We start from the raw sequence: 144,179 nt of genomic DNA, 5'->3' as shown, positions 1-144,179 counted from the left end.
AGATTAAATAAAAGCTATTCATAAACTTCTTATACTTTTCGGCATTTTATAAACTCCACGTTGTTTTAAAAATTAAAGAAATCTTTTTTTATAATTAAGGCCTCTAGCTAAAAAACAAAAAAAGAAACGTTTTTAGTACTTATAAATTCCCCAGAAAAACAATAATAAAAATAACAATCTCTTAAAATTTGTATTGGAAAATTTTTGACAAAGTTAAATATATCGCAAAAAATAATTAAACTTTAATATTCTATAAAAAAATAATTAAAGATTATTCTCTAAACATTTGTATAAAAGCCAATTTTACTTTCCCTTGTTGCCTTAATGTAAAACTTTAAGTATTAGCTATATTTGACAGTACATAATAAAATTTGAAACATTATATCTTCGTTTTATGAAAATTTTATTTAAAATAAAAGCTTCCGGAAATTTTTAAAACTAGAAATTTCATTTAGCAAAAAATAATAGTATTTAATAACTAAACAAACTCTTTAAAAAAGAAAAAAATCAATTTGTTTCATGATTTTTTTCATTTTGTTTTCGATTTAATTTTTTAATTCTTTTCAAAAGTACAAAATAAGAAGGAGTTTTTATAATTTTAGAGTTTTAAGAGTATATCTTTCAATACCATCCCAACATTGATTAATTTCACAAGTTTCTTTTTATTGCTTTTTTTGTACTTCAACAGAATGAGTTTATAATTTAATGTAAATTATTACTAATATAGTGAAAATAAAAACAAAAAAAAACTAAATTTTATTACTTTTGTTTATTTTCATCATTGTTTCCTGCTGATGGAAAAGTATTTGAACTCTGCAAAGATCTAGACTGGTCAAGCTTTAAAAAATACAAATTACTATTATTTTAGGATCTGTTTAGTTTTACTAAAGCTTAAATATTTTAATAAAAAACTTATAAAGCTTACTAAAATATTTTTGCTTTTAACCAAAAATTAAAGGGATAATAAATAAATATGATATGTATCAAAAAATTTTCTAATTTTAACCGAAAAGTTATCTTAAAAAAGTAAAAAAATTAAAAATAAGGCTTTATCCAAAGTTTTCACAACAACAAAAAATGAAAATCGGTTACACCGGTGTCTCTCTTAGATCAGTTTCTTCGAACCTTCTCAAGTTTTCTGCTCTTTGTTGTGCAAGAACGTTCCGCAGTCTGTCAGTGTCATCATCGTCCTCATCACCACTGTTGAATGTCCTCATAACTTCAAGCTCAGTAGTGTCTTCTACGTTGGTTTTGTTTGCATTTAGCTCTTTGCGGCGAGCTTTCAACCTTTCTCTGAGTAGATTGTTACTCATATTAAGTAAGCTGTTAATTGATAAACAGCTACGTTTAGTTTGTTGTAAAATACACACTAGAGGAAAATGCTGAAAGTGTAAACATAAATAAAACTTCTTACTTATTTGCTGTAGTATTTGTAAATGCTTGGCAAAGCCTTTTACAAATTGGAGGGTATCAATTAAATTAGAGTTTAAGGAAACTTAATAACTATGTTTTTGTGTTAAAAATTGCTTGATTGACTGTTTAAGATATTTCCTATGCAGAAAGAAGAGTAAGTTGATATTTTTTCACTCAAAATAAAACCATCAAGTTATTTTTGTATGTTGACTACTAGGTTTTAACTTTGCAATATTCAACTCAAATAGTTTACAAAGTGGTTATTAGGACCCCTACGCCATCAGACCACACAAAACCACAGTGTTAGTAACTTTGGTTTTGTTTAAAAAAGTGATAACTTATTTAAACATATACTAAATACTTGTTTTTAGTAAAAACTATATTTAACAGTAATAAAAGAACAAATGGAAGTTATGATAAACACAAATTGAAGTTTTTTGATATGTAATCGCTAATTTGTTTATAACTGTTTAAGTAAAAAACTCAAAACTTAAGTCATTTAAAAATATAAAACTTTTGTAAGCATTTCTGTTTAATAAAATGTATAAATGATATGTATAAGACATTTAAAAATAAGTTTTCATTCATTTGTTTAACAAGGCTGAAGTTTGATAGAAATTCTAAAAGTCTTACTAAAATCATACATTTTATAATTTTTTTGAATTGTAGACATCCTTTGTTGTCTAAGCTATTGAAGTCGCCCTAATTATATTAAACCAATAAAACTTTAAAAAAATTGTTTATTATGTGTTGAACTACAAATCCTAAATGACTCAACGATTAAATTTGAAAACTAAAGTAGTTACAGTGTATAAAGAATATGCATTAAAAAATCATAAAAAGCAAAATTTTCAAAAAGTTCAACTACACCAATTATTGTCTAAGCTATTGGAGTCGCCTTAATAAAATTAAACCAATGAAACTTAAAAAAATTGTTGAGTCTTTTAGGATCTGTAGTTCTCCGCATAATAAATTATTTTTTTTTAAGTTTCATTGGTTTAGTATAATTAGGGCGACTTCAATAGCTTAAACAACAAAGGATGTCTATGATTTAAAAAAATTAGAAAGTGTATGAATTTAGTAAATATGAATTTCTATCAAACTTCAGCCTCGTATTTGTTTAGATATGTTATTAAATTACAAAGTATGATTTCTAATTTTGTTGCATAGTTTAGTTAATTTAAGAATATTTAAATAAATAAAAAAAACTCCAATTTAGATAATGTTGCATTTTTAGATGTGAAGAACGTCTGCAAACTGTGTGACAGCAATTTATAATCTCCAAATGCTTAAACTGTTATATATGTTTTTCAGTTGGAAACATCAGTACTCATTTTTCCTTAACTTTTAATGTTATGGAAGTTTCAAGCAAGCAAATATCGTCATGTGTAATTTTGCCCCCCCCCCCCCCCCTTGTAGTGATTAAGTTTGAACTATTCAAAAATAAACAAAGAAAAAAAGCTATCTTAAAAAAAAAACTCATAGTGGCTTGTTATTTGGCTAACACTCAAAAGATTAAAATCTCAACAATAAAAGTCACAGAGTGATCAAAATCCTTAAGCTCAAATCCCTAAGCAAAAGTTTATCAACTCTGCAACTGAAAAGTACACCAACCATTATACTGTGTGATCACTACCACCAAAGGTAAACACAACATGTTACATAAAATTTAAACTGATTAAATACTCTAAACACAATAAAATGCTTAAATTAGTAAAAGATTAAATTGTACTAATTGTCCATAAAAAATAGACTATTGCACAAAACTTGCAAAAAAAAAAATACAGCCAAATAATTAATGTAAGTAAATGTAAACTGCTTTTTGAACCAAATATATAAAAAATAAAAACTAAAAACAATATGATTTACACAAAGTAATCAAAATGAAAAACATTGAAACAACATACAATTAGAAAAAATTTAAGCCTATATTTTAGAAAAAATTGAACAGGAAACTTATATAAGATCATTAAAAGTTATATTGAAAAAAAAATCTGGTACACTAGACCAAAACTTGAGGCTCAAATACTTATGTGAGTTTTGCCCAAATTTTGTTCTTGGTCTTTCAGTTTGAAAATTTAGTTTATTGGAATATTCTGTGTTGTGAGAATAAGCAAACAGGTGTAAACTTACTGTGATCAACATCAAATCCAGCCAAAGTACTATGCATTAATTTACAAACTTTTTAACTAAAAATCCATTCAATTTCAGAAGGTTATTTTTTTTAAACAAGGGTTTTGTTTTGTTTTGAAACTGTTTTGATATAGCAAGTACCTTGCAATTTGTTATTGTTGTTATACTCCATCAAACATCTTTTGTTAAGATCTCTATTAATAGAAATTATTAGCAATCAATATTTTGAAACCTTCAAAAAAATGCTGTTATTTGTAGAAGATAGGAACACCTATACTTACGATGAAGGTAGTAAAAACTTAAAGGATGTATGAAATTATTTCAAAATTAGGTAAAAGCAAAAGTTGGCTACAAGTAGTAGCTTTTTTTCAATTTTACTGCTTGACCATTTTTTTGTTTTGTTTAAAAAATACTTAAGAACATTTTTTTTATCAGTTTTATTTGTTTAAAATCATCAAAGCTAATATCTTTCTTCTTTAGATCTTTCTTAGCATATTGATACATTATGTTTCTTGTTTTGAAAAAATAAACATGTTTGAAAATATTAGAATATTTTGTTGTACAAATATTTTGAAAGTTGATTTTTTGATATATTATATTAACGTGATAAATACCTTAGAAATCATTACTTTTTAAATGAATGCAATGTTGAGAAGGTTTGGACCTGGTTTGTGTTTTTTCTGCTTTAAAATGTCAAAAAAAAAACAAACCAAATGAAATACTACTTTTCAAAATTTCCTAAATGTACTTAAACATGAATCTACCACAAAATGTGAAAAACTGTTGTTAAGATATTTATTTATTTAATATTTAATAATGAATAGTTTGGTTTTGGTACTAGTTTTAGCTTAAAAATTTAAACATAAGTCACTCATTTAAAAAAGGTTTACAAATTAATTTCTGTTTGCGCATCCTCAGAATAATCTTGCTAGAAAGTCAAAATATTATAGTGTGAATTTAGATATAAACAATAATTTTGAAAAGTTGAGCTAAAAATAGTTACGTCATTAAGTATAAAAGTCTGTTTAAAAGGTTTAAATTAGAATTGAGTTATACTTAGCTAGTTTATAAGACAAAATTGTAATTTATAAGTAATTTATAAATTAAGTAATTTATAAGACAAAATTCTTAAAACAAAAACATTTAAGATAACAGAATTTTTTTTTAATTTTTTTTACCAGAAATTAAATTTAAAAATAAGAACATTACAAAATACAACAAAAAACAACAACAATATTACTAAAAACAAGTCGTCATTAAAAATATTTTTAATGACAATGTGAAGCATAAAGGTGAACAGTCATCTATTCATAAGCACCTCCTCAACAACCCTGTTTGTGCTGAGAACTACCTGGATAGTAGGTTCAAAATTCTATCCAGAGCAAGAAACACCTACCATCTCTCAGTTCTAGAATCTTTGTTTATAAGAACTTCCAAGCCAAATATTTGCAAACATAGGGATTTTTACAGTTTAAAACTTTAAGCGTGTTTTTAGTATTGTTGCTGTTGTTTTTTGTTGTATTTTGTAATGTGATCTTTATTTAATTTAGTTTCAGGAAAAAAAAAAGTTCTACTATCTTAAATGTTTTTGTTTAAGCAATTTTGTCTTATAAATTACTTATATCAGCTAAGTAAAACTCAATTCTAATTTGAACCTTTTAAAAATTTTTTATACTTTATGGTGTAGCTATTTTTAGCTAGACATTTCAAAGTTATTGTTTATAACTAATTTTTACTTGAACAGCTTTTTTCCAATGCATAACTTATTTAAGAAATATAACAGAATACATTTAATTTTTCTTAAATTTGTGTTATTTTGTAGTAAGGCTCATCAGAAATTGTTTCTTACTAAGTTAGAATTAATACAAATTAAAATAAAATCATACTATAGTTAAAAGTTTTTAAATTAAAAATGACGTAATAATCAAATGTTAAAAATTAACTAAGTGCTTATGCTATACATATTTGGTATACTAATAAAACTCATTAGAATTAAAACAATCTAAAATAAACAGGCTGTCCGCTCGGAGGGCCTGACAGCCCCCACGGAACAGATACTGCCTTTGAGTAACTTATGTGTCTCACACTCATATCCAATCAATATATATAAACAATATATAAAGTATACAAATATCAAATATGTATATCAATATATGATTATAGGACGTACGAGCAGACATAGGGAATATGAATATTGTTAATGGGAATCAATAAGAATTACAAATACTAATAATAGTATGAGCATTTAACAGGATCTAATGATTCTAAATAATTATATATAAATACAGAAAACTTAAACTACCACTAATATACTAAATAAATCACTAATATATTAAAAACAAATATTTCTTACTAAATTTTATTATTAAATAAATTAGAAATGTAAGCTTGCAATTAAAGAAAATCAAGAGAGAATAACAGCATCTACAAGATAGCAGTCAACAATAGTTAAAACAAGTTCTCTGAAGCCATATAAAGCAATAAAAATAAAAATTAAAACTATATTTTAAAATAGAATTTAACAAGAAACTAATTACTTTAAAATTACTTAATATTAGGATTTAAAAAGTCTAGTTTGGTTTACAAACTTTTTCTGCTTACAGAAACTGGGCCTTAAAGATTGAATACATAAGGCTTCCAGAATATGCAGTTGAAAGGAGCTCTCCGCTCTCACTAAGAGTGAAAAATTCTCTTTTTTATAATTTTTAGCACACTCAGGATTATCCAACAAATTTTGACCAATCGCCAAGAAGTATTTTTTTGTTGGTTTCTCCAAACGGCCATCAAACCAGCTTTTCAAGAATTTTGGAACATGCTGATCGATTCTTACATGAAACCTTTGAGATGTTTTTCCCACGTAGTCACTACCACAGTTTTTCCCTTGGTTATCCAGGTAACTTAGTTTTGAAAGTTATAACAAGAGTAGCTTTAAAATGATTGGCCCTCAGAAGTGTCCAGTATACTTGAAACTTCCTTACCTTGGAAATGTTTCTGAGAGGTTTTTTAAGAAAATCTCAAAGGAAATAAACCAGGTTTTTAGCTCTGTTCATTTAAGAACAGTTTTGTATACTGATCAACCTCTAAGTGGAATTTACAAAGATGTTTCTCCCACCCATGATAAAAGTAACATCATTTATAAATTTAGTTGTTACTGTGGTAGTGACTACGTGGGAAAAACATCTCAAAGGTTTCATGTAAGAATCGATCAGCATGTTCCAAAATTCTTGAAAAGCTGGTTTGATGGCCGTTTGGAGAAACCAACAAAAAAATACTTCTTGGCGATTGGTCAACATTTGTTGGATAATCTGAGTGTGCTTGAAATTATAAATAAGAGAATTTTTCAGTCTTAGTGAGAGCGGAGAGCTCCTTTCAACTGCATATTCTGGAAGCCTTATGTATTAAATCTTGAAGCCCAAGTTTATGTAAGCAAAAAAAGTTTGTATACCAAACTGGACTTTTAAAATCCTTATATTAAGTAATTTTAAAGTAATTAGTTTCTTGTTAAATTTTGTTTTAAAGTATAGTTTTAGTTTTAATTTTTATATCTTGTTTATTTTAGATTATTTTAATTCTAACGAGTTTAATTAGTATACCAAACGTATATAGCATAAGCGCTTAGTTAATTTTTAGCATTCGATTATTACAACATTTTATATTTAAAAACTTTTAACTATAGTATCAGTATGTTTTTATTTCAATTTGTATTCATTCTAATTTGTAATAAACAATTTCTGATGAGCCTTACTACGAAAGTACTAAAATAATTTTAAGAAAATGAAATGTATTCTGTTATATTTTTGAGACTAAATTTACATTATAATGTTATCAGTTTTTAGCAAGATTATTTTGAGGATGCGCTAAATGAAATTGATAATTTTTTTTTAAATGAGTGACTTATGTTAAAATTTTTATAAAATTATGAAGTAAATGATGTTTTAAAAAAATCAAGATTCAACTCAGGAAAAGCTTAATAAATGAGCTAAAATTTTGCACAAAATTTTAAAAATGACATTTTGCACTTGTTTTTTTGAGAAGAAAATTTGAAAATAACATACCTATCATACATAGATATTTTTGTTGCTAAACTATGTAACCTAGTTCAAAGTATCAATCTTGTGCCGTCTTTTTTTTCTGTAGTTGATTTAAAACAATACAAGTTTTAGTGTTTTGAATAAGTAATTGTGCATTTATGTACAACGATGATGACTTATTTTACAGCTTACTTAATATGAGTAACAATCTACTCAGAGAAAGGTTGAAAGCTCGCCGCAAAGAGCTAAATGCAAACAAAACCAATGTAGAAGACACTACTGAGCTTGAAGTTATCAGGACAATCAACAGTGGTGATGAGGACGATGATGACACTGACAGACTGCGGAATGTTCTTGCACAACAAAGAGCAGAAAACTTGAGAAGGTTCGAAGAAACTGATCTAAGAGAGACACAGGTTTTTTTGTTGTTGTAAAACTTTGTATAAAAGATTAGTTTAAATTTTTTAAGATGACTTTTCAATTTAAATTGAAAAAAAATGTTTTGAAATATATCATATTTATTTATTTTTTCATCCCTTATGGTTTTTATTGTTTAAAGCAGGGTTTCCCAAAGTGGGCGTTATTGCCCCCCATGGAGATGATTTTAGTAAGTCTGGGGGCAATAACTAGTAAAGGGGCGGAAAGGGGGAGGAAGTTTAAAATTTTGGACAGTCATAAAATAAGGTCATAGTTTGAAACTTACACTAGATATTCTGGAGTTGATGATAAAGAGCAAAAAAAAAGTTTTAGGTATTTTTAATGGTAGTTTAAGTAATATTGTTGAAGGCGGCCATAGCTTTTTTATTTCTTCAAAGGTAGCTTGTGAAACCCTAGTTTATGGCAAGAATATTTAATTAAGGGCATAAGGGGGTGTCCAACATTTTTTTGACTAAAAATAACATTGCCTTTTATATGAAAGCTTTGAGTTCAAACTACAAGCAAGTTTTTATAGAATTTAAAATCTTATTAAAATTTTGAGATATTGTAATTTTCATAAAAATTTTCAAATACAAACGTATGGACTGGGGTCAATTTTCTCAGAAATTAGAAAAAAAAACTAAAAATTTATCTTTTCCTTCTTTTTTTGAACTAGAGACCTATTTTTATAATTTAAAAGACTTTGAACTTCGAAATTTTAAAAATATTGAAAGTAAAAGTTTTAGATAAAAAAACAAAAAAAAAAGGTGTTATTTTTTCAATAATTTTCTTTTTATTAAAAAAAAATTCCTACATTTAATATTTTTTAATTTTAAAATGGACTAGCTATGAAAGTTTGAAGAAGATTGGTTAAAAAATAAAGGAGAAGATAGATCTATAATAATATAGTCTTTTTTTGTTATTTGCGCCTTCTATTAAGAGCCTATTGAGGTAACCAACTTTGATGCTTATATCTAAAAAGTTACTTTGAATTTTTTAAGCGGTTAAAAATGTCTTATAGCTAAGATAAAACTCTATAAAATAAGATCAACTTGTAAAAATCAAGGTGGACCCCCCAATGCCTTTAACTTAACAAATTTTCAGTTAAAATATATTAAGCTTTAGTAAAACTAAACCAATCCTAAATTGTTTTTAATTTTTTTTTTTTTTTACAGCTTGAGCAGTCTAGATCTTTACAAAGTTCAGTTCCTTTTCCATCAGCAGGAAACAATGATGAAAATAAACGAAAGTAATAAAACTGAATTTGTATTTATACCATTTAAGTAGTAAAACAACCAGTAGAAGTATAAATTTAATTTATTTTTAAAAAACTAAACAATGTTGCGAAAGTGTTTAAAAAAAATGTCTAAAAAGTATTAATTTATTAAAAAAATGTTCTTACTTGTTACTTTTTAGAATATCTTAAATTAAAAATTATGTAAAAGTTTGAAGAAGATTTGTTAAATAATGAAGTAGGAGATAGGATTGAAGTGAAATAGTCGTCTTTTGCATTTTTTGTCTGCACTTTTCATGAGAAACATATTGAACTTTAGGCTTTGTCTTTTTGTATAACAAAAGTAATTATTAGGGCATGTGGAGGTACCCTTATTTTTACAAGTTGATTGTAATTTGTAAACTGTTATCTTAGCTATCAGATATTTTCACCACTTATCAAAATGTTTTAGTAGTTTTTGAGAAGCACAAGCAATCAAATTTGGTGAGTTCAAAAGCGCAAACAAAAAAACATAATGTAGACAATTTATTAAAAACCTATCTTCTTTTTTTACTAATTTGCTTCAAATTTTTTGGGTAGTTGGTTCCTGATATTTAAACATTTAACCAGAAATAAAATTTTTAATGTTGAAAAAAAATTGGTTAAATTAAAAAAAAACACCATTGTTTTCATTAAATTTTTAGTTTCAGATGTTTAAGGGTTCTAGCTTTAAAAATAAAAAAAGTAGACAGTTTTTTAATGAATTTTTATATTCCTCAAAAAGTTGACTATAAAAAAACTGTGGTCCGTACATTTGTGTTAGATACTTATTACAATAATGATTATATCTCAAATTTCAATTGAGTCTGTTTTACTATTTATAAACTGAATTATAGTTTATATTTAAACACTATATAAAAGAAAAAGTTAATTTTTGTTAAAAAAATGTCTCTTCCTCCTATGCCCTTAATGTTTTTTGAGTGGTAGAACTCTCTGATAGCTAAATTGAAAAAAATCAGCTTGTAAAAAACAAGGTGGACTACCCCTAAGTATAGTTTTGAAAGATAATTTTTATTTTGTGTCAATAGTTTTAAACATCATATAAAATTTGTGGAGTTAATTTCAATGACTATTATAAAACATATTTAACTAAGTAATAAGTTATAATACTTAATAGCTTCTAATAACTTTAACCTCTTACAATTTGTTTAGATTAATTTAAAATGCTTTAAGAATTTAGTCAGTTTTTAGAATTTAATTTAACTTTTAAGAATTTAATTAGTGATATCAATAAAATAAAAATATTTTTTTTTATACGACTCATATCAACTTTTATATAAAGTATAATTTTTGATTTTCTTGGTCAATATACAAGTTATTAAGGCCATAGGGGGGGGGGGGTAAACCATGTTTTTTACAAGTTGATCTTATTTTATAGAGTTTTTTCCAAGCTTGAAGATACTTTTTATTGTTTTAAAAAATGCAAAATATTTTTTGAGATATGACTAGTCAAAGTTGGGCCGCATTATAGGTTCCCTATGGTAAGGGAAAACTAAAACAGTGAAAAAAGACTATTTTATTTAAAATCTTTCTCCTACATTTTTCAAGCAATCTCCTTTAAACTTTCACAGTCTAATCTTTATACAGTAACAAAAAAACGTTACTTTGGAACAAAAAAAAATGTAAAAGTAATATTTTTTTGAAAAAAAAAACACTTTTTTTTTTAATTTTTGTGATAAATTTTTATTTTTAAACATTATTAAAATTATAAAGTAACGTTTTTTTCTTTTGATATAAGGAATATTTTCTGAAAATTTGAAGAAGATTGCTTGAAAAATGAAGGAGGAGATAGATTTTGAGTGAAATTTTAAATTTCTGAGAAAATTGACCCCAAAAAATTTGCGGTCCATACGTTTGTATCGGAAACTTTGTATTAAAGTTACAATATCTCAACAGTTAAATGATATTTTTGAATTCTATAAAAACAGGCTTGTAGTTTGTATTTAAAGCTTTCATATAAAAGCCAAAGTTAATTTTTGTAAAAAAAAATGTTGGACCTCCCTATGGCCTTAAATTGTGTTTTTTCTTTTGAAAAGTAAGATTAATTAAGTTTCCTGCTAAAAAAATGATATTTTATTTTGTCTTAACTTAGATGAATATTTGAAAAAAAAAATACAAAACATACAAAGTTGTGTTATTTTAATGCATATAAGTAACTTAAACTTAAAAAAAATAACTAAAATTTAGTGATGCTTTTCTGTTCAATACTTAATATTAGCTAAAACTAATAATCTTTTTAAATAATGTTTGAAATATATAATGTCTTAGTTATCAAACGTTATTAACAAAAAGCCATGAAATTTTATTTAAATACAACTGAATGAATTTAATTAACCTTTAATAAATCAACAAAACTAAGGTTTCACTCTGTATGGGTTTAAAAAATAGTTATAATCATTTATTGTTTTCATATGATAAGTTTGAAACTTAAAATATCCTATCTATTTGAAGGTTTAATTGTTTTTTATGTTCAAACTAAAAACATTAAGCAGTTTAGTTTTGAAGTAAAACAAGTTTTTTAAGCAGTATTTTAAATAAAAAGTTATAATAAGTTATTGCATTAAATAAAAGGTAAAATTATATAATTGAATTTGTAGTCTAGTTGTTTACATTTTTGATATACATTTTTCTTAATGAATATTATAAACCTGTATTGTGTTCAAATACAAATCACTGTTTTTTCAAACTGTTGTAAAAAAAAAAGCTATTAGTTTTTAGTCATGTTTAAAATCAAACTTATGCTTTTAAGAGAAGTTATTTTCAACTTCTTGTTTTATTCGAATCGTTAAAACAAATCTATTTTGTTTAAATAACAAAAACCTGAAGCTTTTTTTTTTCTCAAAATAAAGAAATCTTGTTTTACCAGTTATGTCTCGGAAGCTTTGAAAGTTTTAAAAACTACCTTAATAATCTAAAACAAAACGTAGCGCAATTTTATTCAACTTTTAAAGCACACCGATGCCCGAGCGTTCGGAAACTCCCACGAGGAGCAACACGATCAGAAGCCGCATGAAGGCGCGGCTGGCGAACAGCAAGAACTCGAGCCTGGGTGCGAGCGTGGCCAGCACCAAGTCGCTGCAGAAAATCCGCGACAGAGTGGACCTCAGCACCAAGTTGGTTTGCGTTTGAGTTTTATGTAATAAATACAGTATATTATTACACATATTGGTTATTTGCTGTGGGGATTATTCAGTCTTCGGCCAACGGATGCAAATATGTTACCCGATTTTGAAAATGTGGCAAAACATTTGCATCCATTGGCGCATGGTTTCAAAAGTGCTTCATAATAACGGCGTTATTGTTGTGATTTAATTTACCAATTACGGGATTGAAAATGCGTTTGTTTTCGCTCAGGTTCGGCGAAACGCTGAGGAGGCATCAGAACCTGGAAGACGAGAAGCTTGATTACAAAGTGGAAAAGATGCTGAAGAATAAAGTGAACAAGAAAAAGGAGGACTGGTTTGTAGCAAAACAAATTTTAGTTTTTACAGGATTTTATTGTAGAATTTAGTAATGAAAAACAACAAAAAATAAATTGAATTTTTAAATAAAACAGTGTTACAAAAAACTAGTTAAATAGTATTGTACCTGTTTTATACAATAATCACAAGGTTTAATTACCAAAAAGCATACTTTTGATTTTCAAAATATTTTTTGTATTAAATTTTGTTACTTAGTATAAAAGTGAAAAAAAATCTTTTAATTAATTAAAAAAATGTTCATTAAAATTACTTTTTTCGTGTGTTTCAGTTCAAAACAAGCTTGCAAACTTTCAGATGTTTATAAAATGATGTTACAAGAAACTAGTAAACTAGTGGTTTATCTGTTTTATATCATAATCACAAGGTTAAAAACCTATAAATTTATTTTAGATTTTCAATTTTATTTTTATATCAGCTTTTTTTTTGTTAACATCTGCCCCCTTTTTATAAATAAAGCATATTTTTAAATTAAATATCAAATATTTCTTAACAGCACTCTTTAGTTTAAAACAACTTTGTCTTTATAAAAACAGGGCAGATAAGTTGACGGAACAAGAATGTTACGACTTCTTCACAAAACAGTTCGATGATGTCGTTGACGTTGCCGAAAATAGTGTGGAAGTTGTCAACGAGCAAAATGCTCAAAATGATGAAAACCACACACAAGATCGTTAGTAGTTTTGTTTCAAAAAGTTTTGTAAAGTTTTAACAATTTAAATAAAGAAATTGATAAAGAAAAATGTTATCGTATTCTATATGTTTTAAACTTTATTTGTAACACATTTCATAAATTTCAGCAATTTATACTCTATAGTAGTTTATTATTCGTATTAATTATAAAAAACATTGAAAAAAAGGATTTAATAAATTTTAGTGAAAATTATGGAAACTGAGGAGGGGGAATACCCGATGATGAAGATGATAGAGGCACACTTGCAGGAGGAGATGACGCAACACGAGGTGAGGGCTCCCGGGTACCGCAGCTACGAGCAGCGAATCAGGTTCGAGCATTCCGCCTACTTCATTCCCAGCACCCACCCCGTTGCCATGGTGCACAAACTAGGGGAGAACAAGAAACCCAGGTGATTACTGTGCATTTTATTTATGGCGAGGATTATTAGTGGATTAGTAGGATTTTATTTAAAAATGTACAAAATTAAGTTTATCTTTTTCTTTTATGGAATTTTATTTTATGGTAGATTAAGATTTAATTCAGTTTAGGATTACATGAATTAATTTTAATGATTTATAGTGTTCGCGGAAAGTTAGTACTAACAAACGTTTTTATAGTCTTCCAATTTGCAGTTTATGCAAACTGTGTATTTTAAGCTAGTGATAAAATAGATTTGCAGAAAAAAAAAACTACTTACACTCAGATTCTGAAAAACCACTTATAGTTAAATTGATAGTTAGATATGTAATTTTGTTAAACTAAATATCTAGTGATGCAATTAAACTCGTCACATCTTCCGATTATTTCACAGGTACCTACAGCTGGAAGGCTTCTACGTGGGCGAGCAACCGAAGGTAAGCACCGTGAACGTCAACATACTGGAGAACCGGCTGCTGTCCTTCAACCAATCAGAAGGCAAGAAGTGGTTCGGGGCGGACGGAAGGTTGGACGTGCTGCCCGACCCCATCAAGAGGGAGAGGTCGCGGCCGTGGCACCTGGAGTACGACGACCACGACAAGAGCCTGGACTGCTACTTCTCCAAGAACTTCGTCAACAGGAAGAACAGGAAATATTTATCCGTTTGTTTCATTTATTTTTTTAGTGACAGTCACATAGTTTTGTAAAACCAACATTTTTTTTTGTTAGAAATAAGTCTTGTAAATACAAAAAAAGCTTCATAATGTTGGTTTATAAACTTTAGACAAAGTCGTATAACAGTAAATACATGCTATCTAAGTAAGACAATGCATGTATAAAGTGTGTTACAAAAAAAAAGGCATTTTAAAACTCAAGAAAATTTATATAGCTTTATTAAAAATTGTTGTGTTTCTTTATAAAATACTAGCTTCTACAACCAATGTTCCAGCAAAACTGACTGACATTTTTATCAGGACAACGACAACGAGATAGAAGTGGACATATCGTTGGTCAGCTTCCACCACCACCCGCTGATGAGCGTGGAGCACGTGCTGTGCAGCAGGATGCAGCTGCAGTACAACGAGTACGTGGACAGGAGGCACAAGAACTACATTTCCTTCTTCACGCAGAAGTTGTCTGCGTTGAGGAGCGCTTGCGATGTACTGTTGCAAGCTTCGACTCCCATGGACGCTGCTAAGAACATGACTAGAAGTTCTAAGATCAGAGGTAAAATTGGATTACTAGTTTACGCACGCTCGGACTAGTTTATTAGATAAATACGGATGCAGTTCTTCTTTAAGTTTTCGTTAAACAAATAAAGCATTTCTGTTTCAAAATACTAATTTTTTTAAACGTAAATTTTTATTTGTATTTTATCCATGGTTTTAGCATCAGTAAATGTTAATATTGTAGTTCTAGAAAAAATAAATATAAATATCATTGTTCACAGCTAATAAGATTACTATTCATTACATTATAGCATACTTGTTGAAAACATACTTTCACGAAAACAACAGATTTGGACGAGGTTCCGACGGTAGAGGATCGGGTTTACGATTACATGAGCGAGATAAGACTGGTATCCAGACAGCTGAACGTGGCGGAAAGCGAGGAGCGCGACCTGATGCGGCGGATAATCGAGGATTGGAACCAGGTGAAGCGGGTAAGAAGCGAGCAGGGATTCGCCAACACGCCCGTGAAACTAACCATACAAACTGAAGAGGTTGGAGTTTTTGTTTATATAAATGTTAAAGTAGTTTGTTTTGCTACTGTATTTTAAACTTGTTTGTTTATAACTAACTATGAATCGTTATACAAAGTAAACAATAAATTGATATGTAAAAATTTATGTTGTTTGTGTAAAAAATAAAAAAGTTGACATAGTTATCTTATGTATAAATATTATTAGTACTGTGTTTCTTAAGTTTTGTATATTTAAATCATACTTACTGAACAGGTTGATGCTGAAATGGACAAAATTCGTTGGGAAAGAGAAGTTAAGTTGGAAGTAAACGAGAGAAAAATTGAATTTCAAGCCACTGTGTGGAACCCTTATCGGGAAAAAGTTCGAAAGTTTAAGCATCAACTCAAAGTTTGTTAATTTTTTATAAAAGGGGAATTTAATATACTATCAACAACTTTATTACTGGGAAAATACTCATTTTTTGTAGCTTTGATAATTGCTTGAATTAATTGGTATTATTCTGTTTTGTCGTAATGATACTTTTATTTATGATCGCATATGTATTTGATTTTATGGGTAAAGAAAGTATTGTGTCAAAGTTAATTTTATTCATACAATCTTTTTATATAAAACAATGTGCATAATTTTTTAACAACTTTAAATATCGTATTATCACAGATGCAATTTAGTTAGTAAATTTACTTTTTGCTACAGTTTGTTTAAATTTTAATTTTTTTTGCATACTCTTATTAAATGAAGAAGAACATTTTCATTAATAAAGGATTAAATCTAAACTGTAGAGTTAAAACTACATTTGTCTATGAATTTATTTCACATGTCTTTTACATAGCAACAAGCTATACTATGTAATTTTACAGTATTTAACAAACTTGTTTTTATTATTAATTATATACAGTGACCTGCCACGTAAACTTGCATGTTGACCTCAGATAATTTTTTTTCGAAAAACCATGGAAGGTTAAAACTTAGTCGTTAAACTGGTGTTTAATGGATCTAGTAATTTTTTTAAAACTTTATTTTTTAAAAGTTTACGATCAAAAATAACAAAATTGATATATTTTTAGAACTTTTTTTTGTTGTAACGTGTTAATAAATATATACCTGTATAAAAGTTTTCTCAAAAAGAGTTTTACTGTATATTGTTTGCGAGACAAAAATATGACTTGATGTTTAAAATAACATAACCATGAATTTTAGTAACTTGTATTAAGATCTCATGTATTTAACATTAAAATAAAGTTTTAAAGCTTATACTAAATCTAAAACTTTTTTTTTTAAGTTTAAAGTTAAGCGCCAGATTATTGAATTTATTTTCAAAATTTTTTTTTAAGCTGAAAAATAGTTTCGGACCCAGTTAAAATATACAATATTAAACTGTTTAAAGGTAAACAAAAAATATAAATGTACTATAGAAGGTAAATAAAACAAAACAAAGCCGTAGAACGAGCAAAACTTTCTTAAATTTTTTTTTTTTTTGAATAGTGTAAAATAACTTTGGAAAGTCAGTAAAGTTTTGTAACGGTTAGTAGATTTTGTATTAACGGTTGCAACCTTGTAACTAGTATTTTAAATATTTATTTGTAAAAATAGGAAAAGTCCATAACAAATTTGCCTTGATATTAAATCAGCTTTAAAAAAACTGTGATTTATGTTTAGTTTAGAATAAAATGTGTACTAAATCCACTCATTCAGGCTTCAAAGTATTGACGTTTTTTAAGGTTGTTTGTAGCTGTTTACGCTTGTACATAAATATATAAAGTTTAATAGTAAACAAACATTTAGGAATGGAAAAACAAACGAAAGCAAATCGAACGTCAAAGAGATGGTGGTGAAATTTTACAAGACGAAATTGAAGAAAACACTATTAATGAATTCAAAACTGATGTTTGTTTCAACGTTTATATCTTTTTTTGCAACTATTTACAAGCTAATTAAAGATAAAACTATGTTCTAACAAAGCTTAAGTTAGAATTTGATATGAAAAACTGCATTTTGTAATGGTTATCTTACGTGTTGGAAATAAAAGATTAAAAAAAATATGAATGAATTAAAATTTGTAAAAATAATACAATTAAGGTTTAAAATAAACTAAAGGTAATGACTAAGTAATAGTATAACTTAAACTTGTATTGACCGTAAATGAAAACTGTACAGTTGTTTACATATGATTTTTAATTTATATATTTTACTTAAAATTTTAGTAACAAAGTCTATAGCAATGAAATGTTAAACATAAAAACAACATTGTTCAAATAAAATTTTCTAAACAAATTATCAAGTTTTGTTGCAAAACGAATATCAAATATTTTTACTACATTAACAAACACTCGAGAAAAAGGAAAAATTATAAATAAAATGAAATAGTGTAATTTGTTTTATAAAGATTGCAACTATTTGTCAAATATAACTTAAATGTTGTAAATTTTACAGGAAATTTAAAAAAGTTTTCTAATGTTTTTGAAACAATTTGTAATATTAGGGTTAAGAATTTGAAGAGTTTTTCTCAAAAGCGTTTACACATTAGTATAGTGATACAACAAAATATACAAACAAATATACTTATAACAAACAAAAGGGACAGACCACGGATACTGGTGACGTCATAAACATAGGTGGTAACAGGGACAAGCCGCAGAGACCGATCCAACCGCCCAAGTTCAAAAAGGACCAAGTTGAAAGAAACGTGAGGGAAACCTTGTTGAAATACAGAAGAAATCCGGGTATAAATTTTATTAAACTTTCCCTGTAATATAATGTTTTCTTAATGTAAATAAAACAATAAAAAAAAGATGACGTTGAGCGATAGTTCAAAATAAAAGTAATTTGAGCGTTCATATTTTGTTATCTTACTTTGAATAAAATTCGCTTTAAATTATAGTTAAAATAAAAAACTTCTAAAAAGTATATTGAACTATGAGTCGTTTACATTATAAGAAATAATACAACGCACATTAGGCGAAGCTCGTAGATGGCTGGTGTTAGCTCACACTCAACAAGTAACTTCATCTGAATCCAACACTATATCGCTCGACGAGCAACAACGCAGAAAACACGTATCCAAAACCATGGTGTTTGTCAAGGTGCTGTTTAAATATGCTGTTGTAGTCTTTTTGTATGTTGGTAATATATTTTAGTTAAAGTATATAGTTTTCTAAGACTATTTACTTGAAACTTTTATTTTACTGCAACAAGCATAAGTTTGTCATCTTATGTACTTTTAGATTGTATTAGATTTTAGGTTTAAATAAGTTGATTTATTTTTTTCATATTATATTTTTATTTACAAAGTCAACTTCTATTACCATAAGTAGTTATCTTTTCCTTTAGAATTAAATTTAAGATACATTTTTGTAAACTTCGTTGATATATTATCAAACAGCTTTAAGTTTATTTTAGTTACAATCAGCTTATAACAGATTGAATACTTTGTTAAATAACTGATGCTACTCTTTTTTTCCTTCAATTTATTAACTTTTAAATTAGTACTTGTAGACACATATTGTAAATATAATATTTTGATTGATGTTTGTGTAAGTTTTTTAGTTTTCATTAATAGGTTTAATTTTTTTTGAGTACTAGCTATATAGTTATTTGTCTTAACTAAAAAAGATTGTTCAATTTACTGAAATGTAAAGAGCTTGTTTAAATAAAGATGTGCCAATTGATGTGAGTACTAACTAAAAATTATAAATTTGGCATATTTATTCGATTTACAGCTAGCTATATATCACTTCATTCAAGTTATTATAATTTTATTTTTTATTGTACAGGTGTTTTTCAACAACCACCAGGTGTTTGCCACGGAGCCAGCAAAACTAAATTCAGATTTCACTGTGAACTTCGGCTCCATATTCCGCATCGTCATTAATCAGTGGCCTGAAAATTTACGAGTCGGTCAAAACACGTTTATTTTAATTACAATTTAGCTTACGTTAAAAATGCATTAAAAAAGTTCAAGCATCAGATTTCGCACTTGAAATACGACCATCAATGTTTTTAAGTTGTTAAGACAAAACTTATATAACGCTTCAAGTACAATCAAAGTATTGAAACATTCACCTTCAGGCGGAAATATACGAGCAAGGAGTTCTCGTCAACACCCTCATTTCCAAAAGCCAGCTCCACATTCCTCGAACAACCGTCAATTCGAACAACGTTCGGTTATCCGAGCTGGAGTTTGTGGGCGAGAGGGAGATATCGTTCGATCACGCGGGTGTTGGTAGCAAGACCAGAGTTCAGATATCTCAATCTCTGCCCGCCTCACTGTTCAGAACAAAAGGTTGCTAATTGTTATGTTTAATTTCGATTAGAGAAGAATATTTGAAATAACTTAATTAAAATGTTACTTTTATATCATGAGTTGTTTTGCACTCTTTTTACCAATCCTAAAGACTTTTTTATCCTGTAAGTTGTCAATTTTTAATATAAAATACTTTGCAAGTAAAAATTCTAATCAACAGGACACCTCGTGGCAAGCGTATGCTGGGGTGTTAACGAAAGAGGGGAAGTTTTGGCGCCAAAAATATCCAATGAGAACCGCTTGATTGCCGCGGCTCCCAAAGAAAACAGCGACGTGATGGCGGTGAGCTTCGATTATTGTTTATGATCCACGTGACAAATACTTCACATTCAAAAAATACTTTAAAATCAGGACATAAAGTTTAATCTAAGATCTTTTTTGTAAAATAGAGATACTGTTTACATTTAAAATACATTTTTTTACAAGGAAAAACAACTTTTAAGTGCAAAATATCTTTATCAGTTACAATTAAACAAGGTGTACAACAAAAACAAGCTGGTCAACGACGACGTGCTCGCTTACGGCGACCCGCTCGCCCTGTCCAAGTGGCTGCAGGAGAGGAGAATCGACCCGAACCACCCCGACAACGTGGGTCTCGTGCCCTACCTGACCTCATCAGACGGCAAAGAGGGCAAGTTCACCGCGGATTATTTCAGGCTCGAACAGTTGCAGGTTGTATTCGATTTCTGTACAGCGATGATTATTTATATTTTATAATTGTGCATTCTTTTTTATTTATTTTAATGGTGCTGTACAAATAGTTGAGTGGCGACGTCCGCTTACTTAGTTCAACAAAGCTTTTGCAGTTTTATTTTAACTTAAAAAGTTAGTGATAGTACTTCAATTGAATTTAAATATAAGATTATTTTTAAATTAAAGTGTTTATAGATAGTTAAAAAAAGACTTGATTTAAGTAGCTTACATTAACACCAGGAGCACTTTAACTTCACCGATGACTTGTACTTTGAACGGAACCGCTTCAGGCTGCTTATGTTACGTCACAGAGAAGAAGTGGAGTTCAAGAACCTCACGATGGTTCCGTGCAACGACCGGGAAGTTTTCGACAGCGCGTTTGCCGTGTACGAGAACAGAAAAAGAAAGAGGCAAGATTACAACTCGACCGACAGATCCAATAAAGGTTATTATCAAAAAGACTAACAATTAATTCGTTAACTGTTTTTAATTTTAAGTCATAATATTTGTTTAAAGAATACAATAATGTTTTACTAGTTTTTTAAGTGAAAATTGAACACTGTTATAAAAAATTGATAAAGTTGTTTGGTTTAATACTCTGTTGTTTTGACAGCACTCAAGCTAAATCCTTAAACCTGAGTAAAGTTTACCATAAAACAATAATTCTTTTAGGTTGTAGAATTTAAATTTACTTAAAACATTTCAGACTTGATAAACGAGCATAGAATGCAAGTGTTGCTGTTCAGACAGCAAGTGAGAGACGCTGTACTGCACAAATTCCGCGTTGGAAGTCATTCATTCACTTTCGAAGTGCGATAAATTTTTTACATGTGATGCTTATCTGTAAACAAACAATTTTTTTTTTTTAATTTAAACGAATATCTGCTTAGAATTTATACAAATTCAGGACATGGTGCACGAAGATCCGATTCCTGAGTTCCAGCTGACATTGGTTGCAATTCAGGATGTTTTAAAAAAGAGGAGGCCACTAAGGCCTAAAAGAACTAAAAGAAAGCAAGCCGCTGGTTTGTTGGTTAAAAAAAAAAGTTTAAATAGTGTTTTATTAATGGTAGTCTACTTTTGTTGTTTAGTAAACTTATTACAAACACTAGTTCGCTTTATTTAGTTCTGTTGTATATAAACAGTTTACATAAGTGTTTAGTTTGAGTAAAGCAAAAAGTATAACCGTATTTATACAAAAAGACAAGTTATCCCTTATTTTTGTTTGCAAATTTTTAAATAAAATAATGTTGCTTCATATAATAGTTGAAACTTGTTACAGGCAGTATGTTGAGTGACGGTTATGTGAAGCTTCTAGTTAACGTCGTGAGGGGCTACAACGTACCAACGAGGCAAGCTCGCGATTCGAACAAATTCGGTGAAAGCAATTACGGGTTTGTTAACGACGACGGGAGAAGTGAAAATAATAGTGAGTGTATGCTGATTGTTCTACAGTTAGAATATTCACCATCAATTAGAAATTTTATTTCGAAGTTTAATTAATATTTAGTAAAAAAAAACAAAAAAATATAAAGTATATAATATGTTAGTGTTTATATCTTGTAAAAACAATATATCTAGTAATAACAAATATAGACAGTATTCTTTCTTTATAAACTGACACATGTGTGTTAACACCTTAAAACACTTCACCAAAAAAAAAAGTGAAGGGAAGAAAAAAGAAGCTAAGATAGGTAAATTTATATTTAGCTTCTATTCTTTCCTTACAGTATCTATTCTTTTACAGGGGTCTGTTGAAGTGTGTTAACTTGTTAATATACTTCAACATATTTTAGTTTAATAAAGAAAGACCACTGTTTGAACTTTTATTATTATATATTCCAGTGAACTTGTTTCGCTAGGATCTTTATTAGCAAACGATTAACTTAAAATTTTGAATAGTTAAATTGTATTTAGATATTTAATATAACTTTAATATTTCAATATATTTAATTTCAACGCTTTTTACCAGCTGAAGCACCAAGCATGGTCACCGTGGGAGCCGCGGAAAAAGTTTACGAGGTCCATTCCTTCGTGTCCGTGTCGTTTCAGGACCACAACGTCCAAACGGAGACCTCTAGTGGTCCGGAACCTTCGTGGAACGAGGAACTGTCCCTGCCATTCACCGCCCCAAACTCCGATTATTCGCCATCCAACCTGCAGACCGTCAACGACACGGTTTTCATCAACTTGTTTGATAAGTTCGTTTGTTTTGTTGTTTTTTAAAGATGCTCAAGTTTTTCACTTAATATGGTAATAATAATATTACCTTGCCATTCAACTCAAAATCAGGTAAAAATAATTTAGTATTTGAAACATTTTTACACGATATGTTAATAATTTATCACCTATTTGTCTAGTTATGTAAGTTAAACATAAATTTAACAAACAAAACTCTAACCGGCATGCTCTAAATTGTTGTTTACATGACTTTGTGAAATAAACCATTTGATAACTGAAAGCTCCTCAATTAAAAGTTTAACAATGACGTCACAACACAGGAGAAAGGAGCGAGTGAGGGCGCAAGATTTGGACGAGGACAGCGACGTGGTGACGTACCGAACCCACAACCACTGGCTGGGCAGCTTCAGCGTCCCGTTCTCCACAATCTACCAGCAGGCCCACATAGAAGGCACCTTCAGGCTGAAGACGCCGCCCGTCTTACTCGGTTACGAGATGGATTCCAGGGTATTTGTTGGTTGAAACTAAAAACAAAATTAAAAATTTGTAAACTGAATTTTAGCTGTATCATAAACAGCATTATAAAATAAAGTGATTCACAGTTTACATGCTTTTATAAAACAATGTTGTCGGTATTTGTCGCAGATAGTCTAAATTAAAATAAAATATATATCTAAGCTGTATTGTAATGTTCAAAGGTTAACATTTTAACTAGTTAGAGTTATTTATAATTTTTCAACTTTTTATGACTGAATAAATTATTAATCATAATCTATATCAACACAGAACCGGGCCGGCTTCGTCGAGTATGACCGTCAGGGCAACCAGCCGCAGTCCAGGTCGTTCGGCACGTACCTGACCGTCTTCGTAACGTTGGACCCGGTGCTGCGGCCCATGGACCCGCCCCGGTTGAAGTTCGAGTCGCAGGAGAAGAAGGAGCTGCTGCAGTACGCGGGCGAGTGGGTGGAGGGTTGCAGGGAGAAGTTCGCCAGGAGGCCGGTGAAGGCGACGGTGATTGACATAAAGGGAGAAGCCGTTCTCATTGTGAGGTGCATGAAAGTTTCCATATTCGTTTTTATTATAGAGTTTAAGAGTAATATTAGTTGCAGTACTTTAGTATTGAGTAAAAACATAGTTTTAAAATTTCTACAAAACCTCATCAATTAGATTATTTATATCAATTATATGTTTATTAACGGATTAACTAATAACCGTTGTACACAGAAAATTAAGCATTTGTATCTCAAATGTCCCTTGAGAATGTTAAACATAGAAATATTCTGTTAAACTACAAAAAATAACGTTGATTATACGATGTATACCATGTCTAAGTATTTGAACAAGCAGAATAAAATTGATGATAAATCAAAACATCAACAATTTTTTTCCGTATTTTAACTTATTTTGTTTTTAAATCTGTTCAGAACTTTAAGTTTATATATAAAGAAACCATTTTTATCAATATATTTTAAATTGTTAAAGAATATCAAGAATTGTTTTAAACCCGAACTTTTTCATAAACTAAAGCTTAAAAGTAAAGGATAAATTCTTTATGCTTAGACTGTACAGTGTACACCCGTATAAGTTTTACATTAAAATATTTAGTATGAAACTAAGTACAGATAATGTTTACTTAGATAAAGTATAAACAAAAAGTTTATGTTCAAATTTCATAGATAGTAGTTTTATTCTGTGCATTTGTTTAATAGCATTAATTATTGGCATTAAACCAGTAAATTATTGTAAATATTAATTATTGACAGTAATATTCATATGAGTTTGAAACAAATAGATACATTTTCCTTACAATTATAGACTGAGTATTTTTCAACATGTTTTAAAATTTTGCCTCATTTTTTTCACGATTATAAAGATAACTGTAGTGTGCTAAAATATTAAACTCTTTAGCTTTTTATTTTTGGTTTGTTTTATTTTAGTAAGTTTTTTATTGTAATTTAAATTGTTTTGTTTTCCTATTTTATGCTATTACTTTTGCTAAGCCACTTTAAATGTTTTATACTAATATGTTTTAAATGAAAGCAGAAAACTTTTCTTCGTGCATTTGTTACACTTAAAATTTTATAGAATAAAAAAATGTTTTTACTGAGTATAAGTTTTAAAGTTTATACTTGGTAGCAATAATATTAATTTGAAGAATTATTAATGTAAAATATGCTTAGTACTTTCAATCAAGGAGTAAGATCATATTCAAATAAAAACTCATACTAAGCGGTTGTTTTGATCAAAAAACAAAGTAGACATCACTTTTCAAGGTTCATATCGCCGTTGAAGCCACCGGATCAGTTGATAGAGTCATCGGATCCGAACTCACTGCAGACTGCGGAGAGACTGGCCAGATACGTGTCACTGATTCCAACCGAGTCCGATAACGTCATGTACGCTGGTGTTTGCGACCTGTGGTGCACTTGCGACCAGGTATGAATAAAACATTTTGGTATGCAAGACCAGTGAGTATGAAAGTTTATGTTAAAAGTAGCATAAAGGTTATAGTGCTTCAATAATAAGTTGCATAAAACTAACGAAAAATAATTTAAATTTAATGAATAAATTATATATTACTACACAAGAGATGAAATAAAAAAAAAGTAACGATATTTAGATTGTTGTACTCAATTTCGGTTATAAAACTTGAGTATTTAAGGTTTGTTGTTCCTGAAATCTCTTTGAAAAAACTAAATCTGAAGTAAAAAAGTATATTTTGTTCAATTAATATAGCCTTTTAGTTTTTAGTTTAGTTTCTTTTTTTGTGAACACAAAAAAGGAACTTTTTAACTGATTGGTGTTAATTCTGTTAGTTTTCGAGTGTGCGCAACCCATGATATTTAGGCAAAATAGAGTTTGTATAATTTTGAGATAACAATTTTAATAACAACTAAATAAAGTTAAAAGCTATCATGCCATAATTAAATTTTCACACTATTTTCAAGTTTCCAAACTTTTTTTTTGTAATCTTTGCTAACAAGTATCTAATGAAATAGTAGAAGCGTTTCATTAGTTTCGACTATAGGAGACAAATTGAAATTTTGACCAAAGTAATAAATGAAAAAACAATTTTATAGGCTTATATTAGCTTTTTAATTAAAGTAAGCAATTGTTTGATTAATATTTGATGATGAAGAAAATATTCTAATTTGGTGAGTTAGATAACTAAGTGTTTTAATATTCGATTAAAAAAGCTTATAAGATATAAAAGCTCAAGTTTTATTGGCCAATACATAATGTAGTTTTAGCTTTATTAACTTAATTACAACAAGTTGTTTATATTTATAGTTTTTTTATTAGTTAATTTTGTTGTAAGGTTCAAACTGCGTTGTAGCAGAGTATTACGAATTACAAGAACTATATTTTTGATCACTAACTTTTAAACCCTAACAATGTTTTTAAAACAACAAAACAACAAGTTGTAATAATTCAACACACCTTTCATGTAAGCTACCACATTATGACGTAACAGTTCGTGAACATGCTGTGCGGAGACGAGGAGGAACACGCGGTCCTCCTCCTCAACTTCTTCCTGCACATGGGCAAGCAGGCCTACCTGGTCCTCGCCAAGTGCGTGCCCGAAGGAGACATCAGCTACGTCATGACCCTCGAACCCAACACTGACGTTTGTTTCGTGTTCTTGTTTAATTGTTTTATTAAAACAAGTTTATTTTAAATTTATTCAACTACAAAACAAGTTTAGTTTTATAAACAATAAAATGAAAGTAACTTTTCAAAGATAAAGTTCTCCATAGGTTGTGCAATTTACTAAAAACAATACCGATCAAGCAAAGTTGACTGGTAATGTAAATCTTGCCAGAAATTCTTAACAAAAATTGACAACATTACAGGACATATATTTTTGGAACGCATGCACGAGTGAGCACTATTCGTACATGGATCAGAACTGTCCAGTAGTGGCTGTTGGTTCAATTGTTAACAATGAAAACGTTTGGTTCAATATTCAGCCTCACGAAAGACCTGCTCAACTCAGATACGATGTTTGTATAAAATAATTGTTTGTGTTTGGTTATTGGTAAGTAGAAATACCTCTTAGTTATATATAGTAAACTGTAGTTTTTTTATCGCAGTATAAGCGAAGTTAAGATATACGTTAAAATAAAATGAACTAATATGAATTAGTAATAATTTATATTAAGTCATAAACTAAGGTATAAAGTTTTATGATAATATAACATTTAATAACTTTTTTCCGTTCAAAATTTGATTTTGCTAAACTAATTTCTAACAAAATATTGAAATTGAAGCTGAAAAACGCAAAAGACTGGAAGCCACTTTTCACAAAGAAAATCCCAAATCCCCAACTTTCAACAATCCAACCAACGGAGCTGAATTACGAGCAAACTGACGCGTCGTATGTTTCCAGACTTTCTGAAAAGATTGAACGCGTGCTAAAGGTTTTCAAAGTTGCACTAGAGTCTGTTTAAAGTTTTTTAAACTAAAAATATTGGTAGATAGTTAAGTGTATCAGTATATGGTTTTGAAAGAAAATTCGCATTAGAAATAATTTGATAAAAAGTAAATCTGTTTTATTTTTGTAAAAAGGTAACGCTTTATACTAAATTTTTTCTAATGTGACATCACACAGGAAAAGTTTACGTCATGGAGGCCACGTCACGTGACAAAATGGAACCGGATTGGAAACAGCACCCTCTACCGGATTGTCAAAGATCTGGAGCATCAACATGGAAAAAGAGGTTTTATCATAAAAAAATATCTTATAACATCTTGGAAAATAGTTTGAAATAAAAGTAGTAGAAAACGAGTAAAAAAGCAAACTTTTGTCAAAAACTTATAAATTATTACTTTTTAGATAAATTAATAGTTATGGTATTTAATTTTAACCGATATGAACTCATCCCCAACAGCAAACACGAACCACGAGGAAGTGATCAGGGAGGTGTTGGGCGAAGTTTCGTTCACGGGGTTTCCCATCTGCCTCCCCTACACCGACACGGAGGCGGTCCTCTCCGCGGTGCGGTCCACCCAGCTGCACCGCGTCACCGACCCGCAAGTCGAGTTCTGCCTGTCCGTCCACGTGGAGTCGTACCCGGGCGGGGTGCTGGCCGTGTGGGTGTACATTGCGGCGGTGGTCAAGTGCAGGAACTATCACTACTGAGCTTTTGGCGGGAAAGTGTTTTGGCGGTCGAATTTGGCTTTTTTTTATTATGTATTTTCATATATCAGGGTCAACTCAAGAATTTTTTAAACGAAATTGTCTTTTCAGTGTTATTCACAGCTTGGCCACTAAACCTGGAGTCCTGAAAAAACCTGGAATTTGACAATTTAGGCTTAAAAAACCTGGAGTTTTAAACAATTTTCACATGTTAAGTAAGAAAATTTCGATCTTACATAAAAAATCTATCATATAGATAAATCTTTTTTGTCATCAAATTTTTTTTGGTTAAAAACACATTTAAAGTATCTTTTCAATGTTGTTATACTGTTTGACACAGTTTTTTCCTTACTTAAATTTAAACTAAAAATAGACCCAAAAACGTGTACTTACAAAAACCTGGAAGGAATTCAGAAAACCTAGAATAAATTTTCCAAAAATGGCCACCCTGTATTTTAATTAAAGGTTTGTTTTATGTATTCTTGAGTTTATTTTTACATAGTTTATGGGTTTTATCGTTTTGCCATTTTTTGTGTCTGTTTATTTATCTGTATATTTTGATTTATTTTTTTAACACTGTGTTTTATACCTTTTATTAATTTTATATATCTTGTTTTTGATTTTTTACTGTAAACTTAAATCACTGTATTTTTTATTAGTTGCAATAGTTTAAAGTTCTTTAAAACAATTAACTCAATAAAGTTGGACAATAAGTTTTCTTTAGTATTATAACAATTTTGTGTATCTTAGAGCAAAATTATCATTTCTTTAAAAAAGTGTTTTAAGCTTTTTAAAATTTGTTCACCCTGACAAAATATAAAAGTTCTATTTTAGTATAATGCAATTATTTTCACAGTTTTTTATATAAAAAACAACGTTCCACTCTTATATTAAGATATAAGAGATCATCAGTTGTTAAAATAGTTCTAAATTTTTTTAAAAATTTATTGTCCAACAACTTATAACTTTTTATATACCTTCCATTTATTTGTTTAAAATTTTTTTTTCAGAATAAAAGTGAAACGTTGTTTTGTTTATAATAAATTGTGAAAATAGAATATAACTAATCTCCTTAAAGCTACTTAAGTTGAGAACTTTTAATAGTTTAATTTAAAGAAAATAGCAATATAATACATTTATAGATAAAATATACTAAAAAATAATTTTAAGCTAATAGTTTATTTGTTAGCAAAAATCTTGTCGTCTAAACCAGTTGCTGTGTATAAATTGTGTTCTGTAAATTGATACGAAAAAATACACACACAAGATAGTTAAGTAAAAAGTAGTTTATAACTGAAATTAATTTTGTTATTGTTTATTTGTTATTTTTTGTAAATAAGTTGTTAGAAGTTGTTCAGAACTAATAAATAAGTTTTATAAATCTAATTGAGATATACTATGCACTTATGTAACCATGAAAACTTCTGTGCACAGTAAAATACATTACATGCATTTTAAGAAACATTTGTGTAAAATATTCATTAAATAAAAGTTACCAAATTTTGTTTTATTAACCTAGTATTTTGATAATGGTCTTAAAAACTAATGTATAGATTTCGATCTCATAAGTTTCCTCATTAAATTCTAAGCAAATGAATATTGACAATATATGATAAATAAGCCTGAGTAAGTTCATTACTTTCTGATTAAAATTTTTATATTTAGTGTTCTTCCTTATAATATCATTGTTTAAATAACGAACCTACTTTATAGAACTATATTTATGCTAAAGAAAGGTATAAATAAACACTTTCATAATGATTTTATCTTTTTGTTAACAAAAATTTCTTTTTACAAACTTTTACTTGTTTAACTATTTGTAGTAGATAAGCATACCTATAATAAAACGAAAAAAACATACAAATATCATCGGAAACCAAGCTTTCGGTTAACTTCATGGTAGAATGTGAATAACCACTGTATATTCACGACTATATATTTGACGTTTAGTTAAATAACAGAAGTTAAATATTTGACGTTATAAAATTTGTTAATTTAACTTAGTAATACTTGACGACTACAAATTTCTCAGTTACGACTAGCTTTTATTGAAACTAGAGTCTCGGTAGCTTTCCGTAGTTTTTCAAAACTACTATTAAAAACTGACTTCATTTCTGTGCAGTGTAAATTTATTTCGATCACTTATGAAAAGTCATCTAATTCATTATTAATTTAAAACCTACCATTTCTAAATAGTAAGACTCAATTTTAATAAATAAGTTATAAAATGATTGTGTCAGAAGTTTATTAAATACAATATTTCTCTTTATTAGAATCGTAGTTTATAATACTTAATATTCTAACAGAGTTCGAAGAAAAAGTAGTACTATAACTGAAGATCGCTGCATGAAGAAACATTGTATTGTAATTTACTTCTTATTAATTAAATTTTAATTTTATCCTTGATGAAAGAAAACTTTAATTGTTTTTTTGAGTATTAAGGTAATTAGATCAAATCAGGTAATACTCAGTTTTCTTTTATTACCAACTAAATTTATAATCAAAATATTTTACCACTAAACAGTTTTTGTGTTAAACTAAACACTGCTTGTTCATTATAGTTCAATACGCTTACTCTTAAAACAACTTTAACCCATTTAGATGTTTTGAATTTTAATATTGTAGCTATTTATGCTGAACTATATAAAGAGCTGTTTAATTATATAATCCGACTAGTAACTTTTGAAATGAAATTAAAACTCACTTTGAAGGGAGTTCAAAATAAAAAGTGTTTTTTAATTCAGTAAAAGTGAACGTTTATTAAAGTAGACTGTACAAGAGTTACTGCTTAAAAGTGTATAATCTCAAATTAAAGAACTAGTTGACATTTTAATTATAAAAACTAAACAGATTTAAACAGCTTGTATAAGTTAAGCTGATATAAAATTAAGACGAATACTAAATAGATAATTAACTTAGTTACTAATAAAATATTAAGTGTATTGTTCAGTCATTTTAAGAGCAGGGGTCGTGGGTTGTAAGCTAAATTTAGAAGACAAAAATCTTCGCGGGCCGCAGTTGTAGTTTTAATTACAACGCCTCCTTTTTTTCTAATCTCTTGTTAATATGTACCTACCGCCAGGGGCGTCGCGTGGGGTGGAACGCTTAAGCTGTAGCTCCACCTAAAAAAAATTAAAAACTATGCTAATTTTTGGATTTTAGAGTTTAAGCTTTAAATCACGCTGCTTTAAATAAGCTCCTGATTCAGTTGTAAAACCCCAAAATACGTCAAAGTAACTAACTTTATTTTAAAGTTGAGAAATTGAGCTGTAAGATGACATATTTCTTTTTATATTAGCTTGAAAAATAAGAAAGTTATGTAATCATAAAAATGTACAAAAAATATAGCCAAATTAGTACATGAACGTCGTTAATTTCCATGCTAAATTAGTTTTTTTTCAAATTTTTATATTTGATGTTCAAATGTTCGGAAAATTGGAGCTGCAAGCTCAATCTGTGTCAGCTGAATCTTAAATGTTTACAAGTTTTCAATACAAAAATTTTGAAAAGTTGAATTAAATCATGATCGTTGTTTAAAATATACTACAATAAGAGAAAAATAAGACAAGTTGAATTTGAGCAGAAGAAACTCGAGGAGGGAATACTCAAGCAGAGGCAACTCGAGCAGGAACAATTCGAGCTTGGGCAACTTGAGCAGGAAAACTCGAACAGGAGCAATTCAAGCAGGGAAAACTCGAGCACGGAAAGCTCGAGCATGGAAAACTCGAGCAGGAACAACTCGAGCAGGGAAAACTCGAAAAGGAATAAACTCATTCAGGAGCAACTCGAGCAGGAAAAACTCGAACATGAGCGACTCGAGCAGGAGCAACTCGAGCAAGGAAAACTCGAGCAGGAGCAATTCAAGCAGGGAAAACTCGAACAGGAAAAACTCGAGCAGGGAAAACTTGAGCAGGGAAATCTCGAGCAGGAAAAACTCGAGCAGGAGCAATTAAAGCAGGGAAAACCCGAGCAGGAAAAACTCGAGCAGGAGCAACTCGAACAGGAACAATTCGAGCAGGGAAAACTCGAGCAGAAAAACCTCGAGCAGGAAAAACTCGAGTAGGAAAAACTCGTTGCATGTTTTTTGTTACTAGTTAGACAAGTCATAAAATTAAGTTAGTAATTTCATAATTGTGCAAAGACAGTAACCTACATAAACGTAAATAAAAATAAAAGTAGCTATAGTTGTTAGGAAAGGGTGATGATATACAAAGGTATAAGATATAAGTTTTTTATTTATTTATTGTTTAATAAAACAAATATGTTCAACTTTTTTTTCTGAAAAATTTGCTATTTCTTCATACTACTTTTATGATTTTAATCTAACTTTTTCAAACTAGAGGATATTTTAATTTGACAATGTAAATTTGCAGCACCCCTTAACAAAAAGACCACGCGACGCCATTGCCTACAACGTTTTTTTTTATTCGTCATTTCAGACAGAGAAATATTAAGTGGAAGTTTAAGGAGATTAAACATACTTGCGAGTTGCATCGAATTAAAAATAAAAGCACGCTCCCTCGCGAGCCTTACTTTCACCCATCATGGGCCGTAGTTTGCCGATTCCTGCATTTGTACACTTGCATTTTTAAGATTGACTGCTTAAGTTAATATTTCTTAATGCGTCATAATGTGTATGTTTGTATTTTTTTAAACATTTCACTCAACAAACTTAACTTTAATTACGTTGCAGCATTTAGTGTAGTATTCGCCAAGTATTCGCCAAGTATTCGAAGTTTTTTTTAAAAAGATAATTTATCATATAAAAGTTAAGTATATACCAAAAAAAATGTACCTTCTTTTTCTGGATGGTCTGAAGTTTTAGAAAACAGTTTTTATTTTTAAGTATATAAGTTTTAAATTACCTTAAATTACGTCACAATAGTAGTATTTTTTTTTCTCTATTTGATATCCTAAAAAAACTTTGTTTCGGAGAATTCTCCTATAAAGAGTCAAAGTTAGTCTTTAAAAGAGGTATTGGCGTCTTCCTTAAGGTCTGTAGTTTTGCAATTCAGTCTTTGATTTTTAATTTTTGACGTATTTTTTTTCAAAAATGACGTCACAAAGAAAAAAAAAACAATTGCTATAATCAAAAAGTTTCGGAGAATTCTCATATAAAGAGACATAAATGGTCTTTAAAAATTGAATGGGCGTCTTTCCTAAGGTATGTAGTTTTGCAATTCAGTCTTTGATTTTTAGTTTTTGACGTATTTTGTTCAAAAATGACGTAACAAAAAAAAGTTATTTTTTGTCGTTAAAAAAATGGTTTCGGAGAGTTCCCCTATAAAAAGTTACAAATGGTCTTTAAAAATGGTATTGGCTTGGCGTCTTCCCCAAGGTCTGTAGTGTTGCAATTCAGCCTTTGATTTTTAATTTTTGACGTGTTTTTTTTCAAAAAAGACGTCATAAAAAAAGTCATTTTTCGCTCTAAAAAACTTGTTTCGGAGAATACTCTTATAAATAGGCAATATTGTTAATTTAGACTAGTATGGGGCATTTGCATCTATTCAAAAATTTTATTTTTGAAATTTTTTTTGACTTTCTATTTTTTTAAAATTAATTCATGTAAAAGTAATCGTTTTTAAAACACTTCCTTAAAGTATTTCTTAATAATGAAGATAAAGTAATAAAAAAACTTAAAAATCTTTCTCAAGTTTTGTAGTTTTGCAAATCAGTTTCTGATTGTTTTAAAAACGTTTCAAAAATGACGTAACAAACAAATCATTTTTTGCTTTAAAAAACTTGTTTCGAACATTTCTCCTAGAAATATTAAAATTAATTATTCAGAATAGAATAGGCTCCTTCTTCAAGATTTCTTTTTTGAAAATTGACTATTGTTTATCGATTCTATTACAATTAAGTCATAGAAGAATAATCTTTTTTTAATTATTTCTTAAGTGTATTACCTCATAACGAATATTAAGTGATAAGAAAAGATTAAGAGTCTTTATCAAGTTTTGTAATTTTGCAAATCAGTTTTTGATTGTGTTAAAGACGTTTTAGATTTAGAAATTTAAATTTATTTCTTAAAAAAAGTTTTTCCGTTCCGTCCTCTTTTTGCTCAATAGTTTTTCAAACTAATCTTTAAGTTTTAAATTAGTATGTTCAACCTAAATTGATTATAAATATAATTTTTAAGCCAATCTAATATAAAATGACTTATAAAGTTTTTTACATTGAATAATTTTTAATGGTTAAATAACAATTTTCAAAAAGATTGTTAAAGTTTTAATTCTTCATATAATTTTTAATAATATTAATTTACTCTATTCAATAAAATAAAGTTTAATTACAAAAATTTTCAAATAAAAGTAGAAACGGCACATAAAAAAAACATGTGAACAGGTTTGCCTTGTTTTAGTTATAAAAACAATAAATTACAGTTGATTTTTGTGTATAAGTGTAGATATTTTTTGCTGAAGATTGCTTTTTATTATTAAAAATGTGAACAGGTTTGCCTTGTTTTAGTTATAAAAAAAAAATTACAGTTGATTTTTGTGTATAAGTGTAAATATTTTTTTAATGAAGATTGTTTTTCATTATTTAAAATGTAAACTAGAGTGCCTTGTTTTTTAATTAGTGTGATAGTTTATTTACAATTAGATATATATATATATAATTTTGACACTAAAACATTTTTTAAATGTAAAGAAAGTGTCAGCTTTTTCGTTTTTAAAATTCTTTACTTTTCGTTGCATTATAGTAGAGTGTTGATTTTTTTAAATAGCTGCTATTAAAGTAATGCTTTTTTTTGTTTGTATATATTTAAATGTATTAAGAAGAACTTTATTTTTTATTTTATTAGGTCGTTGAAATTTATTTTATTTTTGAACAAAGAAGTAGATTTTTGGTGTTTTTTTTGTGGTCATGTTTATAAAAGATCAAACATATCAAAAAATTCTACTGTAGTAGTTAATTTTTACAGAGTTTTATGTTGAAGGGGTGAAATTCTCAATCAAAAATTCCTTCTTGTATTAGTTCTAGAATTTTTGATGTTATTATTTACTTCTGAAAACAAATTAAGTGTCTTAAAATAAAAGTTATTGTTTAAAGCAGTTCTTTATTAATTGCTTTAAAAGTTTCTTTACATTTTAAGTCAACTTTATATCTACAAAAAGTTATTACTGATGTTTATTTTTCTCTTTATTTTTACTAAACTATAGCTACTTTAAATTTTGTTTATTTTAAAATTCATTGATTTTTAAATGCTAAACTTTGATTGATTTTAATAATTAAGTAAAACAAACCAATTTCCAACTAACTTATAGTTAATAAAATGCTTTTAAAAGCTTAGTTTTTTAATTTATTATAAAGCCGGATGGTAGTAAACTATTTGTAACATTTATTTTAATTTTTTTTATCTACGAAAAAAAGTACTTAACAACAAAAAGAATATACATACTATATGAACAACAATATTGTGTAGTAAATTGATAACTTTATAGGTTTCAGAAACATTTATTTATTTCAACTTGCTTAGACGAAGACGCCAATACCATTTTTAAAGACCAGCTTTGACTCTTTATATGAGAATTCTCCGAAACTATTTTTTTATGACGAAAAATGACTTTTTTTTTTGACGTCATTTTTGAACAAAATACGTCAAAAAATAGAAATCAAAGACTGAATTGCAAAACTACAGACCTTACGGAAGACGCCCATACCACTTTTGAAGACCAACTTTGACTCTTTATATAAAAATTCTCCGAAACTATTTTTTTATGACGAAAAATGACTTTTTTTTTGTGACGTCATTTTTGAAAAAAAAATACGTCAAAAATTAAAAATTAAAGACTGAATTGCAAAACTACAGACCTTAAGGAAGACGCCAATACCTCTTTTAAAGACCATTTTTGACTCTTTATACGAGAATTCTCCGAAACTATTTTTTTATAACGAAAAATGACTTTTTTTTGTGACGTCATTTTTGAAAAAAAATACGTCAAAAAATAAAAATCAAAGACTGAATTGCAAAACTGCAGAACTTGGGAAAGACGCCCATACCATTTTTAAAGACCATTTTTGACTCTTTATGTGAGAATTCTCCGAAACTATTTTTTTATGACGAAAAATGACTTTTTTTTGTGACGTCATTTTTGAATAAAATACGTCAAAAATAAAAAATCAAAGACTGAATTGCAAAACTACAGACCTTAAGGAAGACGCCAATACCTCTTTTAAATACCATTTTTGACTCTTTGTACGAGAATTCTCCAAAACTATTTTTTTATGACGAAAAATGACTTTTTTTTGTGACGTCATTTTTGAAAAAAATACGTCAAAAATTAAAAATCAAAGACTGAATTGCAAAACTGCAGACCTTAAGAAAGACGCCCATACCATTTTTAAAGATCAACTTTGACTCTTTATATGAGAATTCTCCGAAACTATTTTTTATGACGAATTTTTTTTTTTTTTGTGACGTCATTTTTGAAAAAGAAATACGTCAAAAAATAAAAATCAAAGACTGAATTGCAAAACTACAGACCTTAAGGAAGACGCCCATACCATTTTTTTTGACCAACTTTGACTCTTTATATGAGAATTCTCCGAAACAAAATTACATCGAATACTTGGCGAATACTACACTAAATGCTGCAACGTACTTTAATTTGCTTTGACAGCTGATGTAGGCATTCAAACAATTGTAAGAAAAATCATAAAAGGTAACTTTTTGTGTAAAATTTTTAGCTCTGAAACAAAAGTTACATCCGTGACAGCATTTAATCCAAAAATGTAATAATTAGTTTTGTATATATGTGTAGGTATTTAGGTTTTAAACTAATATTTTTGAATTAATCAAGTTTTAAATGATCGAGTTTGAAATAAATTAGATTTAGAAAATATTTGTTCCTAAATTTTAATATGTTATATAGTTACATATCATACAACAATTAAAGTTGTTCAAATGCAAAATTTTAACACCACATTGTATTTTAAACATTTTGATTATTTTAATTTTTATGCTGTAATATTTGATTTACTGATTTATTTATTTAAAAACTTAAGAACTAAAATTTATATTCAAACAAAGTTGACATTAAAAAAAGGCCTTGACAAAGCACTAGTCTAAATGTAAATTAGTCTTGTGATGTAGTTTTTGGTAGGCTTAAATTTGTTCCGATTAGGATATAAAATATTTTTTAATTACTTAATTTTTTCTAACTTACTTAATAATCCTTTTAAATCAAATATCGAATAAAATCAAACGCCAAAAGATAGAAAGCATAATTGATATGATGATATTATAAATTGTAGAAAAGTTATATGTAACAAACTGTACAACTATGAAAGGTGTTAATAATTGTAGTTTTGTAGACTAAATTAGTTAAACCATAAATCTAAAAACAGTTAAAAATTAAACATAAATAATTTTGAGTATACAATAAACTAATTATACTAATACAAACATTGTACTTTTTAAATTAAGGAAATACACATTTTTTCACTTAAAATTTTTTATTTGTACAAGTATTTTAAGTTTTTTTTAGCTAATGAACATTAATAATCAAAAACAATAAATGAAAAAGTATTGTAACATAAAATTATTTTTTTTATAAAAGTTTATAAAGAAACTTTATTAAGAAGGCTGAAAAATATGAAGATTATTGCACGTATCAACACTTTTTTTTTTCCTTTTACGGTAAAACTTTAATTAAAACCTAAATTATTGTAGCTTTTTTATATTATAGTTACAATAAATACTAGAAATCAAAAGCGTTTATTAATGCAAAAAAATTGTTTGAATTATATTGTAATGACACAGAAAATAGAATAAAGGATTAACTAAAGATAACAATTTGACCAAAAGTAAACAATAAGCTGGCGGAAAATATAACAAAGTTCATTAGACAAATACTGTTATGTAGAGTCGAGCCTGAAGACTTTCCACAGCATTCTTTCAGAGCCGCAGGTTTTAGCTTGGGTTCTGATTCGTTATCATAACAATAATCGTTTCCAGTTTTTTCTACATTTTCGAAAGCTTTGTCAGGACGAGCCATTTGAAAGTAGCCAGTTATTCCATTTGACATTGGTTTGGACAGTACTACATTGGAGTTAGAGCTTCTGTCTTTCAAGTACTTGTTGCAACGAGGCGTGTTCCTGCTCACAACAAACGAACTTCGCGCCGAGCCGTACGGGTTTTGAGCGTGGCAGAAGATTTTAAACTGGCACGAGTCGGCAGGCATATTTTTTAACCACAAAGTGTCGTTACTGAGTAGTTCGAAGTTTGCGTTAACGACGCAGGAGGGATTCTCTTTGCTTGTCTAAAAATTGACTATTACTTTGATTTGTCTAGTGTAACTTGCTATTTAAACTTATTTACTTTTGTTTATTAAACTGTAAAATTTTATTAGCTTTTAGCTTATGAAACTGTCAACAATTTTTTGTTGTTTTTTAATTTTTTCACTTGGTTATGGTTTCACAACCTATTGCTAGATTTTTTTTTTATTAGTTAACAGAACTCAATAACTACTTCAATTTTTAAGCAGCTTACAATGTAACAGACAGGTATAACAATTTCTTATATCAACATAAAAAATATTTTATAAATTATAAAAGCTTAAAAGAAGCTCTTTCGGTTTATTTAAATTTTGTCAGTTTTTTATTAAGTTTTTGTTTTTAAAACATCTAGAATTATAATTCAATTTAAGTTTACAACACTTTATTTAATGTAGTAATAAAAAAAAAAAATCAAACTATGCTTATGAAAACTGACCAGGATTTTATTTGAAATCTTACAACAGCTTGGCTCATACAAAAACCTGTTTTCAACTTGCAAGTTTGAACTTTTTACGTACCAGGAAACATTGGGCGCGGGAGATCCTGTGGTCAGGCAGCTTATTGTTTTGTTAATTGTTTCCTTACTTCCGTTAACTTTAACACTTTGAGAGCTCAAACTGTTTGAACTGAGTTTAGTAATTGAGGCCTGTCAGTATTTTTCATCGTAAAAAAAAATATATTTTAGACAGAATGTAAAAGTAAATCTTCAATATCGTTACGAATTTAAAACCTTACACGGCAGGTTTTTCCCGTTGTTTTCTCGCACGACTTGCAGCATGTTTCTGTTTTTCAGCACTTCGTTCCTGCATAATGGGACATCACCTTGTACAATAGCACTCGCGTTGTTCAACCATTTCAGAGAGCAGTCGCAGTTCCAATACTTGCCTCCGAGCACAAGTGTCACGTTTGTTGAGTCGGTGTCGCCGAAACAACTCTTCTGTTGCAACACAAACTCTTATGATATTTAGTGTTTTAACTTATTTTAAACCTTATTATTTGAAGACATAAGTATTGAGATAAATCATATTTTAAGTAAACATTATACTTTCTTTATTGTTGTTAGTAACCTCTTTTTGAATAAATTCAATTTTAATTCAAATTTCAATTAATTTTATCTGGTTATCTGAGGGTTTTCATAACTTTCTTTTATTAATGTCCCCTTTGCGGGAATAAAAAAAAACAGTCAATCTTTACTAGTTATTTACCCAATTACTGTTTTTCCTCTTTCCTAATTGTTAGTGTTTTTTCCTGATACCAAAAATTACCCCCAAGGAAGCGATATCGCCAACTTTGGTAAACCTTAGTTTGTATCGATTTTTAATGTTTTTTTTAATTACTTGTGTTAATAACCATTAAAAAAAATTAGTTGAAAAGCTACTAGAATTTATACTGGCTAATTAACAAGTTCATTCGCAAGCAGACCAGGTGCTTCGGATGGTGTCGCTGCTGCTTTATTTTAATTTACGGACACCACCTGCAAGTCACCTGCTCCAGCGATAAAAAGAACAAAAAATAAAGCATTCAACCTTCTCAACATGCTCGGGAAAGGTTTAAAAACAACTAAAGATTGTGTAAGAAGGACGTAATAACAACAAACAAGTTCCGGGTTAAAGATTTTACGTCAAAAACGTGAATTTAGTTACTTTTAGCGTTTTAACATGTTCTTGACATGACATTAAACTGTTCTGGTGTACGACTCGATAACTAAAAGGTTTTTTTGTACACCAGGTCCTTGGGCCAAACTTTTTGAGCGTATTTTTGTCGTTCTATAAAAAATACTAACACTTAGTTGGGCTCAATTTTCCAGTCTTAAATTGTTTAGTAGTCAAAATGTCTATTGCTAAAAAATTTACTAATAACAATAAGATTCTGTAGATAAACAATAAATGAGTTATCTTTCCCATTAACAACCCAGTTGAAGTGTGTTGATTCGTTGACACACAGAATAAAGGAAGATTACTTTATTACAGAATAAAGATATTTACAGAATAAAGGAAGATTACTGTATAATTTGTTTTAGTTAAACAATAAATACTTTTAATTTTTTTTACATTATATGGACTTATTTTTAATAAAACGTACCTTCAGCGTAGCCAGCTTGTTATTCGACAGATCGATCCATAACAAAGAGTTTAATTTAAATGTCCCAACTTGAATCGTTTTAATAGATGACTTTTTTAACTTAAGGTATCTCAAGTTATTGAGTCCCTGCAAATAAATTAGTATTTCAACTTAAACTATCGAAGTCAACATTAAATAACTATTTCTAGATTTACAAAACAAAATTAAAATAAACTCCAAATACAAAAGTTTTTTTTGATACTTTCTGTAGAACTTTGTATAGTCTTAAGATTTAAATAATCGTAACTTTGTAAAACAAATGATAAATTGATAACATTGATTAAAAAAACAGGGATTTTTTTTTAAATTTAAATCAATTTAAACTAATTTGTTTAAAATTCTGTTTTCTTTTATAATTGCTTTTTAAGTTAAAAAAAGCGAACATGATGTTTTATTTTCAATAAAAGCTTATAAACCTCAAAACTTTTCTTTTGAATATAAGACAATAAATTTCCGGATAAGTCGACAGAAGATAGATTTTTTGGAACTCTAAGCAGAGTGTTTGGAACTTTTTTGAGTCGACAGTTTACTATTGATATATTCTGCAGTTTAGTATTTTTGCTTAAAAACCTTTGAGGAATTTCCACACTTGATGCATTCAAGTTTGATAGGTGAAGAGATCGTAGTCTAAGTTTTATTTTCAACGCAATTATTAAAACTAAACCTTAATGCAAAAATAAACTGGCATTAAGCTTCAATCTTTTATGACAAAATAGTTCAAAGAAAATTTAGTTCAAAGAAATTGTTTAGTAAAATTATTTTTATAATAATTAAAAAAAATTACTTTGGAACGTTTATTAAGTCCATCAGTGTATAACAGGGTTTCCCAAAGTGAGCGATATGACCCTTTTGGGGCGATTAAATAAGTTTAGGGGACCATAAGCTGCAAAGAGGCCAAAGGGGCCAAAGGGGGACCATGAGACCATAGTTTAAATAATGGTGAGGAGCAAAAAAAAAAAGAAGTTCATAAGCTCATTTAAGAGTAGTTTTTTGAGAAATTGTTTTAGGGGGCCATAGCTTTTTAATTTCATTAAAAATAATTTTACGGAAAAAAGTTTAGGAAACCTTTGTGTATAAGGATATCTTTAAAATAAAAAAAACTATACTATACCAAACTTTATGAAAAATTATAAAACTTTATGACTAGATGTTTTACTTTGTAAATACTTAAGCTATCAATAGCTTTTTTTTTATTGATAAAAACTAAATTTGTTTAATAAACAATATTATGTTTCAAACTTAAGAAATTGGTAGGTGTTAAATTTTCACGAGGGGACAAAATTACAAAAAGACAAAATTACGCGAAGACAATTTCGCACGAGGGGAAATTTTTGCACGAGCAGACAATTTTACACGGAGACATTTTTGCACGGGTTGAACTTTTTATTTATTTTCAATTTTTTAATGTTTTTATTAGTGTTTTTATTAATTTAATTTTTTTTTGATTTAGTTTTTTATTTTATCACTGTTACCCCTAACCCTTACCCTCGGTTGGGAGCTTTATTTTTTTTTATCAATTAATTTTTATTAATTAATTCATCTTGTTTATTTTAATAATAGTTTTCATTATATATCTTTGAATTTTTATTTTCACTGTCACTGTTGCCCCTAACCCTTACCCTCGGTTAGTAACTTTTTTTCTGTTTTTTTTACTCTCGTGCAAAATTAAACCTCCGTGCAAAATTGACCATTTGTGCGAAATTGTCTTTAGGCAATTTTGTCACATCGTGCAAATTTGTCTTCGTGTAATTTAGTCCCCTCGTGCAATTTTGTCTTTGTGAAATTTTGACCCGTTCCCAAAAGAAATGTAGTGGGTCAGTTTTCCAAATTACTTTAGTTGAATTTTATTAAAGTATTGATGAAATTGTACTTAAGTGTTAGTACTTCACAACTTATTTTGATATAATAATTTACAACAGATATTCAAATATAAAAATTTGATTAAGAATATACTTTAACATGCTTTTTTAATTTGACCTACAGTGTATGGTATTTTTTTGTTAATTTTAATTTTATGTGAACTAAACATGCGTTCAGTTAAATTAAGAGTTAATTAAACTAAAAATTAATTTATTTAAAAAGTTTTTTGAATTCAAATATTTTTTACTTTAAAAGAAGATTAGACTATTTGTAAACTTTACTGCTTAAGTTTGCCACAGACTTTGTTCAAGTTTTAAATTGATAATAAAAATTCAGATAACTTTATTATCTATTATTAATAAATGAATGCAATAACAACGAATACACATATATAAAATTTAAAACTTTGTCAAAGTTTTAATCATAAATTAAATTATTACATTTTATTTCTGTACAAGTACAAAATAAATGTAAGAAAAATGTCAAATATGATTGAAAAGTTGATTGTAGGAAACAAACCAATTTCAAGTTTATTTGCGTAAAAACTATGAAATGTTTAAAAGTAGTTAAGAAATGTTAATATTATTGTGGAAGTTAATAAAATTAAAATTTTCATCTTAAAAATAGTTGTTTGTCCTTTACTGTAAAAAATAAAAAGTTGTCAAATTTATTTGACTTAAACTGCATTTTAATTTTGTCTAGTAGCAAAAACCTCTACAATTAACTTTTTACATTAAATATATAGACTTTTTAAAACAAATTTCTTTCGCCTAAGTAGATAATTTAATTCTTTCGCCTAAGTAGATAATTTAAATATTATTAAAAAAAAGATTAAATTGTTTACTTTTAAAAGTTTATTTGAGTGTTACAGATAAGCTTAAGTAGATAAAATAAACTGATCTAATTAAAGAAGCTTTAAGTTAGTATCATTTCGTATTTCTTTGATGAAATATTTAGCATTACAATAAACTTTTGAACTTAAATGGAGCTGAAATAAACTTACAACTACTTATCATACGAAAGTAGAGTTTTTACCTTAAAGTGTTTTTAATATAATTGAAAATGTTACGCTTTTTCAAAGAAATATTATGTTGAGTGTTTTATAAAATATTGTAGATAACAGATAACTCACTCATTTTGATCGCTTAAAAGATTAGCAGATAATTTTTGAACATCGTTATCAAACTTGAGCTTAAGCTCCTTTATTGCCTTTAGCCCATTAAACAAACTTTCTTGTATTGCAAAGTTTGAAATCGAAATCTGCAAATTTTTTGTCTTTTTAAAATTTATACCACACTTAAAAAAGTAATTTAATACTTTTCTTAAAGTCATTAAAATTTTTATCTGTTAACCCGATTTTTGCTTTACTACCTTTATGTTTTGTTAATTTATTAGTCACTTACTTTTAAAACTTTAAGTTTGTGTAGCCCATTTAAAGCTTTTGCATTCATGCATTCAATTTTGTTACCTTCTATATTCAAGTAAACAAGGTTTCTCAGTTTCGCAAAGTTTCTACTCACTAGAAGTCTTAAATCGTTGTAAGATAGGTCTAGATATTCAAGACTTTGTAAGTACTCTAATGTTCTTTCGTTCAAAAATCTAAAAAGGTTTTGTTAAATTTTAGAATCAAACGTAAAAAAGTATGAAATAAAAGTATAAGTGAAGTATTCAAAAAAACTTTAGTTTTAATAAGCTTATTATTAACATATAAATATTTCACTTATACAGTATCTTTTTAAACTTAAAAATTTGGTTTTGATAAATAATTCAGCGTGGAGTCACTTTTGTGAATTTTATTATTAATTTATTAGAACTCAAAACTGTGAAAAAATTATGTAGTATTGTTTGAAATAAAAACATGTTAAATAATAAATCTACGAAACAAGACTCACTTAAGTTTATTGTTAGAAAGAACAAGTTTTTTGAGGTTTTCCTGACCAGAAAAACCTTCAACAGAAATTTCTTCAATCTGATTGTGAGAAAAGTTAATTGATTTCAGATTTGTATAGAATTTGAGTCTATCTTTCTGTATAATCTAAAAAAAATATATTTCCTTATAAAATTATTGGTTTTAATATATTACTTGGGAACAGGTCAAAATTGCACAAAGACAAAATTGCACGAGGGCTCAAAATTGCACGAGATACTTTTGCACGAAGACAAATTTGCACGAGGGACAAAGTTACACGAAGACGATTTTGCACCAAGGGTAAATTTTGCACGGAGGGTCATTTTCGCACGATAGTAAAAAAAAGAAAAAAGATAAATCAATAAAAAACAAAAGGAAAATAAAAAGTTACTGACCGAGGATAAGGGTTAGGGGTAACAGTGATAGTAGAAAAAAAAAATTAATTAATAAAATATGTTATAAATAAAAGAAAAATAAATAAAAATAAACTAATTAAAAAGAAAGAAAAAAGCTACCGACCGAAGGTAAGGATTAAGGGTAACAGTGTAATAGTGTTAAACAAAAGCTTATTTAACTTACTTAAGGGCACTTGGAGTTTTAAATATTCAAAAGTATTGTTTTTTGAGCTTATAACAAAAAGTACTATTTAACATTTAGATATCGTAAACTAGTTTTTATAAGTCTAAATAAAATATCTATTTTAAAATAATATTTTTTTTTAATTTTGATTTTTGTCACTTGGAATTTTTTAGAATTTGACAACAAGCTTTTAAGCTCTGAGTTTATTAAATAATTCATTTACTTCAAAGCTAGACTAATTTTTATTGTAATAAAAATTGAGCTATAGTAAATAAAGACGAAAACTAGTGGAGAAAACCTCTGTGAAATTCTAAGCTGTTTTGTCGTGTAACATTAGAAAAATACACTGAGAGCTAAATTGTAGCTCAAAAAAATATTTTTACTTTTTAAAATCCAAACAGTCATTTTTTATTAAGAAGAGTTTAAACTTGTAGGTGTGAAAAATGAAGTGAAAATATTTCTGTTGTTTTCGGTAGATCCCCAGGCACCGGCCATCTTCGGTGCTTGCAAACGACTGAGCTGAAAAATAAGTAAAGTTGATCACTCGCACAAAACCATGTTTGGTGAGCTATTAATCAAATTGATGACATTCGTGCGTCGCCACTGGCAAACTGTGTAAATTCGTGGTAACGAGTCTTTGTTGGTTATGTTTATCTTAGTGAACATTTTTGAGTTTGTTGGTTTTGACTTCTATTTTTAACTTTAAATATTTAATTATTACGTTTTTTTACAAAATTTAAAAAATAAACTGTTAGATTTTTTAAAACTAAGTAGCGTTTGAAAAAAAGTTGAGTAAAGAAAAAATTTAATGTTTTCTAAAAATATTAATTTACACACGCTAAAATATTTTTAAAGAATTAATTGTAATCCTTTATCTTTTAAAAAAGTTTATGCCCACACTATGGAAAATTCTATACACACAAGAGTTATTACATATTAGTTTTTGAAACGAAAAATATGGCTATTATTATTTTATTGTTTTTTATCAGTATAAATGAAGAGTAAATTTTTAAGGGAACTTATCTTTTTATCAAAACATAAAAAAAACTTGTAAGATATTTTAGAATGTACTTAGTTTAGAAACAAATGTACACTTATTGATTTTATTGTATTCTACAGTTTGTCTTCGTAAAATATAATTTGTACTTTTGATGCAGTCTAATAGTACAATCACGAACAAAATTGTTTTTTTTACCTGTAACTTAACTTAGTTTTGCTATGTTTATTAAACGACAAAAAATACGCTCAAAATGTTTGGTTCTAGGACCTAGTGTACTATGTATGTATTTTTTAATCAGTATGATCGATTTAAGTAATTAAAACTTATTATGTGACAATAAAAAAAACAACTTTCCTAGTTAAGCTAAACCTGTTACATAGATTTAAATAAAATACATAAAGCAAGTTTTAATACTCATGTTTTAGTAGCTTTTATAATTTTACACTAAACAGTAAAAAAATCTTTACAACTTTTTTTCTAATCCTCTTCTGCAACCGTTTTCTTGCTGGAAACTGGGACAGAAAAAACAAAATAAAACTGCAACTGAACTTAGGTACATTTCTTAAGATAAAAATCACCCTGCGCTACAGTCGGAAAGTGCAGTGAAAAGTTTTATTCCGAACGAAAAACACGCAGCAAAAAAAGCAAATTTTTTCATCAAATATTCATTTTGCATAAGCGTTTCGCGTTTCAAAATAACGCCTTGCATTTGTACGCTTTTCGTGTTTCTGACATGTAAATTAAGCTGTGAAGTTATTTATTTATTTTTTTCAAATTCAAAAACGCTTTCTTGCAAGTTAAATGAGCTTTTAATGCTTTCTGTGCTCTAATTTTTAATGGTTTTACCCTTAAAACACTTTTTAACTAGTTTAAATAATGACGTATAGATATTTTTTTGATTGTTCCCGACAGTGAAAATTGTCTTAATGTTTGATTTTAAGCATTTAAATGTTAACCTTTTTAAAATTTAAGTCAAAATCTTTAAAGTTTATTTTTGATAAAATAATTAGTTAGTAGAGTAGTAGTTTTTGTGTTAGCTCTGCTAAAATTAGAAAACCGTGTACATAAACCAACTTAAGTGTGTTATACTTAAAAATTTGTATGGTACAATATGCAGTTAGCTCTTCGTTGTCAATCATGTAGCAAAACATTACAAACAACATCAAACACCTCTGGTTTACAACTAGCTTTTATTTTTATTGCAGTTGAAATTAAAATTATAGAATATTTACTCGAGTAGTTATTTAAAGTTTTAAGAACTTTTACTATACGTTATAACTTTAAGAATAAAAAAACTAAAGTTTAAATTTTATGTAAAAAGATTAAAACACAGCAATTAATTCAAAATACCTCAAATATACATTTAACTTTACTTGAACTAATTATTCATTACTTAAGCTTAGGTTCTCATCAAATTTTAAATCACAAAAAATATACAACTTTAGCTTTGATAAAAAGGTTAAATTCTTTAAATTAATAGCCAAATAGATTTTTGTCATTTAAGATTTTTTTTATTAAAAACAATTAATTAGACAGATATCAATGTAAATTTAATCAGTTAAATTACTAAAATGTAAAACTTTTGTGTTTAACAAGTTTGTCAAGATAATTCAGTTAGTAAAAACAGGAAAATCTACCAGACGTAATAAATTATATATTGTGTGTCTAGCTTCAGCATTACGTTTATAAAACATGTAGTTTTATTTGTTAATAAAATACAACATGTTGAATTACTGTCTTTACAAATTATAAAAGTTTAGTTTGGGTGAACTTAATTTAAATGAAAACGAAAGTTTTTTATGATAAAAATAATGAAAAATTGACATAATTTATTTACTTTACAACTTATTAAAGAAAAAGTATAAAAAAAGTTATCATAAAGTAGAGTCGCATAATTCACGCACAAATAAATTTTGGTTTGGTGCAAAATTATAGTTTACTGACTTATATACTACTTTATTTACAGTTTACATAAAAACAATTTTGTGTTCAATCAAAAACATTTGTTTTATTTACCCTTAGTGTAAATTACTTAACGTTATTTATCGTTTTCAGTTGAAAGTAACGAATCAAACTACCTAGTAAAAACAAAAAAAAAAACTAAGAAAAGTATCAAAAAAAACAAAAAAGGATTTATTTGTTTACGCTTAAAAGTAACTTAACGTAAGTTAAGTTTATATTAACCGTCAATAATTTTTAAAGAATGAAATAACTATTCAATAAAAATTTAATTTAAAAACATTTTTTCAATAAACCACTAATTAGTATTTAAAACTTGATTATAAGACAGTAAAAGTTTTTTTGAAGCAAATAATTATACATAAAGTTTTTTATTTTTTACTGTTAATACATTGCTATTTAAACGCTAAAAAAAGGCTCAAGGTCCTTCATCTAGGTCCTGGTGTACGAAACAATCTTTGGGTCATCGAGTCGTACATCTTTTGAAAACAGCTTAATGTCATGTCCAGAACAAATCTTTGTTTTTTGTTTGAAATCACTAAGAAAAATTATAATCGTTTGTTTTTATACATAACTAAACATTTTTCTTTAACAGAGTGTCCAGCAATTTACAAAGTTTTCAGATGATTTTTTTTGCAAATTCTACTAACTAAAAATTAGTATTTTTTAAACCTAAACAGGAAATCCTCCATTACTAGTTGCTTAATTCATTCTTGTCGTCATGCTATGAAACATGTGTGCCGATGACTTTTAAGGTTTTTTTATAACAACGATTATATTCCATAAAAAATGTATAGAGAATCGAACTTGATTATACCTTGGTTTTAATTTATTCAGTTTTATTTGCAGTAAATGAAGAAAGCGTAACTAACTATCTGAGCCGGTAAAATTACTAAGTAAATAAAAAGTTTCAATGCACGTACAGTTTATGGTACAGTTTATATAAGTACAGATTATGATGACTCTGAATAACTAGCTACAGCTAATTTTATCAATAAACAAAATTATTAACAATGACAAAACAACAATACACTTATGCACTGCTTATTTGGTCAAAATCATGGCTAATAAAGCAAGCGAGCGTGTTAAGGACAAAGGCTTAAGAGAACTGTGTTTGCAAGGATGCTCAACGGCGCTGATATTAAAACTGTAGATGACATTTTTCAAAATATTATTGTTAAGTGAAAGAACTTGCTTTAATTAGCACAAGCCAGAAGTTAGTTTGATTATTAAACTTTTTAGTGGTTATTGCTATAAGTTTTAATCAACATTAGTTTCAAAAAAGCCAGGTTTAATTAGTTAGACAAATTACAATTGAAACAAAAAACATAGAGAGCCGAGAAAGATTTGATGACAAATCTTCTTTCTATGCAGAAGAAAAAAGCGAAGTAAAAAGATTTACATATTTTTCTTAATTTAAAAATAGCTTCATTATGATTAAAATCAAGTTTCAAGTAATTTAAGTTAACGAAAATTTGTATACTATCTTCCAAATTTTACCGAACACTTGTTAGTTCATTTTATGTTATTAACTGTGGTTTGCTATTTAATCAATTTTTTAAAACAAAGTATGATTAAGTCAAATCTGTAACTTTTAATAAAAGACATAATGAAATAATATTGTTTTTAATTTTAACTCAACTGTTTTATTAAACATTTTAATTATTTTATATTTCAAAGACACCAATACTTATGCTTAAATATGGTTTAAAATATTAAAGCATTAAATTTCAAGGAAAAAAAAAACATACGCAACAGTTTTTTTGGACTTTTTATAAATCTGTTAAATCATGGTAATGTTTATAACTTCTTGAGAAATAATAAAGTTTTTATATGAAAATATATGTTGTACATAGTTACAAAAAATATCCGGATTTTTGATAATATTCTTTCATCTGTAAAAATAACACACTTCTAGTTAAAAAAGAAGAATATTTCTATAATATTTATTTATAATAATCCTCTATAATATTTCTTTACTCAATCTAAGTAGAACATCTCAGAACTGCAAAGCAAAACTAACCGTTTAATAAGTTTATGTTCAAACTTAAACTAAACAACAGTTGTAAATTTGATTGACCCATTTGAAAATTAAGCGAAATAGTAAAGAAAACTATAAAACCCAATAATATCCGCACTTGAGTATCAGTGAAACTTCGTGAAAATAAAACTATAAATTCTTGAAAACCTGCATGCTTTTTAAGGTCACATGTCCAAAATATCTACTCTATTGTATGTTACATAAAGGTAAGCTGATTTAAACGTGTTAAACTATACTAGGTTTCGTGTACTACGTTAAACTTAAAATCAAAAAAGTTAATCAAAATACAAAGACTGGAATCAAACCTGGGTCGCGTGAACTATTTCTTACCTACTTGACAACCAATATTGCTAGAGAAACGCAGTAACAAGAAATTATATTTCCAAAATTAGATTTTTTAATATTTAGTGTTTAAACTTAAATTCAGAGTTGGTAAGTTGATTTAAATATAGTTATTTAAAAGTATTATAAACTTTGTATCCAAGTACTTTTTTGACAAAAACTTTTTTACGTAATTTTTTTTTGTTAAGAGTTTAATCTAAATAAAGTTATGAAGAATATCAGTTTTATTAATTGTCTAAAGAGGTAAAAATAGTTTCTTTTTAAACATATTTTGAAGAAAAAACAATTTAACGAGTCTATATACAATATTTTTACGTTAAATAAACAATTTTTGTGAAATACATGTTCAAAACTGTTCAACTAGGTTTATCTACAATAAAACTTCTAATGTAAACTTGTAGAATCAATATACCGTATGTTTTTAAACATAGTAAACGTAACGACAAATTGTTAAAAAGTATATACCTTAATTCATGTTTTAATACATGTGTTTAAAAACTCATAAACAAAAATACTGTCTACAAAGTTAACTAATTATAGGAAAAGAATGAGTAGTCACAAGACGGCTACTATTACCGTACTAAAAAATAAACTATTAAAACTAAAGAATAAACTAAACGATAAAGTTAAAACTTTACGCTAATCATTATTATAATTATCAGAATAACAAACTTAAATATATCATGGTATAATGATTATAAAAACTCTAAACGCTTTTCATTGAAATTAAAACAGTTTTTTATACAATAAACTTAATTATTATTATTATTATTATTATTATTATTATTATTATTATTATTATTATTATTATTATTATTATTATTATTATTATTATTATTATTATTATTATTATTATTATTATTATTATTATTATTATTATTATTATTATTATTATTATTATTATTATTATTATTATTATTATTATTATTATTATTATTATTATTATTATTATTATTATTATTATTATTATTATTATTATTATTATTATTATTATTATTATTATTATTATTATTATTATTATTATTATTATTATTATTATTATTATTATTATTATTATTATTATTATTATTATTATTATTATTATTATTATTATTATTATTATTATTATTATTATTATTATTATTATTATTATTATTATTATTATTATTATTATTATTATTATTATTATTATTATTATTATTATTATTATTATTATTATTATTATTATTATTATTATTATTATTATTATTATTATTATTATTATTATTATTATTATTATTATTATTATTATTATTATTATTATTATTATTATTATTATTATTATTATTATTATTATTATTATTATTATTATTATTATTATTATTATTATTATTATTATTATTATTATTATTATTATTATTATTATTATTATTATTATTATTATTATTATTATTATTATTATTATTATTATTATTATTATTATTATTATTATTATTATTATTATTATTATTATTATTATTATTATTATTATTATTATTATTATTATTATTATTATTATTATTATTATTATTATTATTATTATTATTATTATTATTATTATTATTATTATTATTATTATTATTATTATTATTATTATTATTATTATTATTATTATTATTATTATTATTATTATTATTATTATTATTATTATTATTATTATTATTATTATTATTATTATTATTATTATTATTATTATTATTATTATTATTATTATTATTATTATTATTATTATTATTATTATTATTATTATTATTATTATTATTATTATTATTATTATTATTATTATTATTATTATTATTATTATTATTATTATTATTATTATTATTATTATTATTATTATTATTATTATTATTATTATTATTATTATTATTATTATTATTATTATTATTATTATTATTATTATTATTATTATTATTATTATTATTATTATTATTATTATTATTATTATTATTATTATTATTATTATTATTATTATTATTATTATTATTATTATTATTATTATTATTATTATTATTATTATTATTATTATTATTATTATTATTATTATTATTATTATTATTATTATTATTATTATTATTATTATTATTATTATTATTATTATTATTATTATTATTATTATTATTATTATTATTATTATTATTATTATTATTATTATTAATATTATTATTATTATTATTATTATTATTATTATTATTATTATTATTATTATTATTATTATTATTATTATTATTATTATTATTATTATTATTATTATTATTATTATTATTATTATTATTATTATTATTATTATTATTATTATTATTATTATTATTATTATTATTATTATTATTATTATTATTATTATTATTATTATTATTATTATTATTATTATTATTATTATTATTATTATTGTTATTATTATTATTATTATATTGTTTATTGTGCAATGTTGGACTCAAGCATCAAAACCTGAGCCACTTAAACAGGACACACAAAAAGAGAAAAAGAAAATAAACTTATATTCAAAACTTTAAGATAAATAATATATATATATATATACAAACATAATTTAAATGAAAACACAAAGTTAAACACAATATGATATACAAATGAACTAAATTAAAATTTCAATTCAAAAAATTCAACAAAAAAAAAAAATTCAATTCAAAATATTCAAAAAAAAAAAAAAAAAATACTTTAAGTTCTTGATAACAAAAATGATTTATTACTTTTAAACATATCTTTCTAGAATTTATTTTTGTTACTGATGAGCTCATTCAGCGAAACACTGTTTACTTAATAAAACTTAGGAAGAATAAGTAGTACAAAATTTTTACGTGATATAATAAGTTATAGATTAATTTTAGGTTTTTATAAAAATGTCTCTACTTAAATTATCTTTTTAAACATAGCATTTCTTATGCCGTTAAAATATATATAAAAAGTCTTCATATAAAATTTTTTTTTGATGGATTAACTTTCAATTATCTTTATAAACCTAGTGTCCTGTACATGGAAATTTTCTATCTACTTGTAGTCGGTACTTATAATTTTTGTAGATTTATTATAAAATGAAGCAATTATCTATAAACACTAATGTCCATTGAAAATAACTTAATCTTCTAAACTTAAATACCTTGTATTAAGATCGCATAAAAAATTTAATTTTTCATTATGTTTAAACATTTTCAGTTTTTACTGTAATACACTATTACAATAATCTAACTAATATTTATTAAGGCCACGATCAACAAAGTTGAGACCACATTACCATCAACAGCAGTATCCGAGACAACCTACAATCGGTTTTGTCCTGAATAGGACTCATCAGGTAGGCATATTATTGATGGCGCAAGGCATCATAACTTTGTTGATGATGGTCGTAATAAATACTTTTTGAAGCTGATCAAACTATAATCTTGCAATAAGCTGACAATGTCTGAGACGGTGAGCTATGAATGATTTAGCTGTGTCATTTTTTTTAACTTTGCCCATAAACGGTCGCTTCAGTGATTTGTACTTAAACCCGCTTGGTTAGACTGCAACAGCGGTTTCTCGCGACTATATCTGCCTGATGAGTCTTAATAAGGACGAAGCCGGTCGTTGGTTGTCTCGGATACTGTTGTTGATGTTCGTGTGGTAAAGTTCATTATTTATTATAATAATTTAACAAACTGAATTATAATTTAAAAAGTTGAGAAGATTAATAAATTAATAGTTTTAAATATAATTCACATACATAAAAAAGAAATAATAAACTGAACTGAACTAGGAAAATAAAGTTCAATAATAGTACTAAAAAAGTTTTACATCTTACTTTTTACAAAACGATTACCTATCATATCGCAAACTTACAATTTACAAAAAAATACATTATAGCTCGAAAAAACTTTGTAAAACTGCCCAGTTAGTTGAGTGTGATTGAAAAATTTTAAGTTTAAAACATTAAGGTCATCGAATTCAACCGTATTTCTAGTAACCCTTAAGTTTAACCTGTCCTACATGTAATTTTTTAAATGTTAAATAAATCAAATTGTTTTAGAAATAAAGTGTGTTTAAAATATAGTTTAACTAAGGTCTTATTTTGAACGATTGTCTGTTAAATTCTTTGTTATGTTTCTACTTAAAAATATATTTAAGCAAATTTACTTTGTTTAAAAATCTGAAAACACTAAAAATATTTGAATTGAAATGTTAGTTTACAGGAATCTTAAAATTCAATAAACTTTAAATAGGATTCAGTTTCATAACAATTTAAAAATTTAATTTCAATTTACTTAAATCTAAACCGAGTTCATTCAATTTCATAGACATTTATTAGTTTAAGTTATATTTTAAATAAAGATAAAATTAGAAAAAAAAGTATTCAATGTTTAAGTAAAATAAAGTTCTAGTGCAAACATACAAGGTGGTTTTTGTAAAACTTTTTAATGCGAGACAAACTAAACAGTACGGCAAATCATTAACTTTCTGTTTACTAAGAATTTAAACTTTAAGTTGAACGACTTATAGTATTTGTTTTCAAAGCAGAACTACTCGTTACAAATAATTTTGCTACTAAGTGAACATGTATTATTTATTTTAATAAGTTTATTGTTAGTCGAGTTTAGTTGTGATGTCTAAAAGTTTTATCTCAAAAATTGTATTTTAAATCTATAAAGCTTTAAATATACAGCTAATTAGACTTAAACATAACTATTTTTAGATAAAGTTGTATACAAAATTAATAACCTTTTTTATAACTACTATACAAATTAAATAATTGAGCTTTTACTAAAAAAATGTTTGAATACCTTTATGCTGCCGTTATAGGTTATTTTTTCTGAAAATCCGTGAATATGAGCTGTGTTAAAAGCCAGTGGATTTTATTTTGAGTTTTTTTTTAAAGTATGGCTAGACAACGACCACAGTTTTCTAAACTTACTTTCAAATTCACCCATCTGGTAGAGACTTAAAAAATAATCGCCATCTCCCTTCTGTTAGTTATCTTCTCTTTATAACTTAAATACACACTTACTTTTTTTCAGCTCAACTAGTTATTGACCCTTGATAAGTAAACATTTTTGCAAGGTAAGCGGTATAGCTAACTTTGGAAAACACTGTCCTAGACCTATTAACTTTTTTTAAATGTTTTACTTGAGAAAAATTTATTTTTTGTTTAAACATTACCTTGGCATCAAATATTGAACATCAAGATAAAATTAATGTATAGAAAACAAAATTTGTATTATTGCCATAAAATTCAAAGCTTCCCCCCTTTCACCTTACTAGTAGTCATTTCCTCAGACATACTATTATCGCCCAATAAGATTATGTTGCCTTCATTTGAAAAATCTGTTCTGAACTCTGTAAATCACTACACGAACAACTATAGTACCTTCTTGCGTAAACAATTGTTTAAATCATACTACTGAATTTAGACTATCTAGATACGTCGAATAATTAAGACTTGACAAAACTTACATCTATTTTTTTAACTTAAAGTATGTTTAAAGTAAAAAACTCGGTAGATTTTGCTCATGCCCACAAAAAATAACAATCGCAAATTAAAATTTCTACGTTCAGTCTTTACTTTTAACTATAAAACACTAAAAAGTTTAAACAGTTATCATAGTAACAGATTTTAGTTGATCAAGTTGTATATAGATTTAATTTAGTGGTAAATAACAGACAGCATATATTAGTATATAAGTTTTGTAATGTGTTTTTTCTTTAATTTTTGGTTTTTAAAACTTTGTTTGTCTTGATAATAATAATAAAATTAATAAGTTTACAGTGCAATAATGAACAAATGAAATTATTTTGTTAACATCATAATTTACAACAAAGGCAATTATACATAAACTAAAATGGAAAACCCAGTAACAGTGCTGGAAAAAATCGGCGACAAAATATGGTATAAAGCGGAGGAGTTTGAAGAACTAATTCATGAGCAAAATGCCGAAAATCTTCCATTATTTGCCGTGTCGCTCGCTGGACCTTCCAAAACTGGTAAAAGCATGCTCGTAAATTTTTTCGTTGATATTTTAAACGGCGAAAGCCTAAGCGATACTCTTGATGCTGATAGCTGGGTTAGCTTGAACGTGAATCAAGATATTTTGACGAATGAAAACGAAAATGAGTACATGAAAATCTACCACAAAATATTCCGCCACAAAGATAGCAACTTAGATGAAGTTGGAATCATGTTGATTGACTGCAAGGGATTTCACAGTAACGCAATGACAGTTTCCGACTCGTTGCAGTTGTTCGTGATGAGCAACTTTGTGAGCTCCTTGCAAATTTATTGTTTGGAAAGAAGACTGAAAGCAGACGACATGAATTTCCTGCACCTTGCTTGTTCCAGCGCCATGTTGATCTCTGAAAACAAACCGTTTCATGATATCGATTTGCTGATTACTGGTTACTTCGGCAACGAATATGGGGAGTCAGCCGGCAACAACTATTTTGATGAATGGTTTCGTCGGTGTGAAAACACAGACTTTGTGTCAATAAAAAATGCTATAAATGTTTGTTACAACAATATTAATTGTTTTTTAATGCCAACCAATGGTCTCAACGACAGTTTTCGCGAATCAACGACTCATAACCTAAACAGAGATTACAAAACACAAGTTCAAGAGTACGTAAAAAAAATCATTGATCCCCAAAGTTTAAAAAGTAGAAAAGATGAGGGCAGTATAAAAGTTTATGGCGATATGTGTAGAATTTTCAAAGAAAACATCAAAAAAATAAATGGCGAAAAAACAAAGTACTGCAATGTATCAGGCAACTCTATCATAAACTCATATTACGAAGAAAAAGTATCAGAACTAAACGAAAAGTTTTTTTGTCAAGCTAGTAACATTTTATCCCAAAATTTTAAAAACTCAAGAAGAACAGCTGTTAAGCTTGAAAATTTAAATAAAAGCATATTGGAAAAATATGACAGCCTTATCGACTTTAAATTACATGAAGTTAAGGAAAAGTATAGGAATAGGTTAAATAAAACTAATGAGTTAATGGCTAAAAAAGTAGCTAAAATTTGTATTGAAAACGGTTCTAAAATGACAAGACGTGGTTCTTGGTTCTCAATAGCTGCTACATTTTCTCTCCTTCTTATACTTATATCTTATGTAGTCTTCTACCCAAGCTCTAACAATGACATGCTAAATTCTAGTCTTGAGATTTTAAAAAGCAGCCTAGAAAACAACTTTTTTTTAGAAAAAGAGTATTTTGTAGCGTTCAAACAAAATGTTGATTCTAAAATAAGTTACATAAAAACTTTAGATGGCTTACAAAAGGATTTAAAAAACGAAGAAAAAAATACTTTGAATAAATTTAACGAAAAGCTGTCAAGTATTAATGCAAATAAACAGATACAAAATCATAACGAAATAGTAGAAACATTTTTGGAACATTTCAAGTATCACCAGAAAACAAAGCTTAAACAAAGTATCAAAAGTTATTGCACTGAACTTGAAAAATTGTTCACAAAAGAAAAGGAGGCTGCAAACAAAAACTATGCATTGTATAAAAAAATTTACGAAGTTAAAGAAACTGAAATTTTCAACGGCTATAAAAAGCAAATAGTTTCATTCTTAGAAAGTAAACCATCTGTCGATTTCTTAGTTTCTTATAATGAAAATCTTACAAATGAACTTTTATATGTTTTAAAAAACTATTACATTGAAGAAAATTTTACAACTACATATGTTTTTTCTTCGCTTCAACCAAAAGAAACTTATATAAAAGAAACAACTTTAGATCAACTAAAAATAAAACTGAAAGATTGCTTTGAAGAAGTATCTGCTAATAACAAGTTTTTATTAGAAAAAACAAACAGTAGAAGTGTACCTGAAAAAAGTTATTTAACTCACGTAAAGTCAGAAATCATGAAAGTATTGAATGACAAGCGAGAAAGTTTGTTAAACGATTATAAAACAAAATTGAAATTTTCTATGAAAATTTGTAGTTTTAATAGATATAGCAGTTTACACAAAACTTTAGAAAAAAGTGTTTGTGCTTCTATCGAAAAAGAAGACTTTAAATCTAGCAACATAAATTTAGAAAGTGCTGAAATCTTAAATATGTCAAAAGAACAAAAGAACATACTTATAGATATCGCTAAAAACGATATGGAAACGTATTTTTTAAGCACAGTTAAAAATAAGATGAAAAAATCATTTTACTTCGGTAAATTTTTAGATGGTATTTTTTACATAAACAAGTTTTTGAGTGTTGTTTTGTTTGAACATGTGGTTTCAGTTTGCGTTTTGTATCGTAACAACTTGAATTATAAATCAATTTCACTAGTGATACTTTTGCAAGCAGTTTACATGCTTTTAAGTTTCATTTGTTTTTATCTGTCTTCAAACTTTTTATTATTTGAGCTTTGTTTTTATTTATTACTTAACTCATTTTTCCTAAGCAAACAGACAGGAACAAAAACTAAGCTTTTTATTACATTAAAGTTTTTATGGTTCGTTAGTTTGATATTACTAGCTATTAACTTGTTAACTTTTGTTTTGTTTTCAAGATTGCCGCAATGCATAACTTACGTAGAGTTATTTTATGGCCTTGTGTTTTATGCAAACAAGATATTAACTAATTTACATGTTGGTTTTCTTTATCAGTACTGTCCAAACAAACCAGTAAACTACGTTTGGTTTTTGTCGGGATTGTTGTATTACAATATCATAATCTACTTTCTTAACTTGATTTTGTACTCTTTTTTACTTGAAACATTCTTTTTCGTTATTTTATTCTTCAAAGTTTTTGAAATATCAGAAAAACTAAATAGTAGTGTTTACAACATTTTAGCATTTATCTGGTTGCTAAACAATCTTTTATTAATATTAGCTTGGAGCTCCTCGGAAGCTTTCATGTAGTCTTTTGACATAAGCTGCATAATAATTAAACTTGATTTATTGTTCAGTAAAATATTTAACGTTTATCAACACAATTTTTTAATATTTCATACATTATTTAATACTACAAAATAGTTTTGGCTCGACTAAGAAGATTATGAAAAAATATTACGTATTATGTACATTTTATTAAATATAAGGACTTTGTAAATTTTTTTACTTTATTCTAAACTCATTTGATTTGATAGTAAAAACATAGTTTGTATAAAAACTATTTATATTCTTAAAATTTTAAAAGTTTAATAATAAAACAGATTTTGTTTATTATGAATTTTCGATGTCTTAATTTTTAATTAATGTATAAAACAACTATATGATAACTTTATTTTTTACAGTCGTACGAGGTGTCATTAAAGTTAAAATCTATTTTATTTTTGTTTATTGAACTAAAAAAAGCGCTCAAAAAGTTTGGTCTAAGAACCTGGTGTACAAAGGAACTTTTCAGTTATCGTACACCACTTGAAGTAATATTTATCGTCAGTTGTAGTTCAACAGTGGTTTGTGGGCACAAAAACTTGAAGTAAGCACAAAGTTTAATTTTTAGTTATTTTATTTTTAAGGCATAACAGCTGGGAAAAGCTACAAGACATTCGTCCCTGTAAATCTGAACCACATTTGAACTAAAAATGCTGTATGATCTGTTTAACAAAAAAGCGTTATTAGCTTGCATAATTCAGCGTGTAAGTACGATCCTAGCGCTACGTCAAAAAATTGTTATTTTTGCCTTTTTTTATGTAATAGGTTTCGATGTTTATACAGCTTACCCATTCGTAAAAGTTAAAACGTAATTTTAATTGACTAATGGGTTTAAAATAAGAGTATAGGTTTAAGTTGTTTTGAAACAAGCGTTCTATGTAAAGTATGTTGTGCATATGAAACAGTGTAAGAGTTAAAGTTACACTGGGAAATCTTGATATAAAAATAAGTATAAGTTAATGGTTAAAAATGATAAGACAAAAATGCAACATTAGAAAAAAAAACTATTGAATTTGTACCTTTGCGTATGATATAATACTCAATCACGGTCATTGAAAACTTAGATAAGCTTTATTTAAGTCAAAAGTTACAAAGTTTGTACATTGCAGATTACAAAACAAATAACCAAAAACTTTGATTTTAAAGTAAATTAGCTACAGTCAGTCAATTAACATAACATTTCAAAGTGTCAAAAAAGACATTTTAATAGCTTTAAAATTTTTATTTTGATATTTTTTAACGAACTTGACGAACAAACAGAAATAACTACGACTAAAGAGTTTTGTCATGTAAAATACTAGACTATAATCGCTTTATCGTTCTGAAAACTGTTATAACTTGTTTTTGAAACAAGCATGTCTAGATGTTGCCATTTTTTTAGTTACATTTCACTTTAACACTACTAATAGTGATATGTAAAACACCTATGTATTTACATAAACAATTTCAAATGCTTTAATAACGCAAAGCTCAACCATAAAAAAAAAGATTAACTAATTCTAATGATATTCAACGGTTTTCATTCTTTAACATAAAAACGCGTAACTTCAAATGCATAGCCAAAGCCAAAAGTGCAAAAATATACGGTAAGTGCTTTTAAGCGTTGTAGGTTCAAACTACCATTTAAATTAATTTCAAATAAGGTAATTGTCGTTTTTCAATATACAACTTTAGTTTATAAAAGTTAAAACTTTTGATAAACAAGAAAAAACTTAGCACTTATAAGTAGTTCAGAAACTTAAAAAAAACTATCACATGAGCTTAAATAAAAAGTTTGTAAATGTAACTGTTATTTTAATGTTCAGCATCTGAAAAGATTTTTAAGTAAAATTATTAGATATTTTAAATGTATGGTATGAATAGTTTTTATTTAACATCATTTGTTTTTAGAAGTTAAAATTAACACGATAGACAAAGTGAGCGCTAATTTAGACAACAGGTAAATTTCACCTATTAAACCTATTAGTATGTCTTATTCAGTATATTTAAATTTATTTAATGACTAATACCTATAAATAGATGCTTATAAGTACAACCTTTTAATTTTTTTAAAAATATTTTTTCAGTAATGTGTTGAGTTTTTAGTTTAAAAGTAAGAAAGGTGTTTTTTAATCATTAAAAGTTAATTTTATTGTTCTTTAAATAAAAGTTTTAGAAATTTTAACCTTGAATTGTTTAACAAAAAATTGAATTTTTTATTATAAACAAACAGTAATAATAAACTGAAAAGCTAGTTTACGACACGTTAAAAAATCTATCAAAAGTTTTTATAGGTATAATACAGAAGGAATTTTTTTTTTGTTACGAAATACTAATATTTATTCAGCTTTTAACAAATAAAGATTTCTAGAAATGTAAACTAAAAACTTTTAAACAAATATTTTTGAATCATTTACGAGCAGTAATTATAAACTCAAAAGCTAGCTGACGACCTTTTAACAAAGCTATCATAAAACATTAATTGGTATAATATAAAAAAGGGGAAGTATTCTTGTCACGAAAGACTAATGTTTATTCTGCTTCTAGTTATTTTTTTTACAAAGTACAAAGTACACTTTAAATGTTAGTATAAAAGGTTAATAACCGATAAGCTTTCATTCGCTTACTTATGTGTAAGCAGGGATATAAAAACAGATACTTAACTTAGAAATTCATAAAACTAGACGCACTAGTTAAACGAAAGTAAAAGTTTAGAAAATAATAATGTTAAGTGTTTATGTTTAACATAAATGTGAAACAAAATTTTTAAACTAAAATAAAAATTTACGCAAACAAAGTTTCAGAAATTTAAAGTACTATGACTGAAAGGATCGTTTGGATAAGTGGAGTTCCAGTTGGAACAAGTCTGGTGAAAATTAAAAACAGCTTATCAAAATTAACAACGTCTCCAATCAAAGTTGAATTTTTAAACAAATGCAGCAAAAACAGTTTTTTAAGTCCTGTACTAAATACCATTTCAGTTAAGTTGAACCAAAAAGGTATGTTTAACCGTACAGCTAAAGCTAATGTTGCATTTGTTGTTGTAATTTATAATGTTATCTTTTAAAGAAGCAGTAGAGTAGCAGTTTATTATCTAAGTTTGAGTAGAAAGCTTAATGACCAAGGTGAATTTATTGCCATTTTGTTTATAAGCTTTTCAAGTTTGCCCTTGAAGTTAGTATTTTTTTTGCGTAATTAAGCTAAACAGGTATTAAGGTTTTCTGTTAGGTACTAGCCATATTACAAAAGACATCATTGTGTTATAATAAATTTAAGACCTATTTTATAAAAAGGTCTATTTACAATAAGAATAATTATTTTAAAGTAAGTGCATAAAAAGGAAACAAAGTATAGTAAATCAAGTTTTTGTAATTATATAAAAGGAAGTATAATCATCTAAAAAATTTTAATCAGATGCTGAAATACTTGTGACTTTAAAACAAAAAGAACTAAAAATTGGAAACAAGTGTATAAGGATTTTTTTCGAATATCCTTACATAATGAATGAAACAAAGAGAGAAAAAGATAAAAACGACAATGAATTTAAAACAGAAAACGATTCAGAAGGTTATCTTTATAGTTGTTAACTTAAAACTTTAGTTTGAAGTAATTTAAAATATAAAGAAACAAATTTAAAACAGCTTTAAATGCTTTGAGTATAATAATGAACTGAAACAATTTCTATAACAGTTTTAATGTAAGTCTATCTTAGCAATTGATATAATAGAACACTTTTAAAACGAAGAAAAACACTTTAAAACTGAGCTTAATAGAAAAAAAAGTATAAGAATACATAGCAAAATCAAAAAATAAAAATTGTAAAATTTTAAGTATTAAACATAATAGATTTTTTCTGTTGATGAGTTTTAATGAAAAGCGATTGTAGAACTGAATATGGTAGGTTTTTTTTTAATCAGGATAAAACATCAACTATTGTAATACGCCGCTTAAATGTCTTTGTATGAAGCAGCGAAAAACATTTATAAACTATGTTATTTTTTTTCCACTTTCCAAGCACTAATTATAAACAATTTAATGAATAAGATCTCTCAAGTTGATAAACTTAATGATTTTTCGTTTTTGATTCTTCGAAAAAAATAGTACCTAACAAAAATTTCGAAAAATAAAAGATTTCATTTTCAAATACGGTAAAAAAAGTAAAAATAAGTTATAATATCTAAAACTATCAATACAACATAATCTATAAGGAAGTAAATATCATCAACTAAATAAAATTAACAAAGTGCTGTCATAATGAGTAAATAGTCATACAACAGGGTTGAACAATTTTCCTCGTCAGAGGGCCAAATTTAGCAAAAGTTATTTCGGGTCAGTTAAAAAGATATCTTCGCGTGCTGCATAAAACAAAAACATATATTTAAAAAGACTAAAAAAACGTTTTAACGAAATTGTGTTAATTTTTAAAATAATAACTTACATTCATTTAAAATAAAATCTAAAGAATATTTCATATTATATTTAATGAGAAAAATAAGTATTTTTTGTTTTTTACAAGTTGTTTTCGGGCTAAAAAACACGTTACAGGGAAACTATTTCTTATTGATGGGAAGATTTCGGTCCGTGGGCTGTAGGTTGCTAACCCCTACCCTACAATCATAAAATAATCTATTTTTGTTTTTATACAGTGTCATCTTATTATGTTACACACAACTTTTTTGAACCTACGTTTTTTACTATGTAAATGAGATAAAAAAGTAAACTAACAGTTAAGTAATACTTGCAAGTTAATCACATATTTAATACAAAAAAAGTAAAATTAATATTTTTTGGTAGACACGTAAAAGAGTAAATAAAACTGAGTTTAACTAAAAAAATCTTTAAAAACTTGAGCTAGGTTTATGCTAAAAACATTAGACCTAAAATCAAGCAATTTTGAAAACCATATAAGTAAGCATCGAAATTAATACTGTAAAGTTGACTTTTAAACTAAATATTTCAAATAGCAGAAAATTTTAGTATAAAAATGATTATAAAACTCATTTTACATATAATTATTATTAACAAAATAAAATAGTCAACTTTTTAACGAGTAGACGTCTAAGAAAACTTTCATTTATTTTTATTAACTAAAACTAACTGGTTGGTAATTATAAAAGAAAATAAGTATGTATAACATTAAAAATACTATGGACAAAAAGTTAGTTGTAAGTTTTATAAAACAAAACATTTTTCAAAAGATTTAAATGAGATCAGAAAAGCAGAACTTGAGCGAGAACAACAAGAAAGTTTGTTTTGCAATGGAATTCCAACGAACAGTTTAGATATATTGACAGTTTTAGACATCTTTAAAAAGTATGTATGTAAAATAAATTACATCTATAAATAGTTACATAAAAAATTAACTTAGTAATGTAAGTTTTTTTACTTATTTTCTAGCCTAAATTCTAAAGTAATATTTTTTCCTAACAAATGCAGTTTTTAGCGATACTTTTATAAAATAATAAATATATATTTACATGAAACCTGACTGATGAGTGATGCATTAATAAAGTTCAAATATTTAAAATACTTATAGGATAACCAGATTTTTCTAATGTATACAAATTAGTCTTATAAATCACTTTGTAAAAGAATTTATCAATGTGATTATTTTTTGATCTAAATGCACAAAATTAAACAAAGTTAGTTTATAGATCAAAAACAAACAGAAAATAAACATTTAGATTTTTTAAATATAGTGTTTTAGTAGTAACTTTATAACTATTTTGAAAATCCACATTTAAATTAATGCGTAGTTTAATTCAAAATTAAATTCATAATGAAAATGAACCTTAAAACTCAATTGTAAATTAACTAAGATTTTTGCCTAAATTACAAAAAAGTTTTAACTAAAGTCGTTTAAAATTATTAAGATTTTTTTTAATTTACATCATTTTCTTAACTATTCAAAACAAAAGTACTTTTGCAAATTATTGTTAAAATTTGTTCTGATAAGTATTTAGAAGTAAAAAAGGCAAAGTTATAAACATTTATTAAGATATTGATTTTAGATATGGAACTAAAAGTGTGCATATAAGAAATTTAAATGAGGTCTACCCTTTGTTAATCGAGTTTACATCTCATGTTAGTCTAAATATTTTATAGTGTTCACTTTAAGTTAGTACTATTCTGTCAAGTTCTAAAACTTTTTAAATAAGAAAAATGGTTACAACAAACGTTTAGATATTTAATTATCTATCTTTCATTTAATATTAGTATTTATAAACTAAATCAGGAATGTATCGGATTAGAAAGTAACATCACTTTTAACAAAAATATTTATTTAAATCCGTAACCTCTAACTCTTATACATATTTTTATAGTTACTAGTTTCTTTTACATAAAAAAAACTCTAATATATAAGTTCAACTAACAGTACAAAACCTTAGTTTTTTTGCTCTTCATCACTTTTGAAGTTTTACTTGCTTTTAGCCAGTTTAAAATCTTTTATTTCTAAATGTTTAACACTAACTTTTAATATTTAATCCACTTCAAATATAAGTTTATCTTTAACCTCTTATCAACAATTCAAAATATACAAAGATAGTATTCAACCCTAATATACTTTGATTTTTTTGTAAATCAAGTCTAATAAAACTAGTCGTGAACAAATACGAGTTCTAAAAGTCTGCATATCTGTAAAAAATAGGGAGTTACGCATAACTTTTTAATAATGTAAGTAACTACGTTTCTATCGTGTAATATTCTACTGTTTAGAGCTAAACTAAATATTTAAACAAAAGTTTCATACAAAAGTTTTATGTTCTTTTAACACTTATGCCAAACAAAAACTACCTCAGAGTTTTTTTTGGTTTATTTTACAACTAAAACGAATCTAGATTAAGTAAATGTTGGTTTTAGTTGCTTTGCAACAAAACTTAGATATTTAAAATGAATGTTTAATTTAATTTTTAGAGTTCAATGCTATTATTTTGAACAAAGAAATATACAAAAGTGTTTCTTTTGTATTGCCAGTAAGTATATGGATAAACATTATATTTAACACTCTCTCATTTGCTGCATTGAAAAGCAATGTTAACAAATTGTTCAAATTTTTACTTTGATTTTTTTATGTAATATATTTACCAGCGTTAACTTAGCGTGAATAACCATTTTTGGAACTTTTTTAAACTGAAGACTAGAGAAAATATTCCTTCCCTTGTCTTTAAAGCTAGCTGAGATTTTTTTATAAAGTTTCCTTTGCCTACCTTTCACAATAATTTTTATCGAATTGGGGTTTGATTATTGATGCAGGGCTCCTTTTGAATTTTTGACTTTTTTTGCAAGTTTTTATTCTGATTGCTATAAGTAAAAAAGTAGTTTATATTTTTATTCTTTTTAATCTATTTATATTTGTTTGTGTTTCAATGTGTTCTATTGTTTGTTTTTAATTCTTTTTATTCTTTTTGATAAGCCCAATTGGAGATTTCGTAAAGTATTTATTATTATTTTATGTTGCATGTTTTCGAAAATAAAAATAATAAGAAAACATTAATAAAACACACTGAAACAAGTTTAAGTATAAATAATTAAGAAATATAATAATAATATTAGTAATTTTTTCAGTTTAAGCGGTAAAAAATTGGAACAATTTTAGTTCTTGAAAATTATTTTTTGACCTCTATGATTTAAAAAGTAACTGATGCTATTTTTTAAAATAATTTACTTATATTCCAATGTGTTCCAATGTGTTGTATTATTGTTTGCTAACTACTTTTGTTTGAGATATAACAAATACTTTAAATAACAAATACTTTACGAAACCTTGAATTCGGCATATCTTAAAAAAACATTAAAAACAAACCATAGAACACATTGGAACACACACAACTACAAGTAGATAAAAAAATGTGATGGTAATATTTTTACTTATAGCGTTCAGAAAAAAAAAACATGCAAAAAAAGTCAATATTTTAAAGGGGCCCTGCATCAACAGTCAAACCCCAATTAGATAAAAATTGTTGTGAAAGGTAGGCGAAGGAACGATCTTTTCAAAAAAAAAAATATTCCTAGTTAGCTTTAAAGACAATTTAAAAATAATAAGTCTTAAAGTTTTAAGTTTAAAAAAATTCCAAAAGTGACTACTCCAGCTAAGGTAATCCTCGTAATATATTTACCATAAGTAAAAACAAGTTTGTAAAAATTCATTTTAATTTTTTAAAATAAATTTATTTAAGATTTAAATTAATAGTTTCAGCGCTACTAGTTTTACTTAAAGCAAAATTTTAAAATATATTAAGGTGGAATGTAATACTTTTATTTTGAAGTTTAGTTTTTTTTTAAATTTGTACATTAAAATACATTAAAATTTGAACGTTTGAATGGTTCTTGATAAGTTTCAATTGTTGCAGCAAGATGTAAAATCTGCAATGTCTCAAAAAAACTTTTCAGAAGACATAAAGTTTGAATGGAATAAAGTAGAAGGTATGTTAAATCAGTTTTTTTCTTGTAAACAAAATTTATTCTTTCAGAAATAGTGACAATACACTTAATGGAAAATTAAAAAAAGTTAATTTTTGTGCTCGTATAATGTTTAGTATTTAATACCTTTTGAAATAATTTTGTTTTTGAAACGTAAAATACACAAGTCGTCAAAAAAATAACCTCTTTGAACTAGAAAAATAAGATACAAGCTTGTTGTAAAAAAAATATGCACAATATGTAAAAAAATATGTTTGCTAACGTTTTATACTTCAGCTAATAAGGATATATATTTTTTTTCTTGTAAACAAATCTAAACATCATAACTCAATTTATTTGATTTTATTACTTTAAAATGACTTAAATATTTTTTTATTTTAAGTGCTTGCACTTTTAGAAGCGTGTTATAAACTTTTTGAATAGTATAATTAGTGGACTAAAAGAATTAATAAATTTGTTTAAGGTCCGTTTGAAAATGGAATAGTTAATAAGTTCAAACAAAGTGAAATTTTTATCAAGAATACTCAATTACAGCAAGATGTTTCATATTTTCAAAAGGCGACAAGGTTAATACTAAAATTTCTAAATTGTCTAGATTCAGTATAATACTCTTTAAAAAAGCATAAGTCTGTCAAGTTACCAATAATAAACTAACAAGCACTTATGAAAAAATGTAAAAACCTACAATGAAAGAATTTTTAAATTCTATTATAGATCAATAAATGTTTAAACTTATATCACAGATAAAATATTATTGTTTTTAGGAAAAAAAAAATTCATTAGTCAATACAAATACACAAAGTTTGCAATCGATTTGTTTTAAACTAAACAACTTTGTCATCTAACTATAACGCAGTTTCAACAAAGTTAATTGAAAACTAGTTTGATTTATACGTTTTTGTTAGTTTCTGAGTGTTTTTACAATTTACTAAGTACAAATTAACTAAATTTAATAATATACGAAATAAAACTTGTATAAACTGAAAAAACTAATTTAGTTACTCTTTTATGATGACCTAAAGATAAAAAAAGCTATTGTAGGCTTTATTTCTATATCTCTATTAGTCTCTTTTTTAAAGTTAGGGCTATAGACGGCGCAAGCTTGAGACTGATATACTTTAAAAATTAATTAAAGACGGTTTTTTTTTTAAACTAAATTTTTTTAACGAATAAGTAGTTAAATAGTATGCTTGCTTATTTTAGCAATAAAATATTAAAGCTGTGAGTTATAAGTTCTCTTAATATTTTTTTTGAGATCAATGTATATTTCTAATTAAATTTCAATCAAAAACATTAGAAGCCACTTTTTTAACCTTTTACCATAATTTTGTATACAGTAGTTTTATTCCTTAGAACTATATTTATATCTATAACTAACTATTATTGGTTTTAGATTATTGTTATAACTTAAACAATAAAAATAAGTTATGGGTTTATAGACATATCTTTTAAACTAGGTTTTTAACTTGTAATTTTAAGAATTTTTGATTTAAAATACTTTCTGTAATACACAAAATAAACATTTTGTGTGTCATCTTATAAAGAAAATAATTCTATATATAGTATTAAATTCTGTATTTTTAATATTGAATATTTTCACAAAGTGTTGTTTCAAATATATGTTTAAAGATGTAAACTAATAAAAATAAATAGGTGGGTGATGGATTCCTTCCAGCAGCTGGTCAAAACGTTTGTTAGTCAAAACTTATTTGTTTTTCAAAACTAACTTATTAATCATGGACTAGACTTTACGAAAAATCAAACTTAAATTATAAGCAAAATTTATAAAAAAAAATTACGTTTTTATAGTTGATTTATATTGGAACATAAGTGACCAGTAACTATACAATAACATATACAAGAGACACAATTTTAATAAATTTAGATATATTTCGAGAAATTCTCATCAGTAGAGTACAAATCGAACAATAGATAAGATTAATCTATATTTTCAAAATATAAAATTTATTTAAGTTGAAAATGTTATTTGTAAAACAGCCTTTAAATACTATAAGCTATTAAATTTCAATTAAAAAAAAACAATACTGTTATGTTTATTTCTATTAATTCTGGTTTAAAGACTTTTTACACACAAGACTTGTACTAAACACTTAGTGTATTTAATTAAAAAGTTTGGTTGGTAATTTTCTTTATAGTATTTAAAAACTTTTATTAATTTTTTGAAAAAAAAGTTACAAAGCTAGTTTTACCAAAAAAAAAAAGGTTTAATATTATATTAAAAGTAATAAATTTTAGTTTGTAGCTTAATTATGTACTGTTTGTTTGAATTTAATACTTGTTGCATCAGGAAATTAGGTTTATATAAGGCTAAAAATTCTTTACCTAATTAAGATAATTGACAAAATTAGATAAAAATTTGTTTTTACTTTTCAAAATTTCCGTTATTAAATTAAAAATGCGTATTAATATTATTGCTTTATTGTCGAAACTTACTGTTGTTTATTAAACGACAAAAAAGCGTTCAAAAAGTTTGGTCTAAGGACCTGGTGTACAAAGGAAACTTTCGGTTATTGAGTCGTACATCACATGCTTATAAAGTTTTTTACGAGCTATTACACATAGTTTTTTTTATTATTTAAATATTTGAATCTTTATTAATAAAACAATCATTTAAACGAAAAGAAAAATAAAATAAAACTAAACGAAAATTAACTGAATTTTGTGTTTAATAATGTACTATGGATCTTGTTTAGTAACATAAAAACTAAGAAGTATATATAACTTTAAATTAACTTTTAAAAAAAGATAAACAACACTAATAATAAACGTGTAAATACTTGAATTATAGGTTACAACTTCTTTAAAAAAAGTTAAATGTAATACGCTGAAATAATTTTACGAATTTTTTTTTATAAGTATTTTGTGCTAAAAGTAAAATTTATGTTTTACTTAATAATTTAACTTGAAGAGTAAAAACAATTTTAAATTTGAATAGCCAAATAAATTATTAAATTTTTTTTTAAGAATATTAAAGAAGTGATTTTTACAATAACTGATCTTAACTTTTATAAATGAAAATATGAAGATAAGTACTGTAAAATTTATGCATTTAATAGGAAAAATAAAAAACAATACTAATTTCAACAACAATGATATTAACAACAACAAATTTTCTTCTATTTTAAAATATACTTTTCAAGTCTAAAACTGTAATAATAGAAAGCAAGCAACATTTGCAAACATAATTTTTATTTTTTGATTTCTTCGAAAAAAAGAAGAAGATATTTTTTAACTTAAGTTTGCTTGAAACAGTTATCTTAGCTTACTATTTAAGTATTTTATTTTCTGCTTAAGTAAAACCATCTATAACTATTTTTTTTACATTACCATGCTAAAAAAAAATTTTGTAACCATAAAAAAAAAGTTTTCAAGTATTCTGAACTTAATTCAAAATAGTAATCTTAAAGAACAATCTTAAATAATAACCATATAGAAAATTCTAAAACTTAGACTAAACTGACACAGAAACGAACATTTTTATAAATACTATTTCATAAGTTTTGATCAAATGTCAGCAATATTTTGTACAAACATTAATAGGTTTTTTAGTTGTTAAATTGAACTATTTTAAAATATATCTAAAAACTTGATAACCAATTAAATAAAATTCAGCAAAGTTTTCAAACTGTTACATCAAGTTCAAGGTTACCAGTTGATAGCTCTGCTTTAGTATTGACAAGTCAACAAACCCAGTTAGTAAATATTTGCTTTAAATGAGTTAAATTACACTGTATTGCTTACTTGTTTGTTTAGCTGACAACTTTCTCTAGCTTTTACCAAAAATTTCAAGTTTTAACTACCTAATTGCGTAATATTTTATTATTAGTAGTATTAAAATTTATTGCTGCGAAATTTAGTATAAGATAGTGTGCGTAAAAGTAATTAGTTATTTATTAACTGTAATCTTTTAACTGTAATAATTTTAGGTAAGAAAGACAATTTAAAATAAGTAAGTTTAGTGCTTAGTTCCAATAAACTAAGATTAAACTTATACTCTGAGAGTTTTAAAACAAATAATAAAAAGTTTAAGTAATAGAAACAATTTTATGTCTAAAAGTAAATAAGTTGCAAGTTTTAAACTCAGGTTGTACTATTTTCTAGCTTTTTGGAATACACGCTTTGGTTTGATGGATTTAAAGAGAACTACTCAAATAGATTGACAATAACTCTTAATAATGAAAGAAGAGTAGTAACTTTCGAACTTAATCAAAAAGCAAAGCAAGAAACAGCAGAAGATAATGATTTGCAGTTACTAGAAAGTTTTAATGAACTAAATCAATTCATAAAGGTTCCCATTTCAAAACTAGTTAACTGAAACTAGTAGTTGCACTATTTTTAATTGTTATATTTTTAAAGCAATAATATTCCATAACACAATATCTTTTATGTTAGACTAAACTAATTATCAAAATGAATTTATCTTTAGCATGAAATAATTTTTAAATTACAAGATTATAAATAAATATTATTTAATTCGCAGTTTAATTAATAATTTTAACTACATTTCAAACTTGAACAGAATGTTGGGTCAAGAACAATTGAAAATAATCTCACGGAAATAGATAAAGCTTACATTATGTTTTGCTTACGAAACAAAACTCTAACAAAAAATTTCCACAAAGCTTATGAAAAGGGTATAAATATTCAAGCCGCATGTAAGACATTTGTAGTTTAATAAAAACTAACCTAAATCAAAAATATACCGAAAAAGCGATCTACTTAAAAAATCGTTTCTAGCTAGAACTATTTTGGAAGTTAATATTTAAGACCTTGAAAAAGTTAGGAGTTAAAAAAATAATAACGTTTGAACTTAACTCACATTTGTATATGTCTAGTTTTAGACTAATAGTATTTTACATTTATAATTTTAGTACAATATAGGTGTCGGCAAACTTCGGTCTGCGGGCTGAATGTTGCCCTCCAAACATAAAGTTTTGGCCTGCGATGTGCTTTTTACCTAAAAAAACACTAATTTAATAGAGCCTTTTACTAAAAAAAGTTTACAAACATGCTATTTTCTGCTAATTATTAAACTGTTGTCTACTTTAAACTTATTTCAATACTCATATGCTTTCGAATTTAATTTTATTTTTAATCTAAAAATAACTTCTGAAAAATATTTTACCCAGAACGTCTTTTTCTTTTAGTTTGGCCCGCTGAGAATATTTTTGTTAAACTAATCAATTTAATAAAAGTCTGCAAGCTCGTAGAAACAAAGTAACTTGTTTCAGTACTGCATCTTTAAAAAACAGCCCTTATTTTTTTTTAAACGGCAAAAAATGTGTAACTCATATGAAGAATAATAAAAGTGATTATTGCAAAATACAAAGTGTAGATATACTTTAGATATATAACAAGCATACTAGCTAAATAAGAGTAAAATTCAACTTTAAGTTGTAAAGCCTTTATATTAAAGAGACAATTAAAACGTTTAAATTTGTTTAATTAATAGAAACGAAGAAAATAATGTTGACGTTGAAATTAAAGATTTATTTTAATTTATGCTTTTTTTTAAAACTATGTTAAGCATGTTTCGAACGAGAAAAAACTGAAGAACTAAAAGCTATCTGCCATGTTTCTTCTGACATTGAAGGTACCCTTGAAACTGTAAGCGAGCTGATAAAAAGTAAATCAGTTACGATTAACTATGAAGAAGTAACAAGTAATAACAAGGAATGGCAAAAACTAGAAAATCAGTTGAATAAAGAAGGTGTTTACTTAGCAATCAACAAGGTTGTATACTTACTCATTTAAAGTGTAATTTTAACTCGGCCCAAGTCGTCAATAGCAACATTTATTAAACAGTTATGCTTAAATTAGTTTAAATTTAAAAAATAAACGTTTTCATATTTTTGTAACTAATCAAAGTTGAAGCATAGTTTGCCTTATTCTGTTTTTACATTTAAACATGTGTATGTTATTTTTAAAACAGTGAAATAATTTAGAGTGACACCATAACTTAATAATAGTAAAGATATATCCTAGTATCATAAAAAATTAAAACTGATTTAGGCTTAAATAAATGTATAGATATTTATACAATGTTTAATGATTAATATAAAAACATACTTAGCAATAAAGTATTGAATATATACCAAAGATCTTCCTGAAAAACGTTAAAACACTTTTAAGGATCCTAAACCGGGAGAATTAGTCTTTACTTGCCTAAAGGATATAGACGAAGTGGAAAAACGTATTGTCAGTTGCTTAAAAGGGTCCAAACTTATTAAGTTTAATCTCGAATGCAATCCTGTAAAGCTAGAGTATGCTTTAAAGTACTTTAACCAAAACTTGAACTTTTATAGTTTGAGGAGGGTTAAAGGAAGAAAAATTGATAAAGTAGAAATTGAAACACAGTACTTCAACATCAATAAAGGTATTTAAAGCTAAACACTTTATAGTATAATAAATCTATTACATAGGTTTTTTTGTAAACTTCACCGAAATTGTTTGTGAGCTGCTAAAATATTTGTTTTATAGTCAACTTTTGAAATAGTTAAAATAAGCCTTTTTGTCAAGTTTTTTTACTTTTAAAAATGTTAACCCTTTTTTAGATGTTTTATAAAACTATTTTTTAAAGTGCAGCGGTATTTCATCTGTATACTTAAAAAAAAATTAAACAAAGGGTTGATCATGCCAATTCGATCAGCAGATCACAAGCCTTCGGTAGACTGAGACTGGTTTCGTCCTTATTAGGACTCATCAGTCAGTCACAACCGAAAAACTTGCAGTCGTCAATCTAAATTGCCAGCATTTGCCAGCAATCGTCAATGCTATCAAATGGTTGCTTCATGTGAAAGCATGATAAACCGTTTGTAGATTGACGACTGCAAGTTTTTCGGTTGTGACTGACTAATGAGTCCTAGTAAGGAAGAAAATTGTCTCAGTCTAACGAAGGCTTGTGGTTTGATGATCAAATTGGCATGATCAACCCTTTGTTAAACTTGAGCTTGTCTCACGGCAAATTAAAGTCAAGGCTTCTGCTCTGCAGACTTTCGCTGATGTTTTTGTTTGATAAAAATGTTTTATCCTACGAGCAAAAGTATAAATTAGAACAATAGCAATATGTTAAACAGTAATTTATCCAAATAATAAAACTTTACAGCTAAAAAGGATTTTTTTAACAATATTAACAAGCTGATAGTTTCTCGTGAGTTCATTGAAAACAAATTTATGAAACAATTTTTGAGTTCTAAAGAAGGTGGTGTGTTTTTAAAAAGATTGCAGGAAAATTATAGAGTTTCTATCTTATTAAGCAATAGACTTTCAACAAAAACAAAACCTAAGCCTAAACTAAAACAAAAAAGTATTGGAGAAGAACTTTGTCTTAATGTAAATATAGTTTTTAAATACAATAAATGATTCTATCTACTAAGAAAAACAAGTTGCTTAAAATATTTAATAAAATAAACAATTACATGAACAATTTGTGCTAAAGTATACTTTTTTTAGGTAGTGTTAATTAATTAATTATGTATTTCATGCTTAAATGTATTTTATAAATTGTGCTTAAGGAACCGTTGTGTTTTAATGATGCAAGATATAAAACATAAATTATATATTCTCAATAAATTTAAAACATATTACTAAATAAAAACAAGCGTACAAACTATTCTACGACAAACATACATGCTAAATCATTTTTAAACTATACTATTTTAGACTTAAAAAAACTGTACACGGTATTTACTTGTGACAGTTTTTAATGTAAGAGTTTTAATAAAACTTTAGAACAAAATATTAAAGAGAGAACTTAAGTATGATGGCTATCTAAAATCTAGGAATCAAGTCTTAGTAAAAGTTATAAAAGGAAATATAGTGGATTTCGAAGGGAAGATAATTGTCAATCCGACAAACAAAAACCTAATTTTATTAGATGAAGGTGTTTCAGGAGCTATAAAAATTAAAGGTTATAATAAAGATTTATTTTTATACTACTGTATCAACTTTTAAAGCAGTGGGTTTTATCCGCTGACCTCTAAAAGCAAACCTCCTCTAGCTAGCCTCTAAATTACATAGTTCCTTTACCCAATATCATCACTTAGTTTCCTACGACCCCAACTTTATAAATGATGATGACGATAAGGTACCACATAGCTTTCATTGTCTGATATAAGTCAGTTGAGAGAAAGTTGTTTCTTCATACAAGTTTTTACAGTGTCAAAGTTTTTCTTTCCGTCGTGTTAAATTACTATTAAAAACTATACTTAAAAAATAAGTAGCCTAAAAAGTTTAAAAAATACGTTGTTTAGTAAGTTAATAGTTTCGTAATTAAAACCTGTTTTATTATTCATTATGTCACAAAAAAGGAATCTAACTGTTTTTAAACGACTTAAAATGCATTTATTATTGAATTTTCAACAGATGGTTTTTCATTTAGTCTGAAATGCTTATCATATTCAAAAGTTTAACTAAAAAACTATCTACAACTATACAAACTTAGTTATAATGTTTAAAAGAATAGTAGTAAATTTGTGGGTAAAAGTATGGTAATTATATATTATACTTTAATGATTGATTATTAGTTAAAACTGTGCAGTTTATTAGATATTTTCTATTAGGATTAGTTTTTATAACTTTAAAATTAGTATTTCACTTGTAATTGTTAAAAAACTAAAAATTCAAAGTTTGTGAGTTTCAAAAAAATAAAAGCTTTCCGAAAACATTTGTTCATATTAGTCATATTTTAGCGGGGAAATCAGTACAACAAGAAATGAACTTGAAAAAAAAGTTTATTGGACAGTTACATGAAGGAAGCTCAGTTGTTACCAACTCTGGTAACTTAGCTTGTAGAAAAATTATCCACACATGTGGGCCAAAGTAATTTTTGAATTTTTTCTTTCTACAAAAACTATAAAAATAACTAAAGCAATCATGTTGCTATCCAGTTTTGAAATACAAATAAAGCTATGTAAAAAACTTTAAAGAAGCTTTTCTTTAATCTACTTGTTATATTTTTTGTTTATTTTAATAGTTTTAACTAGTGATGTACCGGACCCACAATTTCGGGTCTGGCCGGACCCGGATCCGGACTTTTTTTTTCAAATTAGGTTCCGGCCGGAACCGGATCCGGACTTTTTTTTCATATCAAGATCCGGCCGGATCCGGATATCAGACAAAAATGGCAATATCCGGCCGGATCCGGACCCGGATAGTAAGTCCGGTATATCAATAATTTAACATAGGCTAAAGATAAATAACATAACAATAAAAAAAATTCATAATGATTTAAATATTTGATTTGAAGAAGTTTTAATTTTTTGTTTTAATTATTTGAATATAAATAGTTTTTTTTTTATCAAAAAATATAAAAGGTGTTTATTTTTATACAGCAAATAAACAGTGTATGTAGAATGTAAATTAAAAAAAAAACTTTTTGACTTAGAAGTAAATATTTATTATCTTACTTTTTCGCTATAAATAAAACTTTACATACTGTCTTAAATTACTGAGTTAATTTCAATAAAATTTGATTATTACTTGACAAAAAGCTGTCTTTATTTATTATAAAAAAATGTTTACCAACGATTTTACCAAGCTGTTTAAAATTACTTACTGTGTTAAACAGTATAAATTGAAAAAACTATTAATAGATAATTTTTTTATTTTTAAATAAAGGTTTCTTTGTAAAACATGTTCAACTCATAAATTATAAATTAAAAGTACACTGTTCTTACTAGATATTTTTTCAAGGTTTTTACTGTCACCATGTAATAAAATACTTAAAAAATAAAAATTTAAAGTATGAAAAACTGAAAATGATAGAGTTTAGTTTGGTTTTTGTTTAAGCAAAGCAAAATTATCCAAAGTTTAAGCTTAAGAATTCGATTAAAATTAACTTATAATAGTCGAATTTAAACATTCTTCTAATAAAAAACAGTCTTTAAAGCTTCAAATTTCTTAAAAACTATTAACTTAGTGCTTATCTTTTTTTTTCATGTAATTTTATTAACTTAGACTGAGGAATATGAAATACTTTTGTGTACTAGAATATACAAGTTATTTTCAAAAAGAGTTTATTTATTTTAATCTGACTAAAATAATCTCTAAAATAATATTTATGGACTGTTTAGGTATCTATAATTTACTTTATATAATTATGTTTCTATCGTAATATCATTAGAAAGATAACAATTTATGTATTTAAAAATTAATTATAGTGCTTTGTCAATGAAACTAATACAGTAAACTTTAATATGGTAAATGAAGTGTACAACCTTTTTCTTCAAGAATTTTTAATAAATGTTATTAATAATATTACTTGAGAAAATCTGTTATATTAAAGTTTAAAACTTTAGCTGGAATGTATTAGGTAAAACACAATCATCAATGTACCTTAAAAATTGTGTTAACTCATTATTGAAAGAAGCTGAAGAACTAGAACTTGAATCCATTGCTATTCCATTGATCAGCTCAGGGGTCTTTGGTGGAGATCCAAAGATTTGTAGCAAGATTATTTGTGAAACAATGTCAGATTATTTCGAAAATACAACTGACTCTTACCTAACACAGGTTTCGAGGCATTATTATCTTAACCTACTGTTGCTTATTATTATTTTAGTTTCTAGTCCTTATAAATTAATAAAGATAGTACTATATAACTGAGTTGTTTGATATGGTTTTAAAACCAAATCTCAAAATTAATATTTTACAAACTTACTTTTATTTCTTTTAATTATCAAACTATAACTACAATAATTATAAAATATATAACACTTTATTTGAATTTTAACCTTTGTTAGATTCTAGTTACGTGTAACAGGTAGTTCTTATTGAATTCAGTAGTGAAAAAGTTATATCTTGTTGGGTTGGAAACATTAAGCAAGTTTGTTGTGAAAATGATAACTTGAAGTCTTTAACGTCAGTTGAACCCTGTAATCAGGTATGATAAAGCTTGATTTAAGCGTAATATTAAGTCCTTTATTTTGCTAAGCTAATAAACTTCTATAAATTCAGATCGGTCAGCAAATAGACAACAATGAGACTAATTCAGGAATGTTTAAAGAAATCGTAAATTTCAGTAGTAACGTGTACAATAAAGTATTTGGTTTATTTAGATATTTAGAGATTATATTAAAAGTTTAGTTTTTCAAAATTAAAACAAACTGTTTTTTGCAAATTAAGTTTTTTATTCATTTACCGTTAAACGAGTTATATAGTTGATATTTTAATTTTTTAAGCATTTTTTTAAATTACTCTACTAGTTAAGACTACCTAAAAAGATAAATCTAATACAGTTTAACAGTTGCAAAAGTTTACAAATATCAAATACCAGTATTTAAAATACTGTTAATTAGTTTCTCTTTTATTTTTTATATGAACAAAAAAACGAAGAGTTTTAAAGCAAAATTGTTTAGTAAGTTACGGAGGTGATTTAACATATATAAATGTTTTAGAAACAATCGATAAAAAAAAAAGAAAAATATAAAAAAATTTCATATGCAACATTTTTTAGATGATTTCAAAGATTTCCACACCAGAAGAAACGTTTAATTTTAACAACACAGTTGTAAAGCTAATATCCGGTGACATCACTAATCAGTATGTAGAAGTTATTTGTATAAGCAACCATAACTTCACAGGTTTTTGTAAAACATTTATTTTGTTAAGGTCCTTAAAAGTTTACGAAAAACATTCACTTTAACTCAAAAATTTTGAACTTTGTACTTATTATCTCAATAATATAATATTCATATTTTCGTTTGTCTTTAAGTTTTGCTATCGTTCTGTCCACAGGACCTCTTTTAGACCATACTATCAAAAGGGGTGGCCAGCAGATAAGGAAGGAACTAGAGGCAGCGACAAAAAGTAATCCTGGTGCGAACGTGATCGTCACAAGTGGGGGATGTCTTCCTTGTAATCACGTCATTCACTTAAACCTCCAGAATGGCATTCATGCAGGAAAGCATACAGTGACTGAATCGTTTCATCAAATTGTCAGTATGGGTGCTGAAACAATAGCTATACCAGCATTTGGTAAGTTTGTTTTAAAATTTGCGTAATTTTGTCTAAGATAAGTGTGAAATAACATTTTTTTAAAGATAACTTCGATCAACGGTAAAGTTCGTAAATTTTTTTAAATCAATATCAAAAAATTAAAGAAGTAGGTGTAGTTCGTATGTTTAATAACATTCAAATGGCCATAACTCAAAAAGTAAAATATATTTAAAAAAATTAAAAAATGCGTATGTATCTACAAAAATATCTACAAAAGCTTTTTTATTTTGCAAAAATTTAAACATTTTTGAGACAAAAGTAATAAAAGTTTTAAAATAAAATAATTTCTAGTTATTATAAAAATTATCTTATTTTAAATATTTTTTTAAAAGAAAAAAAAAGCGTTTATAGGTATCTATTAGACCTTCATACGTATTTTTTGATATTTTAAAATATACATTACTTTTTGAGTTGTATTGTAGCCATTTAAATATTTTTTCAGAATTTTAATTATCTAAACTTGAACTGTCATGTAACCATAAAAAAAAAAGGAATTTTTCACTGTGCAGTGTGTATTGTATATTTTAGGTTAATAAGTTCAAATTTATTTTTATAATACAATGAAAACATAATCTAGCTAGTCCTATCTTTAACTAGTATATAAACACTTCAATATTTTGTTAAAACTCTTAATTAACAACTAACTGACATAAGCTAATATTCGATTCAGAATTATTTCTAATTAATTTTTTTTTGTTATTTATTCTAAAATAATTTAAAATAAAAAAACTTGGCAATAGATTATTATTATTATAGTAAGTTTTATTAATATTTATTCAAAAAAAAAATTCACTAAACGAAAAACATTTTTTTATTTTTGCCTTTACTACTTAACAAAAAGTAAAAAAAAACTGTTAAAGGTTATTAGTTACTGTTTTGTTTTGTCACGTACTAACTAAAGTTAACTTACTAACGAATTTTTTTGTTCTTTTATATCCTAAAATAGTAAAATTTTCAACGCAAATCTAGCGAGTAACTTTATTAAAAACTATAAACTTGTAAAGATCAATAAAACGGTCTTTTCAGTAAACAGTAATAATTTAGTAGTAAATACTAAAATAGTTTATTTATTTAAAAACAGAATTAGAACTTGTATCTGTAGTTAAACCCACTGTATCTGCACTATCTCAAACTTAAATTATATTTAGTGACACTATTATATTAAACAATATTATGTAAAGGTTTATTTAATAAACTATCTCTTAAAAATAACTTTTATAACTGCTGATACAATTGACAAGCTAAACTGTTTTTTGTTTGTAGTGGATAATTTTGATTTCGTCAACAAGAAAAAAAAAAAACTAGCTTTATTTATTTTGTTTTTTTAACATATTTCTGTTTATAAAAAAAAAACTAAGTAAGTAGAATCCTTAGAAATTATTTTTGCTTAAAAATATACTTAAAATTACACTTAAAAAAATGACCTTCGATGATAAAACTTATTTTTATCAGATAGATATTGTTTAGATACTTAATCAACATTTAAAACTTTTTTATGCGTGAAATTTCAACTTATTAAATGATATACTTATGTTGTTTAAATATTGAAAATAGTTAAAAGTTTTTTTTTAATATAAAATAAGATTTTAAATTTTATCGTCAACTTTAAAAAGAAACTTTAAGGCGCTTCAAGATGGACTTCAGACCAGGTAGCAAAACTGACTGTTGAAAGCTTGAAAGCCATCACTAACATTTCAATCAGTATTAAGACAGTATATATAACTATGTATGAAACAAGGTTTTTTGAGCCTTTCAAAAAAGAGCTTGAACAAAATCAAACCATAAATACATCTTGTTAGTCTCAAATTTTAGATAATTAGCTTTGACTATGCATTTGGTTTTACTTGTGGTTGTAAACATATAACATATATACATACGTTTCTATTAGTATATTTTGTTAAAAAATAAATAAAAAAACAAACTGCTACAAAACTAGCTTATAAATTTTAATTCAAGCAATCAAAACTTCTTATACTAAGCATATTATGAGTATAAAAGAATGCAAATTTCGCGCCTAAGTTTATTTCTTACAAATAGTTTTACGATATGCGATATTGACACAAAAAAAATCTTTTTATAAAAGTATACCAAATACAAAATCTGTATTTTTATACAGGTGTCCTACTTGTAATTTAGCTCTTTACAAATTAGTTGTAAATTAAATATATACTATGTATATTTCTACAATTTTTATAAAATAAAAACAACTTTAGCTTACTTTGAAAATTATTTACACAAAACTTTAAGAAAACTCTTAGCAAAAGTATGTATCAGAAATTATTTACTTACTAAAGTTTAAAACAAGCTTTCATGACCGCTTGATTATAAAAAATAATAATGATAGTTTAAAAAAAGAATTTATATCTGCAATGTGCTTAATAATTAGTATTCTACAGCAGTAGTTTTATGGCTAGCACCTGCACCTAATAATTTGTATAGAAGTTATTTTACTGTAAAAAAAAATATATAAAAAAAATTCCAACGACGTCTGTTTTATATCAATTAGAAAATAAAAACTAATTAAAACACAAATTATCATTTTATAACACCTTATGTGTACTTTATAAATCATAAAACTTTAAAAAAAAGTCACAAAACATGAATAAAAGTTAATATTTTAATAGTCTATTGTTTACAAAGTTTATTCTTATAGACTTTGCTGTACACGCGTTTCAAAAGGTTGATAACCACCACTCGCAACCAATTTATTCCTTAATAAGACACTTTTTGAATTATAGCTTCTTCTAAACAATTAAATTATTAGTTGTTTTAAGGTGTTAAAAATACACTTAGTACGATTTTGTATACTTAGTATATAAACGCAATAAAAAAGTTCTTGAAGCATAATACATTATTTATCAAAAATATAAGCTGATTTATTTTAATCTTGTTTTTTTAGATTAGTAGTTTTATTATTTTATTATTTTGTTAAAAAACATGCTAAGAAAATTTTATTCACTAGCTACTATTTCATATTTTACTTAAATACTGTACCTTGGCTAAATGTCTCTAAACCCTTTGCCAACACTTGCGTTTTAAAACCTTTATAAGTTGTAAAAAAGCTATTTAATTATAGCCGTTTATTAGTTTTAACCAAAATAATATTTATGTAATCCTTATTAAGTTTTAGCAATTCTAGACAATGATGCAAAATCTAATTTACAACAAAACTAATTAATATTGTAATTTATTTTATTTTTACTGTTTAAAAATAATCTAAACTTGTTTACAAAGTACAAGCTAGTTCAAGTTCAAAACGGAAAGTTTCAAACAATAGAAAGAATAATTATGAAAGTGAATCAAAAACTAGTTTGAGATCAGGATATCTTAAAACGACCAACAATGTAAGTTAAAAATTTAATTATGTAAACTAGACTTTTTTTTATATCTTTTATAGATTACAACTTTGTAAGTAATTTTGTAACCAATTTCGGTTTGGTTTTTCAGTTAGAAAAAAACGATAGGCTTTATTCAATACTTGCTGATAAAAATGTTACTGTTTAGGCTTGTAAATATTTTTAATAACTAACAAATAAGTTAGCAAATAACAAAAAGTAACCAATGTACAGTAAAAAAACTAAGTAAAAAGATAAGCTTAACAGTTATTTTGTGATAAACTTAGATCATGTCAATTAATTTGAAATAAAATTCGTTTTTCACTATTTTTAATATTGTTCTATTTTGTAAATCACTTCTTAATATTTTTTAGGTAAATAGGAAATTTATTGATATGTTTGAAATCGGAGACGCTACAATTGAACTTATAAATAAAGATATTACGGCAAAAAAGTGTGATGCAATCTGCATCAGTAATTTTAATTTTAATGGTTTGTTAAGATAAATTGTAACTTAATGAAAAAATGTTTATATTCTTGTTTTAATACTTTTTAAAAAACTTCGTTTATTCGATTAAAAAAAAAGAAGATCTAGAAACAAATATTCAAATAAAGTTTATATTAACAATTAATATTTCTTAGAAAATGCGATAATTTATTTTTATCATTGTTATACAAAAAGTTATGAGTTATTTATTAACCAACATATTAAAATACTTATATATTTATTTAAGTATTTTAGTATAAAATTTTAAATTATCTATTAAATAAACTTAAAATAAAAGTATCTTTTTATCAATCTTAAAAGCGACAATTAAATAATATGTTTTTTTTAAATTAAGCTTACAAGCAAACACTAAATAAATCAAAATTATAATTTTAAAAAGAAAACTACATATCTTTTGCTATGTAAAGAAAAAAAATTTAAGACAAAATGTCAATATGTTTTACTTAAAACTCACATTTTTATTTCAATCCTTATTACATTAGGCTTAAAACTAACAAACAGACCAGTTATTACTTTTATACTTTTTTAATAGCTTATAAACCTAAAGTATACCTACATTACAAATGAAAATAAACAAAGCTTGAAGTTTCAGAAATAATTTCAAAAAAGTAACACGTTTATATGAAGTGTTTTTTTCTTTTTTCTTTTTTAAGAAGTTTTCTAAATAAGTTATTTATAGCGTACTTTTAAAGTTCGATTTAGCTAAACAAAATTAAAACTAAATCTGAGAACACGCTTTAATTGAAGTAAAAACTGTTTGAATATAAAACTTGCTCTTTTTTATTCTTTATTTCACAAAAAGCAAACGAAAGTACAAAATAGTTACTTTACAAACAAAAGGAGCATTAAAAAAGTTTGGCATAACAATTTTTCGCATTAACTTAAGAAAAATTTAATCCAGCCCTAATGTTTCAAGCTTTTTACAAAACGATTTAAATCGTACTACAAATATAATATGTTTTAAAAACTGTTCTGTTGTTGCATCTAATTCACAGTTTAAAACTATACTTTTACTTTGTCTTATAAATTATAGAAATAAAAAAAAAGTAATTTGTAAAAATACTTTTATGACACTTGTATATTTTTTAAAACAAGCAAAGCTATTTTGTACTTAGTCTCTTTTTTACTTCTTTAAAGTTATATAAGTCTCTTTTTTTTATCGATTAAAAAAGCTCCTAAAAACGTCCTCAAAAAATAAATTTGAAAGTTTTGTGTTACTATAATGCATACTTGCTTGCGAGAATACTCGGGTACCAATAGTTTTATGTGTGTTGTCTTATTTGTGTTATTTTTTTTAATAATTGTATGTGCACATTTTCAAAATTATTGATTTTTGTAATATGAAAAACAGCTAACTTTAAAGTTATACTTAGTATTTATGACTAAAAGTTAAGCTTTTACCTTTTATTAAAACAATAAGAAATATTTTTAAGCAAATAACTGTGTTTAAATATATTATTTTTGTTACAGGACCTCTTTTAAACCTTACTATAAAAAGGGGTGGCCAGCAGATAAGGAAGGAACTAGAGGCAGCAACAAATCGTAATCCTGGTGCGAACGTGATCGTCACAAGTGGGGGATGTCTTCCTTGTAATCACGTCATTCACTTAAACCTCAAGAATGGCATTCATGCAGGGAAAAAAGTTATAATCGAAGCTTTCAAAGAGCTAATAAAGCTAAACTGTAAAACCGTATGTATACCTGCTTTTGGTAAGCTTTTGAAATGTGATTTAGCAATACTTGGATAACTAACTTGGCTCTAAAAAGTCTTACATTTTAAATTTAACGTCTTTAGTCGTTTTCTGAATTTTAAGCAACATAAGAAATACTAAGTATCTCTATTATTCTCATACTTGAATCATTCTCATAAAACTTAAGGCATAAAAATGGAAATTATTGATAACAAACTTATTTAGTATGATGATTTTCTCTAATCAAAAACTAACTTATGATTAAAAAATAATATTTACTTAAAATAGTGCAATAAAAGTATGTAGTGTAACCTAGTTATATACTCTTCTAATGTAGGTCATTAACTAGTTTTAAATAAAATAAAAGAACATTTCATACATTTATAATACATAACATGCAATATAAGTTGTCGTTTTATAAAGGGCTTCTAATTACTACTAACTTTTTTTTTTATTTGGTAAATCAGTTGTGTGTACGTACTTTAATTTTATATACAATTAAAACTTACTATTAAATATGTTTTTTCGTTGAAGCTAGCACTAACGAAAAAATTCAAACTAATTTATTACGGTTTATAAACTTACAAGTATTCAAAAACACTTAAGTTTTGTTTGCTAAAAATTAAAAAAAAAAAAACTAAACTTATCCCAGCTATTATTCTTTAATAAAAGGCTTTACTTTAAAAAAATAATATATAAGTAAACCTTGTTAACAAAGTTAAAGCTATAATTAGAAACTTTAAGCTTAAAAAGATACCTTACCGGTAGTACAGTATTGTAATTTCATCAAGTGTTTTACTATAACTATCATTATCAAAGGTGGTTCTAGATGGACACATAGCGAAGTTGCAAAAACAACAATTGAAAGCTTGACTTCTTCATTTAAGCATGGGTTTTTAATTAAAATTTACATAAGCCTTTTTGAGAAAACTTTTTTTCAACCGTTCAGAAACGAGCTTGCAAGACATAAAAACAAAAAAAGTTTGGTTTTATTATGTTTCAAAATCTGATTTAACAGTTTTTTAAAGTTTCAAACTTAAAAAGAAATAGATATTAACCTTTCTTATTTTAAAAATAACAATTTAAATTGAGTTTTGCTTCTTAACAGAATTTATACCTAAAATGATGTATTTTTGAATTGTTTTTCAAAGAAGTATACAAACTTTGAAAAAATTGTATTTTTGTAGTTTTATTTATCATTAATAACAGAAAAAAATTATTACTTTTGTTTATTACTTTTTTTAGCTATACAAAGTACTAAAGAAGAAGCAGTAAAAAAGTATGAAAAGTCAAATAAATTTTGTCCAGAAAAAAAGACAGTTGATAAACCCCCTCTCGAAGTTTTGTTTTGCACTGAGGATCAACATTTAACTGATAACGTGCAAGTTTTTAAATCTTTATTAATGTTTACCACCTAATTTTCTTTTAGTTCTAAATATTTTTAGCTATACAGTGGTACTTTATAACTTACTTTTATAAAATGTACAATAATCAAACATATATCAATTTAAAGGCCATCAAAGAAATGTTTCTATATGAGTCAAGTAACTTAAAAAAGGTAGAATTCACTAATCCTTCGTTTCAAAGTTATTATGATAGCAATAAAGATGCCTTAACAAAAATAGAAAAATTGAATACTGTGGATATAGAATTTGATCTAAACAAGTAATTTTTTTTTTATATTTTGTTTACACTATATATATTTATTAACTATAATCCTTTAACATTCACTTTATAAATAAACCTAGATTACAAATTAACCCAATTACAAAGGTTGGCATCCCGCAACAAACAACCCGGGCGTATTTGTTAGCTTTGTGATAACATTGTGCGAAACAAACGACATTAAACTTTTTTATAGAAAAATATATTGTTCTTAACTTGATTACAGAATGCTTATCAAACTATTATTTTACTAAGATTTTTCATCAAAGCTGTTTTAACACTTATCTTATAATTTAATAAATTGCACGGATATTGAAAACTTTTAATCAAAGTCCTTCCACAAAATATTTTTTCTGATAAATATGGCCTGCGGAATATAAAAAACACCTACCTCTATTCTGCACTTGGTAGACTTTAACATGTAAAGTAAATGACATAACTTCTTGAATGTTTATTAGTTTATTGTTTATTACTATCAGTATTATTTTTTGACCATATAGTTTACTTGATAACTAACAAATACCTAAACATCTGTCAAAACTGTTTTAGTTTATTTGTAATCAAGTTGTAGGAAAAAAAGTAGTAATGTTTTCAAAAAACATATTTAATCTAGAATTTTAAACTTTATTTTGAATGACCAAACTATTTAAACTTTATGTGTTAAACTTTAAGTTTTTATTTTCATTAATAAGATAGGAAAATAGAACTGTTATAGGTTTAATTATTTTGATTGATTAAGTTATACACGGTAAAAAGTTAAGAATTCATCCGTTGTAGAACTAATTTGAAATTTTAGATATCTGTGAGTTTTTTTCACAAAAAAAAATCAAATAAACAACAATAAAGAATTCTACATTTACATAAAAAAAAACGATGAATATTTGTAAGGTAAAAAGGAATATTTTTTTTTAACAAAATTTAGCTTAAAGTATTTAATAAACTAATAACCGAAAATTAATATTAACCGAAAAACAGTCAAAGTTTATAAAAAAATATTATCAAAGCAAGAAAAAAAATATCAAAAATTAATGTACTAAACTAACGTTCAAATTAAAAATAGTTAAGACATAGAAAAACAGAAAAAAATAAAGCTAAACTTTTTTTTAAAGTTGTAAAATTTGCAAATACCGAAAACTTTAAATCAACAAACCTTAATATTTATGTTAAAACAGCTATTACTAGCTACTGTTTTTGTACACACCCTCTGTAAAAATAGCTTAAATTTCTTTAAAGTTAATTACGAAAAACTCAAAAATAAACATTGTTGTTAACATTCTAGCAGTATCTAAATAACTATCTAATTGTAACTCAAACAGTGCAAATTCTAACTACAAAGTACAACTGTTGTGCTGTTACTTTTATGTTAATATTATAAGTAACTATAAAAAACAAAAATTTTAAATAAGTAAAATTTAAAGCAGAACTAACATTTCGATAAAGTTTTTGAGCTTATAATATTTTTAACTTTTGTTGTTTATAAAAACTGCTTAAAAGCGTTTACAATTTTCGTTTTAATGTTAAATTAAACAGGATTTTAAGAATTATTAAAGTAAATTTTTAAAGAAATAAAGCATGCATATCGGGTTTTAAAGAAAACGTGAATGAAGCAAAAAGTTCTGTTCAAGAAGATTTGCACAAATTTGACAAAGAAATTACTAATGCAAAATTTGTTCAATGGTACAAAATGGATCTAAAAAATAATTGGAAAAAAGTCGATTTGAATCTAAATCTTGTTATAGAAAATAATTACGAAGTACACATTTAAACTTGTTTACAATAATTCTAAAACTGTTTGTATGTATATACAAATAAAAGTTCCGTAACCAAACAAAATAGTTTGATTAGAGTTTATATTTGAATATTAAAAAATGTAACTAACTATAATTAAGATACTAAATCTTATATAATACAAATATAAAATGTAGTATCTAATTACAAATGTTAAATTTTGTACATCTTTAAAAGTAATGAAAAATAAATGAAGTAGTAATTTAACTTAAATTAAAGGAGAAATAACAAAAAAAAAGTGACGTTTTATATATAAATTAATAATGCTAGTTTAAACTACTTTTTTGATAATAATTTTTAAAGTTTTAAGCATTATTATAGTGCAATTAGCAACTTAAAAGCATCGACTGTAAATAATTGAGTACAAAAATATCAAAAGTTTTAAAACTTTAGTTTTAGCATTGTGAAAAAAATTCGTTATTCAATATATATCTACTAAGTAAAATTAATTTTATAAAAATTCTTGAATATAATTACAATATAAAACTGTTAATTTAGTAAACTTTGCTGATATAACTTCTTTGATCGAATTTAACAAACATAAAGCAATTAAATGAAATAATATTAACAGGCTACCAAAAACAAAACAGAAAAAAGTTTACAAAAAGAATATTTGATAGATTTTAAAGATATGAAAATTAAGAAGGAAAATGAAATATGTTGGTTTAAAATTAAACGACAACTAACTGGTTTATCAGGTTAACAAAAGTCAAAATTGTTAAAGTACATTATATTTAGGTATTCATAAAACTAAAATAATCAATTTTTGTCGTATTTAATTTTTGTTCGGCTAGATTTTGTCATTATAGTTTAATAAAATAGAGATTTATGATAGTAATCTAAGTTTAAAATGTTGCATTAACTACTACAGTAAATCAGCATTCAAAAAATTAATCTAAAAGTATTCTTGCTATGTTTTTTTTAAACAAAAACCGAAAAAAATGAATTTGAATATTACTTATTTTTGAAACAAAATTTTGATAATATTTATAATTAAACAGAATCAGTTTATTTTATGCACCAAACTTTTAAAATAACAATTTTTTAAACAAATGAGTAAAAATCTAAGTAAACATAATAAATTAAAAAATCTTAGTTAACAGCTTTATATATATTTTTTCAATTATATCTAAGTCAGCTTTAAACAAAACATATAAATTTTCTTAAAGAAGCCAGGGATGAAGAAAATAAAGAAATCCAAATTTATATGAACGACATAGTTTGTAAAATATTTCTGACTGAACAAACAAAAATTTTGTTTCAACCATGTGGACATTTCTGTTGTTGTTTACAGTGTGCTGACAAAGTAAACAAATGCCCAATATGCAGATCAAGTATCACACAAAGAATTAGAGCTTATGCATCATAAGGACTATATCTATGCCCTAATATAAAACAATCGAAAGTTTTAGTTTTATATAAAAGTATCAACATATAACTGTTTTTATTCGTAAATTTGTAAAAAGTATTAAAAAAATAATTTTTAGATGTATCGCTACTTTTCTTTCAAACGGTATTTAAATAATTCAAAAGTGATATTCAACTTTTTAAACATTACTATATGAGTTTATGCAGAACTTAAGTAGGTTTTAAGTTAAATTTATAAGAGTTTTACCTACAAAAGATTTTTACAATTTGTTTTATGTAACTATGACAAGTTTTAAAGTTATGTTCTGTATTACATATTTAAACAATTAAAGCAGATCAAATTGTATTATAATAACTTATAACAACAGAACTTAAATATCATTCAAATTTTAAGTTTGAGTGAATTTTACTTTTATTTTCAATGCTCTTATAGACTTTTTAAGTGTTAATTTAAAAAAAGCTAACAATAGTTCTGACTTTAAATACCTTGTTGCATTCATTTCAATTGTTGATGTTTTAGTTTTTTTTTTAACTTTAAACTTTTTTAAAAACTTTTTTAGTAATTTTTTATAATTCTAATTTTTATATTTGAAAAATTACCTTACGAAAGCCTCCTTAATAATAAAAAATTTGAGTAAAAGTATCACTTTTTTCACATAAAATGTTTCAACAATTTTTTTCAGTTTTTTAAAAGCTTAAATTGCAAGTTCTAGCACAAAAAAAATAAGAAAAAAAAGGAGATTAAAGAAAAACCTAATAAATTGCTGAGCAAATTAAAAAACCTAATGGATTTTTTTAGAAGGTTAGTATGTAACTTTTTTGAACTATTTTTCATTACAAAATGAATTTTCTAATTTTTTTTTCAATGTTTTATTAAAAACATGTTGAACTCTGTAAAAATACATAAAACTTAAAGTTTTTTTCTCGATTTATATTTGATCAAAGTAATTAGATGCATTAAAAATGAGTTAAATCAGTAATAATTTTTGGGCTGATTACTTTAGTTTTCTTTAAGCAAGGATATGTTCAAAAAATTATTTTATTAAAAAAAAATTTATAGGTAAAACTTATATTCATAAAAACTTCAATTAAAGCTTTTATAAACACATATATGTACTTACTTTTTTTAAAGATTTAATTTTTTTTCAATATAAGTTTTAAAAATATCGAAAATTTTAAGTTTTTTTTTAGTCTTATGTGTTAAAATTTAAAACTGCAATGTTCAAACCAGATTTACAAATAGTGTAAGAGAGTTTCAGCAAGAAGTTTTTGAAGTAACCGGGTTAAACAACGTAGGATTAAATTTGATTCCTGAAATAAATGCGAATGCTAATAGAAATGTTAGACATTATATAGTTTCTTGATTTGTTTCACAAAATACTTAAATTTTTATAACAAAAATAGATTTTTAAAATAGTCAGTCCAATAAAAACAATGTTTAAATTTTTATTAATATATAAACTTAATTGAGATAATATAATGAAACAGAACACCAAACAGAAAAAAAATAAAACATAACTCTATGTATGTCATTTTTAATTTGTATACATAAAATACAATTTTTAGCGTAGATGATTTTTAATTATAAAGCCTCCATTTGTGTTGTTTTCTATGATAATAATTCATATTTTTTTTACCTAATTATATTTTTTGTAAGTCACTCTGCTCAGTTTTGAGAATGCACGTTGTTTTAAATTAACTTTTTTTTAAATATTGTTTTCTGTCAGTTTTAGAAAATTAAAAAAAAAGTGTCTGGACTTTTAAAATAATGTTTTCTTATCTACTCATTATTTAATCGTTTAGAAAAATAATTTTTGTACTTAAAAAAGGGAATTCGTGATGGCAACAAATTGGAAGAAGAAGAAAATAGAAGTTAGTCATGTTAATTTTTAGTTTTTAATCTGTTGAAAAAAAAAAGTTAAAAAACTTGTGTCGAAGTCCTTAAACTTTTAAATAACATATATTAAAAATGATTTTTGATAACAAATTGTAATTAAAATATTTGTTTCAATAAATTTTTTGTAGAACACTTTTTATATAAAATTTTAAACAATAAAACTTTTGTTTTTCATGTTAAAACCAAGTAAAAACTACATAGATTAAATTGTAGATGTTTAAGCAAAGTTATATTGGGATAAAAACTATTCAGTATGCTTTAATTTGCTGCATCTTTTAGATAAGCTATACAAAACTGAGGTGTCAGTATAATACGTGTAGTACACTTTTGTTTCTGTTTTTTTTATGTCGATTTTCATTGCACTAGGAGGTATTGAACAAGTAAGAAGAAAGCTAAAACAAAACTGCATTATGAACATACAAGAACTTATGGAGATTATAAAACGTGAAAATATTGTTTTTAATAATTTCGGGTATGTTTCAACCAAGATACTATACTTTTAAATTATTTATGTCTTTATTTTTATTTTGTCTAAGAAACTTAGCATAGGTACGGTCTTACTGAATCGAGATTTATATATTTTTAGTAATAAACAGTAGTTTTTTGTTTAAAATGCATTTAATAAACGTTTAAAACTTACAATATACTTGTTATGTACAACTTTATTTCAATTAATTTTACATATACTGTAACGAAATAAGTTTTGTTGTTTGCTGTTTTAACCTTGATATGTCTTATGCAAACGGTTTTTAGAAAGTTAAATAATAGTATTGATTTAATTAAAGTGAAATACACGTAATACTGTATTACTACAAAAATATTAAAATATAATCTTTTTAGATCTTTGCTAGTAACTGGTATCACCCCTGACATAGACACAAGACTATTCAAGACATACTTGGAACTAAAAACAGACGGATCAATAATTCTAATGCAAAAAATAAGCGACGGAATGCTTTTTATTTTCAGCGATTTAAAATGTTAGTTTATTATTAAATCAAGTTATCTAGTTTAACTTTATTTTTAAACAGATATAAAAAAAGTCTCAAAAAAAAAGTTCATCAAATACGAAAACAAACAATTTCCTGTTTTTTCAAAACCTTTGCCTGCGATAGAAAGCAATAAGTTTATTTTACAAGTTAGTTTGACTTCTTTTAAAATTGTTAAAACTAAACGAGTTTTTTTTTCTATAATTTTGATATTTAGTTATTCTTTTTCAAACTCAGGGTATAACAGACGAAAAAGATATACACGAGTTTATTAAAAATTTCCTAAAAAACATAACAAGAAAACTTGAAACAGAAACAAACAGGCTAAACCAAAAGCTAGAAAAAATTACTTCAACTTCTTACCTTGTAATTTACAATGATACTGGTAAGAAGAGTAAAGTTTACGTTTAAAATCTACTTTAGCTTTAAACTAAGATTTTGATTTCAAAAATGAACCTATTTAAATTCAAGTGCTATCAAAAATCAAGCTACTTTGCTATAACTAAATTAATATTTTTAGTTTTAGCTAAAAAGCGCAGGTCGTTTGTTGATGAAGGTTAAAAAATTGCAAAAAGTTTAAATTAGTTTAAACCAAAACAGGTTTGTACTTTAACATCTTTAGGTAACCATAAAGCGTAAAAGCTTATAATTATACTACAATTGTTTTATATAAGTTATGTATTGCAGTACTACTTATTTAATGTTTTAAACAAAAAGAGTTTCACGCAATATTTTTCTACGTACTATGACTATGTTAAAAACTGTTTTTTAAGTTTTTGTTAAACTTAAACATGTTTATGTCAAGTATAAAAATCGATAAAGCTTAAATTATTTTGACATACGAAATTAGTTTGTTTTTAAACAGATATAACTAAAATCAGAAAACATGAATTTTTCATATAGGAAAACAACAGTTGCCTGTTTGTTCGAAACTTTTGCCTGCGATAGAAAACAATAAGTTTATCTTAAATTTCAATTAGTAATTTATAGCCATCAGCATTCTTATTTATACATTTTTATTTGTTCTGGATAAGACATTAAAAGGTATCTGTTGTGTACGGCTAAATAACCTAAATATTCTTCGTGCACTAGGTCCTAGGATAGGGGTGGGCAACGTTTTTCAATCAAGGGGCCGGATCCAGAAATATTTAGTCTTTTGCGGGCCAGAGCATTTTGAATTAGTTATTTACCGGATCCAGTGTCCGGATCCAGTAAATAATGACTTTTTAGATCCGAATCTGACTAGATACTAATTTTAAGTCGAGATCCGGATCCGGTCGGATTCTAATTAAAATGTAAGCTTCGGATCCGGCCGGAATCTAGTTATATTGATACAGTGGATCACTTTTTTGAATCCTTAAAATTCACAAATCTTTCTCAAGTCTGACAACTTAAGATGTATATTGAGACATGTCATATGTTAAAACAATGTCTATAAATATAATTGACATTGTAATTGACAAAGGTACGTATGTAAAACATCGTACTTAAAAAACACTTTGCTTGGGGTAATTTGACAAAATGATATTCCAACTAAGTTAGAACAACACAAAATATTAGGACAAAATGGTGTATTTATTACAGCACATTAATTTACAAAGTCATTTTTTAGCAATTTTTAGAAGTCGAATTCTTACAGTTTAGATTTGTAAAAATATGATGCAAAGTTTTATAAAAACTTTGTAATATTGACCCTTCGCGGGTCTGTCACTTCGCTTGCGGGCCGGTCATTTTCATTTGCGGGCCGGATCCCATTAAAGTTTAAAAAACGGTTGGGGGCCGGTCATTTTCACTCTGCGGGCCGGATCCGGCCCGCGGGCCGTACGTTGCCCACCCCTATCCTAGGACCAAATATTCTGAGCATCTTTTTGTCGTTCAATAAACTATAATATGTACTCCAGTAAACTTGAAGCTTATTCAAATGCCTTATTTTTTAAAGCTTATTTTATATTAAATAATAAAGCAAAGTTTTTATTTTTATAGTAATGTTACAGCTTTAACTATTTACAAACACTGTTTTGTTTTACTTTGCTTTTACTCTTTATAACGCAAAATACACATAATAAACTATTTTACTTTATTTAACAATACCGAATGCCATTAAAAGTCCTAGTAAATTATATTACACTAAATTTTTGTAAGTAATAAGTATATGCTTTAGAATGGGTTCACTGTGATTAAAAGTCTAAATCTTCAAATTCCGACACTTTGAAATTCGGATAAATCTGAGTTATTGCGAATTATTTTTCTTAATAAATACTTTTTCTTGTCATAATGTTACTAATTAGACGTTCAGGAATATTTCTATTTAAATGTAATTTATTTAATTTAATTTATGATATTAAATTAAGATTTCAAACTTAACAAAAAAATTTTTATTATAAGTTATGATTTTTTCTTATGGTATGTTTTTGTTTTCAATTTTTTTTAACTATCATTATCTTAAAAGTTAGACCTGCAGGCATATTCTTATTGTTTTGAATTTAAATTAAACCTTTTATTATGGCTTCTAAATTAATTTTACAAAATTTAAACAGTTGTAATTTAATTTTCAAGTAGCCCTGTATAATTGTTCTCTTTTTTATCTCTTTTACTTAGAGTATACAAATAGGTAAACAGTTTTTTAAAGCAAAGTACATTATTCAGTAATTGTAAATTGTATATGATATTTATTTTACTTTAAAAGCTTTTATTAGCTTTGTTTTAATACTAAAAAAAACTTAAGTGAACTAATTTTAAAGTACCATAAAATTTTAAAGGTTTATTTCAGATATCGCGCAAAAAGTAAGAAACAAAGTAGAAGAAAGCAAAGATGATATTTCAAGTATTTCGAATTCAAATGCATTAAACATAGTTTGTTTTTAGTTTTTTATGTTTATTAATTTTACAAGGCCGTTAACTAAAATAAAAGTCAGCATTGTTTTTAAGTAGTAATTTAGTTGAAACTTTTTGTTAAATCGAAAGGGTTTAAACGTTAGTATAAGTTTATATTTAAAACAAATTAATTTTTATAGGATTTTTTAAATGTTTTAAGTAATTTCTAAACGTATGTATTACTAAAAAATAGTATTAAACTAAAGTGCGTAAAATTTTTATTTCTTTTGTGCTTATAAGTAAAAACCAAAGTATATGTGATTTGTTTTATAATGCTAAAAAGCTTTTCTTTCTCTACTAACTTTAAAGAGAATATTGCAAAAGTATATACAGAGTTAAAATCATTATATTGAATTTTTCCTACTTTCTTCACTTAGTATTTTGTTATTATACAAATTTAAGATTAATGATTTTAAATCGTCGTAAAAAAATATTTCTTCTAAACAAAACACATATTTTTATTATGCGCTCAATGTTTTTCACTTGCAAAATTTACATTCTAGTAAATTACGCGTCTAAAAATACCTGTATAATTATTTTGTTGTTAAATAAGCACTAGACTTCACCTCGTTGCTAATGTACTAAAACACTTCTCGTTTGAATGAAACATCTTGACTATGTCTGCCTAATGATTCACAATGAGGTCAAATTCTGAACGCATATTGTCACATTTCATATAGACTTTTGCTGACAGTCCAGTGTTTATTGAATGATGTCTAAAAACATCTCAGCTTTGCTGAAAAAACCAAAAATAGCTACTAGTTATTTTACTGTGTTTAATAATTCGTAATAACAGACATATTTTAAGTTTACTTGTGCTATAAAAACCTTTAGGTTATGTTTATAATAAACTTAAACTTCCTATAACCTCTTATAGTATTACTTTGTTTAGAGTAGTCGAAAAAAATTTCAACTAAAAATACGTTTAGTGTAAAAAGTAAGTTACTTGAAACCTTTTTTTGTAGCTGCGATTAAATACAGAAAAGTTTTTATGATTTTTCGTTTAGTTTTGTAAAATGTAGCAATAAAAAAACAAACACTTTAGTTTAACATTGTTAAGTTTAAAGATTATCTTTTTATTTATAAATTTATACAAACTGTTATTAGTAAAGCAAGCTATTTATATACTCTGTCTGCAAAATTTAGCTTTAATGTTATTAAGTAACTCATTTTATAATGTTATAAAATTAGTAGTTAATCATTAACATGTTTTAAATACACTTTTTGTTTCTATAAAAATTATTAAATTTTAGTGAGTTTGTTGTTAGTGCTACTTTCCTACTAGTTTTCTGACGTATTTAATGAATAAAACTATACCTGCCTTCTTTTTCTTAATTGATTGTTTGTACACTAGTTTAAAAAAAAATTTTAAAAGCAAACTTACTGAGTTTTAGTTCTTAAAATATTTTATTTTTGCTTTCTGCAGCCATAAAATGTTCATTTAAAAAAATTAAATACGTTTTTAAAATGTAAACATATTTCTTGCACAAGCTATAAAATATAATTACTACAAGAAAATTTTTATAGACAAGGGCAGTATATCAGACTGATTGCATAAAAGTGAAATGTGTTCCGCATGGTACAAATGAAAAAGAAATAAAGTCGTTTTTTTCAAGGAAGAAAGATACAGGAGGATATGTTATGTTTTATATATGTATATATTCTATGTTTATACGTAAAATTTTAGTAATTGCTATAGAATAGTTTGTAAAATAGGTAGAAAGAAAGTGATATCAGAATTTTTTTAAACAGTTCATGTGCGCGGCTTAATTTTGCTAAAAGTAATTTATTGATAATGTTTTTAACATTTTGCCTTACGCTTTTCTTGTTTAGTGATTTAGTTTATCAGCTTTATCTATTTCGATTTTTTTTTTGTTACAAAATCTGTAACTAATTTTAATACGAAATTTATTTAGTATTGAATTTTGATTTTGTTTTGCTTAGTTTTTCCCATTTTAGACTAAATGATTAAAATTTTGCACTAATTACGTTTTGGACAAAGTTTCATAGTTATGTCATCATGTATTTTTTGTTTTTTAAGTAATCTGTGTACTAATTTTATTTAGCTCGTAATCTAATCAGCTAAAGATTGTATCATTAAGTAGTATAAAACATATGTATTGTTAGTTTTGAACTTACTTTTTTCAATAAGTAATACATATATATTTTATTAGACTACAAATTATGTATATATCTTTATATAGTAAATAATGCGGTTAAATAAACTTAAATACTTTTCACAGAGCCTACTTGAAGGGCTTTTAAATAATTCATCAAGAAAAGTAAATTAAAAAAAACCAGAACATATGTTTCATAAGGCTAAATGCTTTAATCAACAGCTAGTACGGTTTGAAAAAAAAAGCACTTTGCTAAACAATTTTGAGTGTTTTTTTGTATAAATTTTGTATTATTGTTTAGCTAAGTGATATTGATTTCAAACCGTGCTAGCTGATGATTGAAGCATTTAGCTTTATGAAACTTAAATTCTGGTTGTTTTTCAATCTAATTTTTTAAATAAATTATATATCTTTATATATACACATTAACAAATTATATAGAACAAAAATAAGTTAGCTAAGTTAATTTTTACTGAGCCCACTAAAAAAGACTTTGATAATTTTCGAGCCTTAACAACTGAAGATTTTTAGTTACATGACAACTCTAGTTCGGCGATTCAAATTCCAAAAGTTAAAATTATTAAAAACATATTTTAAAGACCATATCTCAAAAATTAACACATACTTTCAATAACCAAAAAATATATAGTTCTTACTGATGTCTACAAACCATTTTTACTTTTTGCAAAATTTGAATATTTTTTGAGATATGGCATAATAAAGTTTCAAAATATAGTATTGTGTAGTAATTTTTAAATACCACACGTGATGTTTGAAATATATGGCTTCAATATATTGATAAGCCTACATACGTTTTTTATTTATTTCAAATATACAATAGTTTTTGAGATATGAACTTTAAGTATTTTTTCAGAACTTGAATTGTTTAAATTTGAATGGTCGTGCACACAAAATTTTCAAATCTTAACAGCTAAAGATTATAGTCAACAAGCTATATGAAAAATAGTTCTGTTTATTTTGAACGTTACACTTTGCAATATGTCAATACAAATTATGTCTATTTATATCAATAAATATTTATAAATTTTTCCAAATTATTTAAAATTATCGTTGTTTATTCATCGGTACGACCTATGCATGAAATTTTTTGTTAGTAAAAACTAAATCATATTTTGTTGTTTCACTTCTAAAACTGCAAAACTATTGGTGATGTTAGCTTATGATGAATAAATTACACAATACTAAGTTTTCTACATTTTTAATACTTATGCAGTTATTTATTGTTTAAAGAATTTCAAATTAGTTTTAAAATACTAGTAATAGTTACAACTTTCAACTTGTTTAAGCTTTAAATGAACAAAATTAACGAACTTTTAAAGCAAATAAGGAAACTTGATATAAAAATTTCTCCCGCAATTAAAGCACGTTAATAAAAATTTTTAAATTTTTTTAGCTAAGGTTTCAATATAAACTTACTTTACTAAATGTTCCGTTACGACAAATTTGAAAAAGGAATCATTTTAAATTGAAAATTCATATATCTAAAAATATTTTTTTACAAAATTAAGCAGTTACTCAGTTTCACCGCTTAACGGAATTTATTTACTGCTTAAAAATTATAAAAATGACAAGTTTATTCAAAAATAAATTATTCTGATCTTTATCCAAATAAAACTGAGTGATTTCTTAGTTTTGTAAAAAAATATATTATTCGAAACCTTACTTTATACGCAAAATAATGGTATAAATTAAATATCTGCTACTACTTATTTATATCTTAATAGCTTAATTTGTTTTGTATATTGAGGAAAACGTTATACAAGTTACTTCAACATAACTTTTAAAGCTATATCGATAAAACTGGATGGTTTGAAAATTTAAAAGCCAATTATTCTACCGATGTTAAACTTCATTTGGATAAAGAAAGAGGAGAAATTTTTATAAGCCTTAAACAAGGATGTGGTGACAGTAAGGTTACTGATCGTTGTATGACTGAAATAAAAGAATTTGTGAAGGTACATTTGTTTATGTTTTGTGGATAAATATAAAAACAATGTTAAAATTACCCAGTAACATTTTTCTTTTCCTTGTAATTTTATAAAAACCTCGTGTAAAAAAAATTACTTGTTTAATTTTTTCAATTATTTTTTATCTTTAATATCTTCACCTAATTCATAAATCATAACTTGTTAATTGTGCATTACGTTTTAATAAACATTTCTATATCTACTTATTTTTTTAGATTAATTAAACTATGGCTTTAAGTAATACTTATTAGAAAGTTAAAAAATGTACCAAATTTCCAGTGTAATCTTTCGATTTCCTTTGAAAATGAACTAACAAAAGGAAAAAAAAAATTTGTAATATTTTGCTTGAACCAGTTAAACGAAAAGTTTTTCAAAGCTTACACGGATAAGTTCAAAAAAAATGGAATTCAGGGTAGATAATAATTTGTTTTTTAATTTATTTTAAACATTTTGTATGGTGTCACTTAAGTTTTCTATGTATTTGTTATTAAAATTATTAAAGCGTACGTAAAAATTTAAAACTTAAAGTTTCTAAAAAATGTTCCTAATAGTTCAAAAATTATAATTTTTTTTTGTAATATTACAAAAATAAACTTTAAAACTTAACCAGCCTTAATACAACTGACTACGGAAAATTCATTCAAAGCAATTTATCACAATTCAACAAAATTAGCACACATTTTAGTAAGTTTGAACGAATTGATATTGTCTGAAGAATTCAACGTTGATATCAAAAAATTAAATGAAGATACAGATTGGCAGAAATTGATTCAAAAGTTGTACAACGATGGAGTGTACTACGAACAGGCTAGTAAACAGCTACATCCTTAAAATTGTTAACTAAACCTTAAAAAAACTTAGCTAAATATTACTATTAATTTAGAAGTAAAATGTATATATATAAGTTTAAATCAAAATATTAAAGACATTATTTTCAATAAAAAAACACTTACAGATGTATTTATTGACATATTGCTCAACATTAAAAAAAATGTTAAACTCTTAGTCGTAAAACCAAACCAGGATCAATTAAAATTCTCAGTATATAAAGATACATGACTTAAATATAGTAACATTTATTAATAATTTAGTAGATAATAAAGTGTTTTTTAATATTTAAAAATTTTATAAATTTAAAGTCAAATATACAAAAACTCAAGTTAATCGGTTTTTAATAAAGATTCTAGTGAAACGAGTTTGATGGAATTTATAATAGAAATCAAATTTAACAGTACTTTTTCTTTGTTGAACTAACATATGTTGAGTGTGTTAACAAGGTAACACACTTCAACGGAGCTACCATAATCAAGAGTTTACTTTTATGGACTTGATAGCTCTGCTGAAGTATGCTAACTGGTTAACACATAGAAACATATGCTAGTTCAACAAAGAAAAAGTACTGTGAAAGTTTTTTATATTAAACTTAAAGTCGTAATTTAAAAAATTGTTTTTACTAAGTGTAGCTGTTTCTATAGGACACTAATTCTAGTAAACTAGAAATATTTTGCTTGGAAAATGTTGAAGAGGCTAAAAACTTAATAAATCAGTACTTGAAGTCAGTTACAATTTCTACAGTTTCATTGAATTGCAGCATAGAAAAATACATATACTGCAAAGATTACTACAAGTTTGACTTTTACAAAATTCGATATAACGAAAAAAGTGTAGAAATTGAAACAAAGTACGGCAAGAAAAAAAAAGGTACTTTTGTCTTTATTTTAAGTTTAGTTTTTTTACTTTAAAATATGATTACCAACTTTCAACTTACATTTAAAGTGTAAAAAATTAATAACAAAAACAAAATTCCAAAGAACTTAAACTTGTATTAATTTTTTTAGATAGAGCTATAAAATACATTAATTACAAGCTTATAAAGTTTTGTACTGTTACTTAATAAATTTTATTTTAAATTACAGCTGAAGAAGACTTTAGGAAAAAACTTCAAAATTTGACGGTTATAAAAGAAGCTATAAAACATCCGCTGATGTCTACTTTTTTGAAATCTAATGAAGGTTTAAAGCTGTTAGAAAAGCTTGCTGAAAAACACAAAACTGTAATTCGTTTTGTCAACAACAAAAATGTCAATTTAAAAGGTTTAAGAGAGGAATTATGTGAACCAATTAATGAGCTGTTGCATCAAAGACAAGAAGTAAATTTTATTAACATAAAAGTCTATACTTTTATTCGTAATGAGATAGGATAACAGTATTTTACTTAGGAAATTTTAGTTTAAAGTGTATTCTTAAGAATGATATATCTTAAAGCTCATTACAATTTAAAAATCTTGTATGACAATTATTTTTTTAGTGAACGGTTTTTGACGCAAGCGTGTAATAGAATGTACCAGGTACGAAACTTGAGCAGACATGCAGCGGTTTTATTCCCTTAAAGCAGCATTCTTGATTTTTATCTTGTGTTTTAAATGAAACAGATTTAGAATTATGAAAACATAATTTTTTTAACCAAAAGTGTAGACAAATATGTAGATCAAGAAAATTAAAGCGCTACAACTTGTTTAAGCTATGTTTTTGATGTGTACTTGTTTCTATAAAGCTGTAAAAAATGTAAGAAATCAGCTAGTTTTGTTTATTTATTCAAACTAGTCAACTTTTTTGTATTTGGCTCTAAACTAAATGACAAGGTTTTTGCTTTACAATTAAAGTTTATTGTACCATTAAGGCAGTATTTTTTTAACTCATCAACTTATTGTTTACTATTAATTTTTGAAAACGTTTCGATTCTAAACGTAAAAGAGACAAAATATTAAAGGGTGGAGTTTTTATAGTTATACTATACATAAGGGTTTACACTTTTTTTTGCTGTAAAATCAATGATAGTACATAATTTATATACAATTCTTTTTTTATAAATAAGAACAAAAAAAGTTTATCACGTAGTGGTTGAATTTGTTTTCTGTTTATTTGCAAAAACTCATGCTGAATTAACTGCAAAACAAGATATATATATTTCTTAAAGATAACAGGAGAAGTACGCTACACAGGGAATTTAAAAGTAAACAAAAACGTTGTAATATCGGTTATCAAAGGTGATCTAACAAGTTATCGAGGAGATGCAATTGTTAACCCTTCTAACCCTACTTTAACCTTAGGAGGTGGTGTTTCTGGACAAATACTAAAAAAAGGTTTACATATTTGTATACTTAAAAAAGTTTTTTTTGTTCTAGTACTTTATCTAATACTTAGTGAAGTGGCATAAATTTCAAAACACCAAGCATACATATATCTTTATTATGATAGTTTACATTTTTAACTAATTAACTTACGTTTTTTTATTCTGATGTTCTTTAGTTAAACTTGCTTACAAACAGCTTAAAAATTAAAAGACTGTTATATGTTTTGTATTTTTTTTTACTTTAGAAAAAAAGAAAGTTTTAAGCCAAAGTTTCTAAAATTTTGAAGCCTAAATACTTTATTGGTAAAATGTTTTGAAGCATTAGAAAAATATTTTTAATTTATTGTAAACTATAAAAAATTCTATAGAACAACTAATTTTGATATCTTCAAGCTGTCACTAATTAGTAGAAGTAAACTGTAATAGTAATTTTTTAAAAGTATAATGTATAGGAGGTACAGAAATACAAAAAGAAATGACAAATTTTGCTCAGATTGAAGGACAGCTGTACGAAGGTAATTCAGTCGTAACCAGTGCAGGAAATCTTCATTGTAGAAAAATTATTCATACTTGTGGACCAAAGTAGGCTCTTATTTTTTTTTTAAAGTAAATAAGAATTAATTTTTAAATATCTCGTTTTTACAAGTTTTAAAAACTTTGTTTTTCTGATCACTATTTAATGTTAAGTTACGATTAATTCCTTATAGCTTTACTAGTTTCCAAGTTTAATATTTTAATCAATTAGTACTTTTTAATGACCTAAAACTTTTTGACCAAAGGTTTTATTTCAAATAAACTTTTTTTTTTCCTAATACTTTATTATAAATCTTAATTTTGATAGAAAAATCAATATTTGCGTTCATTAAAAAAAAATTACTAGCTTAAAGTTATTATTGTTATTATATTGTTTATTGTGCAATGTTGGACTCAGGCATCAAAACCTGAGCCACTTAAACAAGACACACAATGAGAATAATGAAAATAAAAACATTTATGTTCAACAAAAAAAAAACATAAACAAAACATCAAACATAGTTAAAATTATAAAAACTCAATAACAAGTTTAAACTTATTTGATTGATATAAATTTCGATAACTTAAGACTTACAAAATTAGTTGTACAAAATTAATAAAACTAAATTAATATTCTGTCAGTTATATGTTCTAAAAACAAAAAACAAAAAACACGAACTACAGTTGATGAAAAATTAAAATGTATCTGTAACGTATGACTCGATAACCTAAAGGTTTTTTCGTGCACCAGGTCCATAGACCAAAAAAAATTACGTTTAATAAACAATACGATCACAAAAAATAGATAAAAAGTTTATGCACAACACAAAAATAAGTTGTTTTTCAACAGATTTAAATAAAACATACCTTTCCTTCAGTTGATATTTACTTTAGGTTATAAACAACAGACGTTTTTGAGCAGGTAGGTATATGGTACAGCCTTTTATTAAAACTAGTAAAAAAACTTAGTAACCTATTAAGCTTGCTTAGTAATTTATAAACAACTTAAGTTTTACAAACAACGACCCATATTTTTAAAACAAAAGAAGGCTAGTTAATGCTGGAGCAGAACAAAAACTTGATTGTTATAATAATCAATAGTTTTAAATATTGTTAATAGTATGATTATCATTAATAAACTAATAAAATTTGATAAACATTATTGAAAAAAGTTGTATAAATAATTTTGTTATCAAATTTCAAAATTGTGTAAATATCTTAAAGCTAAGTATAGTACATTTAGATCAAAGTTACTTATAGTGACCTTTTTTAAAACTATGTTTACTCCAAAAAGATGGAAAAAATCGTATGATGCAGAAAAAAAACTTAAATCCTGTGTGAACACAATTTTGCAAAAAGCTGATAAAGAGGAAATAAAATCGATTGCTCTACCTATGATAAGTTCAGGTGTCTTCGGCGGTGATCCAAAAGTTTGTAGTTCAATAATTAGTGAAGCGATCTCTTTTTATATGGAATCTAATCAAGGATCTTCTTGTATTGATCAGGTTTAAATTACATAATAAGGTGAAGTAGTTTAAAGTTTTTTGTTGATAACTCAAAAAGTTCCGATCTTAAGAGTAAAGTGAATTTAATAAGTAAAAGTATAAAAGTAAATTGTTTAATAAAGCTGTTACTTACAGCTATTTACAGTATTTTTACTCTTCAACCTTTTACTTACAATATATGAATTTTTAGATGGATGATGTACTATGGATAGTTTAATTAATAAAAACTCAAATAAAAAATTTCCATTGATTCGTTTTGAAACAAATTTTATAGTAAAATACATACATTAAGAACAACACGGCGATAAAGTTACTAAATAAAAAACGAAATACTACCTAGCTTCTTCAGAACTACATTACTTTTAATTTATATTTTAGGTAACTTTTTTTGAACACGAATCGGAAGACAACTTAAGTTTATGGGTAGAAAACGCTAAAAATATTTGCGGTGAAAGACAACAAGCCAGTTCTTTAAAGAAAAAATTAACAAAAAAAAGACTAAAAAAATTGCTAGTTTTGTTGACAAAGCACTAAATGTCCCAAAGGTTGCTAACTCAAATTGATAATACTAAATAACACTTAAGTCTTTAATCCTTAATTTTCTAACATTTCTTAAAATGTGCATATATTTAATGTTTAATGTGTACTATTATTTGTTATACATAAAGTCAATGGTATGGATTTTAATAAATTATATACACATACTTCCTTAAACTAATAAAAGTAGTTTAGTTAATTTTAATGTAATTCATTTTAAGCTAGATACAAAGCAGAATTTTTTTTTTGTTTTTTTATATTAAAATTATTTGTTAAAAAACTCAAAATTTTTTAAATATAGTAATAAAAGTACTAAATTTAAAAAAAAAATCTTCAACTAAGCTACGTTTCTTATTTTTACCACTTAAAACAAAAGAAATTCCTATTTTTAGTAGTATTTCTAGACTACGTGACATTGGCTACCTAAGTTATAAATACTTTTTAAACTAAATTTTTCAGTTATACGTACCTTTACCAATTTAAAAATAAAAAAACTTTTGAACTGCAAAAATAAAATTTAAATTAAACTACTTGATTAATATAAGTAACAAAATTACACACACTTTATAAATAAAGTAAGACGAAAATAGTTTGCATTTTATAGGATGTCTCAAACACATCCAGAGTCTGTGATTCTTTTAACCTCAATAATGTAGAAGTAAGGATTGTTGTGGGGGACATCACCAGCCATAATGTTGATGCTGTGGTAATCAGCAACTTAAACTTTCAAGGTGAAAATTACAAACTACATGTAAAGTTTATAATTTAAATGATGAAACTTGGATTGACTTAATTATCTTGATTACGTATTTATTAAAGATAAAGTTTAAAGTTTTTTTAATTAAATAATGTTATCTGCAAATTGAAAGCTTTTCTTAATAAGCGCAATTCACTAAATGTAGGTAAAACAAAAATAGTTAGTAAAAATCTATGTGAAACGATTTATATACTTTATTAGAAACCTAATTGATTTTTAAAACTTGTGTTAGTTTTTTTTAAACTTGTAATTTGTTTTGTATTCTTATTTAGTGACTTAGTTTTTATCAATAATTTTACTTTCTATTTCAAACAAACAACAGGTTTTCGAACAAAGATTAAACTACTTTTTAAACATTTAAATATTTAAAAAAGACATTTAGTCAAATGTATTATTTTAGTGCAAAAACTACAGTTGTACAAAAAAAAAACAATTGTCCTTTATTTTAAGATTATCTTTATTTTTACTTAAGTAGTTTTATTTTACAGGTCCTCTTTTAAATTCTATTTTGACCAAAGGAGGAAATGACTTAAAAAGTGAATTTTATGCCAAAAGAAAGCAGAATAATAATGTCTTTTTGACAAAAGGCTACTCTTTGCCTTGTGATCATGTTGTTCATATGAGCCTACCAAACGACGTAAATAAATGTAAACCAATAGTTGAAGAAGGATTTAAAATTATTTTAAATCAAAACATTAAATCTTTCGCAATTCCATGCATAGGTTAAAATTAAATTACAGTTTATATATTTTCATAATTTCTTTATATACACAATCTTTTTTTCCAAATACATTTCAATTTCTAAAGTCACATTCACAACTATTGAACTTTACCACAAGACTATCAACAACCGTATCCGAGACAAATTACGACCGGTAGGGCATAATTCTAATATGAGTCCTAATAAGGACGAAACCGGTCGTAGGTTGTCTTGGATACTGCTGTTGATAATCGTGTGCTAAATTTCATTAATTATTATTGATGGCGCGAAGCATTTCAACTTTGTTGATGATGGCCGTAATAAATAATGGTTGAAGTCATATTAGAAATATGAAAAAACATAATTGTATTTATATGTTTTTATTATTTTAGTAAACATAATTTTTCTATTAAGAAAAGTATTTACAAGGCTAAATATAAAATATTTTCTATTTTACCATTCTACTATCCTTAAATGGAATATACTAAATAAATTTGAAATAGAAATAATATAAAGTAGATGTTACTGTTTAAATGAACCAACAACATTTAATGTTGGGTAAACTAAAATTCTTTATACTTTTAAATGTTTTTTTGATTCGTAATTAAACTGTCACTGATCACTAAACTTTTTTGAATTTTTTGTTTATGTAAGCTTATTAAAGTGCTAACAAGTTACTAAGATAATTATTTTACTTAAAAAAATACTACTTGACCAGGAGGTTCAAGACTGACACCTTTAGACGTTGCAAAATTAATTGTTGAGAGTTTAGCGAACACAACACAGTCATCAAGCTCACTAACCCATATTCATATCGTTTTGTACAACGAATTCGAACAAAATAAGTTTGAAGAGCCAATACGAGATGAACTCAAACAAAGATGCAAGACTATGAACAATAACAGTATTTTTTTATGTTTTTTGTTTGTACGCATAAGTAATTTTTAATCGATGTGTTAGCTTTGAAAAATAATATTTGAAATTCTTCTAAAACTTAATTACATGAAATCTACGTTGAAAATGTTGTACAAAAATATAAAACAGAAATTCTAAATAACATGGTAATAACTTTTGTGTACTTATATTTTAAAGTTAGAAAAATGCTTAGTATAACTTTCTATGATTTTAACAAAACGTTCTATAAATATTTAAGTTTATTTAAAATATTTTAAAAAGCTTAATTTTTTTTCTATAAATCTAAGCTTTATTATTTAAGACAAATACTAAACACTATGTATATATAGTTAAAAATGGTTAGAATTATAACAAACTAAAGTTTGCTTAACCAACTCAAATGTTTACGACATCATAAGTGCATAAAAATGCTAGAAAATTATTTACACAACTAAGTTTAGTAAATCACACAGTAATAAAACTAATTTAACTAAAGATACATATTATTCTTTTATAGTATTATACAAAATATAGAAAAACTTTAACAGGTAATTCTTCAACAGCAACCACCAGCACAAAAATAAAAACTTACTTAAATGATACGGTTAGTACCGAAAAAAAAACTGACTCAGAAACTGAAAGCGACGATTCAATTTCCGATCCTGAACAAGTATTTAAACGCGTTACTTTAAATTTTTACTTTAAGCTACTATCATGTACATTTGCTTAATTAATTATTCATAAAAATAGTTTTGAATAAGTATTGAAAATAGACAGTTTAAAAGTAAAATATGCCATGTATAAAACAAAAAAAAAAGTTTATTTAAGTTTATAAACTTAGTTTTATTGATTTTTGTAAAAATATTTGCAATACGTGTATGTATGTTAAAGAAAAGAAAAAAAATTCTTAAAAGAACAAAAAGAACATTCGCCAGATTACTGATATTTTCACAAACTATAATAATTTCCTTTTTTTGTTTTTTATTTAATGTTAAATTTAGCAACGCAGCCAGAATTTACACGTACATTTTATATTAAGAAAATTTAAACTACTACTAGTCTACTTAAATTTTGAATCGAACTTTAATATAAATAAAGAAAGATTAATAAAGGTAAAGAGCTAATTGCAAGAAAAATGCAAATTTTGTTTTAATTTACGACATGTGTTTTGATGAACGTAAGTCAGTTTTATCAAATAAAGTTCACAGTAGTGTCGTAGTGGGGTATTTTGGTCAGGGGATGCGCAAACTTTTTTTTTCAAAAAATCTCCTAACTTAAGGCTTTTGTAATTAGCTATTAAACATCTTTTTATAGTAATATTTTTGAAATTATTTCATTTAATAAAATAAACTCGAAGTTACTGTTCTAAAAAATATTTATATAATTCAAAATTAAACCATTAAAAAAATAAAAACTTCATTAGAATTACCTATACTTGCACAAATTTATACTTACTAAATAAAAATAGTCTTTTTTCTAATTACAGTTAACTTTATATCTAGAAAAATGACTATATTCAATAAAACAAATATATCTGTTTTATTTACAAAAAAAAAAAACCTCATTGCACTTTATTTATATAACACTAAATTATTCTTAAGTAAAAGAAAGTGAAATTTTATAAACCGAATAGATTGCTTGCATATTTAATGTAAATTAGATATTAATGCTAGATAATTAAATCTGAATTTTAACAAAGTTAAAACAACATGAACTTAGCTTATTGCGTATTTTTTAATTTTAAGTACACGTAAATCAAAATTTGTCAAAAAAAAATTATAATAAATGACAAATGTAAAACACGAGACATAAAGATAAACTGTTTTATGGAAACTTTGAAACGTAAGACATATGACAGAGAAAACTAAATATCTTAACAACAATAAAAAAGCATTAAAAAAAATTTCAACGAATTTATAAAACACAAAATTGTTTAAATTTGAAAATTATTCTATTGCAAGTATTTTTAAAATAAAAAACTAAAGTTATTAATATTTAAGTACGAAATATTTTTTTTTAAATAGCTAAACATTTTCAAAGATAATAATAAAATAAAAAATAATTTTAGCCAGACAAAGCATAGAATTTGTAAAACAAACTACAGGTGTTACTTTCTAATAATAAAAAATATATATCTGAAACATGTCTCATTTATCAAAAGCTAAATTATTTACAAAGAAAAACTTAAGTTTGTCCTAAACAAAAGTTTAAATGCTTATTTTTACCTTTGTAATTAAAATGCATAATTTTCTCTTTTTAGTTTTTAAATAAACTCATAACTTCCTCATAAATACCACTACAGTTTTTAATTAAGTCTCTACCAGTAGAAACAACACTTAGGGAGTTTAATCTAGATTGACCCATGGTATTTTGTAAATACGTTTTTATTCTCTTTAGAGATGAAACTTGTATATTTTTAGCTATACTACAATATAAAGATGTTAAAATAAATCTTAACAAATGAAAAAAATCTAAAATAGTAACAATACAAAAAAAAATTACTAAACATTTCTGATACAAAACAATATTAAAAAAAAAAATTAAAGGTCAACTTTTTCAAAGTTTTTAAAAATTTACAAAAAAAAACTTTTTCCTTATCTTAAAATCAGTTTATTTAAGACCTTTAGGGAATAGTATTTTTTAAATGTTACAACTAGTTTGTAGAAAGCAGATTTAAAAATATACCATTTTTAAATGTGATTTAAGATTAAATAAATTTAAATTCAAAACTATTCAAATTCGATATTTAGACTACAAATTGTTTGAAAATATTTGTTTGTACAAGTTTCTTTAAACTTATTCATGATGTGACTGAACAAATTTCAAAATAACTTACTACAAAAGTTGATAATTTGTTTAAATTTATCGTTGATTAGAATAACAACCTTTTACTTGTTCCTTATCTGAATAAAAAAAAAGAAACTTCTACTAAAAATTTTAAGCTTACTTAAATTTAAATGAAACTTTTTGTATATTGAGATTAACACTGTAATCACAGTATGAACTGCTTATTTATAATTCTTTTTATAAATATTTTTTGCTTTTTACTTTTTATTTTGTTAAATTATGCTATTAATAGTTTTTATTTTTATTATTGATTTATTTTTACTTTATTAGTAGTTATTTATTGCTCTTTTTATTACAATTTGTTTATTCTTAAAACATTATCACTATAAGATAGGTTTAGCTATATGGTTTGTTTACAAAATGTTAGAATTTGACCTTGTAGAAAAATCAATCATAACTGTTATACTACTGCGGTGCACTACAGTAGCTGCGTTCTTTTTGAGTCTCAAATCTTATTAAGTTTATCAATTAATAAAAAAATTCCTATGTATATTTTCATCAAAGCCGGTAAACAATGATGTTTACCCACCGAATAAGTATAGTTGGTAAATTGGTATTCAAAAATTCGTTTAACATTTCAAATACTAGATAAACATAGTTTAGAAACAACAAATTAAGCAGATAAAATAAATAATAAAGGATAAAAAAAATACTTTTTTAAATCTCTTTTTTTAGGTGGCATGCATGCGCCAGTGTCCCTCCAAACAGGAAACGGAAAACCAGACAAAACACACCCATGAATACTCTGAAACTTCAACAAGCTTGGGAATAAACAAAACGGAAAAAGTTGAAGTTTTATTTTGCTCGGAAAACACAAATTGTGCTAATAATGTTTGTTTATAATAGAAAATTGTAACGAATAAATAAAATTAACTATAACTTAATAAAAAATTATACAAAATACTTAGTTTAGTTTTTTTATATAAATTAGGTTTTATAAGTAAAAATATTTGAAAGCTAATAGTAGATTTGCTTTAATAATGCATAATCTACGCAAATTTGACGAGAATTTTTTTTTATCTATAAAAAACAAAGTAACTTATTTTTTGGTCTAGTACTATTAGATCCAAAAAAAAATGTATACGTAACAACAAGTAAACAAGCAAACATGGTATAAAATACTATACATATCTTTTAAAAATTGTTTTACATAAGTGTGATCACTCGTTGCTAATTGGAAGAAGATCATTATCTATAACATACTATTTACAAATATTGTTTCACAAAGATAACAATAGTGTAATACTATCATTTTACTACAGTTTATAATCTTAAACCATTTTATATTTAGTGTAAACAAGTTTTACTTTCTGTTTTGTTTGGTTTATGTAAGTATATTTGAAAGCTTACAAAACAAACATTTTTTGGAATTATATAATTTTTTTTTGCTTAAAAAACTTGAAAAAATTACTTTTATTTGTTTAACAAAAACATTTTAAAACTTTTTTAGGCTCTCAAAGACCTTAAAAAATATGAAAAAGAAAATATAACAGAAGAAATTCTTGAACATGGATATTGTAAAAACTATGTTGCACAAAGAAGCAATTTTTTGAAAAAACTAGAGACAAAATATAATGTTACTTTCAAAAATAATTTAGACAGGTTTTTTTAGCACAAATGCTAATATATAAAAACTGTACTGAAATTATAGATAAATACTCAAGATAGTATTGGTTTAGTTATTAGCGTAAAAAAAGGCTTAGGGTATGTCTTATTATAATACCTGCTTAAAACTTATATAAATACATTACTGGAGTACTACTACTAAAACCACTTAAGACTGTATCCATTATGGTGTCAATTACTTTAATTACTAAATTAACTTAACAGTTTACATATATATAATTTACATACACAACTTAGGAAAACAACCTTTAAGAAATTTTGAAAAAAATATAATTTATCTAAATAAAAAAAAACTGAAACTTTAAGACGTTTTTTTTTGTTCAAAACATTTACGGATTGTAAACGTTATTGGTTAAATAGGTGACAGAAACGTTTGTACTTTAATAAAGTAAACACAACTGTCTTGAACTAGAAAAACATCTTAAATTTTTAGTCTTGTTTTTTATGTAGATAAATATGTTGCAATATTGTATGCAATAACTAAGTTGACTAAAAGGTCGTGCAAAAATATTTTTTGGCCCTTTCATTTGATCTAATTACACAGTAACACTAAGCACAAAAAAATGTTTAAGGTGTTTTTTAACAATCATTCACATATGCACTACACACAGTTGTGAATGCAAGTTAATTGTTATAAAACATAAGTTTTATAAGGACAGTGAACTATGTGCTTTTTTCTAAAATTTTTTGTAAGTAATATTTAATAGCTGGGTTATAAAGTGTTTACAGTAATCATTTATTTTTACCAAGTGCTTAAAACTTAAGAATTTTTGTAAGCATACTTTTAAAAGTTATGTCTTTTGAAAGTTTGTTTAGTTAATTGCTGATAAATTTTATGTTTTACAATTGTTTTAAGAGTTTTGTTACAGTACCTCTCGCATCTTTACGCACTCTGACGTTACGCACTCTCGTTTAGTTACGCATTTTAGAATTCTAAAAAAATTCTAACAATAAAATTTTAATTTGCTTTAATATTGCACAAATTAGGTTTATTGTTTAGTAACGCATTTTTTCTGTGGACACAATGTGCGTAAATAAGCGAGAGGTTAATGTAATAAAAATGTGTAATGTTAAAACTAGGTTAAATATTTTGAAAGTATTAGCGAAAACATTTTTCATGTTATTAAATTGTGTGTATTTATATTTAGTTCGAATAAACACCTTCACTCGTTTCTGGATTTAGTAAACTTTAGTTAAACAACTATAACGCTATATATATTTAAAATCTAGTCTAATAAACTAAACTAATGCAAGAGAGAACTAATACTTTAATTAAGAAGAAAAGGACCAGCTTTAGGACCCTGTCTCATCTTCTACCCTCCTTTTACCTGATTATAAATACTCCACATCAATCGGGGGTTAAAATGTCTGAATTAAATCTTGTTGACTAAATCTCTATCAGTGTTGAACTTTTTTATTACGTACCAGTGGCGTAGCATGGTATTTTCGTCAGGGGGCGCGCAAATTTTTTTTTTCAAAAAATCCCCTAAATAAAAACTTTTGGGCCGAAAATTTTTCGGGGTCAATTTTCTCGGAAATTTAAAAAATTACTAAAAATCTATCTCCTACTTCATTTTCAAGCAATCTTCTTCAAATTTTAGAAAATGTTTCTTAAATTACAATAAAAAATGTCACTTATGAATTTAGATAATAAAAGTAAATAAAAATTTTATCACAAAAATTAAAAAAAAAGTCTTTTTTTTTTTCTTTTTTTTTACTACAAATTTTTAAATTCACAAGTTAGGTTTTTCTGTTATTGCATAATGATTAAACTGTTAAAGTTTGAAGAAGATTGCTTGAAAAATGTAGGAGGAGATAGATTTTGAAGAAACTAGCCTTTTTTCGCTGTTTTAGTTTTCACTTCTAACAGGTAACCTATTATGCGGCCCGACTTTGACTGGTCATATCTCAAAAAATAATTCGAATTTTTTAAAACAATAAAAAGCATCTTAAAGCTTAAAAAAATATTTCAAATAAGATCAACTTCTAAAATACATGGCTTAACCCCCTATGGCCTTAAACTACAAATAAATAGTCAACTAAGTATAACAATTAATACCTCAAAGCATTTATCTCTGTGCGATTTCTAAATAATGTTCAATATCTATTTTATATTAACAAAAAAGAATTGTATTAAAATTAAAATAACTCATACTTTTAGTTTGTTGCAGCTTTTAATATTATCTTTATCTTTTATATTAAAATGTTAAATATTTAGTGTTAAAATTGAAAATTGAAAATTTTTTGTAGGAGTAATATAAAGAGCTATTTTTTTTCAACTTCTACATTTTGACCTATATTACATTATAAAACTGTAAAAATAAATCTCAATAAATGAAGAAAATGTGAAACATAAACAAAATTAAAATTAAAAACTCATACCACTTGAACTGCAGTCTTGAGTAATAGTAATATCTGGTGATGGTCTGCTATTTTTCAATTCAAGCTTTTGAACTTAAGATAATTTTCCTACCTGACATATTTTTATACTTGCAACATTCCATACAATATTACTTTGCATATTATTTTAAATAATAATCTAAATACTAATGAAAACAAATGTTTACTTTTTCTTTAGTATTATAAAACATATTTTACAAAAAAAAAAAAAAATTAACTTTGAACATATCAGGATTGCCTTGCCACTCTTTGAGTCAAAATAAATGTCCTGAGTTAGTTTAAAAATTTCATGTGTCATCATAAGCATTTTAAATTCTTTTAAAGAATTTTTTTAAAGTTTATAAACTAAAAGAAAACTAGGCTTTATAACAAAGCTTTTAAAACCACTAAATCTACCCTGAGTTAAAAAAAAACAAGTCTATCCTTAGTCAGCCTAAGCTTAAAAATACTTAAAACATTCAGAGTTATCATGATTTTTACTGAGTCATACTAAAGTTTTCCAAAATTTCATAAAATCCTGAGTTATCCTGACTGTGAGGAAAGATTTTACTAAATGTTTCTGATACAAAACAAAATGTTTGAAAGATAAATTTTTTAAGGTCAACTTTTTTAATGCTTTTAAAAATTCATAAGAAATATAACTTTTCACTTATCTTAAAATCAGTTTTTCTAAGATCTTTAGGGAATAGCATTTTTTAAATACTACAAACAGTTGGTAGGTTGAGAATTTTTTAAAATATCATTTAAAACTTGATTTAAAACAAAACAAACTTAAATTTAAAATTAATCAATTATGTCTTTTAGACTAAATATTGGTTGTAAAACATTCTGTTTTACAACTTGCTACAAATTTATTCACGATGTGACTAAATAAATTTTAAAATAACTTGCTACAAAAATTGATTGATTTTTAAACTTTATGGCTGATAAAATAACAAAGTTTGATTTGTTTATTATCTTAATAAAAAAAAAACTTTAACAAACATTTTTAAGTTTAGTTAATTTAAACAATACTTTTTGTATAGTGAGATTAAAATTGTAATCACAGTATGAACTGTTTGTTTATTATTTGTTTTAATTATTTTTTCTGATTTTTGTTATTTTTCTTTTAAATTATGTTGTTAGTAATTTTTATTTTTATTTTCAATTTATTTTTATTTTATTAGCAGTTGTTTATTGCTATTTTTACTACAGTTTGTTTATTTCTGAATCATTATCACTATAAAACAGGTTTAGCTTTATGGTTTGTTAAGAAAATGTTAGAATTTGTGCTTGTAAAAAAATCTGTTATAAGGTTATACTAATGCGGTGCACTATATTAATTGCGTACTTTTTGAGTCTAAATTCTTATGAAGTTAATGAACTTTTAAAATTTTTCCTTATGGAGTTTTTCATCAACATCGGTGCGCATTTGCAATTACGCACCGAATCAGTATGCTTGGTAATTTCCCTAACTTGTGACTAATTGGTATTCGAGATTTCGTTTTACTTTTCGAATAGTAGAAAAACATAGTTGAAAAAAGGCAAATTAAGCAAAAAAAAAAAAAAAACAATAAAGGATAAAGATTTTGCATTTTTTTTGGGTGGCACACATGCGCCAGCGTCCCTCCCCACGCTACGCCCCTGTTACGTACTTAATGCGAGATTAAGTTTTTTTTATTTCCGTAAGTGAAAAGTTGTTTTGAGCATAACTTGTTTGAAACAAACATACAAAAGTATTTTAGTTTAGGTCTACTCTTTTACAATTTTAAATTTATTTTTCCAGAGTAGTAAAAGCTGGTTAGAAATTATGCTTTTGTATCTATAATATTGAGAAAAATAGATAAAAAAAAATTAGAATATTTTGTGCTATATGTACAAAATAAGTAAGTAAAATGATTCTAAATTTTTCGTATTAGATATATAAAGCATTTAAAACGCTGTTTTTAATTGGTTTGCATAAGTGTACATTAAACATTTTATAAAAAATGATTTTTTTTTTTTTAACTTTTGAAAAGTTTAGTTTGATAACTAACACTTGATAAATAGAACTACATATAGTAGTAATAATATATTTAAACTTGTATAGAATAAAAGCCAAAAACTTACCGCTTTGATAAACCATGTTTTTAATTTTTCTTAAGAGTAAAACATTGTATATTGAATTATTATTTAAGCTAAACTTTGTTTTTAGAGATGGAAGCCGTTTAATACTAAAAGGGTTCAAGAACACTATATACGAAGCGAAATCTCAGCTTCATTCTGACTTCATAGAATTTCAATCAGACTTACAGTGTTCAATGTATGTGCAATGGTATAAAAAAAAAGGAAAATGGGAAGAATTAGATGCTCATCTAAACTATATTTTTGAAACAAACTATAAAGTAAAACAATCTTTATTAGTAGTATGATATCTTTTTAACAGAATCTATTCGTTTTAGTTAGATTTTAGTACTCTTCTTAATGTTATAAAGTTTAGATTTAAAAATACTAGTGTTTTTATTTTGAAATAATAACAATTAAATTAATATAAACAAAGTAAAACTAATTACATTTATTTTTCCTAAGTTTCACCACTCGTCTTTTTTTATTTTTATCAGTTTAAAAATATAAAATATTTATAAAGTAAACTTAACGCATCGCAGCAAAAAAAGTTATGTCTTACATTTTAAACTTTTTAGCCTCATAGCTGTAAACTTTACATCTAAAAAATAAAATCAATTTTTAGAGTTTAAAAAAAAACCATAACAGAAAAAACATGTATGCTAAGTAAAAAATTAAAATATATTAATTTTAAAAATATTTTTACTAAAACTTAGTACATTTTTAAGCCTTTAAATTTAAATATTACAGTTAAAGTAAAAAGTAAGTTTTCACTAAAAAAGTTCTCTAAGTTTATATTTGTTTTTTATTATTATTGTAAGTTTATTGTCATACGAAGGACTCAGGCATCAAAACCTAGGCCACTTATACAGAAAGACATACGACAAAAAGACAAAAGTTTTTTTTTTTTTTTCAATGATTTCTAACTAACACAAAACAAATACCTTATATTTTACTTAAATTCAGTATTTAAAAGGTAAACAATGTTTTACTATTCCAATATTTTTTTTTAATTTGAATATGTTGACGTTTTATATTTCTACATTAAATACTACTTTTAATTTAAGTTTATAACAAAAAGTATAAATATGTGATAAAATTTATCGAAGATTGTTTGTTATACTTAAAAGTTTTTAAACAAAGCTTAGTATAAATACAGAAACTTTTGCAACTGAAACACCGAAGCTTATATTTTACGACCCTTTAAAAGTAAAATTAGAGTTGAGATATATTTAACATATTTTAACTGTATAAACATAAAAAAAATAGTTATAAATACTTCTTTTAATCACATGGTATATACTTAGTTTTCATTTTATTGTTTTACGTTTTTCAATTAAAGTCAAAAAATTCTATAGGAAAACAAGGATGATGAAAAAACGGAATTGGTTGACATGAAAAAAGGCAAAACATATATAGTTAATTATAAGGAAATGACTTATCATATAGAATTTACACGCGCTATCTTTAAAATTAAGCGCGAGTTAGTTGGAACAGAAGACGAAGGTTAGTAAGTAAATAAGAATATATATATATAAAACTCTTTAGTCACTACAGCTTTATGTAATAGAACTTTCGTTCAAAATAAATTATAAAAACTCCCTTTTTACCTTAGTTTTAAACATTTTAAGAGTATCAAAAATTATTTTTGTTTATCTTATCAATTTTTGAATATAAACTTAAGTTCTATTGTTACAAATGTTATTTAAAATTTTAAAACAGCATAATTAGGTAAAAATAAAGTTTTAAGTAAAATAAACAAAACACTTTGAATCACTATTCATGAAAACTTACTTTTGAAGCAGTAAATTTCGTTGATTTTTAATAAATTATCGTAATTTGTATTATGTAATTCTTAACAACTAAATAAGTTACTTAAACACAACAAAAAAATAATCAAAAATAAGGTCAAATGAACTCATTAGCTTGGAAACCGCTCTATCGTCAAAATGTACACCATTTATTGACATTTTATATTTTATAGTATAATAAAGTATAAATATAGTACTTAATCTTGTTACAATACTAACAGTATTGTTCAAAAATTTGTCAACAAAATTCATACAACTAAAAATACAAATATACTTTGAACTAGAATCACTTACCATGGAAATAAAAACAGTAATCAAATTAAAAAAATAGAGTGATATACTTAGGCGTATTAACTACTAATAGACAGATAAAATTAAAGTTGGTTTACTTCCACAAAAATTATTGTTTTAATTTATTTTAAAATATAATTAGTTTTTATTTAGAAATATATTTATAAGAAAAAGCTTAACTCTAACGAGATGAAATTTAAACAAATAAAAACAAAATAAAATTTACTTAAAATGCATTTTATTTTGTATCTTTACGAAAAAACTATATTTATAAAAATAATAAAAAATATATATACTTCATATTTTATCAGAGACTCAGTTAAATATTTAACTATAGTACTTTCTTGAAAATAATTATTTAGAAACTTAGTAAGTTTTGTTACATAAAGGATATGTTGTTTATTAAATGAAACTGTACTAGTATTATAAGACATAAAAAAAATTTGAATTCCATAGATTAAGTTGTTGTAAAATATCAAAATAAGTTTAAAAATATATTAGTATTTGTCTACCTATACTTAACCAATTTCATAAAAACCCGGTTTAAGAATTCTCTTAAAAAAGCTATTGTGGTTACAACTAAACTGATTTTAAAACTAAATTCTTGTGTATTATGGTAAGATTAGTAATGCATAGTTGCTAACGGCGCGGCAATCCATTTAGATTGAAAAGCAGAGTAACTTTAAATTGTTGTTAAATAATGATCATAACTCTGCAAAAACTAAGTATATTACAGACGACTCATTTTAAGATTTAAAAGTATTTAATTAGGGCTATAATGTAATCAAAATTTAAAAAAACAATAACATTCTAAAATAAAGTATTTATTACATAAAACGTATAAAATAAAGCTAACATTACAAATTTTACTATCTAAAAACACCGTAAAATATTAGTGTATTTACAAACCTGTGTATAAATGTTTTTTCTTAAGTATTTGAATCAATAAAAACAACAGTTTTTGTTTTACTTTTTTCAACTTGACAGTTATTAAAAAATATATATAACATGTGTTTAACAGCATATGCTCTTCCAAATGAGTGGGATAGTATGAAGAATCAATCCCTTAAAACAGTAAAAGTTGACAAAAATTCTGAGGAGTATAAGACAGTTTTAGAAAAATTCACTAAAAAAGGAGTAATTATTTCAGAAATTGTTCAAGTTAGTATAGTTTGAATAAAATTAATAATAAGATACATTGACAAATTAAACTGCAAATGTAATTATTTTAATACTTATTTAAGTCCACTATTTTTTAAGTTGTAGTCTAAGAGTCTCCAAAGTTTTATTAAAAAGTTAAATGCTTTATACTTCAACTGTTTTGAATATTACAAAGTATATTTTACTTTTTGTACACCTATGTATAAAAACAAATTTAAGAGACTTTCTTAATTAGTTGTACTTTGAAAAAAAAATATCGTAACAAAAAATCTAAGCTGTAGTAGTTATTTTTTTAAACTAGTGATATATTTTTGAAATTTATAACTTTTTTATTTATTTGTTTTTTTAGATTTAATGTGCACGATCATTTACCATTGACTGTTCTTATTTCATTACAGCTCCTAAGAATACAAAACTCTGAACTGTATAAACAGTTTGTAATTCAAAAATTAAAGATAATTAAAAAGAAAAGAAGTTATCGAAGTAATATTCAAATCAAAGAGCAGAGCGATGATCAAAACAGTGATAAATATACACTTGATCTGTTTCATGGCACAACAGAAGACGCCTATAAAAAAATCATATGCAATGGGTTTGATCGAAACTATTTGGGTCGTAACGCTAGTTGGTTTCTTAAGTTTTGTATTTTTAAAACATAAGATCCACTTTTTAAAAGTACTTTTATAATTTTAAAATTTCTCAAAAATTTCAAACAAGCAATAATGATTATTAATTGAAAAAATATTGAACATAATCCAAAGTATCACTAACATAATAAATATATAGACTGACAAACATGAAATAAATAATACATTTTTTAAGCATTTTACGGAAAAGGAGTCTACTTTGCCACTCAATCCTCATATTCTGATAGATACGCTGTTCCTGCTAAAGACGATGGGGTCAAAAGAATGTTTCTTGCCGAAGTTGTGACAGGTGAATGTTGTCTCGGAGAAGAAGACATGCAAACAATTCGTATAAAAGAGGGTACTAATGAAGCTTACGACTGTGCTGTTGACAATCTAGACAACCCGACTATGTATGTAGTATTCAAAGACTCCAGTGCTTACGCTCACTATATGCTTGAATACAAGTGAATGTACTTTATTTATGTAAATATCAGCTTTTTACTAATTGTTTATTAGTTATCTATAAGCAATCAATATATTTACACTTTTCTACGTACTTAATTTTTAATATTAAAAGGGTTTTTTATTGTAAACTTAAGTGTTTTAATTTGTTTGCAATAACCAATGTTTATTTAATGTCGTTGGTAAAAAATAAAGTGTATCATTGAATTGTATTATTTTTTTGCTATAAAAGTTTTATTTAAACATGTTCTTGTAGAAAAATAGAATTTAAAAGTGCAGCAAAAATATAAAGTAAGCTAAAGACAATTGTTCAATTGCGTAAGATTAAATTACAGTGAAACACGTGAAGTATTAAAATGTCAGCATTTAAAAACTTTAAACTATGTTTAATGGTTTCAAATTTTTTTTAATGTTTTAAATCTTTATAATCTTTTTTTTTTCAAATTACTTGTATGTTTATACCTGAGTTTCATTTGTTATGTTTACTAAATCGCGCACCTGAAAATATTTTTCCTCCTTAACTGTTCGGTTGAGTATCTTTTTTATTATTATTCTATATTGTGCAACTAACTTAACTTTCGTAGTATTACTAAATTTATTTACTTAATACATTATATAAGGCCAAGAGAAAAAGTATGAGTTATTCTAAAGTAGTAAAAATAAATACTACGGCTTTTTTGTTTTGTTTTAGAGTTTTTGTATAGAACAGTCATTAAAATTGAACAACTTGTATAAGTAGATTTTTTAAAGAATAACAAGCTTTATAACTACTATCAATTTTTATGTGTCTAGTTGTAGTTTATTCAAACACACATGAATGTCATCCCATTACTAGCTTATAGGTTTGATCATTCTTATAAAATCTTATAACTGAAAAAGTTAAACGACGTAGCTAAACGAAAAGCCTAGCAAATCTTGTTCCCGTCATAAACTTAATATATTTGTCTTGTATTTGTTTTATTCCATACTTTTTGAAATATTTTACTTTACCAACTTTTTTTACTTATCAAAAGCAGTAAGTTAATCCTAAAAGCTTTTTGAATATCTCTAGATAGTTTAATAGAAACAGCTTATTATAGTTTTTTGTCCAACAATTGACTTTAGCTCAAATATGCTATTAAACAGTCTATCTATGTATGTCACTTTTAAGATTGTAGTAGTGTATATGAAATGACAATGTTTAATTTTTAATCTTAACAGTTACAAGTTTTCTGAGTCAGAAAAATGTTAAAAAACTTATATTCTTTATTCCTTTTTTTTTATTATATAGTTTGAGTTTGTTTCTATAACTTAAATAAATGGCTTTTTACTTCTACGAGATTCGTGCTTTATTCAGTGTAAAGCATATAAAATTTAAAAAAAGAACAGGAGAAAATATAAAGTTATTATGTATCCTTTTTTTATTTCGTTTAATAAATGTTACTTTTTTAAATGTTTCGAATACTTTTCAACATGAACAAAGCCTTTCAACAAATTTTATTTTATAACTGTTAGACTTAGCAAACTATCATTAATTTTAAAGCTACTTTAATATTCTCATTACAAAGCTCTATATAAGTGCGAATCTTTAAATACTCCCTTTTGTTTTGACAGAATTGATTATTGATTTAGTAAGGAATGTTAAACCTACTCCAGTTATTACCGGTCAAATACACAGTAAACTATTAACACTCCAAAACTCATTATCTTTTTAAAAAGTAATCAATCCGTGATGCCTAGTTTTAACAATATAAGCAGTAAGCACCATTTTAAGAATACTTTTAATTTATAGTTAATACAATATTTTATTTGGAGTATTTTTTATCATTTGCCAAAACAAACTGCTCTGCACTTTTTGTTTTAACTAATTAGCTAACAGCTAGTTCTACATATTTTTTTTCACCATCTACTAAACGCACATAAACGAAAATGAAGATTTGTTTCTTTTTAATGTGTATTCGTCAACATGTATTATAAGCAATCTGTTAACTTACTTCTACCTTACTGCTATTTCATCAATATGTCAGCTGAAAGTACTTTTACTTATAGATATATGGATTTAAATGTATTGACATGTATAAATAACCTTTTGTTTGTTGTTTTAATCATAGAAGAAAAAAAAACAATATAGAAAAAGTTTATAAGCACTTATTTATCTTTTTTAAAGTCAGAATTTAGGAATTTAAACAAGTTGTGATATTCCATTTTATATTTTACTTTTAACTAAAGTTTTTAAGTCTCAACAAGTTTTTGGTTTATATGCTTATAAATAATCTATACTTGAGCTTCTGTTTTTTTGATGAATAACCATTTGTAGTTTTGTAAAGTATTAAAAAACTGTTTTCTAACTTTGAAAACTTAGTACAGCATACCGTTGACTAATACATTTTGTACATTACAGATTGTTAAACAACGATATTTTTTTAACAATAACTTGATAGTTAAGATTTAATGATTGTTATATAACAGCAGTTTTTTTATTTAATTTAGAGGCAGAAATTTTATTTTGGATTACCATAAAAGCCGTAACTTTTAGTTGATATAGTTTTATTGTTTTCTTAGATATAAAAAAAATTAATAAACTAACATTTTTGATTTTTACATTGTATAAGATGTTCCAATATTTTTTAAGTTAGCAGTAAGAATAATTTATAATATCAATAATTAGTAATATATACTTTCTGTTTTCAATTTATTTACTTTTTTTAAGATCCCTATTTGCTATTATTTTTATTTTTTTTATCAGTTGCAAACTTAAAATTTTTAAGTCTGTTTAAGTTAATAAGGTGTGACCTATTGATTATAAAATTTAAGACGTCCTTATGTGTTTTCAATCAACAAAGCACATTATACGGTTATAAAAGTTATATGTAGTCACCTTCCGCGAATCTACGGACTCGTTTGGTAGTGCACTCTTGTTTAGTTACGCGTTTCAGAATTCTTAAATATAAAAATTAAAAGTTTTTAGATCTTTACAGGAATCTAGCTTTTATGGCAACAATAACGAAAGGAGCATTTTTGAAAATTTAGATCAAATATTTTAAAATTAGATATTGTTAACTTTTAGTTTAGGCCTTCCACAACGATCTTATTGAACTTTTGGGTTTTTATTTTTAAGGTGTCTTAATCCTCCTTTATACCTTTAAGTCAAACAAGGCACAATGTTCAATTTCTGACAATATTGGTGGCGAGTAGTTTCATTTCAACTTAATAAACCTCTTATTTTTAGTAGATTTGTTCCTTGCCCACCTAACATTTAACTTATGTATTATGGTATTAAAGAAAGATCTCTCTCTAATACCATGCAAGACAAGTTTAATCTTATTTGGGCAAGGAACAAAGTAGAAAAAATATTTTTAACACAAAAACATTTTTTATCAAAAAACTTTTCACATTTATGTACGTGTACAATTTGAATGAAAACTTTTTTTTTAAACAAATAAAGTTGGAAAATCCCCTAATTGTTTTGTCAAATGCAATATATTTATAAAAAAACAGCCAATAAAGTAAGTATAGTTGCTACCAGGGGCGTAGCGTGGGGAGGGACACTGGCGCATGCGTGCCACCCAAAAAAAGAAAAATGTAAAAAAAAAGAATGTAATATTTTTATCCTTTATAGTTTATTTTTTCTGCTTAATTTGCTTTTTTTCAACTATGTTTATCTAGTATTCAAAAAGTTAAACGAAATTTTGATAACTAATTAGTTACAAGTTAGGAAAGTACATGTTATTACTCAATATACTGATTCGGTGCATAATTGCAAATGCGCACCGATGTTGATGAAAAACTCCATAAGGAAAAATTTTATAAGTTCATTAACTCCATAAGAATTTAGACTCAAAAAGTACGCAATTAATATAGCGCACCGCTGTAGTATAACCTTATGGCAGATTATTTTTCTACAAAAAGTTTACAAAAATACGTCACGCTTAAAGAAAAATTAAACAATTTTACAAATTTTTTTCTATGCTACATTGTTAAGACTACTGCTAGTTTTCTGAACTTTATTTTTGTAAACATACAAGATAAGCGTGTCGGCCTATGAGAAATACACTTTGTTTGTGATTTTTATTTTAAACAAATACAATCAAATGAATAAATTTAAAAAGTATACTTTTAACTATTTAACAAAGTTGTAATAAACTGTAATAACAATTATAAAGTTGGTCTATTTTAACTTCTGTGTAACTTTATTAAAATTATGTGCAATGAGGTGTTGTTACAACTGTTTTATTGTATATTAAAGAGATTGATATTTTTTTCGTAAATAAAACAGATACTTTCGTTTTATTGAATATATTAATTTTTAAAGATATAAAGTTTACTATAAGTAATAAAAACAATTTTTATTTAGTAAGTTTACATTTTTGCAAGTATAAGTATTTCTAATGAAATTTATACTCTTATTTAATTTTTTTATTTTGTAATATATAAATATTTTTCAAAACAGTTAACAAACTTATTTTACTTAATAAATTTATTTCAATTATATTACTTATAATTTTTTTTTTTTATCGCTAAACACAAAAGTTTTAACTTAGAGGATTTTTTGAGAAAAAAATTTGCGAACCCCCTGACCAAAATACCACGCTACGCCACTGGTTGCTACCCTTGTTTAGTTACGTTCTTTAGTTTACTTTCGCACTTTTGCTGTGCACACAATATGCATAGATTCGCGAGAGGTGAGTGTATGCTATTAATTTTATTGTGAGTAAGAAATGGTTCTAACTTAATAATAATTTCATTACAATTCAATCATTTGCTGTTCTGTATCAAAAATGGAGAAGTAGTAAACATATTTTAATTATTTCATCTAGACCGTTTCGCTTTTACTGATTTTTTATTTGATTATTCAGTTAAACAAACTTTCAAAAGGCAAAAAAAGAAGAACAAGTTATTAAATTACAAATATATGTAATATAAAATTAATTTTGTTTTTATTAAAATGTATTTGAATTTTTTTGTTTCTAAACAAAACAAATATGGTTTAGTTTAGTTTCTTGAAGTTGTTTAGAAACCATGAATGATAGTTACATAGAAATTACAATATCTTTTATATATAATTTTTCTCGATTGTCTTGTACTTTTGTATATAATTTTTGTTTATGTACTTAAGCGTCGAACTTATTTATACTAATAACTTATTGATTCTATGTTTTAAATTCGTACAACAAATAAATGATATAAAAATTAATTTGTTAGTTTTTGTTTAAAAGTTGGTTAAAAATAAAACAGACGATTTGAACAAGAGTTTGCGAACTTCTTGTGCGGGAAGCGTTAGCAGGTCACGTGACGATCTGAACCAATCAAAATCGCCCGTTTAGGACATCAACAAAGTTCAAAAAAGTGCTAAATTATTTTTTCAAAACTTTTATATTTGTTTAGTTTTGGTTTTTATAATAAAATATAAGCTTGAGCTCAGTAAATAATTTTATGTGCACAATAAGCCATACCTCTTCTCTAGCACAGTAATCCATATCTAAAATATAAAGATAGGTTTCTTCTCAGCCTTAGTATAAGAAAATAAAAACAATATATTAAAACTAAGTATAAGCTTTGTTTTCATAATTATTTTGACTCTATTCGAAGTATAAATCACGTCATAATAATCTTATTGTTATTATAATTATCATTATTACTATTTTTATTATTATTATATTCTTATTATTATTATAATTATCATTATTACTATTTTTATCATTATTATATTCTTATTACAACAAACTTAATAAGTTTATAAACGTTGCTTAAAATATGTTTTTTTTTGAGATTTTTCGGAAAAAGTTTCATAGACAAAATGCAGCTTTTTTAAATATTCATTACAACAACTATATAAAAAATTCTTAGATTTTTTTTTCAATTATATTTTAGCTATAATTGTATTATGAATAGGATCAAAGTAAATTTGTATTGGTAAGTAAATAAGAACGTAAAAGGTTAAGTGTAAAACAAACATTTGGTTATAATTTTACATTTTTTCTGAGTAATTTAAAAGTATACTTCAGAATATCAGTGGTAGAAGAACATTTATATTACCGTTTATTGAAAAAAAAACATGTTTTAAATAATGTTTAAATGAATAACAATAGGTATTTGAAAAAACTTGTAAAACCATGTTATTAATTAAAATATTCTATTTTATACAGAAAATCTCTTTTAAAATTATCTGTCAGCATTTTCGTTGTCACGTGTTAGTTGTCCATCTACCACCCCATTCCTCTGCCCCATCCGCCCCATCCGCCACGTATATCTACCACGTCATCTTTCTCGTCACTTACGTCATCATTTTCATTGTCACGTGATAAATCTCCATCTGCCGGTTGTCGATTTTCAGTTTCATCGAAACCGGTGATTGTGCCAGGTGGGTCCCTTAATTCTGTAATCGTGTAAAATAAATAGATATTTTGTTTTAACTTTTAAATGAATTTATACAAGAAATTTCTAATGGAATGAATAAGCTATTCTGTACCTTACTTATGATACATAGAAGTTATTTGGTGAAATATTTTGTATCTTATAAAACTTTTAAATGTTTTTTTAAACAAACATTATGGTCTACTTCGAGCCAATTCTTATTGAATCAGTTATAAAAAATATCTAGTTCATAAACAGTATTATAATATTAAATTAAATTAAAGTCTCAGTGAGTACAAGAAAAAAATTATATGAAATAAAGTGATTTTCACCAATCTAAAGTAGGTAGTTAACCTATTCGTATATAGCTAAAATGATTTTTATAAAGTTTCAAAAGCAAACCATTAATTAACAGATTATAAAAATAGTAAACTAGACATACTTTTAGGCCTTTATTCAAAATATTTTACAAAAAGATTTTTTTAATATTGTTATCTGTATTTAATTTTATAAAACTTTTACTGAGTTTTTTATTATTATTAAGTTAAAGTGCTGATTTGACAAACTATCTTCGAGAATCACCTTTATTTCTTTTTAAAAAGCTTAATAGTTATTGTTATTTAAGCTTTTGCTGGTTGTAAACGGTAGTATTATTATTATATAGGTCTCAATAATATCTTACTTTACTCTCTGCGATGTCTACTCCACTTAAAGGATTTTCTTGAAGTAAATAATCCGCATTTTGAAAAGGGTTTCCCAAGCTTTTATTTCACAACGCCCTTTTCAAAAAAAAGGCAACGGCATCTTCCAATAATTTTTTAAAAATCTACTGTGCACATTTTTATCCATATAATTATTTTCCGGCCAAATCTGAATTTTTTTCACCTAGTATCTTGGGAAAGTTTCATAATTACCCTTCAATATGCACAAGACTTTTTTTTTGATTTTCATTATCTAGTCGAGAATATCTAGTGTAAATTTCATATTATAGGCTTTCATGGTCCCTTTAACTGTATTGTCCCCTGTCCTGGACAAGACATTGAGCTGTATGACTCGATAACCAAAATGTTTTTTGTACACTAAGTCGTTGGACATAAATTGTTGAGCGCTTTTTTGTCGTTCAATAAACAATACTAGTAACGGCACCTCCTTTTGCTCCTTTGCAGCTTATAGCTCCCTAACTTTTTATATTGATTAACAATGGCCCTAAAGGGCCTGGTATATTAACAATTCCCACCCGCGCACAATACCTACCAGATTTTTTTAAATTTTCTCTCTTTATTTATTTTAATTTTTGTTTTGTATTTTTTACTACCACTGTTACCCCTAACCCTTACCCTTGGTCGGTAAGCAGTTCTCGGGTTTGAAGTGCGCAGATGAGAAATAATCGCGGATTGGAATTGAGCGGTTCCCAAGAGCCCCATACGGCTCACTTTGGAAAACGCTTATATAGATAATTAAAAATACTTTGGTAAAAAATATATTGATTGTAATATATACATCCAACAAAACAGTTTAACAAATAAAATAATTTCAAATAAACTGTTAACATAAGCTATGCAAAGTTTTATATAACTCGAGTAAAATTATCGGTTTAGTTTAAGCGTTTTTTAGTTATTAACAATACTAAGCATACATCAACGAGTTTATTTTGTTTTAATAAACTTTCGATCAAAACTGTTCTTAGATCAAACCAAACTTCTATATATTAAAAAAGTCTTTACTATTTTTACAACCATTTACTTATTCAAAATATTTGTCCAACCAAACCTCAGAGCTATAGCCACTCTTTTCATTTTTGTAAATTAATGCTTATAAATAGAAATTCTGATTTTTACATATGTTTTTATTTTTTGTAAAGAAATTAAATAAAAGTTATACTAACTTTTGAGTAAAGATGGAAAAAGCTATAACTTTTTTTTTACTCTTAGTTTTTCAATATAGATTACAACTTATGTTGTATATTTTCTCATTTTATTTTTTTTTTAATAAGGTTACTTAAATTTATGTAATTATTTACATTTGACATTAAAAAAAGAAGCATGCTAGAAATGAAATTATTTTACTAAACTCAAAGTTTAAGGTTAATTAGATATAAACTTTTTTCCAAGAACGTATTTCATTTAAAAGTTAAATAGTTTGTTTATTTCAGCTGAACAAGTTATGTCTACCTCTTTTTAGCAATATATATTCATTGTAGTTTATAGAAAAAAAAATGTTATTAAACCATTTTAGTTAAAACTTTTCAGAATAACTAACATACATTGTTTTCTTAAACATTAGTAAGATTATAAGCTTAGTACGACTAATTATATCAGGGGTTCCCAACCAGGGGTGCTCGCACCCCTTGGGGGTGCGAGGTAGCATTCCAGGGGGTGTGAGATGGCTTTTATTTTTTGTATGACAAATAAGGAGATTTACACTTTCTGATAAAGTTTATAAAGTTAAAAAGTACATTATGTTATAAAAAAAAGTTTGCGCTAATTTTCTGAATAAATTAATTTCATTAATACGTCATACAGCAAGAGCGAATTTCTAGAAGTAAATTATTTTAACTAATTTCATTTAATAGCTGTTAGTTTAGAATTAACATTTCAGTAAAGATTTCTTAGAGTTTTACACCTGTGAATTTTAATCATCTATTCTTTAAATATTTTATTTACTTTACTTTAATTGTTTAAAACAGTTAATGAGCTAGCATCTATTTTAATTGAAAAAAAACAGGTTCTTTTAAGTCTATTACATTTATAATGTAATCTTTTATAAAGCTTAGTTGTGCAGAAAGTGGTGCTTAAAGGTTTAACATCAATAAATTGCAAAGTTCACAGCAACTACTGTATGTTATACCATTTAAGAAAACTTGTTTATAGCTTAAGTGAAACCAATTTTTATAGATCAGCAAAAGTATTCAATGCATCAACTTTATTTCTATTCATACCTTTTTTGAACTTAAACCATTTACCTTTTTCAATCTACTTTTTTCTATTTATGTTGTAAGGATACAAACTTTTTTTGTATTTGCTTTTATACATATTTTTTGACAATATAAGACTCAATATCTTTTAACTTTTTAAAATCTTAACTCAAACCTTTATTATTTTGAAACCCCCTAGCTGCTAATAGTTTTGAAAATAAAACATTACATTACATAAGCTTAATTTAGAACAGCTGATTTTTTTATTTTAAGAAGTACATATATTCATAATAAAATGTATAAAATGTATAAAAAGTTTAGTTTTAAGTTTAAGCTTAATATTTATTACTTTTCTAGTGCTTTTTCCTCACTTCTAATATTTTTTCAAATCTTAAAAGACTAAATGACGAAGTCATAGGCTGAAGCATTGTCCTAGTATAAATTTTATGAAAAAAAATTTCTTAGTAATTGACTTTTTTACTTTTTTTTACAACACAGTTTATTTAATTAGTACTCAATCATGACAAAGATAAGGAAGTGGAATGAAAGTTATGTTCAGTTTGATTTTACTTGCACTGAAACAGTTGAAGGCCTGCAAAAATCGCAATGCATGTTATGTAACATTGTATTTTCGAACTCAAATTTGAAACCATCTAAGTTACAAGAACATTTTAACAAACGACATGGTGGAGCAGATATTTCAGGTCATGATTTTGAGTCATTGAAATCTAATAGGATCCGCTATAAATCACGAGGAACACTTCCCAAGTTCGGTTTTGTATCTGCTGGCAAACCTCTTTTATTGGCTTCTTACCATGTGGCGTATAACGTAGCTAAATCCAAAAAGCTTCATACAATTGCTGAGGAGTTGATAAAGCCATGTGTGTTTCAAATGACAGTAGATGTTCTGGGAAAAGAAGCTTCAAAAAAGCTTGAGTTAGTGCCGCTATCTAACATCATTATTCAAAGTCGATTTAAAGATTTAAGTTCGGATGTTTTGGATCAAGTCATTGCTGAAATCAAAGCTAGTTCTTTAAAAATCTCTCTCCAGTTGGACGAATCAACCGATGTTGAAAGTTGCAGTCAATTGATTGTACTAGTGAGATATGTGCATGATGGTTCGATAAAAGAAGATTTCTTAGTTTGTGAAGATCTGAAAAGAACTACAAAAGCAAAATACATCTTTCAATGTGTCAAGAATTTTTTTGCGAAACATGACTTAGACATGCAAGTTATTGGTTCTGTATGTACTGACGGTGCCTCTGCTATGTTGGGAAATATATCTGGTATTTTTGCTTTGTTAAAACAGGATATTCCGCACTTGCAGGGTACTCACTGTTTTCTTCATCGACATGCCTTGGCATCAAAAACATTGCCCTCGAAATCTAAAAATGTCCTTGATATTTGTGTGAGGACAATCAATTAGATTAGAGGTCGTGCTCTTAATCACCGTCTTTTTAAGTCCTTGTGTCAAGATTATGGTAGTGAACATTCAGTTTTACTTTTCCATACGGAGGTCCGCTGGCTATCACGTGGAAGAGCTTTTAAGCGCTTTTTTGAATTGAGGAAAGAAGTAAAAGCTTTTCTTAAGGAACGTGACTATGACCACTTCAAAGAAATGGAGTCAAAAGAATTTATTCAAATACTAGCTTACTTAAGTGACATTTTCAGCCGCTTGAATGAGGGTGGGTGTCAGAATGACACAGCGACAAAATGACACGGTGCGTCACTTTGGCACGGTGCGTCACTTTGACACGGAGGGTCACTTTGACAGGGCGACAAAATGACACGGTGCGTCACTTTGGCACAGCGACAAAATGACACGGTGCGTCACCTTGGCACGGTGCGTCACTTTGGCACGGTGCGTCACTTTGGAACGGCGACAAAATGACACGGTGCGTCACTTTGGCACAGCGAAAAAATGACACGGTGCGTCACTTTGGCACAGAGGGTCACTTTGACACAGCGACAAAACGTCACGGTGCGTCACTTTGGCACGGAGGGTCACTTTGGCACAGCGACAAAACGACACGGTGCGTCACTTTGGCACAGCGACAAAATGACACGATACGTCACTTTGACACAGCGACAAAATGACACAGTGCGTCACTATATCATGGATAAACAAACTTATAAGCAAAACTAAACTTTTTCAGTAATATAACTTTTAATTGTAAAACTTTGATAGTAATTAGTTAAACAAAAGATTTATTATATTTTTTCCAAACTATGGTAGCTTGATACATTTGAAACTATATATGATACAATGCTTTAAAATCTAAGTCCAAGTATAAAAACAAAAATATTCTTAAGTTTTATTTTTTACGTTTCACAACTTTTCATATTTATGTAATGAATAAAATTTAGTATTTTTTGTTAAACGTTTAATTAATTGTTATCAGGAATTGTTATAAGAAATAACTAAGATTTAATTTTATACAGTGTTATTTCGTTGTAAGAATAAGTCATGCGTGTTTTAACTCTAGTTTTTGAAAATACAGAGTTTAGCTGCTTTTGTAGTATCTAGCCAGTTATATTAAATATGTTTAATATTTTAACCTTGTAGTTTGTTTAAACATTAAAGTTTTATTATTACTGTTTTTTAAACGACAAAAGGTTATCGCTCGAAAAGTTATACCAAAGAACATTTCAGTTATCGAGTCGTAAATCACATGCTTTAACAATCTATTACGTGCAGTTAAAAATAAATTTTTTTAAAGTTAAGTCCTAAATTTCCAAAAACATACAAAAAAAATATTCAACAAAAGTTAATAACTTAGGATGTTTACTTAAAACTCTGTATTGAAAATGTATAATAAACTTGTCTAAAAGCAAATAATTAAAATAAACGGTCCTGGAGCCTAAATTTTTGAAAAAGTTAAAAATAGTATTATGAATAGTTGAGAGAAAATTAAGAGTCTGATGCAACCATTGATGCGCATTTATAAATTTATCACTTTTAAGAAAATTAAGCACTAGAGGTTATACAACTTGAGTCCTAATAAATCAAAATTAGTTGTTCTTAAAAATAGTGTATTAAATGTTAAGTTTATCGTCAATTTATTTAATTCTAATAAAGTTAATACTTCAAGTCTTTTTAATTTTTACCAAACTTTGTAGCCTAAAATATAAAAAATTAAACTTAGAGTATGACATATATTATAGCATTTTTTTGCATTTAAGGAATTAAATAGCATTTATACTATTAGTTTTAGTATTATAATAGTAAGAAAAATTGAAATTTGTTGAAGCAAGTCTACAATAGTCTATTACAAGTGTGTAATAGTGGTTTATTGAGTTTTATTTAAAGAGATGCTTGATGTAGGGAAATTTTTTGCTAAAAAAACTAATTTATTTGCGGTTATTTGTACTTATACTTTTATCTATGCAGTTTTAATGTTAGGTGCACAATTTTATTTGCGAAAGAGCATTATACTTCTATTTCTAAGTGCACGATATATGTTGCAACTAACAAAAGTCGCATAGAGGCGTAAAATTTCGATCTTTTAAGTCAAGTGCACAATGATTTTTTGAAGATGTTGCTACTAACGTAAATCGTCAGGAAACGCAGTATTTTAGTTCAAAATTGTCAGCTATTAAGTCGTCAAAAGAGCGCAAGTATCACTTTTTTTAAGCATAAAATCGAAAAATAAGAACCGCATTAGAATTTAGAAAATTACAACAGCAGAAAAGTTGTTTTCGATAACGTCTGAGTTTTACTTTATAAAACAAATTATTCTCTGTGTTAACACCTACTAGTTTATTGTTTTGATATGCTGAATGATTGATCTAAAATGTAGATTGTATTTTTTAAATCAGAATGTTGCTGAAGTTTAAAAAATAGGTTTATATGAGTTTTTATCTTTTTAGTCGTAAAATGGCAAGTCATTTTCTAATTTTTATTACTCGTATTAAGTTCTAGTACGAAACTGTGTTTAAGTTTTTCCATTCGAAAGAAATCAAAAATAAATTCCCTTTAACTTTTGCAGTCGTATTTTGTTGAAAAAATTGCTGCTTTTGCATCTTTGTGAACTTTGTTTGATACAAATAATTATTTGTCGTTTATTAAGCACAGCTTTTAAGCACACCTTACAAAACCGGTTAGAAGACAGGAAACCGAAAAGTTTCCTAGAAAAACAAGATCGTTGTCCATACCAGTGAAGATTGAAGTTTCACAACAGATCGTTCCCTCCCTTATTAACCACCGTGTCATTTTGTCGCTGTGCTAAAGTGACCCTCCGTGCCAAAGTGACGCACCGTGTCGTTTTGTCGCTGTGCCAAAGTGAGGAACCGTGTCGTTTTGTCGCTGTGCCAAAGTGACCCTCCGTGCCAAAGTGACGCACCGTGTCGTTTTGTCGCTGTGCCAAAGTGACCCTCTGTGCCAAAGTGACGCACCGTGTAATTTTGTCGCTGTGTCAAAGTGACCCTCTGTGCCAAAGTGACGCACCGTGTCATTTTGTCGCTGTGCCAAAGTGACGCACCGTGCCAGAGTGACCCACCGTGTCATTTTGTCGCTGTGCCAAAGTGACGCACCGTGTCTATTTGACGACCGTGTCATTTTGTCGCTGTGTCATTCTGACCCGCTCCCCTTAAATGACATGAGTGTTTCCATGCAAGGGAGAAATGTAAATATCTTAAAATGTCGTGAAATAATAAATGCTTTAAAAAAAAAGTTAAATCTCTGGTGTCGACGAGTTGAAAGAGGCAATTTATCAAACTTTCCATTACTCGAAGAAGTGACTGATGAAGATGAGTGTTTCGTTCCAAGTGTGCGTGAAGAAATTATGAACCATTTGGAAATACTATCCAAGTCTTTTGACGGATATTTCAAAATAGGAGAACTGGAAATTTTCTGAAGAATGGATAATAAATCCATATTCTTTTAATTTGAATCACATGTCGGATGATGAATCGTTAAAAGATGAACTTATTGAATTATGCATGAACCGTTTTATCAAAATGCAGTTTGAAAGCAAAACTCTTGAGCAATATTGGTGTTGTTCAATGAATATGTTTCCAAAACTTGGTGAAAAAGCACTAAGTACTCTCATTCCATTCGCGACGACTTACTTGTGTGAGTCTGGATTTAGTACTCTTTTGTCTATAAAAACTAAATCAAGAAGCCGCTTGAATGCACAGGCAGACATGGCGAATTGCCATCAGCAACAAAATGCCAAGTTTTCAGAAAGTTTTGTACAATAGACAGGAACAAAAAAGTTATTAACTTTAGAGTAGATTTAAAATTAAGTTCTTAATCTTTTCAAAATAATATTGCATGAATAATATTTTATTAATTTGCTAAATACCTTGTGAGGATAATGATGTGTCATTTAGGATTTTTTATTAAATGTATAAGATTAGTTTAGTTTTTTGTTAATTTTAATTGAAAAAAAAATGCTTTTTATAAAGATAGATTAGTTTTTTTCGTTTAATTAAAAGGTAATTATTTTTTTTTAGTTTGTTTAAAAATGAGCAGGTAGAATTACAAGTGATGAGCCCAAACTCACTTGCTTGACCTTCATAAAACGTTTATCGTTGCGAAGGGAAAAGTTAGTTCTGATGTTTTCTACGTTATAAAAAATAGATAAAACTTGTTCAATTATAGTTTGTTATGTTTTTAATTTTCCAAGTATTTTATTTTTGTCAATATAGTACACTATCATAAAAATTAAAATACAAATTATTAATTAATGAAATCAATCATTTCATAATACAATTATTAATAAATAATTGAGCATATAGTGTCAGGGGTGCGAGATCAAATTAAGAGATTTTAGGGGTGCGGGGCATCAAAAAGGTTGGGAACCACTGAATTATATCAAATTTTTTTTTTTTGAATTTTAGCTTTTGTAATGCAAAAGTTAACAAAATACAGCCAGCAAAGAAATAAATCGTCAGCTTGCTATGTGTTTTTAACTTGAAAAAATATTTTTCATTACAACTAAATAAATTTTTAGTATTTAAACTTTACTGTTAGATTACTGATTCAATATTTACGCAAAAGCAATGCTTTATTATTCCTTATTTTACCATATTTAAGGTTTTATATGGCCTATTTTTAATAAAAACTGCAACCATTTTTTAAACCTGCAGCCAGCAAATCTTTTTCTATAGAGTGCTCCCCTAGAGCAACTATTTCCTGGTAAGTTGGCCAGTTACTTTTAAACAGCTACTAACTTGTTGTATAGAGTACTTAGTACATAAAAATAAAATTTTTAATTTTGATTAATGCTCGAATAAAGTTTATTAAATGTACTTCGAAAACTTGAAAGTTTAGATCAGTCTAAATATATTAAAAAAAAAATTAAACGTTAAAAAAACGATAGTTGTTACTATTATTAAGCCTTATTTAGTTTTTAAACAAAATTCTTTTACGTATTTTCTATGTAGTAGAAAATAAACACTAGTTTTATACTTAATATATAACTTAATTATATAATTTTTAAATATTAAATAGTAATTGACTTTATTCGTACAAAATATGTTTTAAGTATTATTTTATAGTTTTAGATATTTATGAGAAACAAAACGGTTACGAAAGTTCAAAGTTTGCTTTTAAAACTGTGTACTTTTTAAATATTTCGAATTTTCTGTAGCTTAAACAATATTCAATTAGAACGCTTAGATTTACCGTACATATATTTTTAGTATAGCTTTTAAGTAAATTAAACTATAAAAACTATGTAACTTAATTTTCTTATAAAGCAAACCTTTAGACATTGAAGCTGTTTTATTAAAAAGAACTTGGTTACATAAAAGTTAAAAAAATTTTAAATAGTTAAAAATTTTAGGTTAAGTAATTTTGAAAAAAACATTTCTCGCCTACAGTATATTAAATTCTTTCTTTTTAGTTAAAATTGTAAATTTAGTTTTTTCAAACATTGTAACTTTACAAAAAAAAATAACCAACCGACTAACGTATAAAACTGTTTGAGTTTGTTCATTGATGTTAAAAAAAACTTTACTTTAAGTTTTTGTAATTTGCTTGTTTGTTTTTAAGATTGTAATCTTTTTATAACTTTATTTTTTAAGTTATTTATATCATTGTTAAAATTATTGTACCTTAATTTTAAACTAGAAAATAACTGTATTTAAAAAATTCAAACTAAGACAAACTTTAACTATTAAAAACCAAAGGTAAACAAAAAAAAAACAATACGACTTTTAACAATCTTTTATTTAAGAGTATAACTATCTTATTTTAATTTAATTACTTTCCTACTTTGTAGAAATATTTAGTATACTTTTATAAGAAAGTTATATGAAATTTCACTAATGTAAGTATAAAAAACACTATATTTTATTATAGCTTAAAAGTGTTCTTTTTTACATTCGGATGCATTTTGAAGAACAATTTTTTTTTTTTAGTCAGGAATTCAGTTAGCTTATTTTGAGAAACAGACCTCATTCGTTAAAAAAGTTAAGTTTTTCAATAAAAATATGAGCTCTGTTTCTTAAAGGCTTTGACTCTACTTAAGATATAAAATCATTCATACTAATCTTATTATTAAAGTAACAGAACTTTAAATTTTTAGTAACTTTACTTAAAGCATTTTTGTTTATTTAGATTTTCAAAAAAAATACTATATAAAAAATGCAATTTTTAAAAGTTATTATTACTCAAACTACACAGGACAATCTTCAATATTTAAATCCATAGTATAGTAACTATACTTGTTTTATGAACGAAATCAAAGTAAATCATTATAGTTTAGAAAAAAAACAACTTTTTTTTTAAATAAATACTTTTAGTTAGTGTTTTTTTCTAATGAACAACATACATAATTTTCTTAATTATTCGTAGACATGTTAGTTTATTACGAGCATTAGAGCATATAAGTTTTTTTTCAAGTTCATTATAGTTTTATATAGAGCAGAGTTAAGCAAATTACAGCCCGCAAAGCGAAAAATTGGTAGCCTGCATATTATTTTCAGCTGATAAACTTTTTTAATAACTAATAAAAAAAAATTAATTTAGATTAAATCAACCATTTTAAATGAATATAAAGTTCGGTTTACGATAGTTTAACTCTACAAAGTAACAAATATTAACTTACAAAAACAAAAGGTACGTTTTTACCATTGATAAATAAACAAGGCAAAACAAAAATAGATAATTTTTAATTATTTTAATAAAGCACTTTATACATTTAAAAGTTACAAATAAAAAGTTATCATATTTTTACAAACTCATCCATAAATTATTAACTTTAAAAAACTTATCTATACCGTTCAAGTCATCTTCAGGTAAGCATTGTTAAAAACAAAATTAAAAACAGAAAAAAAGCTTTGTTCAGAGTTATTAACACTTAATGCGTTCGTGCTATTTACTTTTGGTATGTTTGCATTTAAATTTTTTTATTTTCATGGTATTAGTAGAAGTAACAAATTTTATGTTCATTAATATACTAAAAAAAAACTAATTAGAAAAACAAATATCAAAACTTGTTAAAGTAAAACATGTCTAAAGTTTTTTATAAAAGTTGTCAGTATAAAAAATATAAAATGTCTAATTATAAGAAAGGAAAATTTAAACAAAAAATAAATAAATGTTTTTTACTTATACATCATTTCAAACAAGTTAGTTCAATGAAATATTGATCAGCTTGATATTAAAAAAAACTTTTAAAGTGTTTACTTTTATCTGAAATTGTAATCATACCAATGGATAGAAACTTTGCCACAGCTCTTATGAGTTTGTTTTTAAAACAAAGCCGTTATAAATGTATCTTCCTTTAGTTCAGTTCTAAAACGTATAGGTTTTTATTATTTTGTTTTTTATTTCAACGCTAAAACAAGAAGGTCTTTGAAAATGTTTTTGCTATCAAAGTTCTGTTGAATGTAAGTTGTTTTACCGATTGGTTTATCCCTACTAGATTTTCTTTTTCTTTCATTTTACAAGTACAATTCACAACTAAAAAAAGGGTCTGTTTTAGTTAACAAAATTAAAAGGTGTATTGAATATTTTAATTATAAATAGTTTTTGATATTTTAAGATACCTAAGCAAAGCTTTATTTACTAAATGCAGAATAAAAAACATATAGAGAATGATTTTTTACATTTTAGTCGTTAAATATATTTTTCATAAAATATCTTGCTGAAAAAGGTTTGTTAGAATATAATATAAAACAATCTAAAAGTATTCTATATAAATTTAACAACTCTCAGGATTTTAACTCAACTAGGTTATTGATATACATTAAAGCCTTTTATCTCTACGTCTTCGTAATCCTAAAAAAAATTAAGCTTATTCAGTTAATAACATCTAAACATATATGCTACATATTAGTTAGGATGGCATTCATGTAATACTGTGCCTAAAAAATTAAAAAAATCAAAAAGTTAAAAAAGCTATAAAATTTTTATTATTAAGACACTATTCAGACTCTTAGGCTCGTTACTAAATTTTTTTTTCATGCTGTTCTTTTTAGTCTTTGTTGCATACCTCACCCGCTGCATTATATATGCAATTAGAAAACTTGAAACATAACTTAAAAAAAACGGTAATAAAAACGTTTTTGTGACAAAACCTTACAATTATAATCTTAGTTTAGTAGTTAGTTATTACTAATGCTCTACTATTGATTAACTGTTAAATTTTTGCAAAGACGCCGCTAAAACAGAGGTATAAACATTCAAACATAGTTCATTAAAACCATTTTAAAGAGATGCACATTACAAATTTATAGTTTATTAGACGCCGTTTCGACTGACTTTTCATCAGTCATAATCAATAATAAAACTGTGTAAAATAAGTAAGAATTAGTGTTAAACAACTAAATATAAAAGAAAAATTAAGTAATAAGATTCAAATAACTGTTTTAAAATACCAATTTTTAAAAAACTGTTAAATATTTTGGTATTTTAAAAGAATGTAGAAATAAACTTGAAACTCTGATCACTGAAGCCATTTTAAATAAACGTTATAATCCAATTTTAAACAGACAATTAACTAAACCGGGTATTACCCTCACATTAAGAATTTTAGATTAGTTGTATATATTTTTTTTACCATGTATCAATGTTTATGTAACCGGTAATTTTACTGGAGCTGACAATTTTAATATATAAGTGTTAATATGTATCTTACTACTTGTTTTTCTTATTTACTTAGTTGTTTAACACTAATTTTTAGTTATTTTACACAGTTTTATTATTGATAATGACTGATGAAAAGTCGAAAAAGCGTCTATAAAACTGTAGATTTGTAATGTGTATATCTTTAAAATGGTTTTTTAAAACTTAAATATACCAAATTATGTATAGTACATTAGAAAACGTTCGACAAGCTTTTAAACGGTCTACGTTAATGCTTATTCAAAGTTTAATTTGAGCCAGTTAGTATGTACTAAAAAATAAATTAAATTAAATTTATCTTTCACGCGTTGCTTGTGGTTGGTCTGATGGACCAGGTTGGCTACGGCGCGAAGAGTGTGGGTCAACACCCCTTTTGTTGATTCCTCTGTCTATGTTACGTTGGCTACAGCGAGTTTCGGGGTTGTTGACCTTGTCTAAAGTATGATGTATGTTCTCTTTAGAGAACATACTATCCTTTTTGGGGGGCTTGGATCTATTACTCATTATGCTATATCAAGAGTTAGGTGTGGCCCACTAGTTATTTTATTAAATTTAGATATTTTAGATATTTAGATATTTAGATATTTAGATAAATTTAAACATTTAAATTAATTAAATTTGATTTGTAAATTTCAGAGACTATTAAGAGCAGAGATGTTAAAATGCTAAAAGTTACTATGGTAATTCAGCAATGAAGTGTTTTATTTTTGGTTTGTTTTAAGTTAGTAATTTCACGCTTGAGTAAACAAAGCAGAGCTTTTTAACATGTCTGATTAAGAGCACCAAAAGCAGCTTGCTTCTTAATTAATTATCCACAACAAAGCTTATTTATTCAATTTAACGTAACCAAATTACAGATAATTTCAACATAATTAACTATTAACACCAGAGTTTATTTATTTAAATTTATGCAAACCAAAAGTACAATTAACTTCAATTTAATTTTATCAACAGCAGAGTTTAGTTATTCAAATTTATGCAAACCACAGTAAAATTAACTTCAATTTAACTTTATTAGAAATTTCAATTTAAGAGACAGAAATAAAAAATAAGAGACTGATACCAATACTCACAATTTAGCACATAGGAAGTTCAGCTTGAGCTTTCACAAATCTCCTAATTCAAAACTAAGGCGGCAATTTAGAAAGTTAACAAATTAATACAAAAAACCCCTAATTAGAGAAAACTCTTTTGCTGAATTTAATTTAAAGCCAGAGGCGTTACATTTTCCCCTCTTATTAAACATTTTTAGAATTTTAACTTAGGTTTTTTTAGATAAATATTAGTTTTAAGGTGTTAAACGTTTGTTAAACTGAAAAAAACTTTAAATATAGTCCAGGTGAAAACCATTATACACTAAAGCACTCAACTTAGAGATATATAAGCATGCAACATAAGTTTATAACTTTCTTTTTGTAATTTACATGTAATAATCATAAAAAATATTTTAAGAGATACTTATGATCATCAACTTTATGTGCTAAAAGGTACTTGCATATAACAACATTTTTGAGCTAATTCAAAATCTGGATTTAAACACTCTACTAGCTATTTTTAAAGTAAAATTAAAACTATAAGTATTTAAATGTAGTAAATGCTTAAGACACTTTTTAAGTGTGGTAAAAATGCTTTTTTTAACAAAATAAAACAGAAATTCTAAAGAAATTGTAAAGAAAAGACTTTTTTTGAATATAAATTTACAAATTCCTAATTACAATCATGAGTCAAAAGTTTGTTTAAAAGTCAATGTTTACCGTTCATGATGATGGTTCCTTACTCTTACACTGGAGGTTGAGGCTCGGCCTCTTCTTACTCGCCTTCTCCTCCTCTTCTCTAGTTGCTCCAGCTGCGGCCGCTCTTCTTGTAGTGGTTCTCCCGGAACTCTGGCGGGAAGTTTGGCTCCACTGACGTCCTTCTCCGCGAATTAATCGCTGGCGACCTGGCGTTGTTCACCATCGTCATCAACGCCAACGGATTTGAGGGTCTGCTTGACATCATCAGCAGACGGGTTGGCATTGCCCCCATGGGATTCGAAGATGTGCTGCCATGTATGCATTTCCAGACGAATCGACATCGTCACTACCATTCTGCTGTACGTAGTGGCAGCTTGTTCTTATTAGAATGGTTCATTCTGAGGTCTCTGGGGTGTGGCAGTTCGACTTACCCCACCAAACTAGATGAGTGAAAGTTACTGAGCCATGATTTTTACAATTTGCTTGGCAAGCTTTCCCAGTGCTAAACAGGAGACAACCAAAAAACAATGCAATATAGAACATTTTAGATTTTTATATAAAACATCACACAGTACCTATTTTAGCTAAGATAATTACAAAAAAAAATACATGTCTATAAGATACCAATTTTTAATGGTTGTACAAATAAATATAAAATCAAAAACCCCATAAATTTTAAAATTAAAAAAATTCTTAAAGTTAAGTCATTTAACAATAATATAAAAAATGCAAGCAGCTTCTAGGTGTTGTACAAAATAATCAGTGAAAATCAAATGTTGCTTATTTGAATAAGCCCTTAAGTAGTATCCATCTAAAAAGTACCAAATATCTTTCTATGCTTGTACAAAAAAAAAAAGAAAGAAATCTTGGGGTTTACCAATCAGAACCAACGGTTCCCCATTGTAGCAGTTGTCAACCAGTTTTGTAATTTCCTAATTTTCGTCGCTACTGCTTTCTTCCTGGCAGTTAATTACTTTATCCCAGTTAATCACTTTTTTCCTTTCCCTTAAATTATATCTGTTTTCGGGAATTTCATCACATTTACTCTCTTCCAATTCCTCTCTTGGGTAATATGCCTTAACATTTCTAATTGACACTTTTACTACCCCACCGTTTTTTTGAATGAACATTGAGTGTTCAGAGGCATGAAGCACCCTGTATGGCCCATGGTATACTGTAGACAATTTCTTTTTGTTGGCACGCTTCACCCAAACTTTCTCACATTGGAATAGGGAGGGTTCGTAGTATTCCTTTCTCTCTTTGTGTCGTTGGTGTTTACGAGTGATACCAGACATAATGTTGAGGAATAACCTTGTATCCGAATGATTGTACTCAAACTTCCCATCTTCAACCTTTTTGTCAACAAAAATCTGGCCAGATAGGTTCGCACACATTCCTAGAGCGTATTGAGAGGGAGTGTATGGTGAGCCTTCAATGGAGGTGTTGTTGATAGTGGCCGTAATCATAGGCAACCTTAGTGCCCAATTGGTCTTTGTTTTTTCTGCTCGCAAAGCTTGGTTGATTGTTCTGTGCTGGCGTTCGATGAAGCCGTTGCTTTGAGGGCTGTACGGTGGTACAAACCGGTGGTCCACTCCCAGTTGGATGAAGGCATCAGACAACAACTGGTTTGCAAATTCTTTTCCATTATCACTCACAACCACCTGAGGTGTCCCGAAGTAGCTACACCAACTCTGCATAAATGCGTTCCTCACTGTGATGGCTCTCTTATCAGGAATAGGAGTCGCCACAAGGAATCCCGTTCCACGGTCCTTTATTGTAAGAACATAACGACAATTATTTGAGACTACGTTCATGGGTCCTATGAGATCTATATGAACAAAACTGAGCCTAGTTGTAGTTTCGGGAAAGAACCCGATCTTTGGCCTGTTATGGCGTATTACTTTAACCGCCTGACACTGAAGACAGGTTTTGACCCAACGGGTCACATCTGCCCTCAGGGTTGGCCACCAGAAGTCTTTGGCTACCGCATCAATTGATTTTTCCACTCCTAGATGTAGGACCTGATGGGCCGCATTAAATGCCTGTAATCTCAGACTTTCAGGCAAAATTGCTCTTTTGTTTCCGACCTCTACAATTTCAGCAATGTTCTCGGGCTTGCTAAACTCAACTACTTTTTTCAGTGTTTGGGCTGTTTCAATCAAGTCAGGTTCACTTTGTTGCAAGAGAGCCAGGGAGTTCCTGTCGATCCTTTCTGGTGTGATTATCTCCTCCTCTATCTCCATGGACTCTTCTTCTGAGACTTCGTCTTCAGAGTCGGGGTACCACATTTCCTCATAGTCTGGATCCGTTTCGTACCTACCCATG

The 144,179-nt window shown here is 25.9% G+C and overlaps 4 protein-coding genes across 4 annotated transcripts; 3 read left to right on the top strand and 1 right to left on the bottom strand.

The window, feature by feature from the left end:
• The first annotated feature begins 7,774 nt into the window (after positions 1–7,774).
• Positions 7,775–28,550, top strand: LOC145833505 (coiled-coil and C2 domain-containing protein 2A-like). The gene is made up of 30 exons (XM_082940677.1): positions 7,775–7,993; positions 9,170–9,243; positions 12,219–12,380; positions 12,622–12,726; positions 13,283–13,419; positions 13,624–13,831; positions 14,234–14,501; positions 14,814–15,066; positions 15,357–15,562; positions 15,797–15,931; positions 17,327–17,428; positions 18,120–18,264; positions 18,500–18,624; positions 19,315–19,434; positions 19,610–19,823; positions 20,005–20,126; positions 20,322–20,516; positions 20,778–20,982; positions 21,244–21,347; positions 21,445–21,562; positions 21,820–21,966; positions 22,510–22,738; positions 23,039–23,225; positions 23,505–23,767; positions 24,992–25,154; positions 26,194–26,346; positions 26,573–26,722; positions 26,990–27,139; positions 27,331–27,439; positions 27,611–28,550. The coding sequence occupies exons 1-30, from the start codon at positions 7,775–7,777 to the stop codon at positions 27,859–27,861; spliced, it is 5,019 nt and encodes a 1,672-aa protein (XP_082796803.1). The 3' UTR covers positions 27,862–28,550.
• An 8,905-nt stretch (positions 28,551–37,455) lies between these two features.
• Positions 37,456–46,139, bottom strand: LOC145834846 (uncharacterized). The gene is made up of 10 exons (XM_082942363.1): positions 46,079–46,139; positions 45,037–45,127; positions 44,013–44,155; positions 43,524–43,719; positions 43,253–43,380; positions 40,677–40,887; positions 40,222–40,347; positions 38,870–39,076; positions 38,576–38,785; positions 37,456–38,123 (listed from the first exon to the last, which is right to left on the bottom strand). Exons 4-10 carry the CDS (start codon positions 43,569–43,571, stop codon positions 37,641–37,643), a joined length of 1,413 nt encoding a protein of 470 aa, XP_082798489.1. The 5' UTR covers positions 43,572–43,719; positions 44,013–44,155; positions 45,037–45,127; positions 46,079–46,139; the 3' UTR covers positions 37,456–37,640.
• Positions 46,140–55,775: 9,636 nt separating this feature from the next.
• Positions 55,776–120,802, top strand: LOC145833504 (protein mono-ADP-ribosyltransferase PARP14-like). Its single transcript, XM_082940676.1, has 15 exons — positions 55,776–56,383; positions 77,531–77,744; positions 77,995–78,114; positions 78,189–78,242; positions 78,688–78,814; positions 78,969–79,208; positions 84,543–84,644; positions 103,034–103,163; positions 104,389–104,524; positions 105,741–105,842; positions 111,010–111,165; positions 117,801–117,948; positions 119,566–119,705; positions 120,161–120,329; positions 120,528–120,802. The coding sequence occupies exons 1-15, from the start codon at positions 55,776–55,778 to the stop codon at positions 120,800–120,802; spliced, it is 2,721 nt and encodes a 906-aa protein (XP_082796802.1).
• A 9,761-nt stretch (positions 120,803–130,563) lies between these two features.
• Positions 130,564–134,899, top strand: LOC145833503 (protein FAM200C-like). Its single transcript, XM_082940675.1, has 3 exons — positions 130,564–131,286; positions 131,560–131,728; positions 134,778–134,899. Exons 1-3 carry the CDS (start codon positions 130,564–130,566, stop codon positions 134,897–134,899), a joined length of 1,014 nt encoding a protein of 337 aa, XP_082796801.1.
• The last annotated feature ends 9,280 nt before the right edge of the window (positions 134,900–144,179 follow it).

The sequence above is a fragment of the Thalia democratica genome, chromosome 4 (assembly GCF_965202585.1).
Source record: "Thalia democratica chromosome 4, ktThaDemo2.hap1.1, whole genome shotgun sequence".
Classification (NCBI taxonomy): Eukaryota; Metazoa; Chordata; class Thaliacea; order Salpida; family Salpidae; genus Thalia; species Thalia democratica.
The sequence above is the reverse complement of the archived record's forward strand: the minus strand, read 5'-3'. Positions and strand labels throughout refer to the sequence as shown.

Bases quoted from the DNA above. Each gene is read 5' to 3' on its own strand.
- LOC145833505 (XM_082940677.1), top strand. From the start codon at position 7,775: ATGAGTAACAATCTACTCAGAGAAAGGTTGAAAGCTCGCCGCAAAGAG. The intron at 18,265-18,499 runs GTATAAATTTTA...AACGCACATTAG, and splicing joins GAAATACAGAAGAAATCCGG to GCGAAGCTCGTAGATGGCTG. The intron at 21,348-21,444 runs GTGCGATAAATT...ATACAAATTCAG, and splicing joins GTCATTCATTCACTTTCGAA to GACATGGTGCACGAAGATCC.
- LOC145834846 (XM_082942363.1), bottom strand. From the start codon at position 43,571: ATGAATGCAAAAGCTTTAAATGGGCTACACAAACTTAAAGTTTTAAAA. The intron at 40,348-40,676 runs GTTTATAAGCTT...ATTTATTTGCAG, and splicing joins TTCAAAAGAAAAGTTTTGAG to GGACTCAATAACTTGAGATA. The intron at 39,077-40,221 runs GTACGTTTTATT...GTGTTGCAACAG, and splicing joins ACAAGCTGGCTACGCTGAAG to AAGAGTTGTTTCGGCGACAC.
- LOC145833504 (XM_082940676.1), top strand. From the start codon at position 55,776: ATGGAAAACCCAGTAACAGTGCTGGAAAAAATCGGCGACAAAATATGG. The intron at 84,645-103,033 runs GTGGGGGATGTC...TATAATGTATAG, and splicing joins TGCGAACGTGATCGTCACAA to GAGGTACAGAAATACAAAAA. The intron at 103,164-104,388 runs GTAGGCTCTTAT...TACTCCAAAAAG, and splicing joins ATTCATACTTGTGGACCAAA to ATGGAAAAAATCGTATGATG.
- LOC145833503 (XM_082940675.1), top strand. From the start codon at position 130,564: ATGACAAAGATAAGGAAGTGGAATGAAAGTTATGTTCAGTTTGATTTT. The intron at 131,287-131,559 runs GTATGTACTGAC...TTCCATACGGAG, and splicing joins ACATGCAAGTTATTGGTTCT to GTCCGCTGGCTATCACGTGG. The intron at 131,729-134,777 runs GTGGGTGTCAGA...CATTACTCGAAG, and splicing joins TTTCAGCCGCTTGAATGAGG to AAGTGACTGATGAAGATGAG.